This window comes from Strix aluco, chromosome 1 (genome assembly GCF_031877795.1).
Source record: "Strix aluco isolate bStrAlu1 chromosome 1, bStrAlu1.hap1, whole genome shotgun sequence".
NCBI classification, from domain to species: Eukaryota; Metazoa; Chordata; class Aves; order Strigiformes; family Strigidae; genus Strix; species Strix aluco.
In genome coordinates, this window is record NC_133931.1 from 31,403,443 (window position 1) to 31,547,621 (window position 144,179).

Here is a 144,179-nt window from a genome sequence, read left to right on the forward strand (position 1 = left end):
CTGGAAGAGCACATACAGAAAAACACTTCTATCTCTTTCAGTGGCCAAAAATTTGCATTAATGTTTGGATTTATCAGCTAAGGACTAATGTTGGTGATGATACTAGATATATTCTAGAAATAGGAGCCTCACTGTTTGGAGAGGGGGAATGAGGTAACAGAGACAAATCAGGGGAACTAACTTTGAAATTATGTATTTGCCAAAAGCATTGATTATTCCTATATTTGAGCAAAACATCCTACTAAACTAATATCACTGCAACATGTACTTCTTCCTAACTAGGCACATCTTATGAAAATCTTGAAACTGATATACTTTATTACATTCAGTAAGCCACTACGCAATCCAAAATAATTCCATATTTATAAAATTTTCCCATATGGAAATGCTGTTTACAATGGCAACACTCCTAATCTAGATACCCAGGTGTTAAAAACAGTCCTTTGTGAATACAGTTAATTCCATTCTAAAATACAGCCTATGATACCAAAAACCTCTTTTTCCCAGTATAATATACATCTTCCTTGGAAGATGTGAGGCGTTCACCAGAAAATCTTTTTAAGTGATGACAGAAAGCAATACTTCTGACAACCAAAAATGATAAATATGCAAGATACAAAATAAATCCTTTATTGTCGCCTCGTGAATGAATGAGAACATGAGGTTTTTTACATGCTGGATGAGTTCATAATATCTCCCTTATGGTTTATTTGAACTTTTCCAGAGAAGAAGAGTGATTTGCCTGGCCACATTTTATTACTTATAGCACAGATTAGAAGGAATCTTCCTCCCTCCCTGAGACATATTGCAGGTCTCTGACAATGTCTCTTGAACACCCTTCTTTTGCAGGAGTCTTTCTTCAAAAATGGCAAAGGTGACCCCATGTAGATGAGGGATGAGATGCAACAAAAAACTTTAAGCATCATTAGCTACAGAGATCACACTGGTTTAGGCAAACTACCAAAGATGAGCGAGCAGTCTGCTGGAATGTTCAATGTACTCTCACCAAATGTAAGTGCAAGTTAGGAACACATCTGTGAGAAATGCACACTGCAGGATCAGCACAAATGAAGACCATGCATAGCAATTCAAAATGCCTTCCTAAATTCATGGAAAAGCACCTTCCTCATTTGTTTCTCTGAACAAGCATTGTTCTATACAGACAATGACTGATATTAAGAACTTTCCTAGGGCCACTAGATTCAACATATTATGTAAATGATGAAATTCATAACTTTTCTCTATCTAAAATGTAATTATAACTCTTCTCTCTGATATAGCAACAGACAATCCTTCTCTGCAAGGAGACGATCCTAATCAGGTTAACCTGAATTTTGACATTGATTTGCATAGGAAAAATATTGGGACCCTTACTACTTATGCATAAAACAGCAGTTATCTGCCTCTAAGACATTTCCTACGTCGGTACTGATCTGTCATCTTGCATGACTCTCCCAGCTTACAAATTGAGCTTCTGAAGTGGTCTGATTTTCACATCACTGTTCCAAAGTCAGCAGCTATTACCCATAACTAATATAATATGACAACACTCCTCAATGTCCCACTCTTCAAATGCCCTTAGAAATTGCCATCATTCAATATTTAGAATTATGCATGCTGGGAAAAAGTAGTTCGTAAGTATAGTGTCTGTTATGCACAGAGGGGCCTCTCAAACCTTTGTTCTTGAGCTCTCGGAGGTAATATGAGCTCTGTGAATGTAAGTGCTTCAAAACAAATACATTTCAAAACAATCTTTTCTTCTACTGAGAACATCCTTGAAAATATAATAGAGGAATTTTGACCAAATTGCCTTCTGTTTGCTTGCTGCTGATAAAGGTAGATCACAGTTCGCATTACTTACGCCATTCGGGCACATGCCAACATCCCATTAGACTTACTCCTGAGTTCTGCAGCTAACTTTGCCAACGTCACTCTAGATTACAGCATAGGAATACTGACAAATAATGACATGTAATCACCACTTGTGTTCTTCAAGGTGTGTTATCTTACTGACCTGTTCTTTCTTTTCCCAGTATCAAATATTTCTTTTACAACTCTTCTTCTGTAACTGAGTCAGTTAATATCCTATTTCCCATTGGACTTAAGTGTGAGCAGCCTGATTTTGCTGCCCTTTCTCACATAAAAGGCACTTTGTCACATACACAGATCCACTAAATCTAGTGGTACTCGTAGAGTAAGGTACTATGTGAAATTGAGTCAGGCTGATAGAACTGATCCTGTCCTGTTTAAATAGGGGTTAATTCTCAGGTACAGCCACTACTACCTGTTTACACTGCTCAGCAGCATAAAAGGACCTTGAAAGGGGTGCAAATAACAAATGTTAGATCGATATTAGGCCCATCCCACACACATTTCTGTGTATGCATACTGCAAAGCCATTAGCAAGGTGCACAGTGTGAATGATCGGAGAATGGTGGTGTCCCTGTGCACAGAAGATAGACAATGAATGATTGAATGGAGGTATGTGACTAAATGTCACCAGGAGTAAAAGCAGTATGACAGAGAGTGCTCCACTCCTTTATGAGAGGTTCAAAGGGCCAGCCACAGACCCTTGCACAGAAAAGGGAGAAAGTAAAATGCCCTACAAAAGCAGCAACTGCAGTCCTTAGAGCACCAGTGTGAGTCCCTGAGACCACATGAGCTTTCCTAATGCTTTCTATTACAAACTTTATAAAAAGTCATATTGGTCTATCACAAATGTTGAGACATGACTGGGGTGCAAAGAATTATGGCTCAAAGCTTAGGAAGAGAAAGGTGTCACTAAAAAAAAACACTACCTGAGAAGACTAGCTTTGATGGAAATTAATTCATTTTCTACCAATGTTTATTTAGATCAAGGCAAATGAGTTAAATATGAACCAAGTATAAGGTAGAAATGTAAAAGTGACTTTTGGCAAGCTTCTCTCCTAAAAAGACCAACTTCACCTCACCTGGCTTCTCAGCACCTTCAGGTGAGAGAAAGCATTAACAAAAGCAATATTTTTGCCTCTACAATGAAATCTTGAGACTGTGACTTGGTCAGTCAACTGAGTGATCAACTCACCATCCCTCCACCATCAAATATTTGACAGGGTGTTATTTTATCAGTGCTAAGCACTGATGTCTCAATTGCAGAGAGTTTCTGAGGGTAGAAATCTTTTCAGTCTGCAGAAAACACAAACGGAAGTATGTAAAGAAATCTTTAAAAATTATTAGAAGGGAAGCTGGTCAATTTCCATGTATTTGACTGGAGCTAAGTTTTTACTGTCACTGTCCTTTAAAGCATCCTCTGCATGGAGGAAAAATGTAGAGGGTATTTAATTGTATTAAATGCAAAATTATATTTATCAATGTCTTTACTCTGCACTAAACTATGTATTTTTTATATTCTCCAGTAGAAATAACTTAATGGACTCAAACATATTGAAGCAAGTTAAATAGGAAAAGAAGAGAGTTTTGTCAGAACTAACATGGATCTGTTTATTTAACAACGCCTCTTTCCTTTTGGGGATGCTAACCTATCTAAAGATCATGTTAATTTTGGTTTGCTTTAGTTTTTAAGGGTTAGTAAAGAAACAGAAAAGAAAGTAGGCAAAAAGAGAAGTGGACAATTTTTCAGATGTTACTTAATTGGAAGCATAGCCAATGATGATAGAGAATGCTGTCAAGTACGAAAGAATTTTAAACTAAATCCCCAAGCAAGCAGACAGCCTATGCAGTTAAATGCAGATAAATTTAAAATGTGACTAGTAGCAAAAAAATCCTCCAAAACTTCAAAACCTTTTCTGTTGAACAGAAAAAGTAACACTAAGCTAAGAGAACATGGAGAAAGGGATTAAGGAGAACAACGTACATTGCTAAGAGCTAACACAACCATATGTTTTTTTGTTGCAAAAAGGAAAAGTTTGCTCTGTAAGTGGAACTAGTTAGTCAAGGTTCAAATTCTTGCCTATAAAAACTTCTAGTTCATAATGGGAGATGTAGTTTCCAGTCTTTAGGGAAAAAGTAATTTTGAAGAACAGTGGACATACTGCAGATGAAACACAAATCTAGAAAGTGTTAAAGTAGAATAGGTGTGAACAGGATCTAAATGTTTTGGAAAATAGCCAAATTTTACCAGTGTGATTATATTCAATTAGTGCTAAGCTTTCATTAGAAACCCTTTTGAAAAATAAATTATGAGTAATTTATTACACACTGTCCCTTTTTTATGATGGCTTTATAGAACAGCTGGGTGCTTTAAATTTATTGCCTTTTATTCAAAAATTCCTATTGAAAATATATGAGCTAGCTTGTTGCACCTTTCAGCACTAACTCAGCTACAGGAAGACAGCAATTTTGTCAGCCAGGAGAAGTGCCTGAATTGTTGCTCTGCTCTCAGTATGGTTGATCCTGCATCTAAGTAAATCTCACAGGATTCATCAGCAAATCACACAGCATGCTCTATTCACTACCTACCACTAAATTATCTTTTAGGGACCCACACTGAGATTTCGTTAGTCCTATTTCCAACTTTTAAAAATTACATTCAGAGACTGCTTGAATGTTTCTTTCCTTTATGGGGATTCTCAAATTCAGAGATGAGACTTAAAGGAAAGCTCAAGTACTTTGAGGGGAGATGCCAGATTTTTTAGACCACCCAGAAAGCTGGGATGCTTCATCCTTTTCTTTAACCATACTGACTACAATCATACATAACAATAGGGAGTTAGCACAGAAAAAGCTACTCTTCTAATTTAGCACAGCTTTGTGAGAGAATTATTCTTTCGCTGTGGAAAAGCGGAGGGAAATGGTAACCACACTGTATTACTCCTGAAGAGGTTGCTGAGATATCTGTAGAGATTCACACAATGAGGCTGATGTTGTAAATTACAAAACAGTACCTCACTGAAAAACATGAAGAGGTATTTCTGGAAGCCAAAGTGAGAACGGACAGTTTTTCAGTGCATTTATCTAAGCAATCACAATTCACAATTCAAGGCAAAAGGAGCAGTAAAATAAGTATAATCAAAGAAACTCACTTGCCACTTGTCTAGATATTTTTAATAAATAATGGGGGGAAAGGAGCGTCCTAAAGAAAAAGTGTTGATCTGTTGGTCTTTGCCAACATATGTTCTTTCCTAAGTCCTGGTAGTGGACAGGCTATATAACATTCTCTGCAGTACAGAAAACATGTATTCTCTGCAGTACAGAAAATACACACACCTGCTAGGGTTAGAGGCAAAGATGGACCTTCACCCAGAAATCAATCATGTTATGGTTAGTTACCCCTTTCCTCATTAGCAAAACTGGCTGTAGAGCAAACATCTGGTCCAGACACATGGATGTTTAACAAGACATGGCAATAATTTGTTTTCCAATTTTCCATAACATCCAAATATATCACCAAGAGCACAGCTCAGAGTAACCCTTCTGCTCTGTATTTTCCCTCTAGAAAAAAAGAAAAAATAAGGCCACAGCCAGAAAGGAAGCACAAGGGAGGGCTTGAAAGCTGCAGCTGAAAAATTTATGTACAGCTTATAACAGTTTGCTGATAGAAATGTGATAGTTAGACATATAAATTAAGTCTGCACCATCTACTTCAAGGGATCTTGGTGCTAGTCTGGGCCTTTGAGCACATACAGTACGTACCTACCACTGTTCACCTATAACTCAACACTGAATTCTTAAATAACAGTTTTTGAGGGAGATGATAGAAAGTACTGTTATCCCCATCTTAGTGACTTAGAAACTGAAATAGAGAGACAAGTAACTAATTTGGGGCCCCAGAAAGAGGAGCTATCAAAGACAAGTCTACACTGCAGAAATTTGTGAAAAATCTGTGCTCTGTAGTAATGTGAAACACTGCTTTCTGCCCTCAGAGTAAGTTTCATCACTAACATTTTCAACATGAATATTTAACACCCACTAAAATGTTACATTCTCCTCCTTTGTTTTTTTTCACAGGAAGAGTACCCCAGAATACACATTTTGTCTTCTGTTCATCTCTGCTCTTAATCTTGTAGCCGTCAGGGAAAAGTTTAACCCAAATGGCATTTTACTTAGAGATTTTACCTGAATTTCCTCTCTGGCCATATGAATAAAACTATGACCCAGCCACTTCTGCAGGAGGGGATGACCTGGAGTTCAACATTTCTGTACATGGACAACCTGTGTAAAGTGATCCAAAAAATCTCCAGAAAGATTATCTCAGAGAAACTGAAGTCCTCTGAAAATGCTTTTGTCTTTGTATGGGCTATGAGAGATTCTAGACAACAACCTCAAACGTAAATTTAGATGGCTAAACACAGGTAAGAAGTAGTCTTGTCCCCAAGTGGGTATGGAAAGACACTCCACTGAAGTGAGACTACACCAGATCACACAAGAGCGTAGTCAGCAAAAAGGACAAGTTTCTCTACCGCTCTACATCATTCACTTAATCCTTTCCTAAAAGGATTGTCTATCACGTTAACTATAATTTTCTCTCTACAGTGAATCCTCAACCACTGCTTAGTCTCTGGTATCAGTTGGGTGCTATCAATCCTGGCAATCTTCTTTTGTGATGTAAATATCTAACAGGAATGAGAACAAAACAATCAATTCATTTCACCCAGACCATTGAATAATCTTCTGGCAATAATGACTTCAACCCACTATTGACATGGCTGGAAAAGGACAAATGACTTAGATAAGAAAGATTCTTTATGACATTGGCAATCCTTTTGCCCTCTACTTGTCCCCACTACAATCTTTCTAAAATTTTAATCACGGAAGGAGGTTAAGGAAAGATGGCTTATAATGCAGTGTTGGACACAGTGCTTCAAAAACTTCAGCTTTTAACCACATTTCATTTCTAATAGTCATATTCCAGATTATTTATTTTTCAGACAGCAGCTTAAGTCATTTGAACAACTTTGTGAGCAATTTCCTTTACCCCATTTCTTCAGACATTTGTAGTAATTTCATAGGTACCAGCTCTTTACATTATTTTCTAGCTCATCACTTTTACTATCATTTTGACTCAGAGCTCATTTCTTTGATGTATAATAATTTGTTGTGAGAACACAGGATATCAAAGGACAGAAATATCTTCATCATCTAATGTGCAGCATGATCTACATGTCAGAAAGAAATGGTAAGGTTATTATTTATGCTTCCTCTCAACCATCTCTCCTGCACAAAAGTCAGATTGCTACCATTCAAATTACAGCACACAATTCATTCCACACCAAAGAAACCCCATTTAATAGCAGGCAAGGAGAACTCATACACTGAGCTTTGTGGTGTAAAATCCTGTATTCTACATGGTACAGAGTAAAGGAAGTCCAGCTCCCTTTGCCACATGATTGTTCACTGCTCCTTCATTTAATCTGTAACACCATTCAGAACATAAGATTCGGGTCCTACTTGTAACATTTCTTCTATTTCTCCTTTTCCTGCTCTGGTTTATTTTTGCTCTTTCCTACTTGTCTTTTCCTCTCTGGTGTGAAAGAAATCTGATTTAGCCAACCAAGACAGAACCTTTTTTTATTTCATTGTCAACCCATGACCCAAAAGGTGGCTGATGCAGGTTTGCTGGGTCTTGGGCTGGATGCTAAAATGGCATAGTGTGCCTGTCATTCCAACCTGTGAAGCTGCAAGCTAAAAATCAGCATCAACAATAAAAAGTACAATGTCAGCTTTTGTTGTTCTCTCCCCTTTCATGTCTATTTATCTTGTTTTGTTGCAAGTGAAGCCATATCGGAACATAAACTTAGGAAAAGCAATAGCTTGAATCCACCTCAAATACATTTTTGTTTTTCCAAAAAAGACATTTGATAAAGTCTTTAATACTAGTCATAATATAGTTTGACAGGAGGAAGAACTTCATTTTAAAATGCTTTTGTATACAAAGGAAAGCAATTAGGGGATGCTGGTGAAATGAAAACTTTTTACTTTTTATTGTATTACCTATTTTTATAGTTACACATTTTATTTTAAAATGTATATTTAAAAACCTAATTTAATAAATTACACTTCAAATTCTCCAGCAACTTTTCTTCTTTTTTCTGTATCTTTATTAAATGATTAAAACCATTTTCAGTGGCAACTGTGGACTTAGTAAGTCAAGGTCTTCATGCTGAAACTTCATGTCCTCAGTATCGTACAGTGACAGAGTCAGACTAACACATGAGACTGTTTAGGAACACTTATTCCATTGAAAGTAACATCATCAAAATTAAGTCTGGTTTTAAATTATGCAGGTAGTATGCATCTGTGGGGATATGGGTATTCAGGCGTATAGTGATGAAAGGCAGTATTGATTCCTTATTAAAACCTGACCACTTTAATATTGACTTTGCTCTATCACATACTGTATCTCCTTGGAAATATCTGTGACAGTTCTGACAGCAAATCTCCATCTAATATTGCTTACCTTTCTTATAACCACCGTTATGTTTTCTGCCATCTCACCCTACATTTGCAATGCCTGCTGTTTCCATTACATCCAGCCACAGCAATGTATTTGTTCAAAAGGCATCCTAAAGACTGCCTTCCTTCTCAGCACATAAAAGACATTATACACTCATACAACAGTCTAATTTTCCCCTTCATTTAAAATTACTGAGTGTTTTGGGAATGCTGAAATACACTAGTGTTCAGTTGTGTCCAAGTTTCCAGTGAAATGACATTTCCAGTACCTATTACTTACTACCTGTAAGCTGTGGTACCTGGGAGCTCTTCCCCAGTCTTGGGTGAGGGTGCAAGACGGGGCTGTGTCCTACTGGCATGCTGGGACCATCCCATCCTCTGCTTCCCTCCCATACTCTTACATTCACTGGGTAATAAGACATGTGGGCAGTTCAGAAGGAAGGGATGGGCATTCCCATCGCTGTGACCATGTCCAGATGAGAGCGAGACAAGTAGTGCGGAACACACTGTGCAGTGGACTTGCCTCTCAGTTTCTGCAATTTGGCGGTTTCCTACGACACTCACTCAGCGAAACTTGCTGCAGCTGAGATCAGCTGAGGCATTCCCACTAGAGCTCCTAAAAGTCTTTGCTCCACATAATCATCTATCATAATAAATACTGTTTGATAGTAAAAAATTCTATGTCAAGGTCTAAAATGAGTGATTGATCTTCACGTGATAACCCTTGTTTTCTTTTATCAACTTCTGCCTGAAATATTTGTGATCATCATTTCTTTTATCCCCTTCACTATAAAGTTACAAATTCATCCAGAAAATAATGATGTTTTTCTATGCGTCTATAAATGTTTAGCGCACTTCTGGGCTCTGCAAGATAGCAATTATAACAATCACTAAACAGCAGCCTCCGGCCCTAGAGTAGCCTGCAAACGTTAATGCTAAATTAACATGTCAGTGTGCAACATACTCTTGAATTGCAATTCACAAGGTGGAGCTGAAACAGAAAAAGACTAAAAGGAATAAACAGAAATCAGTAGAGTCCTTCTGAACGACAGATTTTTTTTCTTCTTCAAAGCCAAAAGTCAAAACTATCTGGTGGTTTTACCATAAACAAAATATGTTATTGTAAAATATTAATCTAAAAATAACTAACTGCATGTTGCTACTTCACAAAAAAAGGGTAAAAGTATGATTCTATCCAACTTTACATGCAACGATGTCAAGTATAGCAGTATTTCAAAGTCTACCTCTAACAGAGAAGGAAACACTGCTAGAATTTTGGCTGGCTGAACACAGGCTGATCACCATGCAAAAACTCACTTAAGTGTGGCAGTCCCAACCACTGCCACCCTTGGCACTTACTGAAGCACGGGGTGTGCTCATTTCCATATCAATGCGCCACATGTTTCTCCAAGACAAAGCTGTTTCACACCACTGCTGCTATTTGAACTTTGGAAATAAATGGAAAGGTTTCTGTATTATTGTTGAAAACAATGAAACTCACATCCTTTATGCACAGGATACAGTTAATGAACCCTGCCTTTTATAGGGCTGTATTAGTGATTTCGTGCAGAAAGAGCATATTGTAACAGAGCTGTGTTGTGCAGGAAAAACAAGCATCACTTAAATTCAGAACACAGCGTTGCACAAGTGATGCCTTCCAGATTTAGAAGATTATATTCACTGTAACTTTGTTAGCTTGCTTAATGAGCCTATAGCAAAACCTGAGAATTGACAGTAAAGTGAAATTTAAGTGATTTGTCCAAGGTCACACAGAAACCTGTGAAACAGTTAACAGATCCTGTCCCACTTGTGTATCTGCTTGCGTTTTAACAAGGCCAAGTTTCTTCTTTACCCCACAGAGAAGGAAATACTTTTGAGACCTCTCACAAATCAATACTAAAATACATTGTGCCATACAAAACAGTAAGCTGTACAGCTTTAGGAGGGAAAAACAAAACTTTCCACAAAGGCCATATCAAAGGACCAGAATCTTTGCCATGTCAAATTACAACACAGGGTACCATAGCATCCAAAAGGTTACTACTGGGAAAGAACCACCTCTTCCCTGCAAGGAAAGTGCATGAATGTTTCAATGATGTAAAACAAAGAACATTTAAAACCACTTCTAGCTAAGAGCAAACTAACCATTTTTAAACTTGAAGCTTTAAATGCACGTAATGAAGTCATTTTTGCACATGAATGACTCCTCAATCAAAATGCCTGAAATCTCTGCCATAATAATTTTATTTAGATCGAAAAGAAACCATGTAGTCTACTATTCAATTAACAATAATTCTTTATTCCCTACTCCCTGGGTTTTCCTTACAATGTTCTTTTCACATTGATTACAGGCAGGAAAAAGAAGAAAAAATAAAACCTTATTCAGAAAAAAAAGTATCAGAAAGTACATTCAAAGATTACCTGTCAACTTGCAACAAGTTGAATTTTATTTCATCACACAACAGCAAACGAGAACAAATTTTTCTCCTATAGTATTTGCAGAGTAGATGCTTTTAAGAAAACAGAAATAGAAACTGTGTCTGGTGCCTTTTTGTTCTGCAGCAACAGCAGGACGGCAGGCCTCTAAGCTCACAGAATCACAGAGGGTCGAGGTTGCAAGGGACCTCTCAAGACTGTCTAGCCCAGCCCCTGCTTAAAGAGGGGTCAGCTAGAGCAGGTTGCTCAGGGCTGTGTCCAGTCAGGTTTTAAATATCAAGCAACTACCTCTCTGGGCAACCTATTCCAGTGTTTGATCACCCTCACAATAAAATGTGCTTTCTTATGTTCAGATGGAATTTTCTGTATTTCTGTTTGTGCCCTCTGACTCTTGTCCTGTCACTGGGTACCACTGAGAAAAGCCTGGCTCCAACTTCATTGCACCCTCCCATCAGGTATTTCTGCACATGGATAAGACACCCCTGAACCTTCTCTCCTCCAGGCTGAACAATCCGAGCTCTCTCAGCTTCTCCTCACTGTCAGACGCTCCAAGCCCACCATCATCATCATGGCCCTTTGCTGTACTTGCTCCAGTATGTCCATACCTCTCTGGTACTGGGAGCCTAGAACTGGACACAGCTCTCCAGCTGTTATTCACCAGTGCTAAGCAGAGGAGAAGGATCACCTCCCTCAGCCTGCTGGCAACACTCCTCCTAATGCAGCCCAGAATACCATTAGCTTTCTTCGCCGGTTCATGTTCACCTTGGTGTCCAACAGGACTCCTAGGGCCCCTTCTGCAAAGCTGCTTTCCAGTTGGTTGGTTCCCAGCCTGTACTGGTTATCCCATGGGGCTATGCCTCCCCAGGGGCAGGGCTTTGCCCTTCCCTTTGTTGAACGTCATGAGACCCCCAACAGCCCATTTCTCCAGCCTGTTGAGGTCCCTCTGAATAGCAGCACAGTTACATGGTATATCAATCACTTCTCAGAGTTTTTTTATTGTCCACAAACCTGATGAGGGTGTAGTCTGTGCCATCATCAAGATTATTAATGAAGATGCTAAATAGGATTGGACCCAGTATCAATCCTGGGATACACCACTAGTGACTGGCCTCCAACTTGACTTCACATCACTGATCATAACCCTGTGGGCCCAGCTGTGCAGCCAGTTTTCAGTCCACCTTATTGTCCACTTATCTAGACCATACTTCATCAGTTTATCTATGAGGATGTTATGTGAGACCATGTCAAAAGCCTTAATTAAGTCAAGATAAACAACTTCCACTGTTCTTCCCTCACCCACCAAGCTAGTCATCACAGGAAGTTATCACAGATTGGTCAGACATGATTTCTCCTTCTTAAAACCATGCTGACTACTCTTGACCACCTTCTTGTCCTTCATTTTCAGAAATCGTTTCCCAAGTTATTTACTCTATCACCTTCTCGGGGATTAACTGCTGGTCTGTAGCTCCCCAGGTCCACTTCTCATCCTTCTTGAAATAGGATGTGATATTTTCTTTCTGCCAGTCCTCAGGAACCTCCTCCAACCCCCACGACCTTCCAAAGATGATCAAGAGTGGCCTTGCAGTGACATTGGCCACTCCTTCAACGGTCATTGGCACATCCTACCATGTCACTGAAGTTATAGACTCATAGAACAGTTTGGGTTGGAAGGGACCTTAAAGATCATCTAGTCCACCCCCCCTGCCATGGGCAGGGACACCTTCCACTAGACCAGGTTGCTCAAAGCCCCATCCAACCTGGCCTCAACTACTTCCAGGGGGGGATCATCCACAGCTTCTCTTGGGCAACCTGTTCCAGTGTCTCATCACCCTCACAGTAAAGAACTTCTTCCTTATATCTGATCTAAATCTACCTTCTTTCAGTTTAAAACCATTACCCCTCGTTCTATCACTACACTCCCTGATAAAGAGATTTCCATATGTCCAGTTTGTTTTAATGTTCCCCAGAGTAATCCTCTTCCACCAAGGTAAATCTGCCTTGCTCCAAATTCGCCCATTGATCACAGGGGACAGAGTCCCTGAAAGTTGATTTTACCAGTAAAGACCAAGGCAAAGAAGGCAGGGAAAGCATTAACCCAGTGGAATATTACAAAGTCTACTTATTGTCAAAATTACATATTTTGTTCTTTATCCTGAAGGGTAGACAGATGTCAACGAGTCTTTAGTTGTAAATTTCTAGCATAATTTTGCCCAAGCATCCATACAATCAATTACCAGAATACTTCAGTATATTCTTATTTATTAATAACACATCATTATTAGCAGTCAGTGATCACAATTACTTGTGTATTTTAAAGCCAAAGCAAGATATACCCAGCTCAGACAGGGACTGAAAATGCTGATGGTGAGGATGAAAAGGAAGGTCACAATTTGCTAGGGATCTCAATACCTGCCACAGGAGAGAAGCAAACATTGTAACTCATATATTATTTTAAAATCCACACTTACAGTTCGTTCATCTGAAAATTCTGGCCATAACACCTGTGAGCTTCTCTACCCAGAAGCAATCCCTGAGAGAGAAAAATTCCTTGTAACTCAAAGTAGACCTAGCCTCTGGCAGGCAAGGATTTCTTAACCCCTTAGAGGTTGCTGCTTCTGCTTTCTTACTTGAGGACTCCTGCCTAAGACAGAATCACAACAGGTGTAACTGAATAGAAAGCTGTTAAGCCCCATTGGTAGCTCAGTGAACTGTAGAATAATACACAGCAGCTGAACTATACCTGTGAATCCGGTATTCCACAAAACGTCTATTAAGTCTATTTTTATTCCTTAAGAGTCTATTATCAGGATACTACTACCCTGAAACCACTTTAGGTGTAAAACTATGTTATGAGTAAAGTTTATGGCAAGCATCAGAAGATAATATATAGATGTTACCAGTAATCAAGTTAGGAGACAAGGGGTCAATCAGTAGCACACACCCAAGTGTTCTGGATGAGGGTCAAGTCTGAAATTCAAAACCTGAGCTAGAACAAGGTCCTAGAAACCATAAAGATCTAGAGCTAACAAAGAACTGGACTTTGGGAGAGCCTAGTCCTCAGCACGATACTTCGAACTCTGAACAAGGAGTGCAGGCTTCCAGGAGCCTATACCACACAAGCGAGTTGCCTCATGATGATTTCAAAGTAAGCTTGAGCACAGTCAGCCACAGGGCAGTGAATCAAAGGAAGTCAGACCAAACCTGCAAAGAGCCAGCCAGCAACAGAGCTTAAATCCCATCTCTCACTTTTCCCTCAGTCCTTTTTGACCACTGGATATCTGAAACTGTGTAGCACAACCTCCCAGGACAGGAGCTGTCAAAGGGTATGTATGAAAGGTCAGTTTTTTTCAGCCCTTTAAAAGCCAAGCTCCCTCTGAACATGTGCTGAAGCAGCATCGCACAGACACAGGAAGTATTAAAATACAACATGCACACACACACTGATACAACATCTATGAAGTAGAGACACATTAGAATGACATGGCAGCTGCTTAAAGCATTAACAGGATCACAACTCTGGATCTGGATGCCCACATTTTATGAAATTCCCAGTTTCAGTGCTTATGTCTACTTTCAAAATAACCAGCTGTACTTCTTCAAAGATGTCTAGTTTTTGCACCTGGAAGGAATTACAGAAAGAATTGCCTTTAGGAGAAATTCCATCACTTCTAATGCTGAAGGCTCTACAACTGAGAAAGAAAATTGGCTGTTTTGTCATAAAACAAATATCCTCCAAGTTACATTTCACGGTATCCTAAGAGAGAAAGGCCCAAATCCCACTGAAATATAATGGGATTGAATGCCTGAATTCTTCTAAAATACAATGGAATTTGAGTGCGTAACTCCAATTGAAATATGATGAGATTTGAGTGCCTAAATCCTATAACCTGATTGAAAATTTACCCTCAGACTTTCACATGATCATGAGGGCAGGTGAGACTTTGAAAACATATCACATTATGCCTCAACTAGCACAGCAGAAGCTGCATTTAATTCAATAACAGATTATCTCAGAGTTCTCACCTATAGGATTATTTGTGGGGTTTTTTACAACAGTCATGGTCCAGCAATTCCACCTTGTGTTACACGATTAGCATTCTGCATTCCTGCATTCTTCTCCCCAGCAGTGGAAGTGCTGGGAAGTTCACAGAGGTTGCATAAAGTTCTTTAATTGGCTTTTTTGATTCTGCAAGCCCTATGTCCTAAACAAGGTTAAATTAAATTAAGATCGTTAACCAGGTAGCATTAGCTAAAGTCATGTCTTGGGCACAAAGGATTATGATGGCATCTAGTACCAGTATGTGTAGAAAAAAAAACAGCAAATACTTTCCAAGGCAGTGCAGCAAATACTTTCCAGTCTCTTACACATTTAGCTACTAGTTTTGTTGTCCTTTCGACTCCATAAAGGTGAAATGCACGGCACTGCCACAGGGTGGCTCATCTAGCCTGCAATGAAAGCTACAGATTTTTCTGCGTACACAAGCAGCTGAAGCAAGGCGGTCTCAAAGCTTTTACGGACTGGTACAACCGGAGTACACAGGGAAGAACTACTATAAAGAGAAGAGCGGGACAGGCACAGACTCAATTTTAATTCACCTTAATCCTGCAAAGTGATACAAAGTTTAAAGTTCATAATAGTTTTATGCTCAGCATATCAGGTTCAGCAATGCAATTTTCAAAATGCAGTTGATTAAATTTCCCCAGATTTAATATATGTGTTATTATAATGCATTTCAAAAATCCAGTGCATTATTTCTCTGTGTACTACACATTTAAGAAAGACTTGAGAAGTTAAAGAGAGAATTAGATCCCAAAAAGTTCCCCATCACATGGCTTCTGAAGCATTCACAAATGCTTTTCAAATCTATTAATTCTACTCATGGTGAATGCTAGCTGCCCTGCCAAATTTGAGGAAATTGCTTGAAAGACCAACATCCATAAAACCCGCTAAGTTCAAAATTAATTCCAAACACTCTGATGTACTGCTTAAACAATATGACATAGGAAAAAAAAAAAATAACAAAATTCCCTAAGACCCTACAAATATAATTCCAGCAGCAGAAAAATTACACTCTGGTGGTAACAGTAGCTCCCACAACAGTATTTATTGACATGGGTAATGCAACAGGCCTGTACTACTGTTTGCAATCACAGATCAGATCACCTTACCAACATAGTTTTGCTACACTATTTGTGTCCCCACCTGCAGAAAGTATCAAGTTTATTATAAACAAGCAGATCAGTTGCCCAGCATTTGAACAAGGGGTGCAGTATTTCCTGGAAGCATCCAATGGCTTCCAGACCCATGAACACGAGACAGATGTCAGGCAGCAGTCACAGTTACTGCTCTATCAGGCTGTTGCTGACACCCTAAAATCCCAAAGTGCTCAAGTACCTTCCAGATAAAAGATCCAAAGGGAGGAAAAGCAGTCCCAGAAAATTATGTGTGTGGTGACCTCCAGATAAAAACTCAAACAGAAAAACTTTCTCAGAAATTCTAGGCATCACATTTTTATGTGATGTATAAAGAATATGAAATACCTAAAGAAAATGTACATTTTAACACAAATTGTGCTGTTTTCTTCAGAGTATCACATTCCTGTTTACAACATACCTAGGTCACTATGAGATAGTGAGATACTGCTTTGTTCCCGCCACTATTTAAGAACAGTGATTTCCTCCCTGCCACTCCTTCCCAGCAAATTCACTTATCGCTTCTATCCGTGAAGTTTCACACAGCACTCTGCCACACCTGTTATACTGCCGTATGAAAACACCTCGCGGTACAGCAGGACTTTATGGTGGTGTTATGTGAAATGACGTTAACGCCCCAGTTAACACTGGGCAGAGTTCCTGGGGTTTTCGTCCCCGGGACCCAGGAAGGCGAAGACCCGCCGCCCTTCCCTGCCTGCCCGCGGCCACCTTTCCGTCCCACTCCTTCCTCCCCTTCGCGGCGGGGGCGCCGAGGGCCCACCGGGCCGAGGGGCAGCCTGACCCTGCCGGGAGCGCGGGATGCCCCTCTCCACTCCCCCTGCACCGCTGCCCGGCAGCTGGAGATCCTGGGGCCGCCCCGGCGGGCAGCCCGCGCGCACCGCAGCGGTGGCAGCCGCCGCGGAGGCCCAACAGCCCTCAGGGCGCTCCCCCCACTCCCCTCTGCCACCGCCGGCCCCGCGGGACTACGGGTCCCAGCGGCCCCGCCCGGCCAAGGAACTACAGCACCCAGAATGCACCGCGGCCGGCTCGCGCCTGGGCGGCCTCGCGCCGCCTGCCGGGCAGCGCAGGCTGCGCCGGCCCCGGAGGTGCCCACGCGGCCGCGGCCCCGCCCCCTGCCCGCGGCCCCCGCCCGCCACGCGCCGCAGGTACCGACCCGCCCCCCGCCACCCCCCCAGTCCGGGGCGCCGCGCGCGGGGGGGCGGGGCCGGGCCAGCCGAGGGGGAGGGGCGGCCCCGGCGGTGGCGCGGCAGAGGGAGGGGGAGCGCGAGCGCGGCGGCGAGCAGGTGAGTGGGGGCGCTCGCCCGCCCTTTGCTGCCCGCCCGGCGGGCGGGAAGGGGCGAGCGGGGCAGGAGGCGCCGTCGCCGTGAATGAGGGAGGCGGGCGGTGGGGACCCCGGGCTGGGGCGGCTGCGGTGCCCCACCGCCCCCGGCCTGTCCCGCCCCGCGCCGGGCGGTGGCGCAGCTGCCGCAGCCCCCGCGCACCTGTGTAGAGGCGGCCGCGGGCAGTTGCGCCGGCCCCGCCGGTAGGGAGCGCCGGGGGCGGCTGTGCCGCCGCGTGGGCTGCGGCGCGGCGGGGCCGGTCCCGGTCCCGCGCGGGCGGGACGGCGGGGACGGGACCCCCCTTCCGCGGGGCGGGGCGGGGGTGAGGAGCGGCGCCGCACCTCGGGGGCGGTGCCTCAGCCGGTTCCCGAAGCCCGGCGGCCGGGCAGGGCTCGCCAGGCCGTGTAGCTGCGCGAGCCCGGCCCCTCCAGCACCGCCGCTCCCGAAGTTACGTAAAGCGGCGCGAGCGGCCCTCGGCGAGCGCGGCCGCCCGGAGGCGGGAGCCGCGTCCCCGCCGTGGCGGTGCCGAGCGTGGGCGGCCGCCACCGTCCGCGTAACTGCCGCGCGTTCCCTCCGCTTTGGGGCTGCGCCGGGCGCTGGGGGGTGACGGGTGACGGCGGGTTCTGTTCGGTTTCGTCTGTTTCAGAACCATTAAGCCACACAAAGGTAGGCAGCGTAAGCACGTCCTGCTGTGGAAAGGGGGGGCGGGGGGCAGTTACCTTCAGTTGTTTCTAATTCGGTAACAGACTCTTTGGGGCAGGAATTGCCCTCATCTGTGTGCCTCTGTGTGTGTGCGAGGTGTGATAAAATAGGCCCCGATTTTGAGTTCATAAGCAGGTGAAGATGTTAAGTAACTTGATCGAAGTCGACACAAAATTATTCTTTTGAAAAAAAATTACAAAACCTAGCTCGGCAAGTTGTCTCTTTAAATATTCCACTAGTTCTTCAGCAGACATTCCACGGCAGCACTTAAATCCTAAACAACAGAGGTCAGCCTGACTGGGTTGTCCAAACAGGGGTGTAATGTATGTAACCAGATCACAAATAGTATTGCATAGCTAAAAGTCTTCTAAATCCAATTAGAACTTTTAAGTAAGGATTGTTTTGTTTCTAATCTATTATCCTTGAATCGTGTGGCTTGCGTGTTTCTCACTGAACATACAAACCATTAGCTTAAAAGGGTTTGGAATTGCGATAGCTGCAAGCTGGAGGCAAACCCTTTTTAAGTGGTTTTATTACAGCCTATTTGCTTTGCCCGCAAAAAGGGAGGTGGCTGTTGTAAACGCCCAGTGGGGTAAATTGGTGTCATGCTGTTGTGTAGCATGTGACGGTAGGGTTCCTGGGACTCTGTCCTATCCAGCTTCAGGTCTAGCAGTTCAGTACTTCCAGCAAATGTTTTCTTCTTCTTTCATTCTTAACTTACAGTTGGGAACCAAACTAAACCAAATACAGGCTCAGAACCTGTAACAAATTTCTTCCAAAAAGTAAAGTAAATATCTAGACAAGAAGGAGAGTGCAGTCTCTGGATTATCTCTCAGGTGTGAGCAATCCGTTCTGGAGGTTGGTGTGGTGCAGTGATTCTACTGGTTTAGTGCAGAGACATGTAAGACCAGTCCCTGGTGAAGCTTTGGTAGTAGCAGACTGTGCCCCTGAACCTTCCCTCCTTGCTGCACTAGTGTAAGCAGGGAACGATATGGTTTGTCTAAACGGGTTTTTTTATCAAATTATTTTCAGTTCCTTTTATTGCATGAATTGGCAGTAAACTTCTGTGTTCATAGAAAAGGCTTGAGTCCAAAGGTTTTGACTCTCATTTGAGCATTGTATTCTTTTTCTAATGTTTAGCCTTCATAAAGTGCAAATTAATGCAATTTTAAACCCTGTTGTGATTCATAGCATGACAATATTTTAGATATTTGGAAACTGATACTTTTACAGTTTAAGATGGGTTTTCATACATATATATGCATATAAATGTATTCATGAGTCTGGTAAGTTCTAATGTAATATCTTTGGGGTTTTTTTTCTGTTTTCTTGAAAAAATAAATCAAATTAAATGACATGGTGTACCTTTTACTCACTTGACCTGACATTTCTGTTGTTCAAAAAACACTCTTCTCTTACTCTTCAGGAAGTTATAGGAATCTGCATGTGACACTGGTAGTATCAGTCCCTTTTATCTATGGGTATGTTTACTGTGTCAGATTGAGTCAAGAATATGCTTTAGAAGCAATTATTGTGATCATCATAGTTTAATATGCATTGGCTCACAATTTGGGATGGTCTCGCAGAGTACAAAAGAAACTAAAACAGAAGATGTACCCTGGGAGCAGACCTAATGCAGTCCAGCTTCTAATAAGCATTCAGTCAATGGTAACGAATTACAGCTAGTCTGACGTAAAACTGACATACAATGTAGGTGTTGGATTCTTAAAACCAAGTGCTCTACTCAACAGATCTGGCTGTGCTGAGCTTGTAAGTATAGGTACATCCTTTCAGTAATGCATGTGCATTTAAGAGTGGTAGTAAGCATGTAAATTCAAAATAGTTCCCGACTGGCATTTCACTTTAAAGAAAGAAGTTCCTCTAGAAAAGACACCATTCACAAGTATTGTAACTGGTGAAAATGTTGTCTTGGTTTGTGGGGTTTTGTTGTTTCTGGTTTGGTTTTTTTTTTTTCCCCAAAAAGTGCTGAAAAGCAGAGGCTGTTTTTTTTCTCAGAATTCCATGAACTCCTGCATGAACTTCACCAGATTCCGTGAGATGTGGGCTTATTTTCCTTTCCTAGTTCAGACTCATAAAGTCATGCAGGAGGAGATAATAACCACTTTTCTGTATTTACAGATCCTTTGATTTGTTGGAAACCTGGACTCAATTGAGTTCCTCTGTGGGATTTAATCCCATACCTCCCAGGAACATAGGTGGGTGGGGCATTCTTTAAGGGGATGTTCCCAGCTCCTTATGCTGGTAACATGGAAGAGTCGCTGAAGTGCCAAGTGAAAAAGGAGTTAGTTGTTCAGTGTTTTATACAAATAAGAATATTGCTGGAGAAAATCTACCAGAGAATACTTCATGTCTTGATATTTCTATGTCTATTAAAATGTATTGCAAGGTTTATTGTTCGAGCAGAAAACAGATTCACTTACTGAGATATAGGTGGAAAAGGGGATTTAGATCTTGGTCTAGCTCCAGGAGAATGTCTTGTCTCCAAGACAGGTGTTACTTGCTTCTTCCAGATGATGTGGGGGTGAAGCAGGTCAGCTGTCATGACACATGGAGTTAAGTCACACAACCAAGCACAGGACTGTGCTGCAACAGAAGCTGCTGGACAGTCCAAATCCTGTACCTGACCAGCAGAGTCAATCAGCAGGGGTTTATGATACTGACAGTTCTACTCCCTTGGATGCTGCTGAGTGTCTAGCCTCATCCCACAGTGAAGCAGAGGTGCTTCTGAGGAGTTGCTGCTAGTTTGAAATTGTTCTTGTTGGTCAAGTTCCCTGAGCTTTCTGACATACAGAGTGTGTGAAGATTTCCCTATGTAGCTGAAAGGATGAGGAAGTTTTTTTCCTTCAGTCAAGGAATACTTTAAAAAGCATTTTTCAGTCTTTCTTGTTGCTGCTGGTTCATTTCATATTTACTTCCTTATTCATGTTCTCTAACATTTATTTAGAGCAAGAGAATGAAAGCATCACTTCACCCTGGCAATTAGGAAACTCATTTGGTTTTTGCTTCAGTAGATGATTGATTATGTATATGATGTGAATGAGGTTGACGGTTTCCCATTTCACAGCTGCCTGCAGCCTCGTGGTTGATGGGTGTACTCTTGGGTGAAATGGGTGGTGAGCTCCTGTAAGAGCTCTTCTTTGGGTACTTTGTTAAAATAAGAAGGTGGTGCTTTTTTGACAGTTTGATACTGCTGTCTTAATTTTTTTTCTTTTTTCAGAAATGTACACACATGCACTCAAAAGATTAATTTTAGCTTGAAATGGTTTTCTTGAAGAAAAAATATCAAATCTTTATCTTTTTTCCCTGAACTTGTTTTTTTTTTCCATTTTAATCTGCTGGAATGGAAAACCAGCTGCTATTGCAACACTGCTTTTGATGTGAGTGCTTGTAAAACTTAATAGCTCCAATTCAAGCTACAGAAAATGTGCCCAGTTAACATTGTTACAAATGTCTGCAGCATTATATGCAACAGAGTTGTTCTGAAAAAAATTTCACTTTGAAAACAGGTCCATTATATTTCAGTGAATATGTAATATGCAAATATGCTTTTTACCTAAGTTGTTTACTGTGTTATCTTTTGATCCATGTCATGTATATTGTTGCATGCGTGTTTGGCTCATGTAGTCTGCACCAGATATCTTACAGAAGCAATTCTGAGAAAAGGTTTTATGCTGTTAATGCTAAATAGTCATTAAAACTACACTTGCTTCTTATATGCCTAAAAATTGCTGACTTTTGCAGTAAAAAAAAGTAGTGCTTAAATCATAAAGGGCAAAAAATTTTTCTCTTTTGTAATCTTACTTTCCTTCTGTTACTTTAATTTTAGTAGCTGTGAAAGACAGAGCTCCTGTAAAGCTGTCCATCACATTGTAGCGATACAATTTAAAAGTAGCAATTTATTTGAAGCCAAATTCCTTGTGAAAATGTCTAACCATCCATACTGCTATGTACCATCTCAGTACTGATAGATTCTTCCAAAGCAGTATGTTAGTGTTGCTTTCGCTTAAAAATTACAACAATATTTTCTGTCCTTCACTGCAGATACAGTTCTTGAAGAGAAAACATGGCTTAATACAGTGAATGAACCTTAAACTCCTGGATCAAAACCTGAGGTTTTTTTCAGGAAGGATGGCAACACCGTATGTTCCTGTTCCTATTCCTATCGGAAGTTCATCATCCAGCTTTACAAACAGAAACCAAAGAAGCTCTTCTTTTGGGAGCATCTCAACGAGTTCCAGCTCCTCAAAAGGACAGCTGGAGGACTCTACAATTGGTAGTTTTAAAAAGATGAGCATGCCTGACCAGACTGGTTCTACGTCATCTGTGTGTAGTAGTCCACTTGTTAGGACTAAATTTACAGGTACGGATACATCCATAGAATACTGTACTCAGCCCGTAGAAGAAATAGAGCAGAATACAGATTCCAGGAGCTGGGAAGATCGACCGTCCACGCCTACTATACTGGGTTATGAGGTGATGGAGGAAAGGGCAAAATTCACTGTAAGTTTTGGGGATAGTATAGTTCATCCTATAATGACAAGATAACTGTTGGATGTACTTTGCGTTCTCTTTCAGTATTTTATCCTGCAGTTCAGGGATGTTGGAGTACTTTACAAATTCCTATTTAGCTTCAAAGTACTGCCATCTGACAGAAAAATATCATTCCTGTTACACAGGTGGGCAAGTTGAGACTCAGAAGCAGTCTCTCCTGTAACTATGTGCATGGAATAGAAGGAATTCATTCTACTTCAGGTATAAATTTCTGCTGGAAAAATCGGGAATTTCTAGCAACGTTACAATTCCTGTGAAACTGAACTTGTAGAAGTTCTGGATAGTTAAACATCTTAAATAAAATGTAGCCTTTTATTTGAAATGAATGATAAGACATCATGATATTTGCCTTTTACAGTGATTAGTAATATGCAACATTTGCATTGAAGTGCTAATGTAGTTTTCAGCTTTTTTGCATTGCTTGGTTTAGTTTCTAATAAGGGAAATCTGTTCTGAAAACATTAGAGTGAGATGTCATATGCATTAACTCATGACAGAGCACCAGCTGAACCAATTTGTAGTGATTTTTCTCAAAATGTGCTGTAGCTGACAATTCCACTTTTTTTACATGCCATAAATATATTAACATGTTTGTGCATTTGTTTTTGTGAATGTGGTTGAAACGTTTCTTTGAGATAATTCGGCAATGCTTGTGGGACTGATGGAAGCTGTTTGTTACTAATTATGTTACTTCAGGAGCACAATCTTAATCACAAATAGGTAAGGAGGAACAAATAGCAGACAAACTTATTTTTTCTCCTATTTTCTTTTAGATTAGAGAAGTGTGGAATCTAATGCCCTTATGGCAGTTGAAATAATACTAATAAAATCATCGTGTTCTTTTTGCAAATAATTAAATAATGCTGCTTTTTTAATTATTTGAGAATGATGTCATAAGTTTCTAACATACTCTTTTTCAGTTTCTAACATCTTCATGCTTGGTAGCATAAGAGAAGAGCCAAATTTTTTTTTTACATGTAGATTAAAAGATTCCTTTTAAATAATACATTCAAAACTAAAACAATTGTTAGTATTGTTACATTGACCAGGGTTAGTCTGAAAATATGCCAAGGCATATTCCAGTGCGCGTGTAAGATGTTCCGCTGTAGTTACAATGACAACTTTGACTCCTTATTTTACGTAGAAGGCCAGGTTACAGTACAAATGAAACATTCTTCATCGTTAAAATGCTTGGATGTGTTTTTGCTCTTTCTGAATTCACTTTTGTTGATATGTTTGTTTCTGAAAGCATGTAACTGTTTGCTTTCAGTTGCATGTTGAAAATAAGCTTGCCATTGTGCATTAAAATCAGCAAGTAATTAGTCCTAGAAACTTTGATTGCTTCTGTGTGCAAAATCAGTGAGATGGAAGACAGTGGAAATTAAATTGAAATCACCTGTAAAAGAGAGGAAATTCAATTGCTGTTTGTTAGTGACTCACAGTTCCCAAAAATATGAATCTGAATTACTTAAACTGAGTGATGTACTAATTTTGGGAGTTAAATCTTAGTGCATGTTGGAGTACATGGCTGCTGAAGCTTACAGAAGAAAAAACCTAGGCTGAAAAACATCTCTGTAAGCAATTGGTCTCAAATGAGTTAGCAGTCCTGGAATGTTGAATGCTCAATTATCACTTTTTCTAAGCCAACTAGAAATGATAATGAGATGTGGAATCAGCCAGAGATTGTTACTGAACATTGGCATATTTTCACAGAATGTTTTGTATTTGTGGAATAAGGCAGTTCAGGATTGACTGGAATTACATGAATTTGTATTTTTTTCCTGAGACCTTGTGTGGTGGATAAGAAAAACTAATCTTAAACACACTCAAAACTTTTTTCAACTTTGGCAAGAAAACCAAAAATGTTTGTTTCAGGTTGTCTCTTTTCTTTTTTTCAGTAATGACAAGCTGATTGTGCTCCTTATTACAATTAAGTTGACCATAATTTGTGAAGACTTTTAAGTGGTCTAATACTTACTTGGAAACCATTCAAAGTGAGGGTCAGACTAACTGATCTTTTTCATATTTGCATTTGTAAACAATGCCTTTGCAGAACTTTTAGTAGAAGAGTAGAATAGAATTAACAAGTAAAACCACAAGCATATTCCAAAGCTTCTTGTTCTGTGTTTTCCTGTGTACTAGCAAAGAGTCTTCCCAATTTTATACAGCAGTTCTGCTTTATAAAATTTTTATAAAATAAAGCTGTTTATACTTTTGGCATGACAAGAAAGCTAAAACATTTGGACAAACATATAAGAAGAATTACATTTTAATGCTGCTTCACAAGCATGTCTTGCAGCTTGAATTTTAAAAGCTAATAGCTTTTTGTTGATGTCTGAAATATTGCCTCTATCACAGTCCATGACTTCCACAGATGATGCTGCTTGAAAGTGGAAATCTGTGTTTTAAAAGTAGATAAGAGAAGTACTTTTTGAAAAATTGCTTTTGATTTGCACCGTAGTTATCTGTAGTTTGTGTAACTGTCTGCAACTTAATATATTGTTGAATACAAAAACGCTAAAAACAGTCTCAAACATGTACAGAAGTTGGCTAGCACTGGGATTAGCATATGCTGGGACTGCAACAAGAAAAATACATTTATCGGACAACTTGCTGTGAAAACATGAAATACTGAAAAATGTTATACTATGTAATAGAAAATGTTTTAAATAGAATTTGGTTAAATGCCTGTAAGGGATTGTTTATCATTATGATTCCAAAAATATGTTTTTCTTCCTTGTATTTTGTGGTTTTTTTATTTTAACCAGAGGACACCTAGACTGGGGAAGGTAACCCAGTACAATTGCAGAGCCTCTTTTTCCTTACATTGGAGAAAGTAAGGTTGTGATATGAGAACCCTTGTTTCCTAGACGTTTAATATTTTCTAGTTGAAGTTGTGTGTTGTTAGATTCGTTGTGTTCAGGCATTTGAGTACCAGTCCTTCTGAAATGTAATGGTTTTATTTTTTTTAAATATTTTATTTATCCATTTGTTTTTAAATAGGAGACTGGTTGTGCTGTTGTCTTGCAAAATCTGATTCAAATGGTCCACTACATTGCTAGTATAGTTGTTCTGATGCAGTTATCTAGGGCAGTGGTTGTATTTTTGCCTGGAAAGACAAAACCTAATGTTCAAGACAAATGGAACCAAAGGAGGATGTTATTTTTATCCTGCATCCCTTTTCCCTGTGAAGCAAGTCAGATGAGACATTTTAGAACAATATAATACTCAGTACCTGATTATTACAGTCATCTTAAAAGCAGATTGGCTTCAAGGATTAACGAGTAAAACTGTAATTCAGCAAAGGCTAAAGTAGATCACTAAAACATACTTCACTTACCTCTTTGATAGCTGAGACTCATTTTTTCCTGGGGAAGAAATCTGGATGCAGTTTCACAAACCCTTTCTTACAGAAAATAGCTAAGTGTATTTAGGAATTACAGGAACTACTTTCTTAAATTCTGAAATTAATTCATACTTTGTACTGGTAATTTTTAAAAAAAAAAAAATCAATTAAGGACTTATTTTTTTATTTGTGAGTTTTGTTTCAGTAAGAAATAAAGGGTAATTTCAGCCTTCCAGCCAATGTAGCATGAAGTTCTGCACATCTTCCTGATATTCCTATTTTTTCCACACAGGTATACAAAATACTGGTAAAAAGAAGTCCAGAGGAAAGTTGGGTGGTTTTCAGACGGTACACTGACTTCTCCAGGCTTAATGACAAGGTGAGAATTATACACTGGTAAATTCTCAACTAACTTGCCTCGCTCTTCTTTCATGTTTCATTTTCTTTGTGACTGACATTTTGTCACTTTTTTCCCTTTCTTGCTTTTTTTGCATATGAAACATCCTGTATTATTGAATGGAAACCATATGATGCCTCATTTTCTTTCAAAGATACATGAAATAACTACAGCTAGTGCAAAGAAGGTATTTCTTCATCTGAAGCTGTTAATGTGCTTCATACTTTGTATTTATTCCTAGTCTATGTGATAAAGGAAATTAAATCTTTAATAGTTGTATCCCCTGCATGGAAGTAGAACTCGGGTCTGATTTCTCTTGCAGGAATGATCCAGTAATTATTTGGTCCTTTTCAGTGCAACAAACTGGTTTTTTCGTGATAACACTGAAGTCTCATGAACATAAGAAGTTCTTTGTATGTTCATCAGTCTTGAGTTGTTTTCAGTGTCTTCGAAGTTAATTGTGAAATATTTTATTAGATCTTTAAAGCTGAAGACAGAGACACCGGGTAAATAGGAGTTCTGGGTCAGCAACTTAGTATTTTTACAACACTTGAAAGCAAAAAATGTTTGTCTAAAAAGCACAAGTTTTTTTAATTGGTAAATAGCATTTGGCTGTCCCATTTAGCATTATTTCCATAGAAGCATAAAAGTAGAAAAACAGAATTGCAGTTTTCTTTGTCCTGCTGTCCACTCCTATGAATAATCTTTCATTGCAAGTTTAACACATTTTCTGCTGTTATGTTCTTTCATGTTTGAACTTGTAACGTTTTAACACTCCTGGTTTTTACCCATAGTAAGGGATTTTTTTTTTTGTATACCTTTTCTTCTCCTTGGATCAGTGTGCCTAATCAACTAAGAACTTAATCTTGCTGAAATCTTGAATATGCACTTGAACTTACACATTTCTCCGGGTTCTTGGTTTGACCTATTTGGATATCTTTTAGGCTACCTCTAAACATCAGTGCAGTCTAGAACTAATACAAATTGTTGAATGTGAATTAGTTTAGAAATTTCTTTCTGTCTTTTAATTCAGTCTGTTCTAAATTAAGGAATGCTTTGGTATTGGCAAAAGCTTGACTTATTTTGAGATTATGATGTCCTGGAGATTTTGACTCAAATTTTGGAAGTCAAGTGATACAACAGTTTGTATTTTGGTCAGCTGTGACAGATGTAGGTCAAGACCTGGCATTGACTTTTAGTGTGGTTATCAGTAGGTCGAAAAATTAAAATGCCACAGATATTCATTTTAGAATAGATATTTAGATTTTACAAGTGAAGTCCTTAGTCTTTGCAGTTAAATCTTTGACAAAAATGTTTGGCTTTAACATGATCTATAGGTATTAGGATTTCAGTTTAAAAAGAAGGACTTTAGTTTTCCTTCGTGTCACTGACTGAAGCTTTTTCATCTTTTGGTGTACATCTAAACTTCTGTTATGTTACTATTCTGTAATTCTCTAGAAGTTTCAGAATTATGGTATGTTTCAGTTCCTGGAGCTGGTATTTCTCTACTATAAAAAGCATAATACTTAATAGTAAATGGTTGTATGCACACATCAGTGGTTCAAAAGGCATGGTGCAACACTTGCAATTCCTTGCTCTCTAATGGCAAATATAGGCATGAAGTTGCATGCATGAGACTGAAAGCTCAAAACCATGAACTCTCCTTTTATGAACGAAACAAGTAAGTGCAGCAGCAGGTTAAGACCTGAAAAGAACCATTTTCAAGTGTAAGCAACAAATTCTTCAAATGTCAAAGCTATCTACTTTCCAGGCAGTGAAAAGGTTATGAAAACTCCATACCTACTGAAAGAAGACAAATAGAAGATGATGATGAAGTAATCCATTGTAAAGGAATGATGAGATATTGCCAGTATGGGTACACAAGAAGCCACATAATAATCTCAAAGTGAAAAGTCATTAAAAAAATACAAATAGACATCAGCGCAAGGAGAGTAGTACAGACTTATAAAGACTAAGGCAGAAGTGCTGAGATGCAAGATGGACTGTCATAGAGCTAAGAGCAATAGGTAAAGTTCTATAAATCATTAGAGACAGAAGTAAGGGAAGGAGGCAGTAAAATAACAAATCCATTACTTGAGAGCAAACTATGGGAAGCAAATAGTGAATGGTACAGGCAAGATTGAAATACTGTCTTTTGCTGTAATATTAAAAAAAAATTTAATTTTAGTGGATGTTGGAACATGACAATTTGAGGGGCTAGGAACAAAGGGTAAAATACAGATATTTGACTAGATGCATAGATAATGTTTGTTAAGAACACCTAGTGGATTGGTGAAGAATACTCTTTGGTCCCAAAAAATGGTGGAAAAAGAACTTTGTAAAGTTTATTACTATGCTGGTAGAGATGTTGAGCAAATCATTAAATAGCCAGTCTTAAGAACCAAGAAGTTAACCATTTCTCCCTGAGACTGTGCCTCATGTGACATGCATAATCTGTCACATGATGATGTAGGTGAGAGACATCTAGACAAGATGCTGGATCCAAGCAAGTAGTCACAGCCAGCATAACTTGTCTGACCCACAGTTTTTCCTGCTGTGTCTGAGGAGTGTTCAAGAAAGAATGCCCCAGGACTGTGCTGTTGAATATTAAGGCTGCTGATGGCAGCTAGCTTTCTCATTCTTCACTGTCTTCATTCACAAAAGTAATCTGTGGGTAGGCATATTCTTTCCTTAGAAATAAATTACATGATCTACTTAACCAGACAAGTGAAATTACCATTAAGCAGAAATCTGTGTGGTTGAAAAGCTTTCCTAGCAGTGGTTATCTGTGATCCTCTCTACAACCAACACAGGAACTCATTTTGTTATCTTTTCTGGGTTGAGTTCTATTCAGTATTTTATTAACTTAAGAGGGGTTATGGAGCATATGGATGACCAAAGATAAAAATACCAAGAAGAGTCTTAATATCAAGATGGAATTCAGTAAGAGGAGACTTAAATAATTAAATGCAGAAATAAAGAGCAAGGCTTTGACAATAAACCATTCTATAAATAAGGAACTAGTAGTTATCATGGGCTGTTTGAATATACAGTACTTGTGATGTTGAAAAAGCATCCTTCCTGTGCTGTGAAACGGTACTTATATGAGCAAGGGTGATCAATCCACTAATGTGGTTCTTCCTTTAAACTGTACAGAGAGATTTTAGCTGAAGTACAGTATCTGTTTTAATGTTTTAAAACTTAATCTGCTTAAAGAGCTCCCCATTAGCTTTTTCCATGAGTCCTTAAAGATTAGTTAAATAAATAAAACTTACTGTCAGAAGCCTTGAATTTTGTTGCGTAAGGATTAACACCCACCGAAGATTTATCTTGCGGCTATGTAAACATTGAGTGCTAAACCGATTTCAAGGCAGATTCTGGAATCCCTGTCACGTGAACATTCATACAAATATATTAGGTGTATGCAGTACATCCCTGACAGAAGGTGACTTAATCTTTTTCTGAAGACAGGATCAAACAATTCTTGTGGCAGTTGGAGGAATGTTAGGTTTTGTAAAACCTGTTTGCTTTTTCCTGTTGGTTGTAAATCCTCTTCGACGTTTTTCTGTGTCAAGCACCCCTTGTAGGAAATGACATCTAAAAATTGTTTTTTATGAAAGCATTAATGGTTTTTTTTGATCTTCATATGTATTAGAAAAATAATTAATTGGACAGGTCCATCATTATATAATTCTATGCTTCCGTTCACTTGTATATTTCATCTCTGAATTAAAAGAAAAATTCTAGGTATTTCTGATGTTAAGTATACCCCATTACTATTTAAGTAACTCAAAAATACAATTTTGTATGTTAGTCCTAGGGTTTGAGCCACATCTATGCATATTGAAATTTTAATATTCTGGGTGTACAAGAAGCTACTCTTTACTAGAAGTATCTCATGCATGTGTTGTAATTCATTCTGCTAGCGCCCCCCCCCCCCCCCCAAAAGACGAGTTGCAGAGTTGTAGGTCTGTAATGGGCTTTTATGTATTTTATTTATATAGTACTTATTATTCCTGAGTACTTAGAATAAACACCACTGAAATGCTTACTCATCTGATACTTTTTACTTACATACAGTTTTCTTGTATTTACTGACTCGGAGGCATTAAATAGCAGACTCGGACATTAAATAACAAAGCAAAGTTTTTCATTCATATTTTTATGTGGTAAATTTGAGAGATCATTTAATTGCATAAGGCAACATAGCAAGTGACAGAACTGTGTCCACAATTTATACTATAATTTGGGTTGTACTTATGGTTGAGACTTACCTTGTGCTTGACCTTAACAGAAAACAGAAAGATCCCATAATTCTGAGTATAGTCAGTGCCTGTGTCAAATTCAGTTATTTCATCAAGACTTCTTTTCTTGGTTTTCTTTTGGCTTTGATTTCTATTTCAGCTAAAAGATATGTTTCCGGGCTTTCGGTTGGCCCTTCCACCAAAGCGCTGGTTCAAGGATAATTATAATCCTGACTTCTTGGAAGATCGACAGTTGGGACTACAAGCATTCCTCCAGAACCTAGTAGCTCACAAAGATATTGCTAACTGGTACGTGATTAAACTTCGCTTGTGGATTTGGATTTTTTTTTTGTGTGTGTCCAAGCTCCTCATATAGGCTCCAGGACTCTAACAAGTATATCTTTGAGCAACATAGTAAGGAATTTCATTAACGTTCATGTTGAGCATTTGGTCATTATGTGAATTATTTAGTGTCCTATTAAATTAATCTCATCTTAACCAAAGCAAAAAAGGGAAACTGCAGTATTTTGAATTGTACTTGGTTAACTATTAACTAAAAGCTGTAATATTTAAAATGTTAGACTAATCCCAAGTTTACTCCTAAAACATTACTTCTGTGTGCTAAATGCAGAATTGATATATTGTTAGTTTATATTGAGATAAACATAGGCTTTCATAACGGAAAGTACCTACGCTATTATGCGGTTCTTCAAATGCGTATTAAACTAGAGGGTTTTAATTTACATGACATCATAGTAATAGAAGTACCTTTATAGATTGCTTTACATAAGTAAATGTAAACCACAAATCAAAAAAGGCTCAAGAGAGTCTAAAAAACATAGTGTATAAGCAACAAACTATAGAAGTCTCCTTGGACAATATCTTCTTTCATACAAAGTGGAAGATTCTTCCAAAGGTTGAAGATGAGCAGAACCTAATTCTGGCAAATGAAATGTAAAATCATTTTAATACAGTTCAAAAGAGAATTTTAGTAAGCAAGTTGCTAGAGATAGAGTAGTTAGTTGTAAAAAACCTTTTCCAACACCAGAAATAAAGAAGTTGTGAGGTTGCTGTACCAGAGATTCTTTGAGGAATGAGTCTGAGGAACTGTCTTCATCTGAAACTTCATTAAAAACAAATAGTAAGAAGTTCTCTGGTGCAAACCGCATTCCCTCGAGAATTTTAAAGGAGCTAAAATGTAAAATTGCTGAGCTGTGGTGTGAGACCATATAATGCTCATACTTACTTTACTTTTTAGTAGAATGGCTATTAGTAAATTTGGCACATTTTTATAAGGCATTTGACTGTTGAGTCTGGAAACCAGAGGTTAGTAAGTAAGTCTGACTTCTGGTACTTCTTGTAATAAAAAATCCAAAATGGCAAGCAGGTAAATAAAAATAATACTTCGAAAAGCAATAATGCCTTTTGAAGAGGGAAATGTATCTAACAAGTGGTTATGAGCAAGCTCATATAAAATGGTTGAAAAGCAAGGGGAAGAGCATTGATGGAAGTTTTATGGTGTATTACATGTGGAATGCTGTATCACAGTTATGGACGCTGATGTTCAGAATATCTGGAAATTACCTGGAAAAGGGAATGAACAATGAGATCATCAAGTATTGTAGAAGGAACGCAGGGCACTGAGTGACTAATGCTAATTTTCAGGTCATGAAGTGCAAAATGACAGTGAGTACATACACACAGAATCATAAACTCAGTTGTTTTTTTTACAATCTGGAAAATAACTATTAGTATTGATACAGCTTTCTGAATCAGTTCAGTATTCATCAGTAGTCAAAAAGTTGCATAAAAATTGTTGAAGAGGAACTTGAAAGGAAAAAAAATGTTATTGCTCTGGGAATCCGAATTGCACTTCCACACAGTCCAGTGCTAAAACACAGCATTCAGTTTCAAAAGAGGGTCTACTAGAACTACAGAGAAAGCAAGCAAGAACAGATGAAGCTACAGACTAACTTTGCTGGAGGAAGAGTTCTGTTCTCTTTAGTCTATTGTCTTAGGAAAGGGCTGGCTAAACAGGGCACATGAAATCATCAGGGGAATAGGGAAGGTGAGTAAAGCATGTTAATATTTCGGATGATTCATAGTCATCTCTCACTATGTCACACTGCGTTGCAAAGCTTTGTTGTGAGATGTCAGAGACAGAAAGCTTAAATGGTTTCAAAAAGAAATTGGGATCAACCTGTGAGTTTCTCTGTCAGTGGCTATTAAACATGATTATGTGGGTGAAATATGTGGTTGAGAAGTTTAGGAACTTCCTGATCATTAAATTACACAATAATAGGTGTGCCCAAAAAAAAAGAATTATACTCTAAATGCCACTTGAGTTGTGCTGCTGGAGACAGACTAGCGAGCTGGATGGACTTTTACTCTGCTTGAATATATCTGAAGGCTTCATGTTGTTACAGTTAGTTTGGCATTTCAGCTAGCTTGTTTGTATCTTGATGATGGTCCATATTGGACAAAATAGTGTTTGTCATAACTTAAGGCAAAAACCCCAAAATGTAACTTTTAGACTGCATCGCTCATCAGATACAAAAGAATTTAAATGTTTGTGGCATCAGTTTGTATTTTGGTTAATGAACAGATAGTTACCTGAAATGTGTTTTTGACGAAAACTCTGATCTTGGCTGTGTTAGGCTCTGCATGAAGATGATGTTTTTTTAATAAACTTTATAATCTATTGGTACGGCTTATGTTCTACTGTTTGGATCTATGGAAGATCTGGATTCCTCAGGAAGTGATTAAATCAGGAAGATTTGATCTGTCTAGGGTTTTTTACCCACTTATCGGAGAATAAAAGCTACTGTTAATGGGAAATTAATATTTGCACCTTACATGAGCAGTGGTGAGCATCTGACCCTGCTTCTTCCTTAAAAGCTCACCACTTCTGCAGTTTTGCAAATACATCAGACTGCTTGGGTCACACTAAAACCAAATGAGCCATTTCTCTTTGTAGAGGAGTCTCTTATGTTTCTCTTTATGCACTGTATTATTGAGACATATTGACAGTGGGAAATTCACCTTTCGGGGATAGGAGACCTCACTTGGTATACCAATATATTTTTTAATAAAGCTAAATTAACAAAGTAGTTTAAAGATAAATTGTAGGATGGTATGCAGGTGACTAAATTTAGACTCTGCTTTTTGTGGATTTCTTCTCATCTTTTGCCGTGTATTGAAGATTCAGTGAAAAAAACAAATTGAAATGCATCCACAGAGTTTAATGTGTTCAAGAAAATTTCATACAACCAATGAAGTGGGAGAAAGAAGTTTAACCTGCTAAACAGAAGTGTCATCTGGCTTCATACAGATGACACAGCTCCCCTCTGCCTCCACTCTGTATAAGAAGCAGCTTGAAAGGGAGGAACTCAGTCAGTGGTTGAGTCTTGTTGGGAGATCCCAGGTACCGCATGGCCCCTTGCTGCCCTCCTTAATGCTGCTGTACACTGGCATTGCTGCCTCTCTTGAGAAGGGTGTCAGCTAACATAGGAGCAAAGAAGCCATGTACGGCAATCTCTGTTACATGATGTAGATTTCAATAATACTTTTAAGGCAGAATTTTCTCCTATTTGTTAAATGAAAGGAAGAGATGTAGCACATGGAGGGGAGAGCAGACTCTCAGAGTGAAGCTAGGCTGCAAATGAATGTTTGTGCCATCAGATGAGTATTTTAGCTAAACAATGTTTTCAGTGACCTGTGGCTTTAAGTTTTGTGCCTTCCTTATGTAAAAATAATTAAACTAAAGCTTTCAGTTTCAAGAATTTATAGGAAAAGACACAGTTTTCTGCCAACAGCTGTAAGGAGAACAGGAAAAATGGGTTTGACCTGATGTAAGCAGATGATATATGTAGATTGGATATTTTTGCACATTTATTTTTCTGGATATTTCCTTTTTCATTCACAAGCATTACTGCATGTTATGCTATTTGAATGTTACCTTTTAACACAAGAAAATTACTAGCAAAATGTAGAAATTAAATACTTTTAAAATGTTTGAACTAAGCTATGTGAATAAGGATGAAGCTATTGAAGAAAAATGTTGAGCAGAAGTATTTCCATGTAATGAATTCTTCTGCATTAGGCATATGTAAGTTCATTCAGTACAAGTATGAAAAGAACAATTCAACCATTAAAAAGTAGACTTGAGCATCATGTTGGAGAAAGGTCACTTCAAACAGATTAAACTATTTGGAGAGGAAAAAAACAATCCTGCTCTTCTCCTTGAAAACATACTTTATATGCCTATTTTTGATTTGAGGTTATGTTTTCTAATAATTTAATGACTTGTTACTATCTATCATTTTTTGTGCTAATTGGAGTGATACTCTTGGTTCAAGTAGCAGAAAAAATTTTTTATTTCTTTGAGTACATGGGAGAAGATGTACAGGTTTAGGCTATGTCTTGCACAGGTCGTGGGTTGTTGAATGTAAACCAGTGGAGAGGGCTTGAAAAAGGAAGGTTTTAGCACGTTTGTCACATAGATTCAGTGGGGAAAGGAATGATCATGATAGGAGAAATTTTTTCAGGTTGCTGTAAAGGCTCATGAGGTGAAAGTGAATTCTCACCAACCATTGGCCAAAAAAAGCCACCTGTATCTTCACATGTGCAATTAGCACTTGAAAACAGGCTTACAAAAATCCAGCAACAAAATAAAAGTTCAGTGTATTTTAGATAAATATTAAGAGCCTTTCTAAAACTAAAACTTGTGGCATAATTAATAATTAGTGTTTGCTTAAAAAAACTTCTCTCCCCATTTTGCTTGCTAAATCTGAAGCTGTTTGATTAGATTAGTAGTTGGGTAAAAGAAGTTTCCTTGTGTTAGAAATTTGCATCTGCCTCAAATGCAGAGAATGAGAGAAGTTAGAAAAATACCTCCTTTTGCCCTTACCTTCCTACTGGACTTAGGTGGGAGGAAGAGATGGGGAATTAGTTTGGATTCACATTTTCCATTTTTCTGTGTTCATTGCAGTGGGAGATGATTTACAGATTTGTAGTACTGAGTGCAAGCACAGAATTGCTAATATGTTACTACTTGCTAATTACTTGTGAATACAATGTTCTGGTTGGAAGTTGTAGACCGTTGAATGCAACAGAGCAGGAAAGATGGGTAAAAGGACCTGTTAGGAGATGTTGAAGAGTTCTGTGAAAAGTAATCTAAACTTGGAAGATAGAATGAGCAAGATGCTCAAAATACTTTATAGTAAACCACAGGATTGCACGTACTTTCTTCTTCTGGCCTTTGCAAAACAATGCATAGAGGAGGATGACAAGCGTTACACAATTTTACAGAATTTTAAGTTGAATGCATTAGTTTGAAATGTGCGTTTAGGGATGCTATGTAGTATATCCATGGCACATTAACCTTGCCTCTTATTTTTTTTATAACTTGTTCTTTTATATATATATATAAAAAATTCTGTACTTTGTATATGCATAAATTATATACTGTGTATATGTCAATGGATTATGATCTTAGCAAAATGGAGACAGGTAAGTGTGTTTCAGTACCCATGCCTAGTTCCACTGATACTTCCTGAAGGGATCTGTGTACCAATTTTAGCAGCATACTTTTTTCATGCATCTTTTAATACTTATTTTTCACTAGGAGAATTTTTCAAACCTCCACAAGGATAACTTGCTTGTCAGTTGTCATGTAGCAACAAATTCACTGAAGATTTGAAAAATCATGTTCTAAATTGACTTACTCTCTGTTTGAAAACTCTTTAACTGTACTTGTGCAACTTAAGTCATGTTTTAAATACTCTCCCTGGTTAACACAACTGAGATTTAATAGGTTAACATTATTTTGAATAGTTCGGAGTAAATCTGAAGATAGATGCTTGTGTCCCGTGAAGAAATACTGCCTTTATATCATCTTATTTGAGTATTGTTGCTTTTTTGTACATTAAGTAATTCACTCTCTTTTATTTGGTAAAGCCTTGCAGTGAGAGAATTTCTTTGTCTGGATGATCCTCCAGGTCCTTTTGACAGTCTAGAAGAGAGCAGGGTAAGTGCTATGTAGTATGATAAAGAGAATGCAAAAGGCAGTAGTTGTTGTTAGTATATTGTAAAATCTACTTGAACAGTATGGAATGAAACATTTTTATTTCTGTTCTTTCACAAAAACTTGCAAATGGTTGTATTTCTAAAACTGACACAGTCTGATTGTTGGTGCACACTGATAATTATTGACTGCTGTGCTTGATCCCTGTCCCAAGATAAAATCTCCTCCATCTTACCTTTTATGACCAGTGGATGAAATTTTTTTAAGCCAGCTGCTGAATATAAGGAGAGTTTTTGTAGGTTTACATTCAACACATTGTCACAATGCATACACGTTAGACTTCACGTCTTGCAGTAAATGTTCTTTCTATGAAATGTAATGAAAGGATTAATTCTGACCAACAAAAACAGTGTTCTCACAGATAGCTGAGCAGTGTTTAGTGTTGTAAAACAGCAGCCTTTCAGTGTGCATATGAGTACACTGAACAAATAACACTGTATGCTGCAGCCTGTTTTACTAGAAGTATGTTTCACTAGCATGCAGAGCTATACCGAGTCTGTCTAGAACAGGTTGTCTTAGTTTGCTTGCTTTCTAGAATAACAATGTGATTTGGAATTGCACATATGTTGTTAATGCTGTAGAAATTATGAATCTTAAGTGATACTCTTTCAACTGAATTTATATTTACCATCTTGTTTTGCATGTAAGTGGGAGTGCCTTGACTCTTGTTACATTACTATGTACATCTGAAGCATTTGGTTTGCTTTTTGTGTCGTGAGCTTGTAATTATACAGTCACTTTTCATCATAGCTATTTAAGTTGATGAAAACTAATAAAAATTACAGGAATTACTTCTTCAGGTAATCAAGAAATTTAAGTACCACTTTCATAGAGATTTTGGTCATACATGCCATGGTAAAGTCTCAGGGTTATTCTTCCATCACAGAATTTTAGGCAAAACTATTAAAATAGCTGTGCTGTTGTAGTTTTGGCTATTAACCATTTCTGTGAAGTTGTCAGACACAGCTGTCATAAACTTCTGGTCTCCAAGGGATACCCTACTTTATTACGGATTGGTTGAGGTTGGAAGGGACCTCTTCAGACCATCTAGTCCAACCTTGCTGCTCAAGCAGGGACAGCTACTGCAGATTGCCCAAGACCGTGTCAAGTCAGGTTTTGAATAATCTACAGAGGAAACTTCACAACCTCTCTGTGCAACCTGCTCCAGTGTTTGATCACCATCACAGTAAAAAAAAAAAAAAAAGTGTTTTCTTGTGTTCAGATTGAATTTCGTGGGTTTTAATTTGTGCCTATTGTCTCTTGCTCTGTCAGCAGACACCACTGACAAGATGACTCCCTCTTCTTCATTCCCACCCATCTTGTATTTATATCCTTTGGTAAGATCACCCCAAGCCTTCTCCAGACTGAGTCCCAGCTGTCCCAGCAGTCACCAGTCCCAGCTGTCTCATCCCCCTTTCACATGAAAGATGCTCAAGTCCCTTAATTATTTTTGATTATGATCTTCAAAACATGAGCAGTGGGGTCCTGGTGGACAACAAGCTAGAGATCAGCCAGCTCCCTCAGCACACATGGGTGCAACCTGTCAGGCCCCATGGACTTATGTATGTCCAGTTAGTTTAAGTGCTCCCTGACCTGGCCCTCCTTCACTGAGGGTAAGCCTGTCTTGCCCTTGCTTGTCTTTCCTTCTGGTTGTAGAGGTCTGGAATTCCTTAAGTCTGGTCTTACTGGTCAGGACAGGCAAAGATGACATTGAATACCCGAACCTTTCACATGTGATTTGTCACAAGTTCCCCCACTCCATTCAGCAGTAGGTCCATGGTTTCTCTAGTCTTCCTTTTGCTGATTATGTACTTGCAGAACCTTTTCTTGTTTTCTTTCACATACCTTGCCAGATTTGACTTCAGGTTGGCCTTCACTTTCTTAACCCTGTTCCCTCAAGATGAGACAGCAGCCCTGTATGCCTCCTGGGTCACCTCTCCATGTTTCCAGTGCTAGTAAACTTTCTTTTTGTGTCTGAGTTCAGTTAGGAGTTCCTTGCTCATCCATACAGACCTCCTGCAGCCTTTGCTTGATTTCTTGCTTGTTGAGATGGACCTTACTTGAGTTTGGAGATGGTGATTGTGAGTATCAGCTAGCTCTCCTGGGCTGTTCTTCCCTTCAGGGTAGTTTCCCCTGGATTCTTTTTCAAGCAGATTTCTGGAGAGATTGAAGTCTGCTCACCTGAAATCCATAGCTGTGGTCTGCTTTTTGCCCTGCTCCTGCCTGTTAGGATCCTGAACTCTTACATATCAGAGCATCTGTATCCATTCCCCACTTTTTTTTTTTAACAATGCCCAACTACAGGGCAAGCAGTATGGTTCACATGCCTATTCCTGGAGTTCATTTTTTAAAGGTATCTTGAAAATCAGTTCTGTTTCACTTCTCTGCTGTTACTGTTGTCATACAAAGGATTGGGGAAAAAAAAAAGAAATTCTATCACCATTTTCCTGATAATGGAAAATACAGCAATCTTCTATTTGTTTTATGTCCATTCAATTATTCCAGTTCAATAAGGACTTGCCAAAACATATTTATCTTTTCTGGGAGGGGTACACGTACCTCTGCTGTTAGAAATTGTTTAGGCCTTACATCAGAGAAACCTAGGCAAAGTATTCACTGAACAACTATGACTTTTTTTTTTTTTTTTAATGGTCATATCCTTGGTAATTGCTTCCACAGGTCCTTTTCCAGCCATCAGTGTTTCATGATCCACTGAAGAAAGGAGCAAAGCTCTCTTCCAGCTGGCCTAGTTATGTTGCCCTTTCAGAACTTGCAGGGAAAATTGGTCCTACCTGGGTATTAGAACTGTACCAGACTCTAGGTGTCCAGCTCTTCAAGGAGCAAGATATCACGCAATTCCCTGATAGGTCTTTCTCAGCTTCAGTTCACCTTTCTGTTATTATGGCATCCTTCAGAATATGTTGATGTTTTCTTACTCAGTTGTGAAGAGTGACTTCCTTTCTTTGGGCAGCTGATACACAGGTTACAGCTAGAAATGAGTTTTTCCAAAAGGCTTTTTTCAGTTTTCATATAGAACAATGAAACATTTTACAACACATGTGGAATACTTTTAGTTATTCTGTGAATAGGGAAATTTGCATGTGCATAAATCTAAAGGTAGAAGTAATATAACTTAATTATATTCTTAAGGAAATAATGGCCAGTTTTCAGCTAGGGCACCAGCAACCCTGAATAGTTTTATTACAAAATACACTAGAATTCACTTAATTGGCTTGGATGAAACAGGACGACTGCTTAACTGGAATGATTGCTAAAGCAATCACTAAAAATGCTGTGTGAAGAACGAGTTGCATGCCATGTGTTCTTGGCTCTACTAGATGTGAATAAAGCTGTGGTTTAACTTATGATTGGTCTTCAATGCCTGCCAACCAAGATAAATTTGCTATCTGAGTCAAAATGAATTAAAATTCAGTGGGAAAAAAAAAAAAAAATCAAAATGGTTACTGGATTGAAAAACACTGAATTTGTTTGAATTCTATAATTACAGGAAAATGTAACATTTTCAAGAAGTTGGTAAGTCTGCTTCAATTAAAGCAAAGAATAGTATCATCTTGATGTTTGTAGCCCATTTTAAAAGAAAACAGTGTCTTAACAGCATTGTTCTTAACTGAGCTCATATAAAATGTTTATATTCAGTGGATTCTGTGAATTAGTAGCTAGTTGTATGTAACTTTAAGCCAAGAAAGCCTCCTATGTGGGTTTCTTATTTAGCGAGACCGTGTAAATTATTAAATCAGATTTGCACATTACTGTTGGTAGACTTGCTCTTTCCAGTAACAGACCAGCAGGCTCTGAGCCAACGCTTCTGTCACTTCCTGCATTCAGTGGATATTGCATTGTACACTGGCTCTTCACATTAAGTCTTGAGATTGCTCACTGCCATGTTCATCGGTGTACTATATATACATGTCATGCTCAGCAGAGTAAAACAACATACTTCTCATGGTTGAGTAGTTAGCATTCTTAGCATTTCATTAAACTTTTCAAACTGTTTTTGTATTGGTCTTCTGATGCTCATGATTGGCATATTTGTAACAGCTATTTGGTACAGAACCGCGTAAGGGAAGGACATGCACTTTATCCAGATATTCCTAGTATCTTGGGAATAATTAGATACTTTGAAATTGATTTCCAAGACATGTGAAAGCAAAGCTTATATGAGGGGAAAGAGGAATATGGAGTTCAGCTGATGTTCCATACAGGCAAAAAGGTCCAAAATTAGGGACTGTGCATCAAAGGAAAGAAACCTCTTTCTAAAGTCTTTTTTGAGACAAACAAATGATGTGATAAAGTATTTGCATTGCGGTTTAGCATAAGTTCATTGTTCAAAGCAAAATGGTGTTTTAAAGGACAACTTTTTTTAAGGTTATATAGCTCTTTATGGTAATCAATACAAAGAAAAGCAGCTACAATTCTGTTACACATTGATATTTCTAAAAGAAAAACCATTAAAGGCAGTCCACTGAAGTTAAACGGAAGATGTTCTTGAATTTGTCTTTTAGGCTTTCTGTGAAACTCTGGAGGAAACAAATTACCGTCTACAAAAAGAACTGCTTGAAAAACAAAGGGAGGTTGAATCGCTGAAGAAATTGTTAAGTGAAAAGCAACTTCATATAGATGCTATTGAAAGAAGAATTAGGTATGTAGAAATTTTACAGGTTTTAGGAGTTTCTTTTCCTGAAGGCATTTTGTCTATATAGTCACAAGTACCAGCTTTAAATGTATTCTTGGAAACAATTTTCCCCACATAACCACACACAAAGCAATATTTTCAGTAGGCTCTTTCTCATATGCTGGCTAACAAACTGTGGTTTAGTAGAAATGACTGAGAAAGTGTTGTCCCATCTTTTCCTTCTAAAGTAACTGGGATTATGTTTCCTAATCCTTTAAGTCCTGTAAAGATAAGGCAAAGATTCTGTTCTGCTTTTGAAGTATTGGATATGTGAAATGCCCTGTTAGGGATGAGAGCAGTGGAAAAATTGCTTTGAGTTATAAAATTCCACCTGTACTCAAAGCTTTGACAGAGCATAGTGATCAAGTGATTTTTATGTCTGTATTAATGTCTTTAACTTTGTTCTGAATTGCCTGGAATGATGCTGCAGATCATCCATTTAAATCTAAAGAAAAAAAATGGTAGAGTTTTATTATAAAACTTTATGGTGTCTGTCTGCTAAATTTTTTAGCAGACCCAGGGGAGTTGATGTTGGGCTCTTCAGTGTCCCGATAGACCTGCTGAGTCAGTCATTGTGGGATTTCCTTAGCAAAGGAGTAAACTCCCACGGTCCGTTTAGAAGTTATTTTAATAATGCTTGGGTGGTTGAGTCTAGCATATCCAGGTTGACTAACAAATCACATCTTTGGACATAATGTTTAAGTGAATTACATTTGGAAAAAGATTTAAATTACAATTGTTGTGGCTTACTGAAAATTCTGATCTGAATACCATATTCAGTTTGTTACTCCTGAAGGCAAGTAATTACATTTGAAAAATGCTTTCACTGTTTGACGAGAAAGTTCTGACTATTGCTGGCTTAAACAGTGAAATAGCCAGTAAATTGAAATAACTTGCATTTGGCTAAAACAGCATGATAGGAAATTCTGTGTGACTAAAAATAAAATAAGAAGGCATGAGTAGCAAAAAGGGATTTTATTTTTTAGTGCTTTCCCTGAGGATGGATTTTTTTTTTTAAACACACAAATACCCTGCCAGCTTCCCAGATGTTTAAAATTACTCAAAGTTAGCCAAGTACTATCTGAAGTATTAATGGAAAATAACTCCTGTGTGATTTTTAGTTGTAAAAGTTACCAAGTTAAACGTGTGACCTTGTTTAAGAAATTCAGCTTGTCTGATGGGAGTTGAACCCAAAAGAAATGGTCTGTCTCTGACCTTGTTGAAGGGGAATTTTGATCTGATGGCCCAGCAAGAATTAAGCATCTTCTGCCTTTATGCTCCAAAGGCCTAAAACGTATGTGAGGTAGGAGGGGACAATTGGACAAGGCATCAGAGTTGTAGGCCTTTACATATGCTGGATTAATAATCATGTTAGAGAATACTGCTGAGGTATTACTTAAAATACATGCATTAAAATAAAACTACAGAAACAATAGTAGAGTTATTTAAAAAGGAGGGTGAAATATAGTAACATCACTTTCAACACAAAATTGTTCACAAGCTTTCCTTTCCGATTCAAGTGACAGCTTTTGACACGAAATTGATGTATGTTTCCCCCATGGAGCAACGCTTTGGAAACAAGTTTTTCTGATCATTTTACATGAGGGTATTCCCATTTGTAGCCAGGCTAGTCAGACTGCCAACTTGTGTTGCTGTTAAGAAAAAAATTACTACCTGTCTTTTTATCATTAATGGGAAAATGTATTGCTCTGAAACTTAATATGTGACTCTAAAGTTACAATGACAAACTTGGGAAACTGTTGAAGAAATCTTTTATCATCCTGCTTGTCTTCCTTTTCACTATGTTTTGGTTATTATCCTTCTGCCATTTAGGCACAATGTGTGTGGCTTAGATCAGCTGCTTGTAATTTCTTACCTAAAGTCACAATCACCCCTCTGGGACTTGAATTTTTTTTAAAGCTACTAAATTGTGATGCAACCAGGGGATTGAATTTAGTTTAGGAATAAGCAGCTGGAGCAAATAAACTGTTTAAATAGCTATCCAGTGCAAGCCCTGCATCTCTGTAGTAATAAAAGAAATGGGGCATGTAGGAGTGAGATTGATAGGCTCCCAGAAACTGCAAAGCTTAAAATGAAACAAACAGCTCTTCGGTGGTGAATGTTTGCTGTATGGATTGGTGGTACTCTGTTCTTATTTGTTGTAGGGATTTATCTTTAGGAAAAATGACTCGTCAAATATCAGGAGAAGAAAGTGAGTGCAGTGGTGAGGTGGAGTCTTCAGCAGTAGAAGCAGACCAGGGTACCCTGGGTGAGGACAGCTGGTAAATACTATTATTTTACTTATAATATATTTCAGGGTTTTTTAAAGTATGTTTTTAAGCGTTTGGTCTTGCATAAATTCTGAACAGTTAAGGATAGATAATTTTAGATCCGGAATAAGTGATAAGTTGAACAAGCTTTGAAAATGTTTTGTGGATTGTAGGTATAAAATGACTATGGAGAATCATATTAGTTTCCATTTGACAAAGCTTATTGATCTGTTGTTGCAGCTCAGATAAAGAGAACCATGAGGCATGCTGGAGTGGCTCTTTGGCTGAAAATTCTGTACCAGAAATTGAAGTTGCTGAAGTAGCGTATACTGCTGATGAAGAAGAATAGATGAGTAGCAGCTGCTGTTACCTGGGAAAGGTTCATGTCTGGGACATACTCTGTGGGTATGGGCATAGAGCAGCTGTGAAGAATTTACAGCAAAGAGCACGAATGCACATATTGAATGTTTACATAAATCCTTACAAATTATTAACATAAGAAACATACCCAGTGCTGCTTTGACTTAAGTTTTTATCTAGCCTTTATATATTTAATATATTAAAGTCTAATAAGGGCTAAAATCAGCTAAAGTTTAGATAGTGTACATACACAATTTGGCTGACTTTCCTAGCGGAGTGACGAAAACTTCACATTAAATCACCAAACACCTCGAACTAGCATGTCGTATGTTGCCACTGATGTGACATATTTGATGTGTTCATCTGTTTGGTATTTGTGTCTTCATATTCTTATAGCCATAAATTAATGCTTGTTGAAGTAAAAATGGACTCATCTTACATTTAATAAGAGTGTAGAATGTGTTGGTTTTAAATCCTAAAGTTGAAGAATATTTCTCTGGAAATTTTAATGCAATGCAATAGGAAAACTTACAGTACCAAGAGAAAAGTACTTACAAAATGGGATTCTAGCTGGACATTTAAAAAAAAAAAATGGTCATTTTTGCTGAAGGAACTAATATGAGACCCCCAAAACACTGTGTATTTTCATCCCAAGATAGCATGCTGTAATACTTTTTGTTCAGTAATGCTGCTTTTGAAATCTGGGATACCTTTGCTATATACCCACGTAACAATAAAATTGGTGAGTTTGCCTTTTTCTTGGAACACTACCTCTTACCATCTTGCTAACACATTCATGTTTGTTTAAAAATATTCCAGATTATATGGAGATGATTGAAAGACTTGTAAAGAAGCCATATTTTTTTCCTGCACAGTTCATAACTAGATTGAATCTAGTTGCAATGTATTTTTGTTTCAATATATTGTACACATGGGGATACCGCTACATGTGTTCTATAGCCTATTTTTCAAAATGTATTAAGACAGGAGATGCACTTTATAATTAAGACTCCATTGTGCCAAGTTCAGTTGGCTAATTGGTTGAGAAAGGGGAGTTGCAGGGAGAGGATTATTTAGTGCCTTTTTGTATTTTACTTGTTCATTACTGCAGAATTTTGTTACAGTGCTCTGGGTCAGCTCTGTGGAATCTTTGATACAGCTTGTTTCTGTTCTTATTGACTGAAAGTGCCTTGTTTTATTCTGCTTTTCCAATAGGAAGAATGCTGTTTTGTTTTAATCTTTATTTTCGCCCTATACCACCCACATCATTGTTTAATGTTGTCAATATGCAGTGTCTTTGTGCTGGAGTTTTCAAAGGGAGCTTTGTACTTCAGGCTGTGCATACAATGACCTTTATGCAGAACTGTGTAAACCTTCCTGGTGAAATAAAACTATGGACAAAACACCTGTCGTCTTTTTTCCATTGTAGAAAAAAACATTCAATGCCTTGTCTAATAGAAGAATAAGAATACTATCAGAGCCATTTCTTACCTCAGTGATTTCCAACAGTTACTCAACAGTTGGTCTGAGTTCTGTTTGTCTTTGTACCAAAAATTGTCAGCTTGAAAACAAATGAGAATGCTGTAACAAGACACCCGAAAAATTACTGTACTTCCGTTGAAGATTCAAATAAAAAAGGCACTAATCTTTTTTTATATTCTACATGAATCCTCATAGATGTTGAATGGACTCAATAAAGTTTTGACACTTCCTTGAAAATTTATTAAATCTTTTGTCAGATGTCACTTACATCTTTGAAAAGAAGATTGAACTGTGTATATTAAAATAGTGTTAGGTTTACAACTATAAATGTTTTAAAAATCTTGAAAAGGTGCTAGGAATTTCTAAAGTACTTCAGGTAAATGTGCAAATCTAGTCACTAAAGAAAGTATTAATATAATTTACAATTTAGTCATGAGAGGGCAAAGGAATGGAAATTGTGTTGTACTCTGTCTTTAAATATTTTGGGTCAGCAGAATATCTTATAAACCTTAGTGTCACATGAATAGATATTTTTGTTTAGAGGGACCTTGATTTTTAATTAAACTGAGCTGAAAATGTGATTTTGTTCAGCAGCCCTGTGGTATCACTTGGCCTATGTTACTGGTTAATGAATGATTACCCCCCTAAGGGACATGCAAAATTTGCAGTGTACAACCTATGGTGGCCTTGAACATCCTGATCAAGGTGGTTTCCAAGTCTGTCCTATATTGAAATTTTTTTCTGGTGCCCTTGCTTCTATTCTGGCACTGTTTTCCATCCATCTCCTCCTCATTTCACTCACTGCTGCAATTTTAGTATGGAAGAAGCCAACTTTCAATTATTTCATTCATGAGAATTTGACAGTGGAGTTCTGTGCTCTTCACAAGGAGCAGAGGAGTATTCAGACTGGAACTGCAGCGGAGTGAACTAATTACAAGAATTGCAACCAGTAACGCACTGTTCTCTGTTGTAGTTAAATCATTCCAAAAGTAATTGTCTTAATAGTTCAGACACTGATTTGCAATGGGTGTTTTCCCCTTAGTTTTACATTTTAATACCCAGCTTAATCTTACTGGGGTTTTGCTTTGGTTTATACTACTTCTTAAACTTAGTAATTCTGCAGCATTTTGTATCCTCCAAACCCCTTGCAGTCTGCCCACACCACTTCACTGCTTTTGGTTTGTATACTCCTAAATCAATTAAAATGCTGACTAGTATTGAATCAAGAATGAGTCCCAATAAAACGCCCACTTCATACCTTTCCCACTGCGACAGCCATTAGTTACTGTGACTATAATAGTCCCATTGAACCAGCTCAAGGAAGGGAGCGAATTCACTAATTCATGAAACTGCACCTGGCAGTCGTAGGAGAGAATAGCCTACGTGGTGTGATTTCCAGTAGGCTACTGTCCTCATCTCCTTATGTTAAGCATCAATTTGTTGCTTTGGGGGGTCATAGTTGCAGAGAAAAAGGATGTGCAAAGCTCCTGTTCTAGGTGGTATGTCTGTCCCAAATTGGTTTTACTCTGTGCATCTCATTAGACCATGAAGTAACTTGATTTTTCTCTCTGCAGTTTCTATTCCTTTGTTGAATTGCAGCTATGAAGCAGTAGCAGTTATCCTGCCAGAAATTTGCATTTCTAGTACAACTGATAACAAACTTTCTATAGGAAATTTTATGTGGTTTTGTTTGGGGTTTTTTTCCTATGCTACAGCAGGCTCTGATACACATTGGGGAAGGAATTCTGAAGAGTTACACTCTGAAGCTGCTACTGCTGCAATCAGTTTTTTTACGAGATGTCAGATAACACAAATAAGTAGTCCAAGGTCTTGAATCACCAAGGAAGGGAAGAATCCTAAAGAAAACACTCCCTTTGTAGAATACCATGTCTAAGGGTCTTTCTTCCTATCATTCCTTTCCATATTTTGATTAAATCTTTGTCCCAGAGATCAGTACATTCAGATTGTTGGAGAGATCCAACATTCAAAACTAGGTGTGTACTTTTCCTATAAAATACAAGACTTGCTTTAAGGGATGCTAGGGTAAAAGAACTATATCCTCACATCCATGTTTCTTTGAACTTGGAGGACTGATAATGCTGCTGTCTCCAAAAGATGTCTCTTTTAAACAGTTTGATTCTGGATGAGCAGTCAACGTATTGACCAGTGGAGGGGTTTTTTTTCTACGTTTTTGTTATCTTCATCACATTTTTAATGTATAGGATCTTAATGTCCCAGATGAAAGAAAAGATGAGAGAGCGAGCGGAAAAGGCAGAGAAGAAAGAGAGGATTGCCTTGCCCATAGTTTACACTTGATTTGTCCCCTTTGAGAGTGAAAACTGGTTCAATCATTTGCTAACCAGAATTGCTTCTCCACTAAATGTTAGTTTCTGTGTTGTGAGTGGTTTAGGTTCTGTGTTATCTTAGGGCATTCAGGAACCTCCTTCCAGGGTTTCTTCTTCCATAGTGCAGGCATTTCTTTGCAATCCCTTGTTGTGCTAACCTTTATCCTATGCTTGTTTCAAAGGGCAATCTTTTGTATGTGGTCCTTCTCACGTTGTGCATTACAAGGCAAACAAACTGAGTAAGGCTTTTGTTAAATGTTTTCAATCTTCTTCCAAAGTTTGATGTATCTTTTGTTATCTGATGCAACTGGAAGAGTGGAAAGGTGGGAAAATGCAGTCCTTTATTCTAAACAAAAAATATTAACATATTCTTATCTTGTAATACATATAAATTACAAACTTAGGTCATCCCCACTTATGAGTAATAGTGACTGTCAGCCATATTCTGCTTTATAGATTATTCTCCAGTTGGATAGCTTGAGTTATACTGGAATAGGAAATGCTTCTCTCTAAATTTCTCCCTGGGTTGATGAATTCAGAACCATTCTGATGGTTGTTCCAGAGTCAGGAAAAGGGTGTCATGAGGGGTGTCAAATCATAACCCCATATGTCACAGACGAAGCATCTTTTTTCTTCTGGTGGGCACATTTTAAAGTCCCAAACTGCAGTTTTATCCAGCATCATCAAAATAAACCGATACTGGCATTGAAGGATCCTGCTTAACAAGGGTCAGTCAGAGCTACATTTAGGCTGCCCAGAGCACAGGATGTGCACGAGCAGGATGTTTGTGACAGACAGGCACTTTTCACTATCTTGTAGAGGTAACAAGAAGGCTGAAGGAGCTGTGGTAAGTGGCCAAAGTTTCTGAGTCCTCAAATGTAATTCCGTGTAGCTGGATAAATCAGAAAGCCTGATGTGTAGGCCATTCTCACTTAACAGATAATGAAAATTTTTAGCATGAAGTCTTTCTGCAGCGGAACAGCACCTGACACTAAAATTCCAATTCAGGAAACCTAATAATGTTCTAGCTGAACTGGCAAAGCTTCTCTTTCTCTTTTTTGTAACTTCAACCTCCAACCAACAGGCAGAAAAGTATTCTGCAGCATATTTGTCTTGTGTAACCCAGATCCTTACCCTCTGCCTGTCCCTGTTTGTGTGACTTGTTCATTTTCTGTCTCATTAAGGATATCATGGCATTCAGCCCAGGCTGGAGTTCTGGTATTGCTTGTAAAGATCCCACACTGCAAGCAGGGCAGCATGGCTCTGGAGAAGGAGACTTGGAAGTTGGAGTGGTAAACTTGAGTAATAATTTCAGTCCTCAGAAGTGCTGACACTGCTAGCCAGAGCTGAACCCTTTGGCTTCAGGAGACAGGAACATGCATCACCCCCCACAGTGCAGAAACCATCAGCGTGGGTATTGCTGACAGTGGGTGTTCTGGCTCATCTGATTAAAGCACTGGCCTAACAAACAGGATTCTGGGCTCAACTCCCAGCACTGGCTGAGTTTCATCTGTCTTAAGGGAAGTTAGCAGGTTCTGCACAACCTTTGTTAAGCCTTCAGGAGTAGTAGTACTCTAACCTACGTTTTCATGGTTTTCAACATAGTCTTCATGGAGACCTTTGCCCCTTTTAAGCCTTTTTACCCCTTTTAAGCCTTTTCACCCCTTTTAAGCTCTTCATGAAGATCTTAAATGCTTGCTGATTCATACTCAGCACTCCTGCAACTCAAGGGTCATCAAGGTGCTCTCCAAATGATGAATTTGTCCCCACTTCGTATCTGAGAGACAGGTATTGTATTTCCCTCTGCTGTGCAAATAGGGAAAATGAGGAAGAAAGCAATTATATGATTCACCCTAATTGCACAGTAACTCAGTCGGTGTATTCTTAGTGTTACTGCTGATCCCATAGACTTGTCAGCAGGTTAAAATTAGATGATTCGCTGATCCGGTGAGACTCCAGTCTGTATAATACAGGAACTGTGTCTTGAGATACCTCAACTGGGTTTCAAGTAGATCTAAATATCCTTGCTCATAAATTATTAGGTTCTTCTAAATTTTATTCCTTTCTTCTACCAGTTCAAACTGAAACCTCTAGGATGTTTGCATTAATGTGGCGGAGAAACAAGCCTCTACTCTCTGAACCCCCTATGGATTAATGCTTTTCATCTAGACGAAATCACAGCTGCCACAGCTGTTTTATGGAAATGTTGAGGATGACTATGAAAGGCTGCTCATTTGTTTGTTTGGCAGTTAATGTGGGTTTGTCAAGCATTGCTCATCTGGCAAGTGCCTAATGGGGGAATGTTGCACATTGACCTTTCAAAATCTCATTACTGCTTTGCATGTTCAAAGAAGACAACAGATAGATAGATGCATACATACATACATATATGTAGTTTAGGAAGCAGCTGCAACATGTGGCAAATGTCCTACAGGATCTCTCCTTTGAAATTCCCTGTGGCTCTTTCCTAGATGTTCTCAGCATTTCTGATAAGTGGGTTGTGGGGTGGATAATCTGTGATGTGAAGGGGTCTCCCTTTCCCCCTCATTCCATAGTATAAATATGCCTGTTACAGGGATAAGCAGAGGCATCAGGCAAGAGATCTACCCTATTATGGCAGTTGCTTTGTACATTTAGAGAAAGCCTTGCCCTGAAAAGTTTGTTTTGTGTGCTGATGTGCAGTGTTAATTTAGAAATCTTACAGCATAGCTTGTAGGATAATGTAAACCTAACAAAAAACATCACTTGATTCCTCTTAGATTTGAGTTGGGCAAGGGGATTATAACTTGCATGGGAAGAGGCAGATGACAAAACTGTCTCATTTTATGTAATCTTTTGAAAAACAATAAAAACAGCCATTCAGTAAGAATGTTGATGTGCCTGTAGAGGTATTGTTTCTGCTTATGTGTACAAGAAGAGCCCAGATAAGTAAGCTTCTTGTGGAGAGCATTGCTTTTTCATCTCATACCAGTCAGATCTGACTCAATCATCCCTACTTAAATAGGCAATTAAAACATACGTTGAGAGCATTGCAAAATTCATGTGCGAAGTAACGTGTTATGAAGGAGTATTAAACAATGAAAATTAAGCTCAACCTTGCTGTGAGTTAACCTCAGAAAGCAGAACATGTGCAAATAACTTTTATCTATCTTTGCTGTCAGCATGCTGTAGTCAACTACTGGCATCCTCTGTGAGATATGTGTTTCAGTTCTGAATCTAGAAAACCACAGAAAGACCAACATCTTTCACTTCTCAAATGATGTGAGTTACACAAGACTTGTGATCGTCTAAAGGTCAGAGCACAAGATCTCGTCTCTCAACAAACAGGCTGCTCTGTTCTGCTCTGGTGAAGCAGCTGTCGGCTCAGATTTCAGTTTATTCAGACACAATATGTGCTCTAGACAGATTCTCAGGCTACATAAATTAATGTCTTGACTACTTATAATTTTCCCCCATCATTTTTTTTCTCATATTGTCTTCTTTGTGAAATAAAACCCTTTGTGTTCAACGACAAGTGTCTGGTACAACATACAGATAAGATCTGTCATCAAGTTAGTGCTATTACAAACCTTTTCCAGAATTTCTTAGTCCATGCAGGATGATTTTTTTCCTAGCTCAGGAAACTAAATCGATTGGACACATTTTGCTGACAGAGCTTGCAAAGCATTGGTATCTGAAGGTTTTAACCTGAAAAGTGTGAGGTGGTCTCTGCTACCCATGTTCAGCTATTAATTTCTGAAACTGCATTACAGCCATAGAAAGGTCACTGGCAACATAACCAATTTTACTTGTGCATCCATATGCAGGTTCCACTGTATTTGGTTTTGTTTTAGAAATTACCTGAGCTAAAGGCAGCTTTTTTTTTTTTACCTGCTCTTGCAACCAAATTTGTTATTTGCCACTGCCACCATTTGTAGCTTACCCAAGACACTCTAACAGCCTCTTGTTGCAGAAGATCTGAAGAGCATTTTCTCTGAAGCTCTTCCTTGTGCAGTGTAAAAAGGACATTTGCAAAGCATGGTGAAAGAATCAAAGCATTATCTACATGATTTATATTCTCCTTGTTTCTGATATTCTCCCATTATGGTTTCCTCTTTCCAGCCTATTATCTTCCTTCAGGAGGAACATTTTGTAGAGCCTTACTTCAGGTACTCTTACAGTACCTGAAGGGATACGTGAGGTGCTCCACAATATAGCAATACTTCTTCAAATGTTGTAACCATTGTTCCAGGGAGCTCAGCAAATGACCCTAGTTACGCACAGACACAGCACTAGAACAACTAACGGGGCTGTGGAGTTTGTTCCTTAGTGGACAAAGGGCCCAAACCCAATTCAGCTCTACTGTGTAGCCAGTCCTGAAAATGGGGCCAATCTGCTGAATGTGTCAGTTCAGACTGAATTTCCTTTGACAAATAAGACTTCTCCTTACCTTTTAAGATTCAATCCTCAACAAATTAAAGTGATTAATTCTACACTTGAACATCCTCAACAGCCTCACAACCAACAGTTGCAGTACCTTGCTATAGGCACATCCCACGTGTTTGCACCTAACCCAACATACTGCTGATGTTACCACACAACTACAGATGTGCTCTGAACCCTAGCAAAGGCCGAGAGACACAGACTCGACCGAGAAATCCCTCTTCGCAGTTCAGTGTCCTCACTGTGTTGCAATGACACCAGCTTGCAGCCAGTCACTTCACAGTTCACTGAACCAGTATTAAATAGGGTAAGTCCATCATGCTGGGCTAAACTTTTCTTTGAAAATGGATACTTTTAATTGATTTAATCTTTGTCTTAGCTCCAGTTTATCCTGGTATGAGTGCATAAGGAGGGGGCTGGTAAACTTCTGCTTGAAGGTCTGCCTCTGAGGTCCTGCTGTCCTGCATGTTTGCAAGTCCAAGCAGGGAATGAAGCTGGATGCCAAGGTGGGCACAGACAGGGGAAGATAAGAAAAGAGACAGAGGCTATAAAAACAGCTGAGAAGGGTGGGTTAGTACTTAAAAGAGCATTTTAGCTTTGAAAAAGTGGGAATTTGGGGTGGAAGTGGGGAAGGTGGGAAGGATTTTTGAGCAGCGCTTCCAGGCAGGCTCTTTTCCCTCCAGCATGAGCAATAAGAAAGACTGAAATTAGGTCCTGTGTGAAAATTGCAGCCTTCCCAGCCTGTTGGAGTTTCTTGCTGTATGCTGAATCCAGAGCTCCTCCTGGAGGTCTGCAGAGTCCAAGCCCTGCTGCTGACAGAGCTCATCACTGCTGCTTGGCACAAACAGCAATGCACCAGGCACTTCAACAACCCTATATACATATAGGATATATGTAATAGGTAGGTACAGGATAATATAGTAACCCTACATATGCCTATACATAGGCTGACATTAGTTAGCTCAGCAGCTGCACCAAGGTCCCTTTGGTAAGCTGAATCCAACCTCAAAAGTAAAGCTAATACATCTGAATATATTTACATATTAAACATACCTGAAGACACATATTCCTCCTGAAGTGCATGTTTTATTTTTTGAAGAAAGGGTGCTAAACTCGGGATGGAGGGAGGGTCCACATAAATCCTGTTTGAACCCACAAAACACTCCTCACCCAGCAAGACAGTACATCTTTGCAAGCTGATGCCATACCAGTGAGAGGTATCAAGACTTATCACCTACATGGGAAAAGATGGCTAGCTCAGACCAATTAGCCTCCCACTACTTTAATTAAATTTAGCTCACTTGCAAACCACAGATCCTCAATTTAGACATGTGTTGCCATTCAAGTCTAGGAGAATCACATGCCTACTTTGAGGAAGCCAGCTGAGTGGGTAACTACACAGCCCTGCTGCCTTAAAAACAGCCTGGGTAACACCAGCTGGAGAGAGCACAGCCAGCATAAGAGGGTGGGGGGAGCAGGGTGCCCAAACTGCCTGCGAGGGCATTTGTGCAAAGCTCATCTTGGTAAAGCAGAAGACAACAATCAACTGTATTAAACATCAACTGGGGAATTACCAGTAGACTTTTAGTTGGGGGGAACAGGTGTGTGGGGGAATATCCAAAGGTCAGCTAAAGAGACCTACAAGCAAAATGTGAAAACATGAGGACGTGTAGTGTGCAGGAGAAGCGGGGAGCAGGGCAGCAGAGGGGCTGCCAGACACAGCCGTCCTAGTTATACAACGATGTTCAGAACTTTCTAGGCACATATTAACATTTCATAACCATATTGTCTAGCTTTATCTGTTGCACTGCAAATATTGATCCCAAGTGTATAGTTCAGCAATGGCCAGTTAATTACTTGATGATAACAAAACAATAAACCACTTAAACCGTGATCAGTCACATGAACGGGGCAGGTTTTCCCTACAATATACATCTGACTGAACAGTGCTGCATCGGTGGGTCTTGCAACAGTCCCTGCAATGGGAACAGATGTGATAACATACGACAGCTACCTAAGATCAGACTGGTGATAGTTGGCATTTCCTAAGATGTTTAAGCTAGTCCCTGCTGTTAAGTAATTTTTTGAGAGTAAAGCTTCCTCCTTATATTTCTAAAAAAATGACATCATTAAAATAATTTAGGCTCTACATCATGTAAAACTGAGATTTTCTCATTGAAAATATTCCCCATACATGCCCATCCTTTTCTTCCACCCACCTCAGTCTCTTCCCCCGCTCCCTCCCCCAACATCTGTATACACAGACGAGTTGCCCCAAGCAACTGAATCCTTCCTAGAGCAGATACTGAATTATGGTCTTAAATCACTGCTCCAACACTTTATACTTGTATGTAAATATACATGTGTGTGTGTGTGTACACAAAAGGTGAGATACTATACACACACACTTACCTTAAGGAGATTATGAGATGCATGAAAAATTGCATTATTTGTTTTAATTCATCCTTTCCTATAGTCATTTTTCTTTTTCATGCTTAAGACACGACCATTCTTCCTTTCAACTAAGACCTGGAAAGTGAAATACATACATTTCTGAAATAATGAAGAAATCTTTTGGCAGGTGGGGGTGTGGAAGAGAAAAAGTAGGTACTTTGCACACATTAAAATAAAAAAAAATATCTCTTGCAACACAACTGTTAAGTGTAAAGGAATGCAGTCCAAACACATAGCATATACTGCTTTTTTTTGTTTTTTAAACCAAATCAACTTTAAAGAATTCTTAAATTTTAACCTGATGTTGAAAGACTAATACATCAAAAAATGTTTCAAAATAGCCTAACATCCTCCAAAGAGCACTGTATCCTAATGACAGTGTAAGAAGAGTATTTGCAGTTCTTCCTGACAGGAAAATAAATTTAATACAATCATATAGCACAAATATGGCACCAAAATATTTATTTACAACATATATATTATTTTCACTTTTTATTAATATATTTTCCCCCTTTTAAAGCTATCCAGATTAAAAATGTCCAAGTCTGTTAAGAGAAGAATACATTCTCAAAATAAATAAGAAACAAGAAAGCAAGTCAGCTATAGTACACCATCTGCTTCCACAGTCCTCTTGTAAAATATACTCCAGTTAATAGGGAGTACATTTACAATAACATGTTGACACTATTCACTCTTGCCCGCTTATATACTAAACAAATACCATATTGGCATGAAGAGACACGTATGTTCAAAAAAGGAAGAGCCATTTGTCCCAGTGTCGTCTGAATTTACACAGGAAAGAGCCAGCTCCTCAGCTGAATTAAATCCCTAAAACCCCTGTGCTTTTGAAGAAAACCAGTCATCTGCTGTCTCCCAAACAAATATGGCAACAAGCACTCCAGTTGTGGAGGTCCATACCGTATTTTGGTTTGTGAACATGACTACATATCTCTGAGTATAGCTTCACCAACCACACTTCCTAGACTGTGAAATGGTATGTGACTCTGTCCTCCAGAATCACCAGCTACTACACACAAGCTTTTAGAGAAGCTCACCCGAATGACCAGTTTCCTTTCTTCACCCTTCACACATTTTGTTCCTAAAGTGCCTTGTCTGAAATCAATAAGCTGAAGACATCTGAAGCTTCCCAGGATCAACGCTTGGCCAAAACATTGCTGGAGGTCAGCAGTCATGCTAGCTTGCAAAGGAGAAGACCTTCCCTAGGATTTCTCCTCCCCTGCAGGGTGTTCATATGAGAAGTTCTTGCACAAAACCAGCAAGTCCACATTTTCCAAAGCAGACTGAAAATCACTTTAGTCTCAAACTGAAAGCCTAGAGACCTATTCTGGTTAGGTCTTAGAGCACTTTAAATATGTTAAATGCTATGTAAGTGCCAAGTATTGGAAAACTACTAATTTGACCAAGAACAGATGCTAGAAGACAGCTTTTTCAAGCTAAGCACGGGACTATGTTGCCATGGCCTCGCATTTAGAAATACCAGATGTGTCCACAAGTACACAGCCAGCCTTGCACGGTGATGCAGTGTATGGTAATACTTTCTGTACCCAATTTAGAAACTTGCATAGACTGCATACCTTGAAAACAGGATTCCAGCCAAAAGGATTAGCAAATGGATTCTAAATAACTCAGAATATTTGTTATTTTATTAAATATGCCTGCTTTCAGCTGGCATCTCATCATCAATTTCAGAAAGCATTAAAACTGAGTAACATTTTGTTAGTGTTTGGTTTCCTACTGAGAGCTCAAAATGTATTTTAAATTTAAGGCAGTTATTCAATTTTTGTTGTTTTAAAACAAAAATTGAATAGATCCAGGTTTTCTCTACTCTCAACAGAAAGGGACAATTTTCCTGGTACCTCCAAACTTTGGGACAGAAATAACACACTTCATTTTTTCCAGTGGGAAATTTATCCAAAGTAAAGTGGCAACGTTTGATTCTCCTTTCACATGGATGCAAACCAAAAGCAATTCCACTAAGAGAATGAAAAAGTCCTGAAAAGCTGAGACTCTCCACAGGGTTTATAAATTTTGGGTCTCATCCAGGGAACTCAACTTGAAAGGTTCTGAGCATGCCAGCACGCCATGTCCAGAAATGCACATTAGCTTATGCTTAACCTAAAATCCAGTAAGCTGAAGCCTGTTGTAGCCTATCGAAGCTAAATACCCAGCAAATCACAGGCTGAAGCCCACAGGGTCAGTCTTCTATTGCTGTAGATCTACAGAAACCAAGTCTCTTATTCCCCAAGTGGTTCAATTATCAGTAAATTTAAATTAATTTGAAAACAAGAAACCTAGATCAATGTGACTCTGCTTCCCACATCCCTAGGAACTCCACAATGTGTTACTATTTCCTTGTGATTGACAGCAGGCTACTAGCACAGAGCTTAAGTCTTATTTAATAGAGTTTGTTAGTACAAAGGAGCCTATTTAATTTTTGTTTTGTATTTGAACAGTGATTTCTCTATATATACAGTAGTTTAGCACTCAGAGTGGCATTTGTTCCTTAAGCTAAAAAGCTGTCAGTTGGACATGTCAACTTTACAATCCAGAATCAGCTTTTAAATAAGCATTAGAAAGGCATTTCAAATACAACACACTGGTATTATTTCTGTTCAGAAACTGAGTAAAAGAACTGAATGCTCAGAAATTAAAATTATTTTGAAATTGTATAATTAAAAAAATGTGTTACTAATTCTTTTGAGGATGGGTATTACCATCTGAAGTAGAGACTCACCCTAGAAAGACACGGTGGATGAGAAGAACACAGTAAGGTCAAACCTCTTCTGGATTTTTGACTTAGCGGAATTCAGTTTTGTTTGGCAGTGATCTATAAGAACTTGGACATTTCATTTTCCCCAATTACTGTAAAACTGTTCTTTAACTGAGTTGGAAATAGTTCAAAACATGATTCAAGTTGACCTATAGAAGTGCATGGGATATTCTGGCCAAAGTTAAAACAAAAAAACCTATCCCACTTCAAAAAACCTACAGAGAGTCTCCTCTTAATATCTAGGACACCATAAGTTGCTCCAGGCAGACTGTTTAAATCTCCATGCCCAAATGAATCGCTATTAGCTCTTGGGCTCAAAGAAACTTCCAAGTCAAGACATGTATAAAGCTGTTGTGCTAATATTCAAATAGTCTGAACCAATAACCCTCCAGGGTAGGGCCTCGATGACTTATTTAACTTTTTCATTTCAACAATGAATCCAGCTGCGTGCATAAGTGAGGCACACAGGTTTTACAAACCAGACAGATATAGTAAGACATTACCTAATAAAAACTGATACCAATAACAAAACAAATCTCTGGCCAAATTTGATGTTTGGAGGTTTTGGCAACCATTGCATTTTTTGTTTGTTTTTAAACTAGTTTTGTACGGCACTAACACTATTCTTAGTAAGATTGGCCATAAAAAACCCAGCCTGTATGAAATGCAACCACACTAAATCGGTACGGTTATAAAACAGCATTACAGCTCTTTACATCTGCACTATAACGTTCAGTGTTATAAAAAGACCATGCTCTTATGAAGCCCAGGCAGCCAGCTGCTTCATTTCATCTTCATCCTCTGCTCTCTTCCTGGTCGATGCTGCAGAGAAAGAGAGATTAATAATAACCATCAACTAACGTAACAGTCAGAATCATTTTATTTGTTAGCATGGGGACTTGCGTAGTGCTTTTCAGTTTGAAGATCTCGGATCAATTTATTGAGCAGCAAGATAAACACAGGTAATGGTAGTAAGGAAGCTGATGAGAGATGCAACTATTTTACCCCACCATTAACTCACACATAACCATGAGGTTAACAGTATAGGTCTGATATAAATCCTACTGAAAGATTCCCACAGAAAATACATTTAATTCCTAAAAGCTGTCACACAGAGCAAGCACCCACAAGAATGCTGCAAGTTCTCTCACCGCCACTTGGGCGGGCACCAGTGACCCACCCCTGGCCCTTTGTGCATCCTGCTACCTCTCCAAATAGGGCTGAAGGGTTCTGCATGTGCAGGTTCAGTCTCCAAACTGATCCACCCCATTTTAATGAGAAGTGTCATTTATTAAAAAGGAGAAACATTCCTGAACTAATCTTTGCTCAGGTGACATCAGTTAACAGGAAGTCACAGCAACAACAATTCCTAGCTCTGTAACAGATCCCACACACACTTTCCCTCTCTTTTTTTTTTTTTTTTTACCCAAATCTCCTATCACACATCTTTCGCATTCCCTGAACTAAAACCTCACCCAAATAGTCTTCATTTGCTGACCTACAAACTGCATACCCTACAGCCCAGGTTCAACCTCAAGCTGTCTCCATCTGTGGGCTGTTCATGTCAGGATTTGCATTCCTCCAAACATCGGTGGAACACTGTTACTGGGTGCAATACGCTTGTGTGTACGCTTACAGCAGCCAGTTGGCTCCCACCTGTGGCAACCATAAGGCCAGGAGCCACCATCTTGAGAGGGGTTGCAGCTACCACTGGGGGACTGAAGGTGGGAGGAGGACATCGGAGACCAAGGGTCCAGTCCCTACTCTAGAGGCAAGTGCCACTGGCTCACTGTGCAACTGGGAAAGGTCACTCGCTATGCCTCGCTCCATCTCAGCTTCCCCATCTCTAAAATCAGGAGGGTAACATGATCTCCAATTAGACGCATTATAAAACCATTAACTGTTGTTCTTATTTTGCCATTGCTGTGTAATGGTAAGCATTCAGTTTCATAAAAGATAAGTCCGTTTTGCAAGGCCTTAAACTGTATAAATGTAACCAGCTAATTTTGCCTGAAGCACTCATACAGACAGATGAAGTAGCAAATTAAGATTGTGAGAAGCACATGGAGATGGCCTGGGTTTAATAAACATGTCAGCTGGCACAGCTGGATCTGGAAGAGGACTAGACTGCAATTGCACTGGGTTTTCCTAAATCCATTTTTTTACTAGCTGTTCTGCAATTGACTTAAGTAGATGAGACAACAATCGCAGCTTGAACATTTTAAACTGCTTCTCATGGTTTTAAGTGCTGTCTGCCAAAAGACATGTAAGAGCCTCTGAGCTAAACTGGTCTAGGTAACCTGTTCTGCAGCAGAATGCACCATGAACAACCTCTGCCACGTGTGTGCTGCCCTTGCCACCAAATATTCATACTCTTTTACTAGCATTAGTACACAGCAAGTCTTTCAGCTGGTAGAGGACAACAGGGACACTGTAAAAGGTATAGTTAAAGTTGACTGTCCCTGGCTTAATTCAAATTGAAAAGGGCAGCACCACAGAAAAATAAGACTACTGCTTAAAGCCATGAATGTCTGTTCTGTAGAAAGCAAGCAAAGGAATTACAATATTTCTTTAAATGTGTACTTCCTGCTGCCTCCTTCATTTCTAATTAAAATACCACTGGCAAATATCAAACCACTACCCTACAAAACTGGATCTTTGTGACGCAAACATTTTGAATCTAGGTCAGCTCTAATTAAAAAAGACTAAGGATTTAATTGCCAAAAAGAGAAAAAAGTTCTTCCCATTCCTCAGTGATTTCATTACATTTCAGTAGGAGATGAATTATTATAAGTGCAAGGTCAAATTCCCTGAGTTTGTCTCCCCAAATCTACACAGAATTTGATCTTAAATACTTTCATACAGCAAACCAGAATTCAACTCCGCTTTTTGCTGATAAACAGATACAAAAATAGGAAAAGGAACTTATAACACTTTAAAGGTTAAAACACAGTTAAATACATATCTGGAGCTCTCCCTTCCTCTCCTCCTACTTGCAGCATGCCTCAATCATGAGAAACATAAAATTGAAAGCAAACAGTTTACCAGGGCGAGAAGGCAGCGATGTGGACGGAACACTTGGCAGTCTGACATCTTTCATTCCCTTGTTCAATTCTTCTTGCTCCAGTTCTTCTAATTCTGCCATCAACTCATCCTAAATTCAAGGAAAACATAATTTACAAATTCATTGTCCTGACAGTGATCTCAGGCAAGGGCACATTTAACAACCATGAGGCAAAGAACTACTGAAAAAACACCTGAAAACAAGTATCAAAACCCAGCATATCACAAGTATGATTTCTACTAAGCATGAGCAATAACAATAAACCTTAACTGAAAGTTGAAGGACAGACAATGGAAGTTAGAAACAGGACAAGGAATAACATTAGGAAGAAAACTGATGGCAGTGTAGCACTTGTCAAACAGGCAAATGGCGGGGGGGGGGGGGGGGGAGTCCCTCTGCCTTCCTCAGATTTGTTCCAAATCTAGAGCCTGTACTCTTTAACAGATTATAATTTTAATGTGCAATTTCTCCCATTTTAAAAAGCAAAGAGCTTCCACCAGTTATATAAGTAGACAGTCATTAAACATTATGCTTCTGCCCTATCACACAAGTCCAGGATTATATATGATTTCAAAGCAGCACTGGAATCAGAGCTGTCCTCCTGGGTCCTGTTATTCACTCTTAAAGCATGTAACTCTTGGGTTTTTAGCTGCAGAAGCTGATTTGGACAGATGATCTAATCCACTTGTATAATACTAAAAATAAAGAGGTACACACTTTTGAAAAAAGCCAAAGACATTCCTTGGCTGTAGTTTCCCAAAGAAAGGAAGCTAGATATCACATATTCGTAGAGAAGTAGACCTTTGCCATGTTGATAAAATGGTTTAAAAAGAAACAATGGGGAAAAGTGGCTGGGGGAAAAGTGGCTGTAGTGAAGGGTGATCTACTAGGTATTACAATGGACTTTGCCTACCCATTTATACCTTGCTCATCACCAATGTGGAAATTAAAATGATAAATACATAGCCACCACAGGCCTTCCAAGACTTACTTTCTCATGTTTTTATATTTTTAAGGCCAAAAAGAGGCTATGGTTTGCCTATTTGACCTAGTTCACAGTGCAAATACTAGGATAACATCTAAAAATTTCAGCATCAGGTCTACACCTGATGATGTTCAATTGATGGCTGATCTCTCAAAGAAATGTGCAAGTTGGGGCTCCCTGTCTAACTTAGGTTACTTAGCTGAGGTGCAAATGCGTCTGCACTTTACGTGCCTCGTCAGTGGGGTGAATACAAACTTCTTACAAAGTTAGTATCCAAGTGTCATGAAGTCAATGGAAACAAGTATTTCTGAAGACCTCTAGATGGTCATCCAATACTCACCCACATCAAATCAGTCCTTGCCAACCTCTACTGAATAAATAAACAATTAAGAGGTGTTGTCAGCCACAACAGGCTCTTAAAAAAAAGAGTGATCACGACCCCTACACTTTTAACATAAATAATAGTGTAACGGCTAGAACATTTTCTCTCAAAGTGGGAGACCCAAGTTTTAAGTTCTTCTAATCCTCAGTATGGATTCAACTGTTTCCCACAACTCAGGCTCCGCTCTACAACTAGGCTGTGGAATATTGCAACAGCAACAACAAATCCCTTTACTCTCCTTGAACCTAGGCCAAAAAGATTGCAGTGGGAAGATACCATGTGAATTCTCAGGTTCCAGGCTTTGTCCACTGGAATCTGCATATCTTGCATTTGATTATCAGAAACAGGCCTTCAGGCAAGGGTCACCCCTCCCAGCGAGCATCCTATTCAGGTAGGACAGAGGTTTTTGCATTCTTCATGACATACACTGTGTCAAGCCACGGAGAGAGAACCTTATGTTTTTGTGTCTGTCTGGAGCAGTAGAAATTACATTCTTTCATTACCTCCTTACACCCATGGCACACATGAAGAGGAAACCCAAGTGTGTGGTCAAAAAGTCCTTCAAAAACATAAAATTAAAATCATCCTCCAACACAAATCACCTCATAACCCAGCAATTAAGTCACTGATTCTAGCACTCTTAAGATGAAGTGGCCTGCAAACCAGCTTTCCCAATTGCTGCACAACTGCTGTAAGTATTAGGCGCCTATGCAAATGCAGGTACTGGTACAACGATGCCCCACATGACAGTGGCTTATTTTCCCAGAACAGAAAACATGGCCATCAACTTAGACTAGTATCTCTTAGGAACTTCCGGGTCAATCTACAACATGCTTACTAAGTCTAAACTCCTACAAGTTAAGCACTGATGAAAAGTAAGTGACACTGTATAGCTGTTTGGGATGGCAGTATGTTTTTCAACTGTTCGAAGCCCAGTTTATACAGGCCAAGTCCTATTCCTTAATGCCAGTATTGATTAAATGTTTCTTGAAAGGTCTATTTACATTCAAAGTGGAAAAATAGGAAAGCAGGTAATGGGACCAAAATACAAAGAATCACTACTATTTTCAACAAATTATAACTGTTGAATGAAACCTCCCCTCCACCACAGTCATGCAAATATGATATAGCATATGTATTTTTCTTTGTTGTCCATTTGGACATTCTTCAAACAATCCCTAGTGCTTGGTCATTTTAAAACATAGTTAAAAACCAAAACCAAACTGGTTGTGATACTGAGCCTGATCCTCAGCTCTGCATTCCACAGACTGCAGGAATTTTGAGTATACCTGACCCTTGAGTCCTCAGCCATGGTTGGATCAGAAGTAATGTCCTGCTTAGATGTACAAAGTCAAGTCCAGGGACACTCAATGAAAGCTACTGCAACAAATTTTCAGAAGGTCTTAAGTGCCTTGTGGGGGTTTCATAAGAAAAGAGCTCAAGGAATAAACCTTATTGCCTCCAACAGGAATTACTTCTCCTGTAATGAATTTACTTCTGTAGAAAATCTGGTGAACAGGGAAAATGCCTGCACCTCCAAGCACCAAAAAAGTCCTTAAAAACGTGGTGCAAATATTCAGAATTGTGAACAGCAGCCTGTTCATGGCATAGGAACATGCACTTAGTCAAACGGATGTCTATTTGGAGCAGAAAAAATTATATGTTTCAGTGTCCACTTGGAGCAGTACAAATTACACGTTTTAGTGACCTCCTGCTTCCATGGTACAAATGAGAATAACAACTACAGGAATGAAGTTAAAATCGCCTTTTTAAAATTTATATATAAAAAATATTTTACACATATAGATTGTTATTATTTATTTTATATATTATTTTATTTATTTAATAAGTAATACTAATATAATTTAATATGTAAAAAAAATTATAAAAGTGTCCTAGACGGGGTAAGCTGGAACCAAGGAATTTCACATCCACACCTTTCGAGAAACAAACCACTGGAACAAGCCACCACACAAAGTAACTATGGAGTCATTTAACAGCTAAAACTCACAGGCTTTACTGAAGTACTAACCTCATCAAACTCGTCACCAAAGGCAGCTCGGTTTGAGATGGCGTCTGAAATTTCCTGGGCAACATCTTGCTGTTCAGTGATATCTTGCATCAAATCATCAATTTTGTTCAAGTCCCTGGCAAGATAACATGGACACATTTTTTAAAGATACATCATTCAAATACTACAGAAAAGACTCAAAGCAACTTGAACAGACCCTATTTTCTTTTTATACCCACGACTGTATAAACAGCAGAACTCACAGTGAATAACTTCCCTCACCTACACCTTTATGCTTCCTGGCAAGCTTCTGCATGTTTTAGCCCATCCAATTTCTTCCACTTCCGGATTATAACAAAAGTCAAACTGCAGCAGTCTGTGTCTCTCTCTCCCTCCGTGCTACTCAGACCTCTGCCAGCCAACAGTCACATTCCCTGGGCAGATCCCGTCTCCTTCCTAAGGTCAGCATCTTTATAGATGGATCTTTTTCGATGCTAAGCTTTTGCCAGAACTGGACTATATGCCATTTAAGAGTTTCCCCTTATTGTTAACTTCATTATTGTTTCAGTTCCTGTTTACTTCTCCCAAAACAACCTTTCTGATTTAACTCTGTTTATTCAGGCAGGAAAACACCTCATGAAATAATACAGGACATATAAAAATACTACATGCACAAAAAAATTACCCTCTCTTTTATTCAGGTCTAATTAGTACTTTGAATCACACAGTCCAGCTTATGGACTTTGAGGAAAAGAGTCCACTTAGTTTCTTCAACCAAGTTTTCCTCTGGAAAAACCAAGGGCAGAGGCCAGTCCCTACTGCCAAGGCAGACTTAAAAAAAACAGGTACCACATGGATCTCTCTAGTTAGCTGGACTTCCTTCTAGACTTACTGTTAAGAAAGATATTTTTCTGCCGAATATAACATTACAACACCAACAGCATTCCTGATGTTAAACGCCTAAACTCAAAATGAAATCAAAACTGCCTGACTTGATACAATAGACTGTAGCGATGAAATAGTTTGAAAGTGGTTAGTAAGCTTAACCTGTAAGCTATTAGAAAGCACTTACATATTTTCATGCACTTTTTTCATAGCTTGTGCAGCATAACCCATATTCTTGAGCACTTCTGTGTTGGTGTGGGAATTTTCCAGTGCCTCTCTCTGGAACTCAATGGTTGAAAGTGTCCCATCGATTTGACTCAACTGTTTCTCATATCTCTTTTTTCTCTTCAGTGCTTGTAAGGCAGCTGGAAAGCAAAGAGGTGAAGTGCATTGTATATTTATATAGCAAAACACAAGGACAAGTAGTTCAGCACCAAGCTGATCTGCAGAATTTATAATTCTCACTCTCCTACCTTACTAGTAGGGAGACAAACTTTGACCACACCAGATCAGCAGCCTGTTTATCACCAACATGCTGTTGCATGAACATGCTGGGAAGCCTCTTTTAGATTAACTCCTTTTAGCACCACAGGGAAGAGCAGCTTCTTCCTCCACTGCGGGAGATCTTGAACTCCATCCTGTGCACACAGGCAAAGCAGGGAAGATGGGGAGGAAAAAGAAAAACATCAGAGAGAAGTCAGAAAGGAAGAAACAGGAAAGAAAGAAAAGAAGAGGTTGCAATACATAAGTAAAAATGAAGGAAGACAGAGTATGAAGATCTGTCATGATAACCACATCTCCACCAATGCTGCTTTCTAAACTTTGTCTCAGCAGCAGGAACTGTCAAGTCCAATGGAAGGCCCAAATGGCCTAACGAAGCAGGTGGGTTAGATCACAGGAGGACTCACATTTCTCTTTCAGCTGCATTATTTCTTACAATCACTTAGGAGCATGATCTTTAAACCTTAGAACTTGAAAACATATAGAACTTTGTAGACACGGTCACAGCCAAATCCAGCTACTCCCTCACTATCTTTGTAAATCGTTGAGATTAATCTTTTATATTTGCTAAGTTATGAGCAGCATACTTTGCCCAGAGTAAATCATTACAGAATAAATGCATGTGATAAGCAGGAGGAGAAAAGGGCTTTCTCTTGGCCTCTGGGTGTGGAACACACACAATCTTGCCACAGCATTTCCTGACCACTGTCCTTTCCAAACTACGCATGTGCCAGGCAAGAAAAACACCAAAGAAAACCAAGAGACTGAGTTAACCCATCGCTTTTTCAATGCTATTAACACACATGTCCTTTCCCTTGTCTCTTACATTTAATTTTTAAATCAGGTTCAGAGCCAGCAAGCAACAGCAGAACTGCAGCCCCCCCAAACTCAACCGACAGCAGCCATTACTGTTTCTGTTTTATTTGAATAATCGCCCATGTGCATTAACACTGAACCTTGACACTGGGGTACACAACTTTTCAAAAGAAGTTAGGAACCCTCCAAGGAGGGGACATAGATTTATGGTGTGTAACAACACACTAAAAAAATTGAGTGCTTTGTTGACAAATGCTTGAATCGACATGGTCAAAATTGTTCATCATTAGCTGGACAAGGACAAACATTCACACAGGCGAAGATACACAGTGCCTTCTAGCACCTGCAGTAAAATGTTTCAGGACAGCAAGCCACAATCACAAGAGATTAATCATAGTATTCAAATTCAAGATCTTCCCAGGTTTAAGCATGGTGCAAAGATCATGCATATTCTAAAAAAAGATGAATGAACACCAGATGATGTCATGCAAATGGCAAAGGTGAGAACTGTAAAATTCTCACTGGCAATTCCAAAATACATCAGTTTGACTTAATCCCAAATAATCTTTTTACCTACTTCTTATTTCCCTACTTATTCAGGCCTATTATTGGTAGTGTTAAGACACCAGCCACCTCCTTCCTTAGCTTCAGTTGAATCAAAATTTGATCCTGGATTCTTTGGTTTGGAAGCCAGAGATTCTAGGTAAATTTAATGGTCTGAAACTGCATAACACTGGCTGCGCCAGGGAGGACTCTAAAGCCCTGTGGACTGAGGAACACTAATGCAGAAAGGCTTCAATTGGAGTCAGTAGCTACCACAGGGCAATACTACCAGTAGGTGTTTTGCAGAAATGTGGCTCTGTAATGGTGCTGTTATTATTGCCTGCTCAGAGAGAAAATGGATTTCCTCAGTTACACATAAAGCAGTTGTTTTCAAAATCCTGAAGGTTCTTGAATTAACATTTAATTAAACCACACCCAAATAGAAACCACAGAAGCTAAACTCTGTGTGACTTCACCTATTCATAAACAGCTTTTCCTAATTATTATAGTGCAACATATCATCTTTATTAATTCTCTTTAGTTTTACCAGTGACTTACAGAACAAAGCACTTCATGGGAAATCAGTTCATACTCCTGTATCAACCAAGGCATAATTCCCACACCACACTATATGATTTTTCTCATTTATATTAAATGAATGCCCTTCATTGCAGTGTTTTGTAATAGTAGCTTCTATAGCTATGAGAATTTCCTTGTTATTTGAAGTGTATTTTTCTGTGCTTTAGATTACCATGAACTTGAAGTGGTTTTTTACTGCACATACAAGCATTTTAAAATTCACGTGCAACTCTTACAAGATTGAAACGCTTCACAGAAATGCTACTACATTGTAATAACCAAACTGAAGAACAACATATCTATCAAAAAAGAAAGAAACTGAGCAGAGAACATAAATCTACTTCACTGAAGGTCTAAGAATGGCACTAAAAAAGGGGGCTGCCCATTCCAAAGGTTTGAAAAAAGAAAGACAGCCCAGGAGGTAGAGTCTGAGGAAGCAAGTGTAATTAATACCAATTCAATCAGGAAGAGGTGGAAGTCTTCTCCAGGAAAAAAAAACAATCTCATACACTGTGTTCGCTGTGCTCCAGAGAAGCCGATTCAACTCCTGCATTTCATAACAAAGTGGTTAGCAGTTGGCTGGGCTTTAGCACATTTCCTGTGCTCTACTTCTGAGTCCAGCAAGCAGGATACAGCTCACAGATTAGGAACCACTGCTTTTAATCTGAGTTTTTATTTTATTTTCAAGGTAAGTGGCTGAAACAACAGTAGACTATTATGTCAGTTTAAGTATGCATATTAAAGAACTACTGTTATTAACATACAGAAGGACACTTTTCCCATATCACTATGTTGATACTTTATTAAGGAAGCAGAAATGGCCGGCTGGGCAACAGTAATCCCGGCCACACTGAATATCCAGGTTACTAAAGAAAAGAACAAAAGTAGTGACACAGAAAGAGTTGTGGCACCTTCCTCATGGTTTCATGACAGATCAGAATGAAAAGAGGTAATACAGTGATAACGACACCTTCACCTGTCAAGCCCACCACCAACACCCATCAGTACAGGAATTACCAATGATCTCATCTTCTAAAGTAGAAATAAAAGTATTATCTAGTAATCCTTAAAATTCCCAGGGGAAAAGGGCAAAAAAGGAAAAGAATGCTTCTTCAGAAGATAGAGCACCACCGTAAAAATACTGGATCTCATTCTTGGACACAGTTCACAAACCTCCACTTCAGTCCTGCAAGGGACTGATGGATTACAACTTGTGATCTCCCTTACACCAAGGACAACCAAAAGAAATGCTGCTGAGACCATGAAAATCATACCACCCTGAGTAAGCTCATTATCAACATTCATAATCCTTAAAACCTTCTGAGGGAAGCCACATACAGTTACAACTGAGAGGCTAATTCAAGAACAATAATGCACCTGATTTGTTATAACCACTGTAGTTCATGGCAAGACACCTGAAATGTGATCATGAAGATCAGAAAACAATAGCTGTAACTCACAACAAAGACACAGTAAAGACGTTCTCATATCTCCCTGCCAGAAACCCTCAGTCCCAACCTGTCATATACGTTGCCACAGGTATTGACGGCTCTGTCCACGTTAACAAGCAACTACTACATTGTTGTTTGGTTTCAACAGCATTCTGGTTACAACTAAGTCATTGAAAAGGAATGCTACACAGCTACATAAACCCTGCCCAAATGTACCACACAGCATATTTAGCAGCATCTACTTGTAAAAGCCTACCTGTTATTCCAACTTTCTAGCTAGGGTTTTCCTCAGTAGTACTGTGTGCCTCTTTATGGTTAAAATTTAATCCTATTCTGGATTTAAAAAAAAAAAAGGCAGCTAAGGCTTCTTTTAACTTAAGTCTTTTCATTTAGCCATTTCTGAGGATCTGTAAAAGATTCCAGGCTGAAACAACGCTCGTTGACATGTATGCCATTGTCACAGGTGCACTTCAGAAAAGACATTTCCTTTTTAAAGAGTTCTCAAATACTCAGTATCACATTCTGTCCTTTAAATTTCCCTGTATGACCTTCAGAATACTGAAGATGAAAGGCCAGTTTCCAGATGGAGTTGGCAGCAGTGCACTCACTGAAACTGATACCAAAAAATATACAGCAAGAGATATATAAGAAAAATTCTTGAGTTTGTATCTGGAATGGGGGGAGATTAAAAGACACTGCTAACTGTGAAAAGAAATATTGCTTATCATGACATAACCTCTGCAGGAGGTATTCCAACACACGCCACTGTTCTGAAAACCCTCAAGTGGTCTAGCTACAACAAGGTATTAATGGGGAATGCTGGAAGTGTATCATCGCAGGAGTGTAGCTAATTTCAGATTAGGTACAGGAATTGCAGAGATACTCACTGCCAAAAATATTTAAGGGATATTTCAGATCTATTTGCATAGCTCACGTGTTACGGCTTTGAAATCAAGTTAAGCCTACTGATGTCACATGAACTGATTCAAGAATCATCTGAACTCATGAAAAATTGCTGGTGCTTGAATCTGCTCTCTCTTGCGTCAGTATAACTGAGTCAGACTCATGTGCCTAAAAATCAAATGAGATCATGCTAATTTGTTGCCTTTTCTATACCTAGATAGATCTTGCTCCAGTCTCAGACACTACCGTTTTGGTTTTCACGGGCTTCTCCACAGATACAATTAAGAAAAAACAACATTAAAATTTACCTATGAGGTCCCCTTGAACATTCACGTTAACAAGGCAATGTAGATTAAGTTTTACTCTCTCATTTGTGTGTATGTTCACGTAATGCTACAGCAGATGCTCTGATTTCCTCTGAACTATATAGTACAGTATACCAGCTAATACGCTGGTAATAATACACTAATAATATGTAAATATATAAATAACAATATGTAAAAATATATATAATATGGAAACAATATACTAACAATATGCTACTAATATGCAAATAAACAGCAATTAAACTGTAAAGCAATTGACATATCAAATGAAGGGGTATTCTTGGGGATGTAATCTAACTCACTAGCCTGCTAAATTCAAGCACTTTGCCACAGCAAAGTTAGTTTCTCCTGTTTCTCCTCTGACTGTAGAGACACTATCCTGTTTTGACTTCAGAGCCATCTTTGGCATGAAAAACTTCCCACTCTGTACTTCTTGCCCTACTCCGGTCTCTTTACTATTCTTAACTGTAGGTTCCTGAGCAAACGACAAGATAAAAAGGAGTTTTTATCAGCTCAACAGCTCAATAATCCAGTTTGCCACATGACTCCACAAACAATTGCATAGATAAAACTAGGGGAATTGCATACTGAGCACCACAGTGGAAACAAACATCTGGCAGAAAAGCCTTATATGTCAAATCCTGCACGCCTGAAGCACAAGGCCATAGTTTGACAAACACCTGGAACCAACATCAACCAGCTGAGTTAAAGGAGAAGCAGATCCACCTTCTCTCAACAAGTAGCACTCATTCCTGCCTGTGCACCATCCTCTCCTTCACAGGTGCCAGAGCACTTGTGCAGCTGTGGACTCAACTGGGTAACTGGAGTTTAACCTACCCAGGGTAAAAAAAAAATAATCCAGCTAAAAAACCCACAAGATCTTACAGCTGCATCCAGCTTTCTGAAACACACCCTTCAGGGAGCTCTGCCAAGGAAGGGAAGGGAGCAGCACAGGGGCAGGAGCGAGACAGGAAGCATTGCTTCTTCCTGCAACCATGCCAGTTTAAAGTCCAGGCTTGGGATGAAGTTCAACAGCAGCATGTCTGGATCTAAACAGGAATTGCTACAGTCACAGGAGCAGGCCTGTTTTCTTGCATCAGCCCTGCTGCCCAGGCATTTGCATGACGAACCCAGTCCCAGGAGCTATCTCGTCACTTTGTCCCACAGCAAATTAGTTTTCAGCTGCATCACCTTTCTGAACTAGCTCACTGCATCAGCACACAGGTGCCACTACCCGCACAAGGGGACAAGGGAAATGCTCCAGTTGAAGTCAGGGGAGCAGAAAGCGTGGGACTGGGACAACCCTGACAGCTCCCGTGCCACAGAGCAGCAGGCTCAGTTGTGCTGCAGAACTGGCTTTACTCCCTCTGACTGTTTGTGCTTTCAAATCTGTCCCATCTTGACCCATGTTTTTAAATCCTAATTAAAAGTTAGTTTAGTTAATCTGCCTTTTGCTAATAATTATTAATTGCTAAAGTAATTAATAATTATTAAACGCTGAAGTATTATAAATACATTAAAGGACTAACCAAAACACCTTTAACACGCATCCCCTCACAAGCTCTAAGTTGCATGGTGTTAATTTTTTAAACAACTGAGCAACAAAAAGAGCAAAGAACTACTTTATCGTTACATCACAAATCGTTAACTCAAAACGGTTTTATTGTTTTGAAGTATTTAAAGAAAAACAAAGCTCAGAGTAGACAAACAGAGGACTCCGGGTGACTTTAGAAAGTATTTAACTTGTTTCTCAAAGGTCTGTAGATGCCCAAGACACTGGCTACTATCATTTGCTTCCCAGAAAGGTGACATCAGAATAAGCAGGATCCAGGTCTTATTTTCCCTTAGTATCCCCTCGTCTGCACCTAACAGCAGCCCAAACCAGCAGTCACTAATACTCTGAACTATCATTCATTTTTTAGCGATATCAGGTCCTTTCCTTGCGATATGCGGCAAATTTCTCTCCATTCAGAATACCAGAATTGTATTGTATTGTGTCATCCAGACGCTCCTTGAACTCTGACAGGCTTGATGCCGTGACCGCTTCCCTGGGGAGCCTGTTCCAGAATACCGAATTTCTCTCCAATCACTCTGCTCCTCAGTTGCCAGCCGGACACTCTCCAGCCCTCGCAGGGGGTCCCAGCAGGGCGCGCCCGGCCTTCCCCGGCGGCGGGTGAAGGCCAGCGGGACCGGCCCAGCCCCGGCCCCGGCCCCGAGGACTCACCTCGCTTGTTCTTGGTGCCGTGCTGCCGGGCTGCCGCCAGCTCCCGCTCGATCCTCGTCTCCAGGTACTCCTGCTTCTTGCTGAGCATCTCCTCCGTCTCCCGCAGCCGGGCCAGCGCCTCCTGCGGCGAGGGACCCCCGCGGCCCTTGGAGGCGGCCGAGCCGCCCCCCTTGAAGAACTTGGAAATCTTGCTCATGGCGGCGGCCCCGGCTCGGCACCCGCCGACGGAAGGGTCTAGCCGGCCCGGCCCGGCTCGCAGGAGCCTCCCCGCCCGGCACCCGCTGTGACGGCACTTCCTGGGCCCGCGGGCGGCGGCACCACACCTGGCGGCGGGGCGGGGCGGCCCCGGGCTGCCCGCCCAGAGGCGGCCCCGGGGAGGCCGGACCGCCGCTGCCCGCCGCGGGCCCCACGCGGGCCCTCCGCCAGCGCCGGCAGGTCCGCGAGCCCCGCGGGGCGGCCCGTGGGGGTCCCCGGGAGGAAGAGGGCAGAGCCCCGGCGGGGCGGAGGGCAGCCGAGGCGGGGCCGGGCAGGCGTGCCCGCCGTGCCCGCGCTGCGGGGGCAGGTAACGAGTTTGTGCTTCCCCCACCCCCCCGTTACTCTCAGTCTCGGGCCGCAGGGTGTAACGGCGCTGGCCAGGGCAGCGCGCCCCGCGCCCCGCGGGGGACACGCCGGGGAGACGGGCGGAGCGGGCCCCCGTCAGCACGGCGCGGGGAGGGGGGTGACAGGGGCCCCGCCGCCAGCCACGGGCTGTAACGGCCAGGGACCGGCATGCCCGCGGGTGAGGGCTGAGAAAAGAAACAGTTCGTAAGAAATGTGGCTTTTAAAAGTACAGGTGCGTCGCTAAGGAAACTGCAGCGGCACTAATATATTTTACAAGAGTGCAAGAAGTATCTGGGAAAGCCGTATTCCGCTTCCCTCTGCCGAGCAGGCGCTGTTCGCAGGGCTCACCCAACTAACGGCAAGAATAAGACACAAAAAATACTTTTTGCCCCAGTAACAGCAGCCTGATGCACGGAGAGCGCCAGCGCCGGGCTCTAGGCTGCCCGGAACCCCGGGGCGCCGCTCAGCGCAGGTGTCCCTGAGCCGGGCGCGGTGCCCAGCGCTGCCGAGGCCGCAGCGGGACCCCCCCACGCCGGCGGGACCCCGCGCCCCGCCCCAGGCCCCGCCCGGGGATCGCCGGCCCCCAGCTGCATACCGGCCCCGCCCTCGCGCGGGCGGGGTGCCGAGCCCTCCAGTGTCCCGACAGCCCTTGCGCGCCCCGTTTCTGCAGCTTCTCCGCCCCCTCCCCCCTCGCGTTTTGCGACGCGCGGAAAATGGCGGAGCTGGAGCTGGGACAGCACTGCGGGGTGGCGGATTGTCGCCAGCTCGGTAAGGGAGGGCGCGGCGGGATCCGTCGGGGTGGTGGAGACAGGGTCCGGCGTCCCGCGGGCCGCCGCTGGCGGGGGCGGGGCCGCTGGGCCGGGGGCGGGTCCCGGGGCGGGGCCGCGGCGGCGGGGCCGGTGGCGGCGGTGGTGGGCGCCGCGGGGTGGTTCCTCCCCTCTGGGGTGCTCTCCGTGCTGCTGCAGGGCTGCAGGACCCATCGCCAGGGCCCGTCGTTTCAGTTGTGTCACCAGGTGGTCCATCCCCTGCTTTAACAACCGTTTTTCCACTCTTTACCCTTGCTTGCCTTCACGGATCTCAGGAAGTGGTGCTAATAAAAATGTGGCCTTTCAGAAAGGCAGCAGAAACGTTTGTACTGAAAGCTGTCAGACGAGACCACTCAGCCTTACAGAGGAAGTGACCGAGATCTTCATGACCTGAGCTTTGTAGTCCAGTCACGTGGTGGTCCATTGAGACCAAATCTGAAGGATGAAGAAATGGAGTAATGGCCTAGGAGTTGGGCATTTGCTGCCATTGGTGACATGGCTGAGTTCAGCTGACAGTGAAGTGATTTTATCTGTAAGAATTGTTGCAGTAGGAGGGGGATGTGTGCAGAGACTTAAGAAGTATGTGCAATTTAAATTACACAAGGATGGTATGTAAGATATGAAGCGTAGAGAGGAAGGAGCAGGATCATCAAGACTGTCAAATGGAGGAGGTGCTGGCTTTTTGGATGATTTTTGGTAGATGCAGTTAAGATACCTACCCCATGATATAGGTAAGCAAAAGTTATTAATGTAAAAATTAAGCTAGAAACTATTAGCAATACAAGGACCATGTTTAACTGAAACCAAATCTCTTTCTTACAGATTTTCTCCCCTTTGTATGTGATGGCTGTTCAGGTGTCTTCTGGTAAGTTCATAGAATCATAGAACATTTCAAGTTGGAAGGGACCCATAGGGATCATCAGGTCCAACTCCCTGCTCCTCGCAGGACTACCTAAAACAACCACATGACTAAGAGAGTGTCATCCAGACGCTCCTTGAAATCTGACAGGCTTGATGCCGTGACCGCTTCCCTGGGGAGCCTGTTCCAGTGACCGACCACCCTCTCGGTGAAGAGCGTTTTCCTAATGCCCAGTCTGAACTGCCCCGACGCAGCTTCATTCCATTTCCTTGTGTCCTGTTGCTGGTCAACAGAGAGAGGAGATCAGCACCTCCCCTTCCACTTCCCCCCCATGAGGAAGTTGTAGACTGCGATGAGGTTACCCTTCAGCCTTCTCTTTTCCAAGCTGTACAAACCAAGTGACCTCAGTCATTCCTCCTTAAGTCTTGCCCTCAAGGCCTTTCACCATCTTGGTCACCCTGCCTGGGACACACTGTAATACTTTGATGTCCTTCTTACATTGAGGCACCCAAAACTGCACACAGTACTCGAGGTGGGGCTGCGCCAGTGCAGTGCAGAGTGGGACAATCACCTCTCTTGACCGGTTAGCTGTGCTCTGCCTGATGCACCCTAGGACATGGTTGACCCTTTTGGCTGCCAGGGCACACTGTTGACCCATATTCAACTTGTCATCAACCCAAACCCCTAGATCTCTTTCTGTGGGGCTGCTCTCCAGCCTCTTGTCCCCCAATTCGTATGTATAACCAGGATTAGTCCATCCCAGGTGGAGAATCCTGCATTTGCTCTTGTTAAATTTCATATGATTGGTGACTGCCCAGCTCTCTAGTCTATCCAGAGCTCTCTGTAAGGCCTCTCTGCCTGTGAGGGAGTCCACAGCTCCTCCTAGTGTAGTATTGTTGGCAAACTTACTTAATGTACTCGATTCCTGTGTCCAGATCATTTATAAAAACATTAAAGAGCACTGGCCCAAAAATTGAGCTCTGGGGAACCCCACTGGTGACTGGCCGCCAGCCTGAGGTAACCCCATTTACTATAACTCTTTGAGCCCAACCCCTCAGCCGGTTGCTCGCCCATTGTATTACGGGCTTGTCTAGCTGTGTGCTGGACATTTTGGCCAGAAGGATACTGTAAGAGACAGTATAAAAAGCTTTGCTAAAATCAAAAAACAGCACATCTACTGGCTTCCCTATGTCAACTAGATGGGTGACCCTGTCATTAAAGGAAATTAAGTGGTCTTTCCTGTAAGATCTCAGTGTGGCAGTTTTGTAGACCTAAATGAATTTAGCATGTGATTCAGTTCAGATACATTTAGTTAAAAAATAATTGTTTTATTGAACTTGCCACCTTTTTACCTAGTGGCTGTTGTGGAGGTTTGAAATCAGTGGGAATATCTCTAGAATACAGGTAGATTATTTTGGAAGGCATCTAGTTTAGACCCTGTTTTGTACTGGGTTTTTTTGCGGGGGGCGGGGGCAGGGGGAAAGTATTTTTTCTTGTAGAAAAGAAACTGAAGTTTCTTCCAGGGTTCAAATCAGGGCCTGCACTTCGATTTACATCTCAAATAAGCAGAGGCAACTGAGATAAGCTCAGATAAACTGAGGGCAGATTTCACTTTAACATGTTAGAAGCCTTTAAGGGATTTCTGCTCTTGTGGAAAGTGATTCAAAATTCATTAAAACAGACACCCTCCAGTTGTTTTGATCTGAATTCTTAAGCATGCTAATGTTCTTATTCTCTTGAAATGGTTTATTATCTTGGGGCATAAATTCCAAGAGCTAAATGTTTTACATACTCGGGAAGAGTATGATCAATTTATTCAAGATGCGAAATGCATAGGTCAGAACAAATTTTGGAGATTCATTATTTAATTGCAATGTTCCCACGGTAAAACTTGTCAGATCACTCTTTAAACACTTAAATGTTTTCACATGTAGTTTTCTTTTTCTGAAATGCTGATAACGGTGTGATATTTTCTTCTTTTGTCACAAAGCCTTCAGCACAGGAGCCGGGATGCTCATGGATGTTCTGAGGTAATCTAATAATATATGACTACCTTAAAATTAAAATTCTGTGCAACTTAACTGTTTATTTTCAGATTAGATATATACACATAGTACGTAAGCATGAATTATTTAACTGAGAATGTGACAAGCTTACAGAAAGGAAACTGCTCTTCTTCTGCCTGTCAGAAGTAAATTGAGTTTGAGTAGGATGATGGTTCTTTTTCTAACTCTGAGCTAAACTTAACCAGGACAAAAGTAGGAGAGAATCAATGGACTAGTTTTGCCCATAGAAGGGAGAGCTCACACAGTTCTTTTGGAAAGCTGTGGTGGTGACTTGTATTTGTGGTATCTGTTTCTTTACACAAAATATTTTATACTAATGCCTAGGTGAATACCAGAAACGATTCTGTGAAACCAGGTCAGCACAGATCTTATTCATGCTCATACAAGGACTGCAATGGAAAGGAGCTTTTGCCAGTTTTATGTCCCTACTGTGAAAAACATTTTTGTCTAAGGTGAGTGGAACAGAGTGTTTAAACATCAATACTCATTCATTAGTGTATGGAAAAGGTAATAAAAGTTTTACACTGTTGTTTACAGACACCGGCATCAATCAGACCATGAATGTGAGAAACTGGACACACCAAAACCTCGAATGGCTGCCACCCAGCAGCTAGTTAAACATATTATAGGCAAGTACAGTGGGATATATATTCTACAATTTTCTTCATAAGGCTGTTTGAGCTTGTGACCTCCTCTGAGGGTTCAGGTTTGGCCAAGTAAGAAGAAAGGATGAGGGTTCCTTGTTTAAATAGCCCTAAACTCACATGTCAGCAGATAATACTGTTCATCTAGACTGAGACAAGACAACAGTAGCATATAAAGAGAATCTTTAAAGTTTAAATAGGGCTCAGGTTTCTTGCAGAATTATTGTCTTGTTCTCATTCTACAAGTAATGTAATTAATTGTGCCTAGCCATTATTATTTGCATATTAATTCATGTACAAATAATGCAGTTGTATTGGGTACACATGCCAAGCTGCTGGGATTATACCTACACAACCAAGATGGCAAAAAATTGTGAGTCTACAATGTAATGTTTGCAGCTTTTAAACAAGCTCTACGACATAAAAGAGAATAAACTGCACTGCCTAACTGGACAGTGTGGTTATGTGTAGAAAGGAGGACCTGAAAGTGTTGCCATATGAACGCTGTGATGGCTATAGGTGTAGAAACTTAGGAATTCATATATGTTTGTGTTGTGCAACCTGTGTTCACCTCATAATAGTGTTCAGCTGCTTTTAAGTGTAAAGAAGTTCTGCTGGAATTGTAACCATTCCAAATATTCTTGGAGGATCTGATATCATGGCTCAGGAGGACATGAAAAGGACATGAAAAGATGGGAACCTTGGAGATACGATGAGGCCCGATAGGCTAATTCCAGGATATGTTCAAGAGACAGTCTGAATCATCACACTAACAGGAATAATATTGTTCTCAGATTCTAAAAAAAAAGAGGAAGCAAAAAGCAAAAAACGTAAAGGAGCGAAAAACAGTGAGACAGCAGCAAAAGTGGCATTAATGAAACTGAAAATGCATGCGTGTGGTGACAACTCCTTGCCTCAGGTCAGTCATGTTTATTTTCAGTAATTGAATTCTCAAAGGAAATGGGAAGTTTTCTAAATTTCTTGTTCTTCATCTAGTACCCTCAGTTTGGTTTTGGATTTAATTCTTTAAGACCACAAGCGTTTATACATCTGTTTCAGCCTGGTACCCAAAAACACATCTCACTAGTCTTATGTCTGTTATAAGGTGTCTGTGTCGAGTTTGGAGCAGTCGGGTCAAATTCTTTTATTTTATAGCACAAATGTATTTGCCTGCCATATGGCTGTCACTCACACTGTGGGGACAGGCAGGTTCTTTTGGGGGTCCTTGGCAGAATGATGACGGCATTAAGTTCTAGTTACAATTAAAGATTTATTGTTTTAACTGACTTTGATGATCAGCATAGCATAGACATTTATGATCAGAGTAGAACAGGGTTTTTATAATTAGAATCGGTGTAGCACAATTTTCTAACTAGCGTAGCAGAGAATTTTAGAGCACAGCTTAGCTTATGGCTTCTAATCGCCTGGACCCTCTGCAGATCAGGTCAAGTCTTCATACCTGGCTTGCAGTGTCAAGATCACAGTCATCATCTATACTCGAAACACATAAAAGAATATGAGTCACTCACTCAGTCCTCCGAGGAAGCAGATGACAGTGGAGGTGTCCCTGGCCACTGGGGGATCACGGGTTTTGCAGTCCAGCAGCAGTTCTGGTCCAAGTCCCGCTTAGGGCTTGTAAGTGCTTGATTTTATGGGCAGGGCTCTGTGTGCTGCTGCTGTGCTTCCCTGCTCTGTGACGGCGTCATCACCACCGGGTTGGCCGGGTGCCTGGGACCTTCAAGGCCGGTAAGGAGGGGAGTAGTTGGCCTGGCACCCAGGGACCTTGGGGCTGATAGGGAGGGGGAGAAGTCTGCCTGGTGCGCAGGACCTTCAGGGCCATCAGGAGGAGGGGAGAGGGGACTGATCTGTGACCAGCTCAGTCGCAGAGAATGTCTGTTTGCCTTATAAAATGTCATTAGTTATGCTAACCGTATTACCAGGGGTCAGGAGCAGGCGGTACGGGTCACACATAGCCCACGCCTTGACACCATCATGAACAGGGAAGGACACCAATGGTGGTGGTATCATCACCTCTTGCCCACAGCCTACAGCTTAGCAACAGGTTCATAAAGAGGGCTCTGTGGCAGCAGTGGCCATGTGTTATTCGAAAGCTGTTCATCTGAGGGGAGAGGAGAGTATAAGACATTGATTTTAGCAGTTGATATGCATAAAGTTTTAAAGTAAGATATAGCACAAAATAATGTAATTCTAGCAGCTATAATAAGAGTTAATATTAAGAAAACATGACAGGCCCATGTTCTGAAGTCAGGTAGCCAGGACCACAGCCAAAACCAGTCAGCGGGTAGACCTGAGAAGAGTTGCTCTTGAGCTATTTGGTAAGTATGAACTTGTCATTGAATGATGTTTATATCATATTCAATTTGTTTAGATTTGTTAGTATAAAAGCAAGTGATGTTTAACAGTATAATAGACCTTGTGATGCTAAAGGTAATCCAAGGCCCAATGATTTTGAGTCGCTAATTGTGAAAGCAAACTAATTTCTCATTGCAAACATTTTTTAAAGTATCTACAGTATCATTTTGGACAATTTCAAGCATAGTAGAAATATTCACAATAGCTCTTTCCAGCTCCTCAATGTTTAAACTTGGAAACAATGCACGCATAAACTGATGGAATTTTGTCATTCCTTTTACCAAGGGATTGATCACAACACGCTTATAGCATACAGCGTAATGGTTGTGTAAAAAGGTAGAAATTATTTTTTTTTAATTGAAATGCATGGGGAAATTGAAATTCCCACCATTCCACAAGACACGTTACAGTATGAGTACCTGTTCATTGTGGTGGCAGACTTTTATAGGCATTTGCGCCACAGAGCCAGAACCATCCGGATGCTGAAATGGTGGGCCACTGCTTTGGTACTGTAAAGTTTCTAGGGAAACATTCCTCACACCATTGATGAGCCTCTTTTTCATTGTCAGGTTGATCCAATTTAAGCAGGTGAATGGGCTCATTCAAATGGTGTGAAAAGGGTTGGTGTATATACAGCCAGATGTGTTACTCCAATTACAGATTGTCCAATTGTCGTTAGTTCTTGACCAATCATTACTCTGTAGAACGTAGAATTAGGACCAGTGAGATTATAGTACTTTTGGCAAAATGTGCCATTAACAGTTGCTGTGAGACTCCAGGGTGACAAAATATTTAAAACAGTATTATTTATAATCACTGATTTGTTTTTACAGATCCTTGTGGTTCTTAAATTGGATTAATTACAAACTCTGATTTGATTATAGCATATCAGCTGAAACTGAGTTTGTGTCTGATCGTAGAGGAGGGTATAATCACAATTGCTTGCTTTTCCTACCCAGGGTGAATTTGCGTGTTGGGACACTGCAGTGGACCATGGGGTCTTATCATAACAATGTGCCTTAAAGGTTGCGTTAGATAATTTGGAGGGTTGGGGAGTGAGTATGCCCACTTAGGTTGGTACCAAGATGTTTTGGGAGCAGGTTCAGCTACCCACCCAGATTTAGCATCTGAAGACTGAGGGTGGTGTAAACAATAACGACAGTTTGATTCATTACCCATTTGAGAAATTGTGTTCATGAATTGAGTGACGCAATTATCATCCCATTCTTTAAATAGGGAGGAAGAGGGTAGAAATAAGGGGAAGTACAATACAGGGGGTGTTGTGATCATCTTTTCACAGTTGAGGTTTCCATGAACGTGAAGTGATGATTCCTTGGGCGCACTTCAGGTTTGCTCAGGCCAAAGAATTTGTCCAAGTATCGTTGAAGTGATAAGAAATTACTCATTCTTGGGAATTATTCAAGCCTCAGTGAAAGTTAAAGGGAGTCCCCATTTAGAAACAGTTTTCCGTATGCCCTTTTCTCAGGGAGTTAGTAAAGTGACATATTTTAACCATCAAAAGATAGTCAATAAGAACAGTGTCATCCTGAGAAAAACGATGGGCTGACAGTGGGGGTTTTAGGCATTTTATGGGTTGGAGAGATAGAAAATGAGCTTGTTCCACTGGGCATCTGGCAGGTGACTGCCAGTTACTTAAGCGTCAAACAGCTTTAGGGAGGGCTTTACCCCCTTTTCCTGTGTATAAACTTTGCCCTAGAGCTCATTTTAGTAGACCATTCCACTTCTCAACTGTGCCATTACTTTGGGGTCTGTAGGACAGGTAGAACACCCAGGCAACTCCTTGAGGTTCACACCATTCCTGGAAATGTTTTTTTTAAATGAGTGCCATTGTCAGACTGCACAGCAGAGGGCATGGGAGTGTCAGCAAACCAGTGATTAAATCCTGCCACAGGGGTAAGACCATCAGTTTACCAGCAAGCAAAAACTTTCGCTAAGCCTGTTACTATTTCAACTCCAGTAAGGCTATAACACCACCCCTCAGGTGTTTGAGGAGAGGTCCAACATAATCAATTTGCCAAGTGGACCAGGGGACTTATTTCCTACCCCCTATCTATTTGGTCCCCAAAAAGGTGACCTCCTGGCTGGGGCCTTCACATTGTTTCTTCATCAGTTGTTTCAGTAGCCGGGTTAGTGTTGCCCGTGTCCAGCTCACAGAATATCCGTGCCCAATATATTTAGGTTTCCTTGTTGCATTTGCTATTTTTGGGTGGCGAGGGGAAGGCAAAAGGGAAGTTCCAATTTTACCTTAACAATTCAATAAAGAACCACTGCTCCATTTACTCTGGTTACTGATATTTTCTGATGTTTCAGAGGAATAGCTCCAGGACATGATTCTACTTTAATCATGAATAGTTGTGCTCCAGTATCTACGAGGAAAGCAGCCGTTCATTTATCATTTACTGTGGCCCAAAGGGTTGGACTCAGTCCTGAAGATAAGGCCACTTGTACCTCTGCCAGTCCAAGCCCCTTGTCTAGTTTCCCTGATACTGCACTCTGATAAGAGATAAGTTAGGATATTTTTGTGGTTTAGAAGGGTTTCCATTTATGGGAGGGGGACTAGGTAGAGATGTGGATAGCTTTTCCTCCTTTTCCTCTTCCTTTGCTAGCAATTGGAGGGTTTTGGTAGGAAAATCATGGAGCAAGTCACCAGTGTACCCCTGATTTATGCAGGCACACCACCACTTGTTTTGCTTGGATCGCACGCTTTCAGTTTGATTAGGAAGTCTCCTGATGATATTATGTTATTTATTTAAATTGGCTTGATGACCGTGGGGGGCACTTGTTCCACCTCCAGGTGGTACCAAAGGAGTTAGGACCCAGTGCTGCTCCCTTCGTATGGGAGGGTCAGGGCTTAGTGCTTGCATTTTTTGGAGCGCTTGTGAAAAAGGGATTTCTGCAGGTAAACCCTGGCGTCTTTGCATAAAGATTAATTTCTCTGACCCTGCAGCTCCTTTTCCATCAAACCTCAAATCAGAGGACATAGCAAGAATATCCCAAGAATTAGGTTCATGACCTAAGGCTTCAGCTCGATGTAATAAGTTTATAATAGCTGCCTGCAATTATGCTTCCTGCAATTCATCTGGACCCTGCCAAGGAATTGTAGGTTCCTCGTTCCGATCTTGGTAACAGACGCCTCTTGCCCACTGAATAGCTGAGGTCGATAAGGTTCAAGTGACGTTCCCTCTGACAGTGAGAAAAATTCCAGGACCTAAATCTAAGTCTTTTGCCTCTCATACAGAGATACTCTTGCTGCTTTATCATGCCAGAGGGTCACAACCATTTAACTATTGACTGCCCATGTCATTTTTTGTACATTGCCTGAATTTTCACAAATAATCCACATTAAAATCTCGAACATTAGTAGTGTCCCTTCTCTGTGGATTGTTCCCCTGTGGGTCATCAGTAGTCATTTCTACTTTAGTCAGGGGTCGTATTGGTACAGAATCAATTATTTCCTCATCAGATTCACCTGAGCTGTCCCAAATGTCTCCATCCCAGTCTATCATACATAGCTACACAGACGTTATGGGGTCTATATCACTACCTTTTAACAGTTTTTCACTATGTTTTCTTGCTTTCCCTGTAACTTGTGGCACTAACTGTTTTTCAAAATACATTCTTTTTTCCAGACTTGCTATCAGCCTTTAATTTGGTTATACTTAATTCTAAATCCTTCGCTGACAGTTCACCTTTCAACTTTATAATTTCCTCTTCTAACCTTTCAACTCGTTCGTTCTCAATTTTTCCATACTGCAACTAATGCCCAGCACATTCATTCATTCTGTCTGTCCTTCTTCACTTTACACATATCCTTCCATTTATAAACTCAATCCATACAGCATTTGGATCACGACTTACTGCCTCTAGCCGCTTCTTGTCCCACTTGGGATCTTGCCATCCATTTTCTGTAAACCCCCTGCTCCAGGAGGTCCATTTACCAGGGAAATCAGTCATCACTCTGACCCAAGGATCCTGCCGACTACGCCAATTTATTCTGTCATCCAGCACTGTGGGGACAGGCAGGCTCTTTTGGGGATCCTTGGCAGAATGATGACGGCATTAAGTTCTAGTTACAATTAAAGATTTATTGTTTTAACTGACTTTGATGATCAGCATAGCATAGACATTTATGATCAGAGTAGAACAGGGTTTTTATAATTAGAATCGGTGTAGCACAATTTTCTAACTAGCGTAGCAGAGAATTTTAGAGCACAGCTTAGCTTATGGCTTCTAATCGCCTGGACCCTCTGCAGATCAGGTCAAGTCTTCATACCTGGCTTGCAGTGTCAAGATCACAGTCATCATCTATACTCGAAACACATAAAAGAATATGAGTCACTCACTCAGTCCTCCGAGGAAGCAGATGACAGTGGAGGTGTCCCTGGCCACTGGGGGATCACGGGTTTTGCAGTCCAGCAGGAGTTCTGGTCCAAGTCCCGCTTAGGGCTTGTAAGTGCTTGATTTTATGGGCAGGGCTCTGTGTGCTGCTGCTGTGCTTCCCTGCTCTGTGACGGCGTCATCACCACCGGGTTGGCCGGGTGCCTGGGACCTTCAAGGCCGGTAAGGAGGGGAGTAGTTGGCCTGGCACCCAGGGACCTTGGAGCTGATAGGGAGGGGGAGAAGTCTGCCTGGTGCGCAGGACCTTCAGGGCCATCAGGAGGAGGGGAGAGGGGACTGATCTGTGACCAGCTCAGTCGCAGAGAATGTCTGTTTGCCTTATAAAATGTCATTAATTATGCTCACTGTATGTGGAGGTTTGAACTGCGGTACTGGTCACACATGGCAAACTCATCTCAAAGGGATGCTTTTCATGCTCAGTACTGAGAGGCTTCTCAGTAGGGCCTCAGGTCAGTTGTTCCTGCCTTTGGGTTGGAAAAGGGTTTTGACAGTTGTTTTATGTTTCTTTCATCCTTTCTTTGGTTCTTGAAGTATTTCACAGATTTCTAATTGTTTTTCACTACTGTGGCAAGTCAAACTTGGTGTTCAAGTCTTTTTCATATATCAGGATTATGTTGGGTTTGGAAACAACTTGATTCTTTCAACCAGGGTTTCACTTTAGATCTGTACTTAAGCATCCTCTTAAAAGAACTGTATTTAAATTACTTTTTACCACATTGTTATGTCAGGGTGCACCAAGTTTAGGCCTATTATATTGATTTTATAATACTGAAAACATTCTATGTGATAGTGCTATTGTTAGGCCTTATCTTAGTAAAGTACATTTGATTATTGTTTTTAAAAAACTACAGCTATTCCATTACTCAGTCTTCTTATGAATTTCTTTTTTTTATACTCTGTCATGCTTAGAAATTAGATAACTCTGCTGAGGCAGAAGTCATAATACAAAGACCTGCTTGTAGCATTCTTCACAGATAGTACCATGTTAATAAATATGTGCTGGAGGAAAAGTGATTAATTTCAAATATTGTGGGACACAATTAAAAAAATCCACCCTTGATACATACAAGAAAATTTTTAAAGTTGCTTCCTAATTCCAAAGCCAGTAAGCTCTAAAATTACTGTATGCTAATTTCTCTTACTATTCATTTTCTCATTTGGATATTAATTGTTTAGTCATCTAGAATAGTGATAATTCTAACATGATAAATTAAGTCTGTTAACCTTCAGGACCTCTATTTAAATTTCTTCCTGGACTCCTTCTAGCCTTCTTCTGCCCAGCTTGTTCCAGTTTGATGACAGATTTTTTTTGAATATGAAGATTCTGGGATGTGTCTTTGGCACTTTAGTTCTGTCATCACTATACAGAGAAGATCGACACATTTTTCTTGGCTGTGCACAGCAAAAGGACAGGGGGCGATGGGCACAAGCTGCAAGATATGAAATTCCAATTAGATAATAGGAAGAAAAAACACAGTGAGGGTGGTCAGACTTTGGAACAAGCTGCTCTGAAAATTTTGCAGAGTCTCATCTTTGAGATGTTCAGAACTTGACTGAATGCAACTTGGAGCAACCTGATCTACCTTTATAAGGTCCAGCTTTAAAGTTCCCCCTGCTTTGAGCATGGTTTTGGACCATGTGACACCAGAGGTCCTTCCTGGCCTTTCTTATTCTATGATCAGAAAAATCAGGCTATCTTAGAAATATCTCTTCTCTGTCCTCTTTGTTGAGATTAGCTTTCTGTAGATGCTTGCTTCTTTTGGTGCCAGACCTTGATATGAGTTACCCCTCTGGAGACTGATCAGCTCAAAACAGGAGGGCCATGCTGTAGAGTAGTGTTAGTTATTGTGTCACTGACTGATGGGTATTTTGGATATGGCACAGAAATTCCAGGAGGCATATCCCATAGTTAAGGATGCAACAGTAGAATGAACTGCTTTGTGAATTAAGTTGCAGTGAACTGTGGGAGGCTCTCTCATCATCCTTAGAACTGGAGGAGCAACTGTAGGAAGGTGTCAGGGCTCTGATTGCAGTTGAGTGATGTTAGCATGTGTCCATAATAAGATGGCTGTTGTGTTTGTTTTACAAGTTGTGGGCATTTACATTTTAGCAAGATTCAGGTCCAGCTTCCCTTGCCCCTTTGTAATATTCCTGGATGTTCAAGATTTTTTTGTGTGTGTGGAGAGCACTAAAGTTTTGAGGAGAATACACAGGTTGAAATTCAGACTCAATTTTATGAACATAGCTGGGGGAAGAGTAGTTCCATATTTTTCTAGGGAAGATGTAAATAAATCCTTTAAAAAGAAAACTTCTGTCTTGTTTGATAGTGTCTGGCTTGGACTCAGCAAGGGCGATCTGAACTGATGAATATACCAGTCATGCTTGCTGTGTCTTCTGTTGAATGTCAAGAAGAAATAAACCTGAAGAAGGGATTGTCCCAATCCTGTTCAAAATCTCTCCCTCATAGATCATTCTTGAAATTTCTTAAACAAGTGTTTCAGTCTAGTAGATACTGAAAGAGCATTTAGTACATAAAAGGAGGAAAAGCAGGATGAAGGATTAGCTGGCCATGACTGGAAATGAAGCAGGCATTTCTAGTACGGTGAATTGTTCTGTTTTAACCACCTTTGCATTCCAATTTGAGACATTACAGTTCTGCCAAAAGCCAGCACTGCTTATTTAAACTCACCTTTTTCTCCCCAGAGCAGTCATTATTGTCTAGTAAACCCAGGGCAGACACCTTTTCATGTCTGTCTATATATAACAGTCTAGCTGTGGGGCTCTGGTGAAACCTTTCTGAACTTACTCTCCGTCATATATGTGCCTGCAGCTGGAGGGGATGTGAGTCGATAATCTCAGTCATTTATATTCTGCAGTAAAATGGGGCCTTGGTCCTGATGGAATAGAACAAGTTTAAGTTGGCAATTTTGGGGTTGAAGTTTAAGTTTTTTACTAAAAACCTATTAGATGTGTATGACTGGCATTGTGTGCTGTTTCTGTGAATAATTTTTGTTTATTTTTTATGTTTTTCTAGACAGAAAGAATTTATTTTCAAGTATTTCTACCAAAGGGGAACAAAGAGAAAAGCAAGCCCATGTTCTTCTGCAATAAGTGGAGTATTGGCAAAGTAGTAGATTTTGCAGCTTCCTTAGCAAGCCTTAAAAATGACAACAACAAATCAACATCCCAGGTAAATCAGTAACAATAACAAACATTTTCCAGTTTTTTGGGTTTTGATTTTGTTTGGGTTTTTTTTTTCTCTTTTGTCCCTCCCCCACCCCACTTCTTGCATCTCAGATAGGCAAATCTTGATGTCAATTTCTGTGCTATTTGTCTTACAGAAGTTGAGATTATGCCATACTGCCTCTGGAGAAGCCTTGCCATTTGAGCACACATTGGAAACATGGCTGTCTGATAAAGACTATCCGTTGTACAATGGTGGAAATATAATTTTGGAGTATCTTGATAATGATGTTCTATTTATAGAAGATACAGAGTCATACTTTAGTTAATCAGTAATTATCACACAAAAAAAAGAGATAATAAAGACAATAAAGAGAACTTGAAATTATTCTTTTCTACTTCTTGTGTAAAAGAGGAAGAAATATGGTAAGAGGAAGAAATACAGTTCAGCTAGAAGCATAGCATTCAGCAGCCTGTTGTTTCATCCGGACATTTCTGACCTTAGGTAAATCTCTATTGTTTCCTCTTCAGCAGTCTGCAGGATGGATTTACTAAGTTTTAACACAGTTGTTTACAGTGATTCTGCACAAAGAAGTTACACCTCTGGGTGCATAAGTATGACCTCTGGAATTAATGGATTTCTCAATTGTCAGTGTCTTGACATTGTTTGGTGCTCATTGAGAAGATTGTTTAGAATATCAGTAGTTGATGTACTCTAGTTTTTGGGTATCTTTTGGTGGATTTCAAAGCTGGATTGTAATTTTAAAGTGAACATAGCAAGGAGGAACTACAAGATTATTTTTACCCCAGTTATAGCTGTTTTGCATTACTGAAATATAAAAACATGTAATGTTGCACACAAATACTAGGGCCAGCACTTTCCTAACCATAAGTTCTTATGTATAACCAATGAGCCTTGATTCATCCTTCTTGAACAGCCTGTTACAACCTAAACTCATTCTGCAGTGGCCTGTCTCTGTTTAAGCTAGAAGAGTAGAACCCTTTCAAGACTAATCCCTCCAATTTGCTTTCATCTGTTTACAATTATTCAGCAAATGTTTTCCAGTGGGGAGGAGCTGGAAAGGCAGTCCTGCAATGGCAGAAAGGACAATGTATGAACAGGTGTAAACAGAGCAGTGGAAAGCACGAGCCTGAGCTCCATTTGCAAAGCTGTGGTGTGTTTCTACCACTCCGTGATGCTGTGCAGTGTGAACAAACTACCCAGGAAAACCTATTAATAGGATCCTAAATAGGCTAGCAAGATTTTCAGCAGCAATCAGCTGCAGCATGTAAGGTGTGATCCGTTGCTACTGAAAGGACCTAGTGGCTTGTGATCAGGGTGCAGTATTCAGACAGAGGGGGAGAAATCTCCATCTCCCACAGCCTGACTCACTGCTAGATCACTGTGACTCACCTTTCAACGACTCTGAAAAGGAAAGAGCTACCTTTCTTTTTTTGACATGGGGCACTTTCTTTCAGGCAATTATCTTCACGTACTGTTCTCAGGGTCACAAGGATGTTCCAGCTTGTACATGCACTGTGACAGAACATGCTCGGTAATGCCTGGAGGTGAAACTGGGCCACAGGGAGACTGAATGTCTACGCTGTTCAAAAATGTCAACATAATGCATTTCAGGGACATTGTGCTGCCATAGCAGGACATACATAGAAGTGGGGAGGAACTCTATGGGGAGGGCAGGGTACATAAGGCTAAGGAATACTGCCAGTCCTGTGAGAAATGGAGTTTTAGTTTGGAGAGCTGACGTGAGGCAGAGATGTGTACTCAGACCTTCAAGTGGAGGTGGACACCACACCACAGTCACCTGGGCATTCACAAACCTGGATTTGGTGTTTCAGCTCACTCAGGCTGGTCATTAAGAAAAACCATCCAGGTTTTCCTCTAGTACATGCTTGCTTAAAGGAAACCATTGTCCACTGGCTATAATGCTACATTCTGGTTCATTTGTACCAGTTTGAAGACAAATGGATAGCCATGAATGACATACCTGCTCTAGGCACAGCTGCAATAAAATTAAAAAAATCACCATGTAAGAGGAGTCTGCCTTGCATCTTTTTCAAAGGTACTCTCCATTGGCAGAACAGTAATGTCTTGTTCAAGTGGCTGTAAAGTATCGTGGGTTTTAGTACTACCAAATAGCATACCTTTATAGCAATTTAGGAATACCTATAGGATTATTATATATTGATTGGACTTGCATAAAACCCCAAAACGTCTCAGTAAGCGTGTGACTCTTGTTCTTATTTTGCTTTGCAGTACTCTTTACTGTAGTTTTAACATGACCAAGGATAAATTATTTTTTACTGGATGTGGTATGGATGTCACAAAAAGGAGGGTGCTTCTGGTTTCCATGAAGGAAAGGATCTTCAGTGGCAGAATATTTTGGAAATCTTTGTTTCCTGGCAGTGGGAAGTATACGTGCATTTCTCCACTTTCCCCTGCCTCTCTCTCCAGCTGTTCATCATCTCCCTTTCCAGCACAAGAGGAACAGTCCCCTTTTCCCTTGTTATTTCTTTTCCTCCCTTTCCACTGCAATTCTCAATTCACCTTTCTTTGCATCTTAGGCTGCTGTGGTAAGGAATATGCAGTAAGAGGCCACCATCATTGTGGGACAAGTGAGTCGGGGAAGAGCCCCAAGCTGAACTTGCTTCCCCCACTGTTGTTACAGAAGCAAGAATGCTGCTACAGAATAGGGTCTTTTTTTTTTTTTTTTTTTTTCAGAAAATCCTCATTCTCTGTTTACACACTTCCTTCCGTCCCTGATTTTTCTGCCCTAGCAGTTGCAGGCAAAATAATTAAAATAACATTTGTTGTGGATAGAGAGTAGATAGACTTGGGATGCAGGAAGTCTTTGGGAAGATCTCAAAGGTTTTACCAGGAAGGTTGCTGTCATCAATCGGCAGTTACTGCTGAGGGCTAGCAGCCTGTAAACGACAGTACAAATATGGCAAGTCACAGTTGATAAGACTCCAAAAAGTTTTCACACTCACTTTCATCTTATTCCAGGAATGTGTCTGGGATTGTATATAGAAGCTTATTCCACTTAGTTTTCCAAAACCGAGAAGCAAAACCAAATTAAGTTAGTCTGACAGGTAAATCATTGAGGAGAGGTGAAAACTCTGTCCTAAACATCGACTCTAGGAATAAAAGCAGAAACTTTCCCAGAGCTTCAGTATCTTGTCTGGGCTAGAATTGTTAACATTTTAGGTGTTTAGCATATCTTTACTTAGCATATAAAAGTTTTGTTTTTGTAAAGCTTATTCTCTTAGCACATTTTCTTAGGGAAAGTTAAACAACTGGATTTGGAAAAAAAAAAAAACACTTTGGAGGAGACATTTGACATTTGAAACCATTGTTAATTTTACAGGCTTATGTTTAGAAGTTGCTGAACTGTTTCATTTCAAAGTTAGTATGTTAAACTCACTTCTAGGAGATGCAAAGAAAATGCATGCAAAGTTACTTAACTGAGAAGAGGAATTTGTCAAAAGAAACACTTAATGATTTTATAATAAACAGTACTTTCAGCCAAACTATTAAAATAGATGAATATCAAGCTTTTTGGTTGTTATATCTGGATAGTAATTTTAGAGAATGCACAAGGTCAAGACTTTGCAAATATTTTACCACTGAGAATGCTCTTGGTAGCAGCTCCTGGCCTTGTTCCAGTTCAAATAGTTCTACAAAATTGCCGGCATATATGTGTGATATATGTAACACAGTTTGGGAATGGTTATATTAACATCAAGAGCTCAGTTTTGCTTGGATATGTTAGATCAGCTGAGCAATGGTGTAGCAAACAGGAAATAATACATCACCCTAAGAAAGCAGGCAGTAATCTCTCATACTTTCATTTTCATTTGTTTCCTTTGTGTGTCTGTTTTAGAAAAGTATGTGCCCTGGAGTATGATCAGTCTGGTTTGAAGGCTTTTATCAATAGATCACCTCTGTTCATCTTGCTTATCAGGTGTCACCTAAAAATACACTTCCTTGCAGCTCAGTTCTCCTCATAGTAGCCTCTTACATGAAATATTAAATTTCCTTTCATCTGTGTCCAGTTTTGACTGAGATAGAATTAATTTTCTTCCTAGTAGCTGGTGCAGTGCTGTGTTTTAGATTTAGTGTGAGAATAATGTTGATAACACACTGATGTTTTAGTTGTTGCTAAGTAGTGCTTACCCTAAATTAAGGATTTTTCATTTTTTCATGCTCGGCCATCGAGGAGGTGCACAAGATGCTGTGAGGGAGCGTGGCCAGGACAGCTGACCCGAGCTAGCTAAAGGCATGTTCCATAGCAGAGGGCGTCATGCTCGTATATAAACTGGGGGGAGTTGGCCGGGGGGCGGATCGCTGCTCGGTCAGTGGATGGTGAGCAATTGCATTGTGCATCACTTGTCCTTCTTGGGGATTATTTCTCTCTCTTTTTGTTACCTTCCTGTTCATTGCTACTACTACTATTATTATTACTATTATATATCAATTATTAAACTGTTCTTATCTCAACCCACGGGTTTTACTTTTTTTTCTCCCCAATTCTCCTCCTCATCTAACCAGTGGGGGGCAGTGAGCAAGTGGCCACGTGGTGTGTAGTTGCCAGCTGGGCCTAAACCACAACAGTCATTTTTGGCACCCAACTTGGGATCCAAAGGGTTGAGATAACAACAGATCTGATCAGAGTGTGTTAAAACAAATTTAAGTATTCATTGTATTGGTTTAATAGTCACTAGTCACGATGTTGATTGATTTGTTCTCAGAGTTGTTATTAGATCTGTGTGGTGTAACACCCTACTTGCTCACTGTTGTGCTGGTTATCAGCTCTGCACTCTGGATCAAGGGTATCAGTCCGCTCTACTGTGTAACACTGACCGTGAGACCAATCTGGTATTTGTAGTCAGCATCGCCATCATCTCTGTACCTCGGGTGCCATCTCCTGGAGATTATTAATAATTACACTTTTTACCTTTTGAGGGAGCCAACCTATGGAGGAGACATCTTCCCACATCTTCCCCTTCTATGCCAGGCTAATTACAATAGCGTTTGAGAATTTTGAAAATTTTTAATACTCTTGGGATGTTCAAGCCAGCATGATCCTATTGCTATGTCTCCTGAATGTGCTACAGGTCTTGTTTAGTGTTAAAAAAACAAGAAAACCACCCAGAGATTGACCTCAGTGACAGGCACTGCGGCTACTCCAACCTCCACAACAGGTACTGTGGCTACTCAAACCCCGGTGACAGGCACTGCTGTTGCTCAGGCCCCCATGACAAGCACTGTGGCTACTCAAACTTCGCTGACAGGCCCTGCAGCTACTCAGACCCCAGCAACAGGCATCGCAGTTACTCCAGCCCCCTGACAAGCACTGCAGCTGTTCAAACCCTGGTGACAGGCAGTGCAGCTACTCAGATTTTGGTGACAGGCACTGTGGCTACTCAAATCCCAGCAGTGAGTGATGCAGCTGAACCAGAGAATCAACCAGTGCCATTATCAGTCATCCCTATACACATGAAGAAATGGATGTGAAAGCTTGTCTAGTAAAGGAGGACAAAGCAGGGCCACCACGAGAACAAGACGAAGAGGCAGAACAAGAGGTAACCACTTGATCCCTATCCCTACATGAGCTGTGGGATATGCAAAAAGATTTCAGCCATTGTCCAGATGAACACATTATCACCTGTCTGCTCTGATGCTGGGATAACAGGGCCAGTATCCTGGAATTAGAGGGTAAGGAAGTCAGGCAGATGGGCTCACTTTCTAGGGAAGGGGGCATTGACAAGGCAATTGGAAAGGGACACAAGTCCTCAGCCTCTGGAGGTGACTCCTGTCAAGTGTGAAGGAAAAGTATCCCTTTAAGGAAGATGTTATGTGTCACCCAGGCAAATAGACCACCATGGAGAGAGGTATCCAGTACCTGAGGGAATTAGCCATGCTAGAGATGATTTATTATGACCCAGACAATGTGCAGTTACCTGCAGATCTAGATGAACTCCAATGCACACAACCCACGTGGCAGAAATTTGTATGGTGCGCACCATCGTCATACGCCAACTCATTGGCAGTACTGGCCTGGAAATACAAAGAGGCACTGATGGTGGATGAAGTGGCTCGCCAGCTCCCCTCTTTCTGCTTATAAGGTCATGCACTGGCTAATGCAGGAGACAAATTGTGGTACGGATTAGAGAAATTCTTACACTTAGGAGGAGAGAATTTCAGGCATTTCTGTTTGTTTCAGGATCAATGCAGAATTTGAAATCCCCTTATAGAGCCTGAAAAACACTTGCTGTAATGTTAAGTATACTATTAACGACGTCAAAGAAGCTATTTTCCATAATGCTGGCGCAGTCCAATATAGCTTGTACTGAGGCATGTTTGGCAGCTTGCCTCAACAAAAACTGAATCAGAGCCAAAGTGCCTCTTTCAATTAGCTGTATGCTTTTAGTATAACCTTGTAAAGAATGACTTGCAAAATAATTAATAAAAACACACCTTATCATCTCTGCAGTTCTTTAATGACTGTGAGTACTTTAAAAACCAGGCTTATATGACTATTCCTGTTTACCAAATGAGAAGGAGGAAACATGAAAAGACACAGTGACTTGTCCCACACAACAGCACTGCTGGGAATGGAAACCATATCTTCACTGATGTGGAAAAGACAAAACTACCCCCATTTGGCCTTGAACAAGTGCCAAATTTCCCATTGGGGAAATGGGGTCAGGCTGTTTCTTTTGGAGATGCAGACATTTTATGATCATTTTAAGTCACAAAGCAAACTACAACCCTTGTCCTGTTTACAGTAATCACCATTTTACATGTGACAGTAAATTACGTCAGTTGCGATTTCTGAACACAAGACAACACCTTAGTGTTTTACCTCTACTTGATGAAAGACAATAGGGTCAAAAGACCACAGAAAAACAACAAAACTGGTATCAGTCAGTCTTGGAAAGCTTTTTTCCCTCCGTGTAACTTTAATTACAGTAATCTTGAAAATGCATCATTCGAACTGTAAGTTGTTTTCAAAAACCTTTCTTTGAAAGCTAAAGAGTTTTCTGGAAAATGTTTTATTGTATATTTTATAAATATCAGTTGTATCTGTAAGAAACTTGCTCGTTTTACTGTTTTTCAGCACTGTAACCTGAATTGATAAAATGCTGTTCTATTTTGAGGGCACTGTTACACATACATTCACATTCTTTTTCACGGGCCTTCATACTTTTTTTCCACGTTTAGTAACACAGTCTTGTTTTCAACAGCGGCGCCTTTGCCACTGAAATTGGAAATAAACCTCTAACACCAATGTAACATTAGGAAGCGGGCATTCTCTTTATTGCAGCACTGGGTGCTCAGGGGATCACTCCACCTAACGTGCATGTTGAAAGACAAAGGCACACTCATTATATACAATAAAAGAAATAAATATTCATGTGATTTCTGAGAGGTACCTGCCTGCTTCCAGGGAATCTAGTGGATATGTTAATACATTGTGCAAGTGTACTAAAATTTGGGGAAGAGTCTCTGAGGGGCTTCCATGGGGGTCTTCAGTGGTCTGTGGTGGTCCCTAGTGGTTGTTGAAGAGGTGTCTCTTAAGGTCTTTTCCACAAACTCCGAGTCTTTCTTTCATATAAGGTCTCGGCTCATGGCTCTGTCTGCGAAGTTTCTCAGGTTCCTTATCCTGGTTTCCACAGATGTCTGCTGGTTTATCTGCCCTCCCAGGGATGTACACATCACAGTTGCAAAAATTATGTCGCTGGGTGCATTCTTGTTTGAGGCCCCTTACAACAATTGGCACCAACTGCTCGCAGGCATCACCTTCAGCAGCTAAAAGCCCAGGTAAACGCCAACCGCATGTTCCATGGGAGAGCATTTACGGTATCCTCACCCTGCCACGTCTAGTTATTACAAATAAGTCGACGTTAAAGGCGAACTTCAACACCTTAACTGTAATTCTGACGGCGCAGGCACAGCGCCAGCCGCCCGCACGCACCGTTACCTCAGCCGCCGTGGCCAGCAGCCCCGCCCCGCGCAGGCGCAGCGGCACCCCTCGGCCACCGGGAGGAGGGGGCGGGGGTAACGGCTTCGCCCCGGCGCCTGCGCGCGGGCGCGGCTGCGCGCCTCAGCCCGAGCGGAGACGGCGGAGACAGCGGCGGCGGGCGGTACCGGTGAGCTTCCTCTCCTCTCCTCTCCTTTCCTCGGCCGCCATTTCGGGATGCCGTGAGGTGGATGCGTTGCCGCCCCGGGCGCTGCGCGGCCCTGCCACACAGGCTGCGCCCGGCCCGAGCGGTGGCAGGGCCGCGCAGCCCCCCGGGCGGGACGGGAGGTGCCCTCGCCCCGGCCGGGCAATGTGGGCCGCCCGTCAGCCCTTCCAGCCCGGGATCCAAACCTCTATTTCGGGATGCAAGCCTCTACTCTGGATGCCCGCCCTCAGTTCGTGGGACAAACTCGCCACAAAACTAAGCCGGGGACAGAAAGACAGTGCTTCCAGTCAGTGTAGGCGCTGGTATTTAACTAGAATACCTGTTCTGGAGTTACGGGTTTGGTGACGTTTTAAATTTAAATGATTTTTTTTCCTCTACTACATGATTCTGTGCCGTTTTACTGGATGTCAGTGTACTTAAGGTTCCCCAAGTATTAGCAGTCTTTTATAGGTAACAGAGTAACTTTATGTAGTGCTGTGGTACCCACTTCTGTGTCCTGACAAATTACTTCTGTGTTTATATAACAGAACTCATGCTTTAAAGGCTATGATAAATAAAGAACATTATCAACATAATTGAAGCATCATACCCTTTGCATTTTACTGAGCTTTTCTGGCCATCTCTGCCTGTTTAGGACCAAGGCTGAAAGAGGCAAGGACCATTAGATCAGGGTGATTGGACTGGGGACTCATGGATCATGTTAATTGCTCGGGGTTTTTTTATGATCGTTTATCTAATCTTTTTGAATCTGCAGGTGTTACAAAACTGTTACGAAGGCCATCACTTAATGACTGAATCACTTAAGTAGGAAATACCCAGAAGGCTCTAAAAGGGGTAGGGCTCAAAAATGAAAAAGACTTCCAAAATCCAGAACACCATTGAATGAATTTGTGGCCTATTGGGGGTGTATCAGAAATAATGTATGATATGCTGATTTGTATTTCACATTGCTTATGAAAGTAGAGATGAATAGAAGATAACATATATTGTATTGCTTCATAATACATAAAAATACAGAAGACACTTTTAAATGACTGTGGGATCTTGTAACTTGCTTATGTAGAATCAAAACCATTTCGCATTTGTGTTTGGAATAAACCCCTAGAACAAAACATGGAGGACTAAAATACAGAAAGGATTGATTCTGGGTTTAAAACTCTAATTTAAGACATTCAAAGTCATTTAAACCATACTTAAAAATAAACTAAGTCAATAGTCTTCTGCAGTAAATTACAGTGAAGATTCTAGTATTTTTAAGCAAAAAGACCCTGAGGTGTACACCATATTTGAGACCGTGCTTGTGTGTAACCACACTATTGCTTTTCTGAGCCTTTATGTACATTGAGGTCAGTGTCTAAACGTGGAGTCTCATATATGCATGTATCTTTCAAGACGGAGGCTCTGTACTTGTTAATGTTTTTTATGTTATGCCTTTTTTGATAATCACAAAATGTGGGTAAAAAAATTGGTAACTTAATCTAAGTTTTTAATACTTTTTAAATTACCTTTTTTTTTTCAGAGTAAAGGCTAGGACAAACTTCCATATTCGAGCAAGGAAAAAACCATGCAGTCCAGAACAGGGGGAGCAGAAAATTAGAATTTGTAAAAAAACAGCTATAATAATTTTTGTGTTAATCTCTCCTTTTGGTAGGCTGTATATCTAAGAGAAGATGGCAGATCCTTGGCAAGAATGTATGGATTATGCAGTTGCTTTAGCAAGGAAAGCTGGGACGGTAAATATAAACTATTCATAAGTAATAGTATTGTCTATTGAGTCTAGTATGTATATAGCTTTTGAAGGAGTTTGGTGTTGGATATTCTTCTGAGGAGTATTTTGTCAAAAACATAAATTAGCAGAATCATTGAGTGATGGACAGGTTGAAGATGGGAGTGTCTTTCATGTTTACAGCTTGGTTAATTTAAGAAAACAACTTTGTACTTTTCTTTGGAACAGAGTCCAATTAAAGACTGAGGAGTATCTTTTGTTCCTTAAATTTGATTTTAAAAAAATAATTCTGAATTGTGGTAAACAAAAAACATCTCTGTTTTTCCCCTTAAACTGCACCTGTCTACCTTATTATTTTACCATGTGAAAGCTGTTGACAGTCTTTCTTGCAAACACCTCAATCAACTTAATACAGTGGCTTGTTGTTGGCACGAACTGCCATATTGTGTTCTCTTCATAGACTGCTTCTGTAAATAAGAAGCATCCCTTGCAGTGGCGGTACTTTGCCCGTTTGTCATCTAAGATGGCTTAGAACAGGAAAGAGTTTGCACATCTTGGCAGAACTTCAGCATAAGCGTGGTTACCAAATGTTCAGTTCCTGGTAGTTCTGCTTGGTACATTTGAATGCTATTGCAGCCAGACAAGATGGCACACGTACTGATTCTGTCCCCTGGAGCTGCAGAATCTGCAGAACATTGTCCCTGCAGTGACCTCATTAAAGTCTTCCCTTAGAAAATCTTTCTAAGTTAGAGTAAAAATATTTTGTGGGCTGTGAGGCATGTATTCTTTCTTAAGCTGATTCCCATAGTTTTAAGATTATAAATGCAGGGTCTGGCTAAAAATAGCTGACCTAAGCTCAGTCTTAAGTGTTTCATTCAACTCTGATATTTAAATTTATAAATTTAAAACTTGTCCTAACAAAATAGAGCTCAGTTTTGTGTACCAGTGGATCTTCTTGTAGTACTTAGATCTAAGGTCATGTAGAAGTTTGTGCTGAGTAGGGGCTGGAGATGGATGCAAGGGTAAGCCCAAGCTTCTGCAGTTAAATCCAGGTTTTGTCACTACTTGTGTTTGTGTTTTGTATGTGCAGTATAGAAAATCACAGTAAAAAGAATGCTCAAATTTGGGGGAAACTAATATTTTCCATACTGTTAATGGAGAAAGATTTTTTTTTTTCTTTTGTCAACAGATAATCTGTGGAGCACTCAAAGAAGAAATATCTGTTATGACTAAAAGTTCACCAGTAGATCTAGTGACAGAAACTGATCAAAAAGTAGAAAACTTCATTATTTCTTTGATAAGAGAAAAGTATCCTTCTCACAGGTACGGCTTCTTGTCAATACACTTTTGATAGAAGGAGGAGAGAGGTGACTGGAAGTAGAAAATGGGAAGTTTATGATTCTGCTTGGTAAAATTTCATTACAATTGGTATGCTGAAAAGTTACAGAATTCTCCCTTACCCTCAATATATTAAGTATTTCAGAGTACTGGTGGGCTGAAGTTTTGCTCAGAGCTGTAGTAACAAAACAAGGTGTCCCCAGGGTCTACTGACATGAGTTTAGCCTTGCTCAAGACTTCTGGAAGTCACTTCCAGTTGAACCAGCTGTAAATAACTTCTTGATTATTTCTGTTGGAGAATCAAAGGTGGCCCCAAGATACCCAGAACCCAAATTTCATGTCTGCTGTGGGCTGTTGAAACTAGCATGCCTTCGCTGTCTTCTGGTGGGGTCCCGTGGTAGTGAGTGTGCCTTAGGCAAGTCTCATACAGTTTAAGAACATCAAGCATCCTTAAAAGAAGACAGCATTTTCAGATTCTGCGTAACTGAAAGTCTATCATACAAAATACTGATTTTTTTTTTTATTGCTCTTCCCTTTTTTCTTCCTCCCCCTGCCCCTCTTCCCCCCCAAAATAAATTTATTCTTGAAGGGTGAATTATATGTATTTTACTTACTTTTACTTACACGAGACTTTCTTTCCCATTTTAACACAAGGATTCAAGTTTAATAGTTTCCTTAAAGTGGGTTTGCTAATTTTTCTTGCACTTTCTTGGAGATTTTCTTATTGTAGCTGCATATGTGAGACGTAATAAATATGCATGGAACTGGAACAATTGAGGTGATGCAAAATGTCGGTAACCCAATCAAGTTAGTGTAAGCATACAGACTTGTGGAATGACCTTGAAATAACAGTTTCTGTGACATTGATAAGCATTTTAGAATCTTTTAGCTTCTTTTTATATTAGATAATTGATGCCACATTAGACATACTGGTATTGAATTTCTCATTCTAATGAATTACTCATCCACCTAAAGAACTATTCAGTCTCTTTCTTTTTGTGAAGATCTGCTGCTTTCTGGAAACATGCTGTTTCATTCTGAGCAAAAATCTTCACTTCCTTAGTTAATCTAATAAAACTTCTAATCAATATTAAAGGGACCTTATTTGTTTACTCTCAGCAGTTCTCATTTTACATGTTTGTGGAGGAAAGCATGTGTTTGATGCCTGCTTTTTGTAGGTTGAGTAATATGTGGTAAATGTAACATGCAAAAAGCATAGAAGAGAACCCCACCCACTTAGACTCATCCCAACAGCTTTGCAGTTCAAAACAAATACTTTCATGTGCAGCAAAAACTGTAAAAATTGGGTTCCTATGGCACTGTGCCTTGTGTATCCCTCAGATTTAGTATTATGGTTGAGCATGTGCTCTGCTGTGCTCAGGAGGAGCTCTGGTTTGGATTCCATCCCTTTACCATATTACCATTTTATAATGCTTGTAAAACTAAACAGGTTTGAGATTAACAACTTTCTCTCATATTTGGGTTGAAATCAAGACTACAAATTTAACAGTTACTGCAATGCCCTAACCAGATGCATATGACCACAAAGGCTTTCTTCAGTTAAAATGCAAGCTAAAAAGCGGTGGTTTGTAGCACAAATAAACTGAAAGGTGTAAATAGCTACAACTATTCTGACCAAAATTTGGTGATGCTGTTACTGAAAAAAATGATGAAAACTTCAATGTTCTGAGTGCTAAATTCCAGTAATAGATATTAAAATGTAAAGTTCTTTTCCCCACATATTGTGCTTATCTCTGACGTCATAAATATTGATGCAAGTTTGGTCAGATGTGGTTGGTACTTTCCAGATAAATTGTGTATTTCTCAGCTTTTTACGTATGATCAGTGGCAGTACAAAATCCTGCATGGCACTTTAAGAATTTTCATGTCAAGGACAATGTTGTAATTCAGACATTTAAAACAATTTCTTTATATCTTTTAAATGTGTTTACTACTCTAGCTTCATTGGAGAAGAATCTGTTGCAGCTGGAGAGGGCAGCATTTTGACAGATAATCCCACATGGATTATAGACCCTATTGATGGAACTACCAACTTCGTACACAGGTCCACCTTTCATTTTTTTATGTTAGCAACTTCAGCTGATTACCTTTTTTCTTTCTCCAGTTCCATGAAAGTAAGGTTTTTTCACTTTTAAATGGCTTTAAAGGAGATACTATGAACTTGTTAATAGTTACAAATTACTATTTGCATTTATTGAGCATCACTGGGGAGTTTTTGTAACTCTGTAACCAACAGCAGGTGTTTGTTCCATGAGAGACCTGTACTATGCAGTGTGGGGGTCAGCAGCCTTTGGCACCAGTGCCAAGGTCAGGTGGACAGATTTTAACAGTAAAGCAACAGGACTCAGAATTAGGAGTTGTGGCATTTTCAGAAAGGTGGTAACATGTCTAGGTGCTGATTTCTAAGAAATTTCAAATTCATTATGATCTAGGAGCTGCTACCACGAAAGAAAGCAGAATATCAGCAGTAATTGTCTAGTGGTATTTAGCACCAGGATGAGGAGGGGACTTTCAGTGTAATGCTGACTGCCTGTACCTTCTGTCTTTGAAACATGATGGATTTTGACCCTGATGAGCTTTTCTGAGCATATTTGGTTCCAGTTTTGAAATGACAGCCGCTATGTGCGACTCAGCTTTAAACAGCTGCTGAATCCTGCTAAATGTTCAAAAAGCTATAAGAAAAGAACCCATTCTGTTGGGTTACTTAAAAGTCTGTATTTTTTGCAGATAGTAATTAAAGCAAATGTTTTGGAACTGCAAATTTGAAGAGTAAAAAAATAATTAGAAAAAAAAATTGGTTGATTGTTAAAAACTTAGACTGAGATGCAGCCCACCATGTCCTATATTTTTCCACTGCCTTTGCTCTTCCCCCGGCATTCTTCCTTCTTGCTTGAATATCTGTCGGTGCTTTGGTGGAGAAGGTGGAGGTGGGAGGGGAGGTGACTTGCCTCTTCTCATGAGACCATTTTGTGCCAGCTTGTTCCTTCTGAGAAAGGTTAGTAGCATAGGGGCTTGCTCATATTCTTTGGCTATAAAATGACAGTGCCTAAGCTAGTAACAGCTGTAACAGAAATCACAGTCCCGAAGCTGTAACAGACTTAGTTTCAGTGGGTGGAAAAGTTTTTATTTTAAATAGTAATCGGTGTTGTTGGGTCTGTTTTCATAGTAAATTTTGCAGGTTCCAGAAAACTAATACTTCCTATATAGTCCAAGTTTCTTTTTGAAAGACACATTACATTTAACTGAACGTTGTTTTTATTAAGAGTAAGCGTGGTAATGAAAGAAGCATAGTATCTCACTATAAATTAGTGAAATGTTTTGTTTTGTAGGTTTCCATTTGTGGCAGTTTCAATTGGCTTTGTTGTAAACAAAAAGGTATACTTTTTATTACTTAATATCTAATCAATCAAAACCAAATTAATTCCTTGTTGTTAGTCATAACTAAGATCTGTATTTTCACAGTAAATAGGAAGAAAGGGAAAAAGCCCTCAAGGTATCTTTACTGTTTCTTGCAGATAGAGTTTGGAATTGTGTATAGTTGTATAGAAGACAAGATGTATACTGCCAGAAAAGGAAAAGGTGCATTTTGCAATGGTCAAAAACTTCAAGTATCAGGCCAAGAAGGTAAGCTGAACTGAGTAGCTTATTTCTAGTAATTACATTTATTTTGCAAATGAGGCATCAACAGTTTTTAGACCTGAATATATTCCCGTTTCTTAGCTCATAGTTCTGTTTTGCAGAGACGGGCTTTTTTTGGCCAGGCATTGTTCAGTTTTGAGAAACAGCTTTTATGTCCTCTTTGATGCATATAACGTGCTTGTGATCTTTGCAAAATCAGGTCTTGGCAATTGAAGATTTTATTCCCTGTGTGTCTGTGCATTGTGGTTTTTTGTTTGTTTTTAATTCCCTGTACCTCTGTAATCCATCTATGATTGGTCTTTTAGAGTCTGCAACAAATCTACCAAACAATTCAACTTCTTCCAGATGTGAACTAGTGGTTTAAATCAGTATCTCTTTTGTATACTTACTACCCTATGTAAAGTAAAATTCACATTTAAAGTGGGACTTTTAAAGATCTGAGCACTATTCTAATTTTTATAGCAATAGAATATTATTTACTAATGACATCGATTAATGTATATGCACAATTGAACCAGATCATGCTTTGTTTGCTGTATTTTATTTTTTCCTGCCATTTTCCATGTAAGAACAGATTTTTATATATTCAATATATGCAATATACTAAAATGCCATACTTTTTTTCAGTCTTGTAAGAAAGCAATGAAGTAAACTCTGCTAATTATATAAGTTGTACTGTTGGAAAAGTGAGGGTTTGTTTCTTTTCCAGACATTACAAAATCCCTTTTAGTAACAGAATTGGGATCAAATCGTGATCCAGAGACTATAAAAATAGTTCTTTCTAACATGGAAAGACTTCTCAGTATTCCTATTCATGGGTAAGATACTTCCTATTTTTTATATTTACTGGTAGTGTTAACATTGTAAATATGATAATTTTTAGGAAGGATTGGTTGCATTACATCCGACACCTTAAATGTGAAATACAATTTAAATGTTTTTGTCTAGTAGCTTCTGCAGAGAAACTCTTAAGTGTGTTTAACTTTTCAAGCTGGGACATATATAAGAGAACCATAATAATCAGTATTGAGAAGTGAAGCATGTTTGGTTTTGTAGAACTAAGTAATATTAAAACTAAATACTGAAAAGTATTGTGTTTACTAGTTAAAAAAGAGTACAATTCTGTGCACTTTTTTTTCAGAAACACAAGGAGTAAAACTGGATAAACAAAAGCTATAATTTCTTAGTTTCTTTTCTGTGTAGTAATGAAAATTGTTGGGGTTTTTTATGTATATCGGAAGACAAAAGTAGGTCTCCCTTTTCTCTTTCAATACGGTACAATTTTAAAAAATTTGTCCAAGTAGTTGAAATTGTCCATAAACTGTTCTTATTTTGATTACATTCCCTGCTTCCTCTCTTCCAGGTAAGCCAAAGCCTAAATTTCCATAAACCATTTTACATCTAAAGGTGGTTTCAGTGGACAGTTTTTTGTTACTCAACCCTACTCATTTTTCTGATCTAAAAGGGGTTGTTGTAGTTTCATGCTGAGATTCCCAGGATTCTTGTTTTGACACTTAACATATAGATTTTTTTGTACTTTCAAAAAGTCTTCTGATGTCATTAAAGATTATATGCCAAGTTGTAAGTAGGGAATATGTTTTAGTATGTTGTCAGTTCAACTTTGGTATTTTATTTGTGAACAATAAAATGAGATTGGAGTTGATTTAAGTTGCTTCTTGCACTAACTTAGCTGCTATCAGTTACAATTTAATGTACATTTCACTGATAATTGAAATAACTGCAATTATTTTTACAATTCACGCTTACTTACTGAATGCATCAATATTTCCAAAAGAAACTGGAATTTGTAACACAAGCGTTTGATAAAGTTATCCAGACCAAACTTAGGCTGTGTAATTTATTTTTTGGGATTACTGCTGTCAGGGTTTTTTGCAAGTCAAGAGATGCTTACTGAGCATCACCAGTGAAACTGAAGTAACTGTTTTTTCAACGCTGAGGACAGTGTACACTCAACTTGAATTCTTGTATTCAAAAAGCAAAGTAGAATATCTGTTGTTGTTTCGTGGGTACATATCTTCTATAATATGTTTTAGATTAAGAAGTTGTTTTAAGATGTGTTTTTACTCTAAAACAAAATTGTGTAACAGAATTCATAAATGTAATTTCTGGAAATTTGCTATATTTGGAGAGTTCTTCAAGATACTTAAGCAAAACTTCATTCCCAATTTTTTATTTTTTCGCTGCAGCATTCCGTCACATTTTCTCTTGCTCAGTTCACTTTGCGCGTGATGCTTCTGTGTTCTCTGTGCAGTGTACGCAAACGTTGTGACTTTCTTACAAACTGTTCTCAATTAAAAAAACAACTATGTCTCCTTTAGGATTAGAGCCGTTGGTACAGCAGCTGTGAACATGTGCCTTGTGGCAACGGGTGGAGCTGATGCCTATTATGAAATGGGGATTCACTGCTGGGATATGGCAGGAGCTGGAATCATTATTACTGAAGCAGGTGGAGTACTGCTAGATGTATCAGGTAAATACACGGGCACGCATGATACTCTCCTTCTGAATAGCTAACTGGGAGCAAAACGTAGCTGAAAGGAGAAGGCAAAGAGGTTTTTCAATCCTTTTTCTGAGTTACTACTACTGAAGAGTTCCCATACAGTTAATAGACAGTGTCAACTGTATGTTCTTCAACTACAAGACAACCATTACGCTCTTGGCTGAGCACCTGGAAGAGTGGAAAAAGACGGTAGACATACACTGAAGAGAATTTAAATGTAGCTCATATGAGATACCTGTTGTGTTAAATGCATTTTTATCCAGGGGCAAAACTTGGTCCTAAATAGTAATGTATCATTTATGCTTGATTTTTTTCAATGCTCATTTTCTTAACAACTTTTACTTTTCTCCAGATATAAGCTAGTTACTTTGCTTGCTTTGATTTCTAGGTGGACCATTTGATTTGATGTCTCGAAGAATAATTGCAGCAAGTAGTCGAGCTATAGGAGAGAGAATAGCCAAAGCACTTCAAATAATTCCTCTGAAAAGGGATGATGCAGCTAACTGAATACCAAAACTACACGTTAAACGTAATTATATAATGTCTCATACTTCCATGTGGTGGTTATTCTACACCTTAAACCTGATAAAAAGATAGATAAATAAATGGTAGTCTTTCAGTACTGGTGTGACTGCTAAGTAGTGTTTTGAAATTGGACCAACATTCTAAGTAAGCTCTCACTGTTAGTATTTTATTTAACATCATGATTACATAAAGATCTATAAAAAGAAGCAAATACAACAACTAATATTTTCAAGCTTTATACTACACTGGAAGGCATAGTAAAGAGACTTTTTGATGTATAGATAAATACAAATCTCTAGTTCTGTAAGTGACAAAACAAAATTCACCATCTTAACACTACATCGTCACATCTGATTCTGAACCCAAAAAGGTGAAGGCATTACTGTTTGTCCTATTGTTTTCTTCAGTGTCATCAGTGTATCCATTTCCTTACCTTGGTATGGTTTTTGTAGAGGTAGTTCACACATTTCCAGATTCTTTTTAGTTGCTTGTAGTTTTGGCTCTAATTTAAAGCCTTTATTACTTAGCTGTCATTGGTTTTGTAGTCATTGTTCTACCTTTCTTTTGGTAGATAAACGTAATCTCCTCTTTAGGCTCTTATGTGGCCAGTACACTTGCAAATTCATTACAGTTGCAGAAGTAACAGTTATTGGTGCCAGAAAATATGTGCATCTCCCAGAAATAAGTTCTGAGCACACCTTCTATCACCAAATGGACTTACTCTAGGTTAAGATGAAGTATGATTTGCATCTGACCATTGGAATCAGCTGATAACAGGTCCTCTATCTTATTCTTGGCAGTTAAAATTCCTGTTAATTTTGCTTGGGCTTCTCTGTGAATGAGTGTGTTTCAGAGTCTAAGGAATCACTAAAATTCAAGAGACTTTTCAGTAACTCAGCCAGCAAAAAAAGTAAGCCCACAGTCCAGATTTTTTACAGCATTCTCTGTAAATTATGAAAGCAGTGACCAACCAGGATCAGGTTTCCATTGTCTTAGAGTGTGCAGGCACAAAAAAAGATACATATCTAAACCTAAAGGGTTTATAAATCTAAAAAATACTAGTAATTTCATTCTTGGTGTCAATTTGTTTTAAACTTTGGACACTATACTGGTTCTTTGCATTTCTGTATTTAAGATTGTTAGAAGTATCAGTGTACTGTTCAAACAATTAATGCACTTTAAAAAAAAGATTTAACTTACATCAGTTTTTAGACTGATTTTTCCGTGTGTAAAGTTTCCTAAAGAAAGTTGTCTCATTGGAGTCCAGTCAAGACACAGCAATGCTTTGGAAAACCTGACTTTGTACTGCTGTCCCACTATTTTTATTTTGGAAAATGATGTTGTCTGTCTTGAAGTTTCAGCAGATCTATTACTATAAATTTCAGTCTTTCATATCAGTTGATTTTTGCAGATTTTGCAGAAGTACTTAATTTGAAATTGTATCTAATGCCAGATGATTAATGGTAATGAGATCAGCCTGCTATTTAAAGGTCTTGTAAAAAAGCCAAATTTAGATTAATTTTACTTTTTAAATCCCCATTGACAAGGAAATTTTTTGAGCATTTCAGTAACTTTATTGCTGTAAATGATGTGGGATCATCATTATTTCTTAAGCAGTATGTCTACTGTACCATTTCTGTGGCTTTTATATAACAAATTCTGCATAACTTTTTTAAACCGATTTATTTGTGAAATGGAGACATGTCTAAAAAGTACTTGAGATGGGAGAACACATTCAAAATAAATATGCTTTACCAGCTGTAGCTTCAGATGTGCTTCCTTTCTTAACGTTCATTGGTGTACAATGCTGGGTCCCAACAAGCTGGATTTGTGGGCTTCAAACTTTCTGTGAGTTGAACGCTTTCTCTTCTTGGCCTCTGATGTACACAGATCATAAATTGTTGTGCCTTTAGATAAGTGAAATTATGTATATACCTGCAGCAGGTTTTTAGAGTGAATATTTTAACACCTTCCAATGAGATTGTGGTGCATTAATCATCTCCAACCTCAGAGCTCAAACTTTACGGTTTATCTTGCCTGTGATTTGTTTAGGAGGCCCATCAGCTGGTTGAAGCATGTAGCTTTTTCACTGTTAGCTTTCCTACTAATGCTCTTCGAGGCAAAATTTATATGAATTTCCCATCTTGGTCCTCTCACTCTATTTGCATTGGAGACCAGCCTAATTTTTTTTACTGTAAATAGCAGCTTTTAACAATTGTCTACTTTCTTTTCAATTTCAGTCTCCCTTTCAGGGGGCTCAGAAACTGCTGTTGTTTGCTATTTTGCCTAAGCATTATCTTCTCAGATAACTCTTCATCTAATATGTGGCCACTTCTTTCATCATGTGAAAGGACACCAAAATGTAATTATTAAGTTTAAAGGCATTTTATTTTTGGTTCTGTGCTAGACTGCAATTTTGATAAGTTTTTGTAGTAAACCAGAGAAGTCATGATTGCTGTGTAATCAAAATACTTTTGAGAGATCATGTGTAAGACGTAGTCCCTGAATGTTAAAAACAATGATACCTGGTTTTACTGCTTTGAAAGGTGGAGTGACAGTGATAAACATTTTAGACTTTAAGTATCTTTATCTTACGTTATATATTTACAAGATAGCTTTTGCTGGGCAATGAGACAGTCGGAAAAGAAAACCAGTTACCACAGATTGAACAGATAGACTGTCAAATTCAGATTATGAATATTCCTCATGAAGACATCAACAGTCCAGTATACAGGAAGCTTTTTTAAGAGCTTTTCAGTGAACAACTCATGACTTCAGATGGCAAATTCTAATATGGTTTGAATCTCCAACTCTGAGTGAAGAACACTCAAAATGCAAAAGTGCAAAAAGGAGCAAATGAAAAATTCCAAGAAATACTACTGGAAATTAAAGGACCACATGGGCCAATGTAACCAGTCCGTTCACCTTTACTTTGAGAATTTGATGGAGTGGTCAACATCATCGCTGTAGTTGCTATAGAGCCTAATGCTATTCTTAACAAAGGTCTTCAGAGTAGGGGTACTGATTTCTAGCCCAAGACTAAAACAATCAGTGCTACAAAATGGTAATACTGTTTTTTAGCACTGATATGTATGAAAAAGGGTAGATAACCTTAGTCTACCATCCTTGCTATCATCCCCGTTCACTAGCCCTCTCCATTTATTGATTTGCTGATAGCTTGCAATTGTTTTCTGTGGCAGTCCGCAAAGCTTTCTTCAAAGCAGGGTGTTCCAGTAGATTCAATCCTTCAGAACTTTTCCCGGCATGAAATATTGCCAAAGACAAAGTTATAAAAGTCTTGAGGCTCTTGTCCAGCCCTTTTAAGCAGTCCTGCGGAAGATCCCTCCCCTGCCTGCCCTCTAATGCCATAAGGACTATTTCTTGTTGTATCTGTGACCCAAAGCTATGGTTTTAATTCTGCATAGTCTATGTCTAGGTGTGAACTAGACATTCTGACTAGATGTAAAATGTCAACCTGTGACCTCTATATGAAGCAATGTAAGTAAGGGAGATCTTTTCTTTTCCTGAGCTTCTTACCATCCTCAAAGCCAGCTGCTAATTCAGCTCCATTCATTACCTGTGAGTGAAGTAATTGCTTCACAAGTCTGATCCTGTTGCTAAAGTGCTGACAGGCAACTTTCCAACAGCACATTGGTTTTGGATCTACACCAGTTGACATGGCTTCCTTTGATGCCTGGAGTTTGTGCAAACAGAAGGATATTGTCAGTGATGTGGCACCTCAAGAGTCTCTGCCAGAGCCAGAGTCAGCCAGATTCCCGGACAACATAATCCGTTTGATCTCTGGATTACTGTTTGTCCTGCACCAAAAGTGACAGTGAATCTAGTCTGTCAGATCACTCGGGTTTGTACAGGCTTCACACAAAGATCTGTAGCTTCTCAAAGATCAGCAGGAGCTTCTGAAACATCTTCTGTGCCCACTGTCCACTGTCTGCCTGCTGCAACAACAGGGCAAAAAAAATCTGACACACTTCAAAGCTGTGTGCAACATCCGGAACAAACAAACTCGAGGACTGTGCTCAGTTTGAGAGCACGTTATGCCTCTGTATTAAAGAGCTACAAACTTGCCTGTTTGAGGAGGATGGATTAGGTCTCCCACAGTAGAGCAGAAATAATCTCCTAGCACAATTCAAGCTAGTAAGATGCTAAAAATAATGGTGCATGTACATCCTTTTCCAGAAGCTTATAGACTGTGTTGATGACTGCTACATTAGCTTGAGTTTATGCATTGTGTGTCATACTCTTGGTTTGCACAGTTGCAGCGATGATTTTTACACTGAGATGACTCTCCCTACACCAGTGTTGCTTTAGTTAGGAATCAGGCCTTCTGTAGGCCTCTTTAAGTGAATGGAAAAGAAGCCCAAATACAACAGCGACTAGTGTTCCACAGCACTAAGGAAGAACAAAACCCTTTTTATGCACTGGAAGATCGAGGTTTGTGTTTTGTTATATCTGTCCTTCTTAGCTCATTAGAGACCACGTTTACAACCATGTAAAGCAGTTAATTCAGAGGAAGTGATGCTACCTCAAATACTCGAGAACCAGTTTTGTAGGAGATCTTCGTCCTCTGCTTTCCCTTGGAGAGGTGGTTCTGTACTATTTCTCCTGCCTGTGCACGGAGCCCGAGTTCATTCCCGGAGGAGGTTGAGGCAGCCTCCAAGAAAGCCGTGCTCCTCACCGTGCCTGGCAAAACACTAGATGGCAGCAGGAGCCAGGAAAACACCAGAAGGCCCAAGGTTCTTTTTTTGTAGATCAGATTCCCTTTTCCACTTCTCCCTCCCATCCTCCTCCTGCTCTCTGTAATTGTTGTTGGATACAACTCAGAACATATCTGAGAATTATTCAAAAGAATTATACCACAAATTTTTGAGGACTTGGGCTCTGTGTTTCTCTGACTTGACAAGAAATTTGAAACAGGACTTGTGTCAACAGCATTAACAATCCCTCCTTTTCAGTGTAAGTATATTGAAGATTGTGGTATCTATGACAAGAACATGAATCTAAATTCTAAAATCAGATAAAAGCTGTACAGATGATCAGATTATACTGCATTTAAGGCGTACTCATCTCCCCTAGATTTTTACTGTCATGAATTAGGACATGACTCTTAGAAGCCTTTTTTTAAACTTACCAGATAATCTTCTGGGCAAGCATGCATTAATCTGTATGCAGATCCAGCAGCCCTGGGACCACAAACCCAGCCACTAATGAGCATCTCTGTATGATCTTTGAGATGAAACTGTTTTATTTTTCAGAGAGAACGCAAGCCCAGTATTTTACCTCCAAATGTGTTGTGATGACATAAAGGAACTTTACGAGCTGTGTCTGCATTGTCCCTGTACCGTACAGCATATTGAGACTATTTTTCAGAACCATGTTCAAGCATGAATAGGTATAGGTAACTCATCCCCTTATTTCATTATTTCACAGGTCTGTGTGCTGTATCCTATAAAAAGTTTCTCTGTATTTGTGACCTTGCCCAGGAAGGTAGTGGCCTAGAGATTAAGTGACAATGTATTACTGACAAGATGTTCGCTATTTATGTCAGTGTGGCTGGTTAAAGATTGCTTCAACAGTGTTCTCAGGAAAAGACTTTCCTGCCCTCCCTGTCATACCTCTGGAGATGCCCTGCTAGAGCTCACCATCCAGAACATGCCCAGCGTTTTATCATGCTGCCAAGCACATCTGCACAGGCTATTGGGCAGGCCCCAAGGTCTCTGCTTCCTAATAGTGAGTAGCAAAAGGAGAGATATCCCAGAGTGCCTGCAATGCGCTTTCAGTACAAGTCAAGGTGGCTTAAAATAAGCAAGTTACTCTAGCGTGGATCAGCATGATATAACTCTCTTCTAGTGTGACTTCTTTACGGTGTTTTCTAGTTTTAGAAAGGTCATTCTTTTCCAGCTCTCATGCTAAACAGACAGGGTGACATCTATATAGTTTTTCTATATAGTCATGTAGAAAGCTTCTGTAGAGATTCTCAGATTTCTATAGATTTTCCAGAATAAAAAGTTAAGCCAGGTGTAGAAGTTCATCAGAATGACTTTAGTTATTAGTAATGGCAGAAAACTGCACATTACTGGATGTTTGCATTGGACTCTTGTAGACAAACAGTGAAAAAATGCTTATTATTTTCAGCTCATTACTGAAAGCTAAAAATAATAAAAACTCCCTTTATTTCTGCTTCATTATACTTGAAATTGTGATTACAGTTCTGAACAGTCCTCCAGCAAAACACATTTAAAAGAGAGTAATGGTTAATGTTATTAGAAATTCCCGTTTCAATATTTATTCAGGTGTAATTAGCAATGTATTAGATGTGTAAAAGTAAATTGTTTCCCACTTCATGTGTGCACCTTGTTTGGCTCACTCTGTTGAAATGGAATTCATAATGATAAGCTGTCATAGCAGAGGGAGGTTAAAAGCTTTACTTCTGTAGGCACTTAGATCTTAATAGCAGTTTCCACTGAAAGGAAGTGCAAACCCAGACATAATGATTCCCATCAACAGCCATTTGCGTATCTGACACTGCAAAACACTGCTATTCAGTCAACTGAATCAATTAAGAGAGAAGATATGTTTTCCACTAGTGCGCACTCCTGTTTGGTTAATTCCTCCTATCTTTTATTTACAAACGGAAAATGAATAGCTAGTAGAACCTATCAGAAGTATTTCTTTCTGCCCCTTGTGTACCTGCCAACTACTAAGCCTAATACTTGACATTTTAGGAAATGCCAGCCCGATTCCATACTCAAATTAGTTCCTCTAGTTCAGCAGGCTCTGTTACTAGTATTTATTTCTTCCTTGTCCTGAAGTTTTCATTGCAATCTTCAATGCACCTCAGCTGAAGTCATGTTGACTATGTCTCCCTGGGAATCCAGAATAGAGAGATTTCTGGAATAATCTTTACTTAATGGGAGATTTGGCATTCCCTTCGGCGGCACAGGGTCAGATCCACAGTCTGATCTGGCAAAGACATTGTACATATTTAACTGAAGTACATACACCCTGATTACAGTGAGATGGTTCAGCTGCTTGAGCGTGCACACATACATTTAAGATGTTATGTATGTATGTATGAAATCTCTCAGATATTTCTTACTTAGCTTGTATTCCATGGTAACAAATCTGAGTGAATACCTGGAAAATGAAATGAACACTAAAACCAGTTACTTCCCACTCCACACATGAGACTGCTCCAGAAGGGTCTGTACCTACGTGGACGCCTGTGGTTCTGACGCAATCCAGAACGAAGCTTTTAGAGAGCGCTCTCTGGAAAAGAGACATTTGCATCTGTTCAAAGAATAATTTTATTTTAGCAGAACAGCCAGGAAAAAAGTCATCAGTCATTTTTTCCACAAATATTTAAAACCATTACACTTGTTTAACCTTCACAAGAAAAGGTACCATCTGCATAGAAGATGGAACAGAAGATAAGAAAGCAGGAAAGACTCAGTTATGGTTTTAACCTATAAAGAGACTAAAGATAATGATTGGAACTAGATGATCTTTAAGTTGCCTTCCAACCCAAACCATTCTATGATTCAATGATTCTGTGATTCCATGATTTTCTAAAAGTGGCATCAGTTACAATAAAAAACTCCCAAATCAAATTACAGGTGATGAGATAATGTAAGCACCAAATAAAATAAAAGAAGTGAGATTTGCAAATACATTAATAACATCATTTGGATCATGGAGGCAAGACTCAGAGACTAGTTAATACTGTGGTCAGATTAATAATAGTCTTTCTTCCAGCCTAAGTTGTCTTGGAGAGGAAATTTTATTGTATCGATCACATATCAAATTTTCTGCTGTATTCATCTTTACCTGAGCATACTCATTAAAGATTTGTTTCATTTGAAGGCCTTTTTTTCCCCCCACTTGCTTCATATCTTCCAACAGATGCAAGCTGACACATGGAGGCAGTGTCTCGGATGTGTGACTCTTACATTACAGTCTGTGAAAATTTGTCCCTAGCATTTCCAAACGCAGTACAGTAACTGTAAATCCACTCCCACCCTGCCTGTTGTAATGTCTTCTGTCAGCAACTTCAGAGACAACATGAACTTAATGAACTCAGACTGAAATACCATTAAAGACAGGATGTGTTTATTTTTGAAAAGGGCATGTAAGGGAGGGCTGCCTTATGGTGGCAGAGATCTTGCAAGCTAATGGTGGAGACGACATTTTGCAATAGCTTTCCACTAGAGGGAAGATGTTTGGGTAAACTGAAGCTTCATGCAACAGAGTGTGCTTGGTTTGGTTTCATTTTGGCTCTTAGTTCACTGCCTTTTTAAAGCAGACACATCCACAGGAGGTAGGTAGGTGGGCATAAAGACACATACAGCAGGTACTTCGTCATATTAAACCAGCCTGTAGTTGATGCAATTTGAGCTAATTATGTGACTGCAAGTAAGGGAGGAAACCTAGAAGGGCAAGGTAGTTCTATGTGTAATTCCATCAATTTCATGCTGGAACTGTAAGTCATGTATTCATGAGCCGCAGAAATGACTCCTGGTAGCATCATGAGAAAATGTTATGTTGCTCTGTCAAAATCCATATACATCTATATTATACATATTTATTACCTAGCCAGTGTCCACATGCATCAAAAGAAAACTGTTTTGGAGAAGCTAAGATTCATGTATAAATTAGTGTATGATGAAACCTCAATTTTTAAACTTTAACTTGATAAATACTAATTTAACTTGTATCCACCAGTTTGCTCTTTTCCTGACTAGGCTAGGAGACCTGGTGCCAAATATTTTCTGCTCAACACCACCTTTACATCACTGAGCCTCCACTTTTTGCAGTGACAAACCATCACCATGTTGGAGAGGAGCAGGCAGCACTGGTGAACAGTCCCTTTTTCCCCAGCTTCTGGGGGGACAAGTGTTCAGATCACCGGCTGCTTCTTCAGCTGCAGCTGGCCTTGTGAGTAGCTGCATACTCAGCGGCCCAACCCTGCAAGACCACAGCTCTGAATAAAGAGAGCAGTCTATTCTCAAACCTCTTTAGTGGATGATAAGTCATTTGATTAATGCAAATGTATTTTCCCTTCCTTGAACCTCCTACATGATCCTGTCTGTTGGTGGGATGCTATTGGTTTTTTACAGCTTCATCTACATCCAGCAAAACATTTTGTCACGTGTTTACCTTTAGGTTCACTTTTATTCCCAATGGCATCATGGAGCACACTTAGGGAAACTAAGCACATGCCTGGGAATATGTCACGACCTAAAGGGCTACCCAGCTTGTGGGTGGGTAGAGATTGTGACCATGGTTTGTAGGGCTCTGTAATACACAAGGACATGGAGGTTTTTATCTTCTAAATTTCTCTACCTTATTACAGATTAGCACAAATAGCACAAAAATCACTAATATCAAGTATACCTATGATTAATAAAGTGATTATATACATATATCAAGCTATTATAAATGACAAACAGAAATCAATAATACAGTATCAATCATTAGTATGGCAGCAGTTAATTATAGCAGCAACCAATTGTATAGCAAAAGCCAAGTAGGTATATGCTATTACAGGTTACAAACATTATTAGAGAAGCAATTGTCAACAATATAGCAGCAGATACACTTATGATAGATTACATATACAGGTATACAATACTGGCCGGTATCAAGTGAATTAGACAGATTTCGGAAGGGGCCAAACCATCCCAAAGGAGAGGACAAACTGATCCCAGAGGGGGACCCAACCATCCCAGAGGTAGGAGGACAAACCCCCAAAACTGGGCCCAAAGGGGGCCCAGAAAGATAAATAGACAGAGTCTCACTTTGGAGATGATCTGCATCACTGAGCCTGGAGTCAGCCAGGCGTCACCAGTGAGCAGCCAAGTGCTTGTACAAAGTTCGTGCAGGATTCAAGCTGTTTCGGAAAGGAAAAGCACATATGGGAAGTTCTCAGAGAGAGAGGCTTCATTTTGGATAAAAATTAAGTTCCACTTAGATCATCAAGGCAAAAGAGCCTGTGGAACATCATCACTTCGAGCAGACAATAGATGCTGTTAATTTCAATTTTTCACCTGTAGCAACCAACAGATGATGCTGTTTTCTGTTCTTTTAGAACCATTTTATTTCCCCAGACTGTTTCCACTTTTTCAGATGGTAAGCTGCTGTTACAGTTTCTTGTTTGGGGGCCTATTGATAGTATCTCAGGATGTCTCTGGTTTCTAAGTACCCAGCTGTACTTCAAAGATGCCAGCTGCACTTCTCAAGGGTGTTTCTGGTTCCCAGGCCTGTCTCCCAGCTCGTGGTTCCAGGCTGGCAGGCTGTCAGTATTTTTCAACAGAACATTTTCCTTTGCTCAGTAATTTCCAAGCAGGCCACCTTTAAGGCTGTTCACATCAGGACATGCAAAGATTTTAGGGTTTTGCTGGAGCAGAGCCCCCCCCAACAGGCACCAGTGCACATGCAGAGCCTGAGGAGGCAACACTGACACTTCTTTTTAATAACTGCGTTTGCTGAAGATCCCTTTTGTCACGTTCACTCATTGGAAGGATTTTCTTCGTGTTGCTACTGCTTCTCTTGATAAATGCCTGTATTGCCATTTAGCACTTAGTCTCCCACAACAAACACATTTTTTTTATAGTTCTCTGCCATGAATGTTCATCCTTTAATTAACAGCTCCAGAGACTGATCGGTGTCTCAGCTATGTGACTGCAAAGCAAGAAGATTTAACATGAACCACAACAGCAATGTTGGAATTTAATTATGATTACAGCTGTTAGAAACAAAGATAAAAGATACAGATAAATAGTGATCTTCACAAACATCAGTAACATTTGATGTGATAGAGGCTTTGATTCTCAAAGCTATGTAAGTGTCTGACTCCACAAACCAATGGGAGGGTTATTCGCTTTTTAAAGTCAGGAAAAACATTTTTTTCATTGCATTTGCAGTCAACATTTTTTTATTTGAATGCCTTTAATCATAGCAAAAAGGCAGGAGAGAAGATGTTTGTTTAAGCTGTTTTTACAGACCTCCAGTGATGGACACTCTGCAGTTGTTTCCTTCTCCTTGTGCCACAATACAGTCAGAAATGTTTTTACTAATGTCTAAAATGAATCTTGCTAAAACTTATGCTCGTTACTTCTTGTTCTGTGTGAACATGTAAACCAAAAATTATTCTTATATTGAGTACAGAGTTGAACCTAAGTAAGGGCCTTACAGAAACCATATTCCTTCTATTTTGACAACAAATCATGGAGAAATAGTTTTCCTTGTACTTTTCTACTGATTTCATCCTACCTGTGCCTCCTTAATACCCTTGTAAGAGGGGGTTCTCCACTGAGGTTACTTCAGCCTGTCTTTAAATATCATACCAGACAAACTATCAGCCATGCTGAAACATCAAACATCTAAGAATTCTACCTTCCAAGATCTCCCTACACCATCCTTCCCCTATTCCAGACTGAAATCTTACACTTTTTCAGCTGATATTAATTACAGATTTGCTCATTGTTGAACTTTTTATGGAAAGCTGAGCAAAAGAAAGAACTAAATGTTTCAGCTTTCTCCACATTGAGCTCTTTAACAAGTGAAGCAGAGGCCTTCCTTTTGCCTGGCTCTTCCCTTACTAAGGCTGTTTATAGCTGAATTTCTTGTTATTTGCCATCTTTTTACAAGTTACATCTTCTCTTATGCCTTGGTCTTTTGGATCCTGTCCCTAATTAATTGCTCATGCTCATTCTTCTTTTCCTGTAACTATTAATATGACCTCCTTTTCATTTTTTTTTTTACTCTTGCATTTGAGGACAGTGATGAACTGACAAAACAGACAAGCTGCCTCTGTGTCCTGTCTGAATTTATCTGTACCTATCCTTCATATTTTTCCTTTCTGAGTGACAGCCATTCTCCTTAGCTTAGCCTTCCCTCTCATTGGCGTCCCATCAAATTTTAGTGATGCACTACTGAATTTAGCCAAATCTACCTTCTTGAGGTCTATTGTTTTGTTTTGTTAGTCTCCTTTTTTCTTCATGTTTTAATTGTGAATTCTCTTTCTTTTGGCCACATTCATGCAAGCTGCTTTCAATCTCAGATTGTCCCTACTAGTTGTCAATTAATTTTCCAGAATTAACTTAACCACATCTGAAATTAAAACAAAAGAGATAAGAAACTCTGTGGGAATTAGGCACTAAAATACTCCTGAATGGATGAATTAGAAATGTACATCCTTAATTTAATTCAGCACACCTAGTAATACCACAGTCTGAAACTCCCTGGGGAAAAGTTTGTAGTAAACTACTATAATTAGATAAAAATTCTTTGATGAATAGTAGCAAGAAGGTTATGTTAATTAATGGGTGCCCTGTTCTCTAAGATGCAGGATAACAATTTTAAAAGCAGTCAACATCCCTTAACACATTATTGGTATAATAGGACTAAGTTTCATTCTGGAGCTAGCTCACTGTACCAGGACATAGGAAGTTTTCAGATCTGTAGTTTTCTTGTGAGTTCTTGGGAAGTCAATTTAAATTTAAATTTAGTCTTGAGTGGCCCTCAAGATCTTTGTTCATACTTCACCATAAAGGGAGGGGGATTTCTGGCATGACCTCCCCACTTGCAGCAGCAGCTACATTTCTGGGCCCTTTGGGACAGCAGTATGCAGCTCAGCCCCTGCCCTCACTTGTCTAAATCCCTCCAGACACTCCCCTGCCTGCCTTGTGGGCAGGCAAGGTCACCCTGAGCTCCCAAATTTCGATCTGCATGAAGTCCAGTACAAGATGCAGCTCTCTTTCAAAATCCAGCTGGATGGAAAATGTTGAATGCTCTGCAGCAGCCACCAAGTGGGCTACAGGGTTCGTTCTCTTTGTGGGAAAGGATTCAAACCACCATTGCTCACCTTACAAAGGGTGTGTAACTGAGGGCAGGGTAGGATCTGCTTCACCTGCTGAACTTGTTCCACTGTGTGGAAAAGTGAAATGTTCAGTGAGTCATGGAAAGTGAGCACAATTCCTGAGAAAAGCCGTTGGGGGTGGAGAGTGATGCCTGCTCTTTCAGCCGAAGTTTGTGTATTCGTTTTGCATGAAACAAATATTGCATAAAATATTGATGCAATCCTTGTGGCCAGGCTCAAACCCACTGTTCTAAGCTTCAATGCAAGCATCTAATTGCAAGGCTAAAAATCAGTGTCTTGCTTTCCAGCGCAATGAAACTTTTTCATGTCAAGCAGGGCATTGTAACAGAGGAAAACTGCAAGCAAGCTGTGGGCAAGGCATCTTTGTGCAAGTTATGAGCCTGAACTCATTAAGCAAAAGAGGACATTGAACACAATTTTCCTCATCTCACATGAGTGCTCCACAACTGAGCGATTTATAAAGAGAGTTTGTTCCTCCTGCCAATCTATATTGAAGAAAGGGGGTGAGCTCTCTCTGCCACCAAAGGATAGGCTCTGTGTGAAGGCTCAGAGCTGTGAAACGTGCGTGGAGGGAAGCACCACTTCATAGCACTGACTAAGACACCTACAGCCCAGAGAGGGAGAAACTTAAGAAAAATATCAGACCTCAGCACTTCCAGCCACCTAATTTACATAGCTCCCTGACAAGTTTGCTGCTGCCATGCTCAGATCCACGTATGTATTTACACAGGTCTCTCTGGGTTAGCTCTTTCAAGATATTTAAGTGTGTTACTCTCTTATTGCAGTTGTACTAGAGACAGATAGAAATATTACCTTTCTCTGATCGTACTGCTTTCTTGTCTAAAAATAAGTTACACATTATTTCTGTCTAAATTATACATTAGGAAAATGAGTGAGTATAGTCAAGCACTGGAATAAATTGCCTGAGGAAATCTGTGAAAAGCTTCATCATGGGAGACTTTTAACGATACATAAGAGAAATATCTGCCAGGGAAGTTGTAGGTGGAGTTTATCTGGTGCTTGGGTGGGAGGTAGAATGACTGATCTGTGGAAGCCCTTTCCAGCCATAATTTGCTATGATTCAGACACCTCTGACTGTAAAGATTGCTTCATACTGTGTGTGCATAATAGCCTCTTGATCTTGATAACAGCGCTAGATCCAAACCTATTATGTCACTTGCAGCTTCACACTTCATAAAAGTTTATTTAGTGAAAACAGCATTTAAAACCTCCACAACTCAAGGATGTTAGCCCTGTGTCCAGGCAGCAGATAAGGCATACAGCAAAAGGTGAACTTATCTGCTGAGTTCTCAGCAGTAAAAACTGTCAGCATAGGCAGAGGAATGCAGGTGATAAGCAGATGTTTATAGGGAAGAGACACCATGACACAGAACCTGGAGATACTCTTAGCGTTTCTCCCAGGTGATTGACTTAGTTAAGGGCTCAATCCGCCTCCACCATCACCAAGTGTGTTGCATGGGTCAGGAGCACAGGCATGGAGCCAGAAGAAGCCTCTGCTTCTCTTTCTGGTGACAAAAGGAAATATTTTAGTGACACAGAAAATGTTCCAGGTAGTATTTCAGCATTTCTAACCAGCTGAGGTTACACCGAGCATCCAGTACTTGTCTGTTCATACAGCTTCAAAGCAGCACCTGGCGTGCCTGTGTGCTGCAACCCCCAAATCTCTCTGGTTAGGACCAAATCTCTCTGGTTGGGACCATTAATGCCTCATTTGCAAACCCATGTCTCCAAATCCTTCAATTCCCTCACAAAGAACCCAATTCTCCTTCTACACATAAATGGGTCGTTATTTGCCTTTCCTCGTACTTATAGGTCTCTATATGGAAGACTTTTGGAACTGCTTATGCACAAATGTTCTATTTCTGCCAGAAGGATGACTAAGAAAACAAAGCCAAAGACTGTGACTATCCTCATAAGCCTGTTTCACACATCTCAGAATAAAAGTGGTTTTTAAACTGGTTTCTGCAAAAGGACCAGCCACAAAGACATATTGAATTTTTTGCTGGTCATTACTGAATAGCGTGCTAAGCATTCACAGTAATGAAGAAGCAGCAAGGTAGAGAAGCCTATCATATGGTGTTTGTCAGTGGGAGTTCAGAAGAAGGCAACAGGAAGGATCAGACACCTGGAAGACTTGGTGTTTGAAGAAGGAAGATTGTTAAACAGAGATAAGAAAACTGAGGGAATACTTCGTATTACCTAAAATGCTCAGGCAGCTAGCTGCTGCAAAAAGTAAAGGAATAAACATTCAGTGGTGACAACACAAGAAATAATAGACCTAAACTGCAGCAAGAAAGATTAATTCTCTTCAGAAAAATATCTCAGAGAGATCGGGAAATATCTGCTTGCAAGTTGTCAAGAACAGGTTATGCAGATACCCATCAGAAACGAGGTGTCAGTGATCATCCCTTCAGGGACCATGACCTCTCAAGGTCCTTTCCAGCCATACTGTCTGTACTTCTATGATAAGATACAAAACAGATGCAAATATGACAGGAGATGTTAGCAACTGGAAGAAAATCCAACTAATTTAAAACTTTAGAAGGTTGCTCTCCTTTGCTGCTCTGCCTCAGGAGACTGGAAGGTCCCTGGGGCAGTGTATGAATATAAAAAGCAGACAAAAAGCAGAAACTAAAACTTTTGGTTAAATGATAAGTGTAATGACACTTAGAAGGTGGAAACGGAATCTGCTTTCATTACTCCTGGGCTTGCTGCAGAGCTGGAAGATATATAAATATTTACAGTAAAAGGTAATAGTAGGCTTCTCATGATCTACAATGGCACCAGGAGGGAATGGAGAGTTCCTCTACTCACTACTACAGCAATCAGTCGTGGTAGTACAGCAATCAGCAATGAGTCCAACAGCACTAATGGCGGCACCATCAGGACCTTAGGTATTAATTATGGAGTTAGTTAAACCTCTAACAAAATGCTAGAATTGAGGCCACATACATAAAATTCTGATCTTTAAGAGGCACACTGCACTAGAAGCAGTGATTTAGTTTTTGTCCAGCAGAAGGTGTAAGAAATTGTTGTTAGACATTCATGAAGAGAGCCAAAGGTGTCCCATTTGTTTCTGCACATTTCAGTCTGCAGGTTAAATCATCCTGAGCTGTCAGACATGAGCCATTGAGAAAGAGCTAAGAGCAGTTATACCACTTGAGCACTGAAGTTCTTTCTTCTTTGTTTCTGCTTGCACACTCAGCAAAAAGCCTGTAATAAATCCAACTGGCTTGTTAAAACAAGACCTGCTGATTTCTGGTCTCAGCTTTTTGGACGTTGTCCCTCCACACTCAGCCATGTTTGCAGTAAAATGCAAGCAGCCCAGCCCAGGCATTTCATAATGCAACCAAACACTCTACCTGTTATGCAATACAGGAAATAAATAAAAAAATGTTTCTGTAAAAAAAAAAAAAAACATGAACATATTATGACCAGGGTCATGCTCACTTGAAAAATTCTGGAAATTGGAATTTTACAAGTATCCTCTGGGACAGCTGGATTCCACAGCTGCTGGGCTGAGAGGGCTCAAGGATGCTCGGTGAGCAAATGGAGAAATAGGATCCAAGTTGTAAAGTAGAAACTGGCATACACAGAAATATGAGTGCACACCTTGACAGGGTGACACACGCATGCCCTAGCAGGGTCCAGGGACCCTGACCCCACCTGCCCAGAGCACGTTGTGTCTTCTTTCCAGCTATCTGCCCAGGTCTTCTTCCTTTATGAGGGAGCTGAGAGAGATAGGAGAAAATAACAGGGGAAAAGGTAGGCCCATAGAAGTGGCATCCACAAAAGCCAGCTCATGGAGAGAAGAGTAACTAAGCATGGTTGAAGAAACCCAAAGTAGGCAAGGAGTGGAAGAAGCCCCACACAGCTCAGATTTACCTTATTTTTACCCAGGTCAGGGAACGGCTCATCCATCCAGTCAAAGACCAGTTCTCTTCCTAGAGTCAAATCATTTCTTTCTTGGGCCAGAAAACAACTAGTGAGGAACCTAGGATCTCCATAACTGGAATAGTTTGAAATGGGACACCCAGGTTAAAGTACTTTCTACCCTTAATTTGGCACAGTGAAGCCTCCTTCTTTTAAGACTAATGACCTAGTTAAAAAGCTGCAGGGCACTGCAGAAGCCAGCTGTCTCAGCCTTCCTGTCTGATGATGTTCTGCTGCGTATGAACCATGTTTTAGAGCCAAAAAGGAGAGAGAAAGATTACTGGGTAAGATCTTTGGACCTCTGTTATTTCTAGAAAAAGGTTCTCCTAAAAATGCTGTTAAAATCTGTTGCTCCTCACTACAAACTGTCTAATTACAAATGGGTGACACTGAGTGTGATGGATGTTCAGTGCTATTAGTGTGTGAGATGAAGGCAGAGTTGCAGGTTTTTAGGACCCCCTGAGTTTAGACCCTTCTATTTTAGATACTTGTAAAACTGACATCGATAATTTCCAAAATAAATCACACCCAAGTTCACTTTTAGATGTGTGTGCTCTGCTTGGACCAGGCAGCCCTCGCTCAGTATGACAGCTGTTGTTCACACTACTCTTAGAGACCTTTCCCTGTTCAGCTATTTTATAATTCATTCACAGTGAGCCATCTCTAGTGCTTTTTCTTTGCTTTTGCTACTTGTTTCTGTATGTCAGTTTGACAATAACATACGCCTTGTTTATCAAGAAAAAGCAAATCCCTTTTTTCCTGCCCATCAATCTGACAGAATCATTGGGCTTCAAAGAGCTACTACCTTTTTTTATGGCTGCAGTACAGCAAACTGTGTGGTTATCTCAAGCTGCAGAGTGTATAATAAATTTGTGTGCTTACTTTCTTGGTTCCAAGTACATTTTTTTTTCAAAATCCAGTCAGAAGCCAAGAAATTACACTAGACTTACAGCTGAAGAGTGTGTTTCTCACTCTCCTAGATGCAAAAGAATTCAGAATACTCTGAAGACCCAGAGGTAAATGGAAAGAAACAAAACTATATAATTCAAATCAAGTTTATTTTAAGGGAATCCTATTTTAGGGGATAGTGATAGAAATGAGAAGGCAAGGGACAGGTAAGCTTTAGTTTTGGTTTTATTTTTTTCTGTTTGCTGAGTGCTCTTCCACAGTTTGTCTCTGAAATGCAAAAATCCCACTCCCCTTACTGGAAAAAATTAGAGAGCAGTAGCTTGGGCCCTGTAGTTTTACTTTTCATGCAGGAAGAGAAGGCCAAGTTCAAAGAGCCTGGGAAGCATTTTTCAAATAACCCACCAAGTTCTTTGTTTATACATATACATGCACAATGTATAAGGGCAAGAAATCCATTTGAATCTGTCATGATGATGATATCAGAAAAGTATTGCTATATCACTGCTAACTTTAAAGTTTCTTGGATAATGGGTCCATAAAATTACAGGTCCTGCGGGTAGGACATCTTGTCTGCTCAGCTTGTTCCCACTACTAGCCCACTGGATCTGTTTCTGCAGGTGGGACCTGTCCTCAGGAGACCTCATTTTCTGCAGCAGAGGCTGCAATGTCACACAGTGATGGGTGATGGGAGCGAGATACCACACACACCACGCACTGCAAGTGTGACCTGGGAAAGCCAGGAGAGGACAAAAGGCCAGGCTCATGGGTACTGTGGCAACAATACAGGCGGACAATGCTTCTGGCACCACTGAGCACCATAACTGTTCAGGATGACAGCACCACCACACTGCCTGTTGCTGGGAACCCGTCCAGGTCTGGGAGCTGACACCTAATTTCCCTGAACGAGCAATTGCCATGTCTGATGGGAAGCCCTCCAAGCAGAAGTGGGAAGCCCTCCAAGCAGAAGTGAGCAGCCCAGATCACCAGGAGCTTGCTACAGCCTGCAGAACTTGTGGACAGACTGGCGAATCTTTATAAGCTTCAGGACTGCCATTAGAGTTTCGATGATTTTAAGCAGAGGGTGACCACATGCGACTTTTGCCTCATGAGCAGTAGCCCACAGAGCTGATGCACCTGCAGTCTTGTGTACATAAAAGACTGAAAAGCAAAGACAAGCTTGGAAGAGCTGGTGTGCTCAAAACTTGACCATTTTTTTTCCCTACAGATCAGTTTGCCTGTAGATACTGTTATTGTCCTTATAAATACTGCCACTCTCTTAGACATCTTTGTGGGGTTGGCTCAGCAGAAATTAACAGTCTTCTGATAGTACAAGACAGAGGAGACTAGGTCTCCTCTTTAGTTGATGGCATCACATAACTGATATTAGCAGACATAACCATTCAGCCCATCAACACCTAGCTCTGACTAGGCACACTATAAATAAATAAATAAATATAAGGAAATTCAGTGTACTCAGTCCCCAACATTAAAAAAATACTAACAAACAATCATGCACTCATATAGCTAATTTAAAATATGTGTACATTGAATCAATAAATTAGGTGTTATTTCGTATTGAGTGCACATTTCAGGGCTTTTTTTTGTAGTCATCGGAGCTAGAAACTCAGATTTTAAATTAAAGCCTCTGTCTTCTATGGGACTTGAAGGAAACTATTTAGTGTTGAGAGATGCAGTTAAACCCATCAACTGACAACACTGATAGCGGAGTAGAGATATACTGTGCAGATACTATGGGGAATATCACCAAAACTGATGGACTCAGAAACCGGTCACATTTCTTAGAAAAAAATTTTTTAAAGAAAGCTATAAGAAAAGTTAGATTAATTATTATCATGCTTTGACTGGTTTTGGATGCTTTGCAAAACCAGGTTATGATACTACAGAATAACTGATACTGAGAAAAATAAACTGAGTAGCAGAAAGCATCAGCATCTGAGTTATAACAGAATTGCACATCTCCTGTGAAGGCAAGACATGTTTGCTCTATTGTTGCTCACAGCATGATAAATCTTGTTTTGCTAGGGAAGATAAACCGTAATGTACTTTTTAAAAATTTTTCACCCCCCTTTTTTGGTTTAATTCACAGCTGGTCAGTCTTCATATCAGTGCAAGACTTCCAGAGCACAGTTGGACTCACCAAAGGTGAAGCCACCCGAATACAGGTTATTTTCATCATCAATTCCTGTCAGAGCTTTGGCACATAGCTTGAATTGCTTTTCTTAGCAAGGCACCTGATGCATTTTAAAAAAACTTAGTTTCCCCAGAAAGAAAATGCTGTGGCAGCATCTCCCAGCCTTGCTGGCACATGTAAGAATTTTATCAGCCAGCCCTGCCTGCACATGTAAGACTCCCATCAGGTACTGGAAGGTGTGCATATTTTTCCATGTATGTTCTCAAGGGCAAACTGCACATGTCTTGTGAAGGTGTGGGAAGCAGTATTTGGACTGTTATGCCCTACGGATGATAAAACTGCTGTTTGAAGAGTGTCTTCTTGAATAACAAGTTTTCACCACATCACAAAGCTTTATCCACTACTGGGCAATATTCAGTGTTTTTTATATGCAAAGTCCATGACTTTCACGCCCTCCCCAGTCAAGGATTAATTTAAAACTTCAGACTCAGAGTACTCTTGAATTTCTTCAATAGGTTTTTGCAGTTCCTTATGTTATGTGATTGTCCAGGGTAGGGTGTTGGGGAGGAAAGCCTTAGGCAAAACATTAGCGGGTTGTCAAATTCTTTTTAATCCTATTCAGTAAAAGTAAATCTAAGCCTCAGTGACTTTCATATTTATGAGATACCTTCATTTTTCTGAGTCTCAGCTCATTGAGAAGATCAGTATTTTAATCCTGCTTTACCCAGTACCACTTTCTCTCTTAAGTAATTGTTTAGAATGGGATTTAGTGAAAAGAAGATTAGGGAAATGGTAAGGGCATGGAGAGCTGACCACCAGAAATAACACATTGGTTGCTTGAAAAATTGCCCAGTATCAGCTGTGGTGGGATGCATCACACTGGGATTAAGCTTCAGTGCACTTGAGTTTCCCAAGTCCTTTCACAGAGAATCACAGGGCAATAGTCTTTCAGTAGGAAGTGTTAATCTGTATTAGTAGTTGTAATTGCTTACATTGCTCCCTGTTGCTTACATCACACCCTATTGCTTTGGGGACAAGCCCTGTGCGGGTGTCCGGGTGTCCTCACATTGCACAGTGGATTGAGTAGGGGGCCACCCATCCTCCCTCTCCCCAGGCATGGGTCTAACACAGCTTCCTAAACTTCCAAGGTGGTGGGCCACATTCACCCAGGATATCACACCAGATTTTACACAGTGACAGGTTTGGCCTGTCAAAAAACACTTCAAGGTGACACCCAAGGAAAGAGTAGGTTTCAACTGTTCTGTGTAATTATAAACAACTATGGAGGCTGAAGGTAACATGCAGGGAAAAAAAGGTAGTGTGATAAATACAGCAAGACAGCAGCAAGAAATTCCTCTGAGGAAAACTTTTTGTTTCCAACCCAACCTTACTTTTCCAGACCGTTACATCCATTTCAGATCTGAAGGAAAGTCCCATGTGAGTAAAGTGTGTCTGTCTTTGTTCTCAATGATTTTAGTTGATTTAATTAAAGATATTACCTCCCTATTGGAATAAGCCACTCCAAAAACACAAAGGTTTTTGTCAAATTCTAGAAAAATTAATTGGTCAATTCCTTTATTTTCATCCAGCAGGTGTTAAACACGAATTGATTTTAAAATGCTATGTGCCAGATGACCTACAGTAAGTGAACTAGTTGGAAAAACAATCATGGTGATGGTAAAGGATCACAGAACAAGCTGCGGCTTCTAACACCAAGGAAGGACCTAAGCAATAGAAAGCACAAATGAGGTTTTCAGCACACCCCTCTACCCAGCAAATTTATTTTTCCTTCACTTTCTCTATAGGAATCTTATTCAGAGTTTGCATTGCTCACCTTCTCACTGGCTGTTGCAAATAAGGCAACACTAAAAAGCACTGTGATACACAGGGCAGGGTATGGCCAGGCAACATGGTGGGACCTGCTGAGACGCTGAAAACTGCTTTACGATGTGGCCTCCCCACTTTGCAGTGAACAGTGGCATTAGTAGGATTTCCCAGCTCCAGCCCTCATATGCTGTAATGGAGGAGCAGGCTCAAAACCCAGATCAAAAACATATAGCACCAGCAAAAGACAGGGGCAATTGTTGGGTTAATATTTAAACATATGTACAGCTTTTGGCCCTTGACAACAGCATCTCCAGCAGCTATGCAGAGAAGCCCTTGAATCCTGCCTGCGTAACTCCCAACTCCTGTTTCTTCTCTGGATATTTGAAACTGCATTTGGCAGGTTTCCCCCAACCACTCAGACTATTTGAGCAGAGCTCTTCATACTTGTGTTATTTTCTTTTCTGTTTGCTGTCAACATCCAGAAGCGATCTCATCTCTTCTCTACTTCTAGCAGATCCCTGAATCTCCTCCCCTCCTTTTCAACTGCAATCTCTTCCTCCTCAGTTACCCCAGACCTTTCACTCCTTTGTCTTTCAGAGGGTCCAGAAATAGTCTTTTGTCACTGTAGAATCAACTTCTCAAACCCACAAATTCTTATCTTCTTCTTAACTCTCATTTCTTCTTCTACCTTTTTCTTTGGCATCACTGTAAACTAGCCTTACGCCTTTATCTGCCACATATTCAACTCGGATTTACTATGTATCCTTATATCTCCCAAGGTGACCTTCACTCCCTCCCTCTGGTGTTTCCTGCCTATTGCTGATGTTCAGCCAAGGACTGGAGCACTGAATATCCATTGCCTCTGGTAAGCCACACCAGCATCATCAGCCTCCCTCCAAAACTGCAGAACTGCCTACCTAGACTTGACTCCTGATGCCTTTGAGAACAGAGCGGAGGAGTGGGAAGCAGATCCACTCCTGCTTGTGTTTGGTTTTGCTGCTGCTTTTATTCAGGCTCAGCTAGGCTGTTTCACCCTCCTGAATTGTTAATGGGAAAAATGAAATATTGTGGGGTGAAGACTGAGATGTGAAAGTGAAGTGCTTGTGGGTTGGCTTCTGAGGCACTTTTTTCCATCAGTCTTGGATAAGTGGCATGTGTCATCACACACTAGAAAGTGCTGTTTTCTGTGTGTCACACATGTAGGGACACTTAGGGACAGACTGCAAATGGATTGTGCTAGTAAAACAGTTGTTTCTTTTTATCCTTCAGAAGCAGCCCTTCACCACATCCAGAAAGGAGATTGATCATCTTTTGGGAACCTGAGATCAACCTCCTGTGAAAAATTTGAATAATATATTAAAGAACTAGATGAGACACAGTTTTTAATATATTTTTATATGCACACACACACATGTATATGCATATATATGTATGTATAGTATATATAAACATATATGTGAGTATATATATGATACTATCTTTAAAAATTATTAACAACATTTAAAAATAGAAATAAGAGAAATAGGGATAGGAGAGAAGGGATGAAATAATTCACTATCTTATTTGCAAGAATTAGAAGGCAATAACTATGAAGACACAGAATATCCTGAAGGGGAAGAAGGAATAATAGACTGGGCAAAGGCTGGAAATGAAACTGCAGGGGGTAACCTATTTTGTGAGGAAACTGCCTGGGTAATCTGCTTCACTTGCAAAACAATATCAAGTCTCTGCTATTACATCCACTTACTAATAACCCACCTGTCAGCCTTCTAACTCAAGCAATTCTGCTAAAGATGGTATCTTTATCACAGAAATAGTGTTAAAAGATAAGCTAGGTCTTAATATCTTAATGGTAATGTTTGTTTCCCATGAGAAGAATTAATTCAAGAGCCTAATCAAAAGGACAAAATTCTGCATCTAGAAAGCAAAGAAATGTTTTAATAAAAATCCATTTAAATACCAAGAACACTTTCAAAAAAGCCAACATTTGGAAGAAGACATGGAAGATAAGAGCGGAGGCACTTGTTCTGGAGCTGCTAGAAATAAGTAAATTACTTTTGGGAGGTTTGTTGTTGGTTTTTGCCTCTTCTGCAATGCCCTTGCAATCTAATATCAAGACATTTACAGCTTATCTCACTTTTTCTACCCCGAGATATGCCCGTTCAATAATAATTTCCCAAATCCATCTGGTTCTGGTAGGTGTTTCCTGAACACTGAACTGCCCCATCTTAAGCACACAACCACTTTACATTAATCATTCTTGAAAATCTTTGCTTTCCTAGAGGTATAACAGACACACACCCCACCCCCCACCCCCAGGAGACTTCAAGTAAGATTTGCTTGTGATGGTCCTTCCTTCAGACTCGTCTTTGTAAAACATGAAGTCTGAAGAGATCATTTTGGCTCAGTTTTTATGAACTGTAAAATTGTTAATGTTTGCATAAAAAATACTTGCAAAACCATTGTCTCTAAGACATCTTTATCCAGCACTAGGCAAGCCAGCCAGATAGAGTTCAGAATGCACTAGCAACGCTCAGCAAAAGACCTCATCAAACAACAGACATAATGGCACTTACCATAGCAGAAATTATATATTACACATTATATTATTACCCATCTCCCACTTTTGAAAAGCCAATGCTGGAAAGAAATAAAAAGCAGCTGTGGCAGGCCAGTCTCTGGAGTAGATTCCTAAGAGCTTTCCACAATGGGCACAGAGCTATGAACCTTGCAAATATTTTTCATGAGATTGATCAAGTGGAGTTGTTTCGGCTTGCTCAGTCTACTGGCAGCTCTGGGAATTCCTGGATGTTTCCTTCAGGCTTGTGGTTCATGCTCAATCAGCTTGGGAGAAGTTTTGATTGTGCAGGTGCATGGCCAGGTTGATACAAGCACGTGCTGCAGCTATTTGTACAACATACTGCTGGTCTGCCAGCACTTCTTTGCAGGTACGAACACCCTCCAGTCTGCAGGCAGAGTGGTCACATACAGCGTCCTTGTCAGGCAACATTCACACCTCTGTGTCTACAGCATGTGGTGCATGTAGTGACTTTGGCTTTTTTCAGCTTTGGACCACCCAGGCAGGTGGCATGCAAGTTCAGGATAAGGTTTCCTATGTCTTTTAACATCAGGCGACCTGGCAATAGCTCAGTTGGTATCTCCGCAGGAATTAGCAGGACACTGTATTTTGCTGTTTCTCAGCACTTTTGGCTTCTACAACCATTGTCATTTTTTTCTGAGCACCAAATCCATGTGAAACTCTGGCTTCTCTGACACAAGATTGACTATTATGCTAAACTTTTATGATCCTTTCTCATTTTATTATGAAATGGGATGGGTTGATTGAAAGGTGCAGGGGAATACCATACAGCAACAATATGTTCTGCAGATTCACCTTCTCTTGTAAGCAGCATCTCAGGAGAATTTAACAAGATTCAACCAGCGGAGGTGCTACATGATTTTCATTCTTCATTTATCAATTTAAAGAACAGCATGAAGTTATCTCCAGACTCTGGAAGAGTACTGCTACAGGAGTGACTCAGTCTGCCTCTCTCCTTGGTTTTGATGCTGGTGGGATGTTTGAATTTTGTATTTCAGCTTGTCTGGTCACGAGCAGCTTTGGCAGTAAATGGAGCTGGTGGGCAAAAACCCTACAGCTCTGAGTGTTATTATGCACCTGGTTTTCTTCACAGAGCCAGGACATGTGCCAAAAACATGTAGCCTTATTTGTGTTCAGTTCCCCAATTAGTGCTCAGTTACTAGTAACGTTTTATCCAACCGGAAAAGGTGAAAAGGAGAAAGCACTATTGCTCTTAGCAATAATTCATATTATGGAGATGGTTTAATATATGCCTTTACCCTTGTGAAGAGAAGTGCATTCTGCTTTCAAGTGCAGTGTCGGTGTGACAGTTCAACATGCATATAGCATATGCATATAACATGAGCATAGATATGTATGCTTACAAAGCATTTCTAAGGCAGTTGTAAAAGACAGCAGACGGATGCAGCGACCTGATAACGATGGAAAATGTCTCTCCTGCTTAGCAAACAAGAGCCACTCACTTTAATAGATGATACATCACATCCTATCCTCAGTAGGAAATTAAATACTGCAGATGCTAAGAGCTCTTCAAGACCACATGCTGTCAAATGTTTGCATTTCCCATCAGTGCCACTTCTCTCTTTACAAGACATTCAGTTCCCCAAGATTTTGCTTAGGTTTCTGGCAGAGATAACACAATCTGAATTTTTTTCTTTCTTTTTGTTTTCTTTTTTTAAGTGGCTTTATCCTCAAGGAAACTGGGCAGGCTAGCCAAACCTGGCACGATAATTAGTGCGGAAAGGCATGTGATCACCATCAAAACAAAAAGTGCCTTTAAAGCATCACAATCTCCTTCACACTGGGTGAGGAGTTCAATGAAATCACACCACGTGACTGTAAAACTAAGGTAAGAATTAAATGTTTCCACTAAATTTGCCATATTTCCAGAATAACAATAAAAGACATGCAGATTATCTGCAAGAATATTTGTGAAACCCAACTGCTTTTGGAAAAAATAATGAAATGGAAATAGATATTCCATACCCAGGAACAAACAGGACCAGGGATTTTAAGAAAACCATGAGTGGTGTGTTTTCTGCATTAGGTCCATAGAAGTTAGTATATTAATCTGGTCAGACTTCTTTATTTCCTAAATCATTCAACTTCACACAGTAGTGCCTGCAAGTGGAATAGATAATTTTAATTTGACTAAAAAATATCTTCCAGAGGCATGATGATGATGAAAAATAACTGGTACTGACTTGGAAACAAGATACAGAGAATTTCTGTCAGGCTTTATTAATCTTACTCGCTCAGGGAGTGTACCTCAATTCTATTTCAATTTGTCCAGTTTCGGCTTTCAGATACAGGCTCTTGTTATGCCTTAGAATAAGGAGCTATATCAAATATAATAGTATCTATTTGCCATGTATCTGCAGTGAAGGCAAGATGATTATACTGTGTTCAGCTTCCTTCTCAGTCTTTGCTTCTATACACAACTCAAGTTATGTATGCCCCTCACTGAAAGACATTTTTTCATCCCTCAGAAAATTTGTGCAGCTCTTCAACGAATCTTCTCTTGATCCTGTACAAGGCATGCAGCAGTTCTATACTCTTCATCCAGCATCCTTAATACCATAAAAATTAATTCCTCCTCTTAACACCGTCAAGAATTGCATTAGCCCTGGTCATCACACTGTTAGAGTGGTGTAAACACTTTGTGGTTTGGTCAAAATCCTTTACAAATTTACCATTTTCCAGTATCCCATTTTATATGCATCCTGTAACACATTTTATCTGTTACAAAGTCCAGCTCATGCTGCATTATCAGCCGAGTCTCATAATTTATGATTCTGCCAGTCTTTGTGTCATCCACAGGTTTTATTGGCAGGGATTTTATATCTATTTTCATCTTTAATAAAAGTATTAAACTGAGCCAGTACTGACTACCGCCCACCAGTTTTACACAAAACCTGTTAAGCTAATGATCTGCAGCATGAAACCCAAGGAGGGCATATGGACATTTCTGAGTGTTGAATAATCACTCCCTGATTCTGCAAGACCAAAATCTGTTCAGGCAGGAGGTTTAATTTTAAGATAGTCATTTGTGTTGTCTCTGTAGCCAATGGAAAGAGAAATTCACTTCCAGGTGCATTCTGCTATAAAATATATACTGTTAATATGTGGTCTGGATCTGCCTCTCTCACCGCACCTTGTCTGTAGCTGGAGCTGAGTGGACTAACTTAGCTAAAGTGACTAATTAATTACTGAATGGCTGAAATTAACTTATATGAACCCAAACATGTATGTTTCTGTAGTTACAGTAGAACAGAAGCACCATTCTATGGAGTGAACTGAAATGCCACTGTAATCTCAAGTATAACTGTAGCATGAACAGGACGCTTGTGATTTTCTTTGTATTTCCTTAGACCATTGTGGCTGTGGACATCAGGTCACTATACCAGGTCCAGAAATGGGACAGTGAGGAGTACGTAATCAAGAGACAAGCAACGGATGTGGAAATGGTGGCAGCAAGCCTATTCTCAGTATCCAGTCCAGTGAGAAAGTGGCTCAGTGTGTGTCTTGACATGTTTCATCTTCTCTGCATAGTCAGGTCATACACCAGGAACATGATCCACTAAAGGGCAAGTCTGAGGTAAATTAACATGATGGACTCTTTGAAAATTACATGTATGTTATGAACAACAGTTTCTGATTTATAGGCAAGATTAAAAGAATTGAAATAATCTTTAATGGAGCTGTTCCATATCCATCCCTCTTGGGTGAAAAAAATTCAAAGGAAGCCACGGGCAGAGTATGAATCACATCAAGATCTGTAGCAGGAGGAGACTACTTGAGTTGCTTGGAACAGACACTGCCTGGAAAACTAGAAAAATCAGGGGGTTTAATGTAACTGCTTTCACCTTCTTCGACTGTCTGTACAGCTGATTGGGTGGCTAGGGGTTGGGATGCTGTCCTTGGTCAGTCATTAGGCACCAGGTTTCTTAAATACTACAGCACTTGCCCAAAATTGTGGAGATGATGTGCCATATTGTGGTGGGCTGGCCTTGGCTTGGATGCCAGGCGCCAACCAAGCTGCTCTATCACTCCTCCTCCTCAACCGGACAGGGGAGAGAAAATATAATGAAAAGTTCATGGGTCAAGATAAGGACAGGGAGATCACTCACCAATTACTTTCACAGGCAAAACAGACTCAACTCGGGGAAATTAGATTAATTTATTACCAATCAAATCAGAGTAGGGTAATGAGAAAATAAATCTTAAAACACCTTCCACCCCACTCCTCCCTTCTTCCGGGGCTCAACTTCACTCCCGATTTTCTCTACTTCCTCCCCAGCAGCGGCACAGGGGGACAGGGAATGGGGACTTGCACTGAGACTACACCTTTGTAGTCTACTCATATCCTCTTTGGGAAGCTAAGATTTTTCATCTTTCACAAAGGTCTGTGGAAAGCTGCTGACTGCGCTTTCCATTTCTTCTTAGCACATTACTGATAACTAAAGAAATGCTCCGAATTCTGTGAATCTGGATGAACTAACGGGCTCCAAAGTTGAAACAGCTGTGCAGAGCAACATGTTTTAAATTGGAAGATTACAAAGGGAAACTTGGACCAAGTATATGTGATAAATGGCAAATTTTCAGAATGAAGGATGATGGCAACACCCTGGGAAGTAAGTGATTCTTTGTTCCTTTCTCCTTCCTTTTCCTACTTCACACCATGATCCCACTGGATCTGGAAGTGTGACTGAAAATGAGGTGCCTCAGACTGATGACAAGATTTCTTTCTCTTGTTTTACTTTTTCTTCATGAACATTAACGGCTGGAAGGCAAGGAGAAAGGAATTTTGGAAAAAAAGAAAGTAAAAAAATCCCCAGATGTAAACCTTAGGATAAAAAGGGTTGAAAGGCCCCTAGAACACATTTCACAGAAAATTAATTTACAAAAACATTTAACATATTTTCTGATTCCAGTATGTGAAATCATGTCACTAAATATTAGGATTATATTTACAGAAATAATTTAGGACATGAGGGAAAAAAGATTCTTCTACCTTGAATTTAGTTCCTGTCAGAAGAAGGCCTGGTGGTAGGACAGAAGCTTTCTTATCATCCCAGACAAGAGGTATATTAACACTTCTTGCTGTAGGGGGACAAGGAGCACAACAAGAAGTCACAGCTAGTTAGTTGAAGAAAGAAAATCTGACCAAGTCTTTCAGCTGAGCGAAACATCTACTCTACTCCTTTTAGTTTGTTAACATAATCTAATAGGTATCTCATGAAATCACTTGAGATTGGTAGATAAAAACAATTAGCAGAGAAACTGAATTAATTTTGAATGGATCTACCTATCAGGCAGGGAAAATAAATTACTGCCAAGCAAGTTCACATTTTTTATAGCATTTTATTATTTGCTGTCTGGAAAATTCAGCCAAGGATTCATGAATTACAGTGTTAACCTTTGCATTATCAAATATGCATGTGTCAAATGTATCAAATTTACATTATTGGTCTGTGGTGGGTTGACACAAGCCAACAAAGAACCACCATACAGGCTGCTACAAAAATTAAGTCCATCCCAGCCAGACCCAGTACAAGAGACTTCTATACATTTCATGGAAAGAGTTAGGTACCTAGGGAAAAAAAATCCCAAATATTAAACCTCCTACTCTCACCAAAGGAAGTGGCAGCATATTTTCTGCCAATTTAAAGGTTATTTTTCAACTCAGCAGAGGAACATCATCAACTTCTGTTAAGAAAAAAAATAAAGGCAGGCGAAGTTTAAAAACAACATTCTTTTATGTAGGGATATTTCTTCTTTCCCAAAATTATATAAAATAATTACAGTCGGGATTTACAGTCTTTGCGATATAGGTTTTTTTTAAATAAGGAAGAAAGTCAAATTGTTAATTTAAAGATTACATTGTTGAGATTATTTAATTTACTGCACTTTATTAGCTCCCCAATGATTACAGGGATACAAAGCAGCAGTTACTTAGGGCCAAGATGTCATCTGGATAATAGAGTTACACAGATGACTTTGAAGATCAAGGAAATGTTGCATGACTTTTTGTCTTAGACACAGAAGATTGAATGCTGACCGATGTTTCAAGGTATGGTTGGAAAATTACACTTGATGGTCTACAAATCATCTAGATTCTAATTCAAGAGAAAAGCACTAATTTCTAGAGACAGGGACAACCATAATTTTATAATCCCTCAACTGCTCAAGTTCAGTTAATGTAAATGGATAAAAGTCTTGAGTGCATCCTACTCTCATCATCGTCATCATGTAGAATGTATACCATCTAAGTTTTGACCTGAAGATACACAGCTTCATGTAGGAGCATTCTTGCTCATTTTTACAAGATATTAATACAATTTACAAAATTATGTTTCTAGCATAGGCAATGACCTTAAAATGAGAACATTTGTAGTCTGTAATCGACCATTCAACCCCTGTTGAGTATAAAAGGGAATCCGAGGTGACTTTCTTTGATACAGATACCATTTTCTGGACATCCACATTTATTCAGGACAGTCCCATCCAGGATATCAGCCAAGCCACAGTAGCCAGAAAATATGAAATGATTCAGCTAGCTTTAACCAACAATTAGAGAGTTAAACCCTGTATTTGACGTAGACTGGAGCCACAAAGACATAGGCCAAGTACAGATTGCTCTTGTGGTGGCCATGGAAGAGCTTATGAATTACCCTTACTGCAGCTCAGCAGATTACAGACTTGTGACTGAATTAAAGTTATCTGCCTTTAATTATCACAACTGAGCTTGAAGATCCAAGTCAACAACATCTTCTGGTTTACAGGTACATGCTACTACTCTGAGACTGGGACGTGCAGAAATAGATGACTTACAGTGACATTTATTTCAGTGTTTTGGAAAAATGTGTTACTTAAAAAGTCCAGATGCTCTTAAGGATTCAGTTTGGAGTTTAATTTGTGATAATGACAATCTTTTACATATGCTGGTTTATTACAGCAGTACCACAACACAGAGTTTTCAGTAAGAATGTTAAACTCATGCAAATAGTTCGCCTCTTCCAGATGCCAGAAACTAAACACTGCTTTGAAGTAAATCCCTAGATAATCCCTGAAAATTGTTGCATTATAAAATGCAAGGAGTAAGAAATTTCCTCCTTGTGCTTTAGGAAAAACTCTTTCAGGGAATGGAAAAAGGAGTGGGCAATTTGCTTGGTCCTGATAGCTGTAAACACTTATCTTCCACCACATACCGCTTCATTCCTTATTGAGTTGGACAAGTCTGGGACCTTCCTTTTACTATCATGGCCCCAGAAACCTAACCTGATTTTCAGGTTTTGCTGAGAAGGGAAGTTGCTGCTTCCTCACTTATACTAAAAGAATGCTATATGAGTCAGGAAAAGGAATAAAGCTATTTTATTTTAAATGAAATTTTATACCAAATTAGTAAAAAGCTTAACTTTGCTAACCTATTAAGGAAAAAAAAGGATCTTCACGAGCTTTTCCTTGCCTTTTTCCACTGTTACATGTTCACCAAAGTACGTTCCCCATTTGGTAGACATGTAGAGGGAGGGAAAAATGACACAGTACTTGAAAGGGAGATTTGAATAGATGGGCCTCAGGAGAGGCAGCGAAGACAAAAGCTTCCAAAGTGCAAGTACTTGAGTTTGGAGAGTAGGATGTATAAGCAAGTTTAAGAAGTATAACCAACTTTATAGCATGAAGAGTTACTAATATACACAGAGAGGAATAAATAGAGCAACAATTTTCTTCTGTTTTGCCTTTTCCTTTTCACAAACTTGAATGACAGAGGATTTATCTCAGTTTTCAGCAGTCTCACTGAAGTGGTTATTTGGTGTCAGTGCCTGCCTTTCCATTCATCTTGACTGCATTAATAAACCCTAATTTAAGAGAAAGAGAGGGACTTTCTTCTCCAAACTCTGGTTCTTGGCAGTGCTGGCCCTCTTGTTCACATAGTAAAGCAGGTCACGGAGGTTCACAGACAGACACATCTCAAGCTCATCAATTGCTTTTTTTTTTCAAAACAGAAAGGTTTTGTCTGCCTGCTTAGTGGGGAGGAAAAGAAAAGGAGAGTTCATCTTGTGTATTTTCTTCTCTCCAAAGAGGCTCATTACTAGTGTAGCTTGACACACAGCAGGAACAGCAAGTTTTGAAGTGAGGGGACGTGCTTTCTGCAGAAGTTGTGTTAGGTATTAATTTAGCCCAGGTTGTTGCCCAAGCACAGACCACCCTGTTGCCTAAAGGCAGATGGAGAATTTGGCCATCCAGCCAATAAGCTAAAACTACAGAGATTTAAGTCATTGTGACTTTGGATGGTAGTAATCCAAATAATACAACTACCAAACAGATTTTGTTCAAGCATCAGAATTAATGATTTCTCTCAGTGTGCAATATAGCTTTTCCTCTTCAGAGGTGTTACTTTTAACGATACAATCAAATTTGAAGATGAAAGGAAAGATGAGACAGGAGGCAGATCAGCTTGCCTCTGAAATTCACAATAGAGGAATCTGAGCTTGAAGTATTCTTGTTGCACTTGACAGTCTCCAAGAATTAACAGGAAAGTTGACATTTCAGTATGAAGACTAAATTATGTAGTTGGTATAATCTCTTGGTTGTTGTTATGCCAGAGCACTCAGTAAGGTGTTTCCACAGATTATTTGTGTCATTCAAGCAATATCCAATTTTCAGACTTCAGCTGGCTGACATCACTGCAGCCTCAAGTGACTAAAAGTCATTATCTCTCCTTGCATGTAAAGCAGACCTTTAACCTCAGGTCCTGGAATTATCCTGGTGTGTGCGCTTGCAGACCTGAACTTCTTTTATCTCCAAGATATTAAGTTAAATCATCTTTTCAGAATTAAATTGTTCTTTTAGTATGCAATGTTAATAATCTTGCATTTATCTTTATAATATAAATATGAGTACAAGCAGAAACTTATCAGGATGGTGTTAATTACAGAACTTTAAAATAATGCTCTGCCAACCTAAAGTATTGATATATCTAGCACACAGATTTTTGTCATGTACACCAAAAGGTGAGGGATCTTCCAAGATTCTCTGTAAGTAGACGTGAATCCAAAGGCCACCACTTCTGACTTATTCAGGTTGATTATGAATGTAGAAATTTTAATCTAAATTTCACACTAGCCCAAGTATGTATGAAACATGCAGGTCTCCTCTCAACACGACTTATCTTAGAGCCTTTATACTCATCCCAGTAACTTTGAGACATGATAGATACACCTTCCAAAGAACACTGAACAGCAGTTTTACCAAGTGCCAGTGAGGATACTGGGCTAATCGTGTTCCACTTTGATCCTAGAACATGCTACATTATTGGCTACCAGATGGAAAGATTTGTTTTAAACAGCTACCATACTCAGGTTCTGTACCAGCAAATGTTCAGGAAAGACATGGGTAATTTGCACTACCAGTTGAGAAAGCAGTCTCCAATATTTTCTGCTTCACAGAGCAGAAGATGCTACGCAGCTGGATTAGATCATATTGGGCACATAGTGTTTTTGTGGCACTAACAGTATCCATGAGTTGTTTGGCTATACAGAGCCATGCTCACCCAAGAACAAGCCCATATGTTGTCCTGGACTAGTCTAGATTTGGTTTTAGCTAAGCACTTCCAAGCACTTGCCAGATGTGTCTCACCGCTTACCCTACAGGGTCAGAGAGATTGTAGGAGTTTTGCTAGTCATGTCAGTATGCTCTGCGAGATCCAGTAGCTTCAGTACTGTCCCAGATTGCACACCTTCTGTCTAGCAGCAGGTAGTGTAAGTGGGATCATTATCCCACTAGAGTTACTTGTAGGAACTGGCAAATAAGCCTCTCTGCCCCAAAGAAAGCTTGGTTCTCCAACATTGTGGTTACAGCCAAGTTCTTTTATTGCTAAGGGGAACAAATGCTTAACACCATCTTTCATCTGAGAAGTTAGCTGCTAGGCAAGACAAGAAGGATCTCAGGTTGTTTCTACTTCAGAAAATGTCTATTTCTCTAGGGGATGAGATGGGAAAACTAATCTCTCAGCCTTTCTAAAGACAAAAAGAGTTCAGCCTAAGCAGACACTGTGGTAATCAAGGAACCAAACTATATAATCTAATAGGTTTATAGCTAGAAGTTAAGAGTCTCAGACTCTATACCATTATATGAAACAACTCCAGCATTACTACAGATAGTTCCTTTGGTAGTAAATTCAGCAAATTAATTGCTTTTTATGTTTGTAAGTTTTAATAAGCAAAATAACTGGCAGGTTATTTACAAGGATGCTTTCAATACACTTGTAAGAACTTTGCTCATTGCTTTTATAAAAATATGATTGCATATCTCAGGTAAAATCAAACCGGTTCACAACAGCAAGTTCTGATGCTACATGGAGCAATTCCTCATCAGTTCTCATGCAGATAATTTTATACTGTATTCTTAAGACGATATAGAAGGTTACACTGAAACTCATGAAGAACTGTTATCATTTAGGATTAGTGAACCAGACTCCTCTTCCTTGCAAATCTATGAAGAACTGTACCTGTATGAATGGTTTATCAAACATTTTCCCTCGATGACTTACAAACTCTGGAAGGATCTTAGTCTTCTTAACAATTACATTTGGCCCATTGGGTTAGAACTCTGTGGTCGTCTAGTGCTTCTGTAGTTTCTTAAAAACTGGCAGTGAGACTTAATAAGTTTTCCTGCATTGTATATCATATCATATGTTTAATTCAGCAATATTTGATGACATTCTATTAGCATTTCAGGGATCAGGTATGGATTTAAAACACCACACTCACCACAATGAGAGTCCTTTCTACAAGCTTATTTTCACAGTGTCTACATCCATCATCATAGTTACTCATACTGCATTGTTTGTTGCTGCAATGTGTGGAATCTGCCCAGAGATGTAAGCATCTCGTTCAAGGCACAGCGGTCCACTGCAGCATCAAGTCCTTCACGGCTCAATAATGCCACTTTCCCTGTACTTGGAGAGACCTGTATCTCTTAAAAATCTATCTGAAATGGGATTATGTCTACCAAAGGGATCATCTGAGCCCTTCCTTCAACTCATCCCACAAAAAGAGAACCAAGTTAACAGCAGGTGAGGTTTCAACGAGGATTAATTACGGCTTCTTTTTTTCTTGTCATTAACTACCTTGCTAGTTAATGAAGGTGTGTTCAATGGTCTCTGACTGTGCTAGTGTCTTCCCATTTCACAAGCTCATCTTCCTGTAGGAAGGAATATGAATGGTCTGTTATTTTTAACTTGATGAGCACCTTGAACATCACCCTAAAAGCAGGTTTATTGAGAACTAATTTTAAAGGCTTCATGTATGAAACTTAATTCATCATCTCTACTGCAGTAAAGTACTCCCTCTTCATAAACGTCAGTCTATGACAGAGATTTCCATAAATGAGATCGAGATATGGTACCAGAAGAATACAAATTTATGCTGTTGTACTACATAATTACTTGTTACCTGGAACAGTAAATACTAGATTAAAAAAAGAAAAAAAAAAAAAAAAGATGCTTAATACTTAAGCTGAATTCTGGGAGGAAGAAATCTCAATGCCAAGGTAAATGGGGAACTTGCTTTATTCAACATATGAAGAAGTGTATGTCCTAAAGAGAAGGATCTCCACTACCCACCATGCAAAGGAAAGAAATGCCCATGCCAGCTCAGTGGGAGAGAAGGAGCATCTCTCTGAAGCTCTCTCCATGTGTGGGAACCTCCACGAAGGTTTACCAGCCATGAACATATTTTTGCTCCATGCAGATGCAGACAACTGTCTCACTAATAAAAAAGTAACCAACCAGCTGAACAAAACTTCCTTCTCTCCTACTGTTTGAGTATCAATAGCTTCAATAGCCTCTTCAGCCCAAGGGAATTCAAACCTGTGTACCCCTCTTCCCACTAACACACTAGCCCACTTCTGGGCAAGAGGCACTCTACTTCTCCCATTAAATATGGGCCCTAGGCAGCCCCAGACACAAGCTGAATGTACAAATACTAGACTAATTCCAGGAAAAATAGATGTGGGTTTTTTTTTTTTTCCTTTCTAGCTTAACCAGTGGTCTGCTAGGTAACAAGAGTCTAGTTTTTCAACAGTAAAGTGACACATGAAATCTCATTCATCTTTGTCAAAATTTTTCATACATGGGCCTGAAAGTTATTTACAACTACTCACCATATTTTCTGAGAACCTCTATCCTTGGTATTAACAGCTCAAAGCATTTTATAAAATATAGGCGGAGAACTGAAAATCAGATAAACACAACACTTCTGTAACAGGCTTTGCAGGAGGCTAAGGCAAGGAGACATCAGGCTTTGGGTTCATGTCCTTAAGGATAGGGAACTGAAGAGAGCTGGAAGAAAACATAGCTTTTTCTGGGTATACACCAGCCCAGCAGCAACTTATCATGTATTTAGTCACAAGCAAATGTTTATAGGTTAAACAAGTCATAGGCAATAACTGGAAACTGGATGAACAACAGTGCAACATAAACAGTAAACTATTTTCTTCTACCAAACCCATTTCTGTACAACAGAAGTGCACTGAATGTTCGTGAAACAACCGATATCCCTGGCTCAGGCTCTGTGACCCAGGGAGTCATTCTCAACAGTCAAAAGCAGCATTTCTGCCATTCACCACTGATGATTGTATGTGTGTCATTTATATAGGCAGGGGAAGAACCTGAGGTGCTACAACTGCAGGGGACTTCTTCACAGGAGGAGAGCACGGTCATGCCTTACTTGTGATAAGCGGTTTGAAGGAGCAATAAGGCAGGCAGTAAATTATAAATGACAGAAGGGATTTTCAAATACTTTAACATAATTCCAGCAAGTTAGTATTGGCTTACCAGAAGTTCATGTTAAAAAAAACTAATGCAGAAAGTACTGTTAGAAAAGGGATATGTACAACCTAAAGCCATATCAGATCAGAAAAGCAATTAAATTATGCTCAGATTATATAATTTGACAGCAAGACTAAAACAATATGAGAGAATGAGGAAGCCATACCTGCAAGGGCTGAGGAAGAAACGGCATCTGTTAAAAAAGAGCATGTGTCTAGCCTCATGCCACACTTGCTGTCCCATTTCTTCAGTTCTTGTCTGGGAAGATGTGCTGCGGTCTCCTCATGTACACTGCATTGGTGGTTCCACCAGGAGTTTCATGCTACCAAAAGTGTGTACAGAGAGCCCCTGTTAAGGCAGCATAAACTGCTGTACTCTCATGACGGAGCAAACACCCCACCAAGTGTTTAAAACAACCCACCCAAAGAGAAATGGCAGAACTCAGTATAGTTTAAAGAAACATCAGAAGCTCTGAAACAAATAAAGGTAGCCAAGATAGCAGGCCCCTTGCTGTGGGGAAAGGGAGTGCTTCTGCAAATGGTCTCGAGTGCTTCAGGCCTTCAGTCAGCAGCTCAGAGGGACACTGGAGCTCTAACTCCTGCATGGTGCTTCCATGAAGCAATGCCACACCAGTATTACAATAGCTAGCATGCAAATACAAATAGCTGATGTTAGGGTGGGACAAGGCTTCCACATCTGTTTATTTCTTCACAGTGTTCTAATAGGTCAAAACCAACAGTATGAGCAATTACAAGCTGAAGAAGCACTTTGGTCTTTAGTAGTCTGAGGAGTTTGGGAAGATGTTGAGCTAAGTAGAAACCTCCTTTAAAGCACAAGGAATGTAAATCAATGAAACAGCTACCAGTACTGAGAAGGACAGCTGAAGATGTAATTTTTCCTGAAAGATCATGTTGTCTCCACTAGAGACCCATAAATTCCCATTCCTGCCAGCTGTGCTGAGGTTCTCCAGAGGGGAAAAAGTAGAAGGCAGAGAGGATTTAAAAGTAATTGGGGGCTGAAGGGTCCATTTTAGGGTTCAACTAGGTGTCATTATTGTCGCTAGCAGCTTTAGAGACTCTGTGTATACCAAAACTAAGGCTTGGCTGTGGTTAGGGATTTGGGCACAAAGAGCCATAGGGACATGCCTTGACACATCTGCTGAAGATGCCTGCTGGGAGGGATGCAGCATGTGCAACAGCAAACTCCATCCTCTGTGCCTCCAGCCCCTCTGCAGCATCCTGAACAAGGAGCTGGTTTACTACCTGACATCAAGCAATGCATTTTATAGGCAGTCCCTGATTGGAGATGTGAGTTTTTACACGCTGAACATAAGCAATGTTGACTTGTTTCTGGCAAGACAGCTCTCCAGAGCAGGAAGGACAGGAGTGATAGATTGCTTTAGAAAACCCTCCGCATTTCTTTCCTTAGAGATCCTTTTGAATCCTAACCTACCTTATCTGGTACAAGATGAGTTGAAACGAGGTGGCTGTGACAGTGAAATTCAGTGGCAATGCTGCAGAGAAGGCAGCTGTAAGAGGCCGTTGGCCTAGGCAAGGAGCGTGACTGGGCAGTGGCTGGTGACCTCTGCAAATGGTTCCTTCTCCTTCCCTCCGGGTCCCAGCGCCCGGGGGCAGCAGTCAGCCGCAGAGCACTGCAGAGAGCCGGGAGAGCTGCCAGCTTTCACACCCACCTGCGATTCGGCCACGCGTAGAGGGAGAGGGATATTTTCGGTAAGGCTTTGTCTCTGAAATCAGTGCATTTCATACTTGGATTTTCTTTCCTTTCCTTTACGTGGAGCAATAGGTCTTTGGATGCGGTCCAAATGCATCTGTAATAACAGATAGTTTTCTGGCAAATACAAGAGGAGATCTCCAAAAGTTTCAG

At 39.9% G+C, this 144,179-nt stretch overlaps 4 protein-coding genes across 13 annotated transcripts; 3 read left to right on the forward strand and 1 right to left on the reverse strand.

The window, feature by feature from the left end:
* Positions 1 to 17,260: 17,260 nt before the first annotated feature.
* On the forward strand, positions 17,261 to 45,748 carry SNX16 (sorting nexin 16). 5 transcript variants are annotated; one of them, XM_074816715.1, is made up of 9 exons: positions 17,261 to 17,324; positions 22,125 to 22,583; positions 26,273 to 26,359; positions 26,532 to 26,564; positions 30,782 to 30,930; positions 36,580 to 36,649; positions 41,230 to 41,366; positions 43,565 to 43,681; positions 43,910 to 45,748. In XM_074816715.1, the coding sequence occupies exons 2-9, from the start codon at positions 22,164 to 22,166 to the stop codon at positions 44,016 to 44,018; spliced, it is 1,122 nt and encodes a 373-aa protein (XP_074672816.1). In that variant the 5' UTR covers positions 17,261 to 17,324; positions 22,125 to 22,163; the 3' UTR covers positions 44,019 to 45,748. The 5 variants fall into 5 exon arrangements, with proteins under 5 accessions (XP_074672816.1, XP_074672841.1, XP_074672836.1 ...); XM_074816722.1 differs by lacking the exon at positions 17,261 to 17,324 and adding an exon at positions 17,738 to 18,026; XM_074816727.1 differs by lacking the exon at positions 17,261 to 17,324 and adding an exon at positions 19,909 to 20,278.
* A 9,429-nt stretch (positions 45,749 to 55,177) lies between these two features.
* On the reverse strand, positions 55,178 to 72,515 carry CHMP4C (charged multivesicular body protein 4C). The gene is made up of 5 exons (XM_074816749.1): positions 72,194 to 72,515; positions 65,038 to 65,215; positions 63,987 to 64,101; positions 60,569 to 60,677; positions 55,178 to 58,345 (listed from the first exon to the last, which is right to left on the reverse strand). Exons 1-5 carry the CDS (start codon positions 72,387 to 72,389, stop codon positions 58,281 to 58,283), a joined length of 663 nt encoding a protein of 220 aa, XP_074672850.1. The 5' UTR covers positions 72,390 to 72,515; the 3' UTR covers positions 55,178 to 58,280.
* A 920-nt stretch (positions 72,516 to 73,435) lies between these two features.
* Positions 73,436 to 87,531, forward strand: ZFAND1 (zinc finger AN1-type containing 1). Of its 4 annotated transcripts, none has more exons than XM_074816770.1 (9): positions 73,463 to 73,561; positions 73,875 to 74,330; positions 74,422 to 74,464; positions 76,449 to 76,488; positions 76,849 to 76,976; positions 77,062 to 77,153; positions 77,963 to 78,087; positions 86,995 to 87,150; positions 87,302 to 87,531. In XM_074816770.1, exons 2-9 carry the CDS (start codon positions 74,300 to 74,302, stop codon positions 87,470 to 87,472), a joined length of 786 nt encoding a protein of 261 aa, XP_074672871.1. In that variant the 5' UTR covers positions 73,463 to 73,561; positions 73,875 to 74,299; the 3' UTR covers positions 87,473 to 87,531. The 4 variants fall into 4 exon arrangements, with proteins under 4 accessions (XP_074672858.1, XP_074672871.1, XP_074672880.1 ...); XM_074816779.1 differs by having other exon boundaries at positions 73,907 to 74,330; XM_074816757.1 differs by lacking the exon at positions 73,875 to 74,330 and having other exon boundaries at positions 73,436 to 73,561.
* Positions 87,532 to 95,226: 7,695 nt separating this feature from the next.
* Positions 95,227 to 106,887, forward strand: IMPA1 (inositol monophosphatase 1). 3 transcript variants are annotated; one of them, XM_074816792.1, is made up of 9 exons: positions 95,227 to 95,318; positions 97,006 to 97,087; positions 98,270 to 98,403; positions 100,379 to 100,483; positions 101,769 to 101,814; positions 101,955 to 102,063; positions 102,788 to 102,896; positions 104,418 to 104,569; positions 104,988 to 106,887. In XM_074816792.1, exons 2-9 carry the CDS (start codon positions 97,025 to 97,027, stop codon positions 105,104 to 105,106), a joined length of 837 nt encoding a protein of 278 aa, XP_074672893.1. In that variant the 5' UTR covers positions 95,227 to 95,318; positions 97,006 to 97,024; the 3' UTR covers positions 105,107 to 106,887. The 3 variants fall into 3 exon arrangements, 2 of the variants coding, with proteins under 2 accessions (XP_074672893.1, XP_074672901.1); XM_074816800.1 differs by lacking the exon at positions 95,227 to 95,318 and adding an exon at positions 95,378 to 95,646; XR_012622210.1 differs by lacking the exon at positions 102,788 to 102,896.
* The last annotated feature ends 37,292 nt before the right edge of the window (positions 106,888 to 144,179 follow it).

Coding starts and splice junctions, on each gene's coding strand:
- SNX16 (XM_074816715.1), top strand. CDS start 22,164: ATGAACCTTAAACTCCTGGATCAAAACCTGAGGTTTTTTTCAGGAAGG. Junction 30,931..36,579: donor CACAAAGATATTGCTAACTG/GTACGTGATTAA, acceptor TATTTGGTAAAG/CCTTGCAGTGAGAGAATTTC. Junction 43,682..43,909: donor ACCCTGGGTGAGGACAGCTG/GTAAATACTATT, acceptor CTGTTGTTGCAG/CTCAGATAAAGAGAACCATG.
- CHMP4C (XM_074816749.1), bottom strand. CDS start 72,389: ATGAGCAAGATTTCCAAGTTCTTCAAGGGGGGCGGCTCGGCCGCCTCC. Junction 64,102..65,037: donor AAAAAAGTGCATGAAAATAT/GTAAGTGCTTTC, acceptor TTATCTTGCCAG/GGACTTGAACAAAATTGATG. Junction 58,346..60,568: donor ATCGCTGCCTTCTCGCCCTG/GTAAACTGTTTG, acceptor CTTTCTCTGCAG/CATCGACCAGGAAGAGAGCA.
- ZFAND1 (XM_074816757.1), top strand. CDS start 73,507: ATGGCGGAGCTGGAGCTGGGACAGCACTGCGGGGTGGCGGATTGTCGC. Junction 77,154..77,962: donor GCTAGTTAAACATATTATAG/GCAAGTACAGTG, acceptor TATTGTTCTCAG/ATTCTAAAAAAAAAGAGGAA. Junction 78,088..86,994: donor GTGACAACTCCTTGCCTCAG/GTCAGTCATGTT, acceptor ATGTTTTTCTAG/ACAGAAAGAATTTATTTTCA.
- IMPA1 (XM_074816792.1), top strand. CDS start 97,025: ATGGCAGATCCTTGGCAAGAATGTATGGATTATGCAGTTGCTTTAGCA. Junction 97,088..98,269: donor TAGCAAGGAAAGCTGGGACG/GTAAATATAAAC, acceptor TTTTGTCAACAG/ATAATCTGTGGAGCACTCAA. Junction 101,815..101,954: donor GCTTTGTTGTAAACAAAAAG/GTATACTTTTTA, acceptor TGTTTCTTGCAG/ATAGAGTTTGGAATTGTGTA.